Raw genomic sequence first — 144,179 nt, 5'->3', positions numbered from 1 at the left:
ACAGGATCACTATCCGGACAAGCCTTTGGCTCTATTACGTCAGATATTGGAGGGATTACCATATGTATGTATATATATATATATATATATATATATATATATATATATATGTATATATATGTATATATATATATATATATATATATATATGTATATATATATATATATATATATATATATATATATATATATATATATATATAAATAAATAAATATATATACATATATATATATACAGTAAAAGTCCAATTCTTCGGCATCCAATTCCTCGGCAAATCTGACATTTCAGCAGTTTTGAGAAATAGTCCCATTTACGAAAATCTCTGATCGTTCGGCAGATTTTCCAATTTTTTTCGTCCCCTCTACTGCTGGGGACTTCTTCCAGCAGTAGCAGACTCCAATCAACCCCTTCAATTGTACATTTGTAAATAAGGAACCTACTATAAGTTTAGGTAAGTGCATGTGAACTTGTAGGCCTACTGTACCATTACATTTATATACAGTATGTTCACTAATTTCTTTATTTTTCATATTCATGTACAGTATAGTACTGTATTCATTACAGTATTGTACAGTATCAAACAGTATACAGTACTCTCTCCAAACACATTTGTAATGATATGAGTAGTGATGATAGAGTACACCGAAACATATAAGGTGCTGAGTGGGTAAGGTTTTTGATAATTCGGCAATTTTGATTTTTCGGCACTTGCCTGGTCCCATAGATGCCGAAAAATCGGACTTCTACTGTATGTATATATATATATATATATATAGTATATAGATGCCGAAAAATCGGACTTCTACTATATATATACAGGTAACTCGCACGGAACACGATCTCACGGAACGCGCTCGCAATTATACACGGTAAGGGCTGGGATACACATAAGACAACGTAAGATTAAAAAACCATTATGAAAACTACAAATTAACGCAGGAGAGGCCTTTGAAAGATCAAATCCTCGAACGTCACCGCAGCGCACGGTTTGTTTTGATTACGTGACGATCTAGGCGGGAAATTATTCAGTGAGTGAGACATTCACGAGTACAGTAGCACAGTATTTGTAAGTTAAATATTTACAGTACTGTACTGTTCTGGCAAGTTTATGTGCAACTTAAAGTACTATTAAATAACGTTCAAGCAAGAAATAAAGTCTTATAACCAGTTTACCTGATAGGTGTCAGAATATTGCCTTTTTTATTTGTTCGTTTTTTCCACAGTACTGTACAGTATTTGTAAGTTAAATATTTACTGTTCTCGTATGTACTGTACTTGTAAGCACTTAAATAAAGTTAAATCATTAAATAAAGCCTTGTAACCAGTTAACCCGAATTATATGATTACCCATGATCGGCGTCGGAATATTGCCTTTTTTGTTTGTTCGTTAAACTCTTACTGTACTGCTTTTCTACAGTACTGTATTTGTAAGTTAAATATTTACTGTTCTGGTATGTACTTGTAAGCAATTAAAGCATTAAATAAAGCCTTGTAATCAGTTAACCTGATTTATATGATTACCCATGATCGGCATCGGAATATTGCCTTTTTTGTTTGTTCGTTAAAGACTTATAATAAGAGAAAAATACATTTTTGTCTTGGTATCTTTACCTATTTGCTCAGGTTTGCTGTAATGGTTTGGATCATTTGATGCAATGCAACTTGTAGAAAACTGTGAAAACTTTCGGGAAGTGAACGAAAATCTGGGACATGAGACTGACCTTGACTTCACCCTCTCATGTATCATCTGTCAGTTCACCACCTGCTATCGTGATGAGTGAATGTACGATTTTTTCGCTCGTGGCCATGCCTAACCACACATAGTTACACCCATAATCTCGACCCAGACAGAAAATACAATCTTTTTCCTCCCTTGCAAAACACAAACAACCACCTTGCTTACGAGACAGCAATATATATTGCGAAAATAACAAGGTAAAATGATAAAGATGAACGTAAAATGATAAAGAATGATGAACATGTTATGACGGAAGAAGTACGTTTTCCCCATCTGTAAACGTATTTATTTCTGCTTAGTAGGCTATCTGTATTCGTAATAATTAGACTTATTGTTAGTTCTGAAACTGCTTTACGATTCTATTTTTAGCCATTCTCGTGGTGTGGGAGCTGGAAGTTGTGACACAACTTCCTTATTGCTAATCGGACTGACCCTCCACTTTATTCTCCCGTGGCAGAGTCTAGCCTTGGAGGACGTGCAGTTTTCTCATTTAGGACTGAAAATTAAACTCTTTCGCTCCCTTTTCCAAGCATGGGCACAACGATAACGTAAAAAATAACTCGAAACTACCATAAACAAATATCAAAAAGGTGAAAATGTATTCATAACATTTTTTTTTTTTCCAGCCATTCCTAACATATTATGTACTGAAATCATTCGATATCACAGTACTGCATTTCTAAGTTAAATATGTACTGTTCTGGTATGTACTTGTAAGTTAAAGCACTGGTGCCAGTTAACCTGATTTATATGATTACCAATGATCGGCGTCGGAATGTTTCCTTGTGTTTACGTACAGTATTTGTGTGTTGAAGTTTTGCTGTGGAGTACTGCATTTGTGAGTTATAACATTAAATAAACCTTCTAACCACTTAAAGTGCTTTCTAGTGATTACCAGTGACAGATAACAGCAAAACAACACATTTGGGGGGTCTAGGGAGCAAAATACGGAGTAGTTTAAATATACGCGATTTCGCACCTAACATGGCACGGTAGGAACGAAACCCACGTGTTCCGTGCGAGTTACCTGTATATATATATATGTATATATATATTCATTCATTCATTCATTGCCAGACGCCATGAATCCCAGACGGGCTGGCCAAGGGCTTAGAGTTAATTGTTTTACAGGGAGGGGCACTAATCCTCCACCAACCCCACTTGACACGTAGGGATGCCAACAGCATCTGGTGTTCCCAGGCGGTCACCCATCCAAGTACTAACCAGACCCAACGTGGGATATATATATATATATATATATATTCTATCTATCTATCTATTGCCAGATGCCATAATCCCCTAAGGGGTGGCCATTTGACTTTGTGTTATTTGTTTTATGGAGAGGGGCACTAACCCTCCACCAACCCACTTGTTGACATGTAGGAAGCACATATGGTTTGGTTATATGGTTACCACCCAGCACTGTAAATGGTTTCTTGGATAACAGGAAACCATTTGGCTTGTCACTCAATGTAAAGTCACCTGTAAAGGAAAGAAAAGAAATAAGAAGTGACAGGAAAGATGGGAGAAATTGGAAGAGAGAAGGGCATGCACAGAAAAAGAATGATAAACAGGAAACCATTTGGCTTGTCACTCAATGTAAAGTCACCTGTAAAGGAAAGAAAAGAAATAAGAAGTGACAGGAAAGATAGGAGAAATTGGAAGAGAGAAGGGCATGCACAGAAAAAGAATGATAAACGCTAAGGAAGAAGTAGGAAGCATTACATCAAGTGAGTGGATGATGGTCACCACCACCTACCACTATATATATATATATATATATATATATATACAGTGGGGCACCAATTTTCGCGCCTAACTGGGTCCAAAAATAATGCGCGAAAGTGGAATTAGCGAAAATTGGGGCAATGTCTTTATGGCAAAAAGGCTAATTGGTTCCCGGTTATCCTAAAGTAACATCAGATTTTCATTTTCACTTGCAATACAGTACATCAAATCACTATTGTACATTGCATTGTGAGATACAAACAATAAAAACTGTACAGTACACAGTATATGAGGAGAAACATACCACAGAGACCAGGTTGAGGTGTTTAATGGATGTTGGGGGTAAGTATCCGAGGCGCGTGGCGGGCTTATTTAGCAACGCCAGACGTATTGGCGCCACCTCTTGCTGCCTCGCTACTGTCGATTCTTGGATGTTAAATATACGGCAGATTTCACTGTTTTTTGCGCCCTTGTCCATGTGCTCAACTATCTTCCTTTTCATTTCATTATTATACTGCCGTTTCTTCACTCCAACACGATACTCTCTTTTAGCCTTGGCCTTTCCTCCCGACTTTGAATGTCCCGGCCACTTTTTATCACCACCACTGCCTCCCGGCCCTCCCCCCACACCACCAGGCTCTCCCCCCACACCACCAGGCCCTTTCCCCACACTACCAGGTATAGTAGAGGCCATTGAACCGTGAGAATCCAACACAATGGAGCTAGCACGCTCGTACACAATGGCGGGAATGGGTGGACTGAGTGTTGACATGACGTCATTCAAGATGGCGGTGGGTTGCGGGCGGGCGGTGCAGGAAATTCAAAGTTCAAAATATTGTCCCAAACCCAAAATTTGTGCGTGAAAATCGATTTTTTTTCAAGCGAAAATGGAAGTTAGGGAATATTTGGTGCATGCCGTGAAAGTGGATTCCGCGAATCCTGCTGTAGCGAAAGTTGGTGCCCCACTGTATATATATATATATATATATATATATATATATAGTGTGTGTGTGTGTGTCTGTGTTTATATATATATATATATATATATATATAGTGTGTGTGTGTGTCTGTGTTTATATATATATATATATATATATATATATATATAGAGTGTGTGTGTGTGTTTATATATACATATATATACATACATCATACATACATATATATATATATATATATATATATATATATATATATATACACATATACAGTAGGCTCGCACAGTGCACGAAAGATTGGGCAGTCCACAACCTCGCGCACTGGGAATTCGCATACTGGGAATACATGATCTTATGGAAATAATTACATATGGGCGGTACCCCCTCATACCTGGACATTTTTTGGCCCTTAGAGACATAAAAAAGGTCAAATTTTTCAGACACTGTACTACAGATATAGCTCCAATAACAAAAATATGGGCAGTCACCTTAACAACAGCAGACAACAGGCCTGATGGATTTAAACAACAAGAGTTCTGAGGCGTGGCAACGCACTTACAGTGCCCCCGCCACCACTCCGGCTGCACCACGCTTGTTTAACGGTTGCCAATGTTGTATTATTCCGGGCTTTGAAGAAGAAATTTACGGCCTGTTGAATGTTACATTTCTTCCAGAATGCAGCAACAGTCATTATGGTGGGGGTTGCAGGTATGCCAGGTGAAGCAGGTGAGTCAGGTGGGGCTGTGAAGGTGGAGAGGGAGGCGGCTGGTGAGTTAGGTGGGGCAGTGGAGGACGGCGGTGGGTGAGTCAGGGGAGGTGGTGAGGGGAGGATCCTCCCTCTCCTCCTCGCTACTGCTCACATTTTCGGCAATTTCCTTCATCTCTTCTTGCTTGTTTGTTTCATTCCTCATCTTGTTATGGACGTATTGGCAGTATAACAACTTGGTATTCAAGAAATAAACATCATTATTATAGAAACTGGGTATCTATTCTAACTTACTGTTATTGCCGAAAACGTTATTATTGAAGCTGTTATTGGCGATATCTTATTGTAGACTCCTCTTGAGCACCTTCCTCATGAGCCTCTAGGTCAATGTTGGCGCGTTGTGTGTGAGGGGGGTCGCATACTGATGGAAAATGGCGTTTTTAAGCCACTTCTTGCCTCTACCTCGTGTATTGTGGGGTAAACTCGGGCATTCAAGGTTTTTCGTTATGATTTTTGGTCACTCACACACAATGCGATTCGAGCACTGTGATGACGCACACTGGGCAAGCCTACTGTATATACACATTCTATCTATCTATTGCCAAATGCCATAATCCCCTAAGGGGCGGCCATTTGACTTTGAGTTATTTGTTTTATGGGGAGAGGTACTAACCCTCCACCAACCCAATTGCTGACACGTAGGGAGCACGTATGGTTTGGTCATATGGTTACCACCAAGCGCTGTACATGGTTTCTTGGTTTACAGGAAACCATTTGGCTTGTCACTCACTGTAAAGCCACCTGTAAAGAAATGCAATAAGAAGCGACAAGAAAGATGGGAGAAATAGGAAGAGAGGAGGGCATGCACAGAAAAAGAATGATAAAGGCTAAGGAAGAAGTAGGAAGCACTACATCAAGTGAGTGGATGATGGTCACCACCACCTACCACTATCTCTATATATATATATATATATATATATATATATATATATATATATATATATATATATATATATATTTATAAATATGAAATATATATATATATATATATATATATATATATATATTTATGTGGTAGGTGGGGGCGCTCACCATCCACTCACTCAATGTAGTGCTGCTCTCGGATGTCTACCCTGTCCTCTACTCCATCCTTCTTTCCTTCCATCTTCTTTCTTTCTACAGGTGACTTTACACTGCCTCTTCTGTCTATCATTCCTTCATTCTTTCCTTTTTCTTCTGCCTATGGGTGACTCTACACTGAGTGACAGGCCAAATGGTTTCTGTACACCAGGAAACTATTTACTACACTGGGTGGTAACCATATAACCAAATTTTGGCGCCTGGTGGTTTAGTGGGTAATTATTGTGCTCCAGTCGGATTGAGCCGGTGAAGATTTATATCCAAGGGGTGGTTGGGGTTTATTGCTCACCTAATGCCACTCAGGGATGAGTGAGGTTGGTCACTCTCATCTCAAATGTTGGGACCAATTGCCTAGCCCGAGGCTCCTGCACTCCTTATGGGGCAACGTGGGATTGGATGATGGATGGATGGATGGATGGATGGATGGATATATATATATATATATATATATATATATATACTGTATTTATATAATATTGTCAGAGGAGTCTGGGGTCTGTGCCCCCTAGTTAGGAAAACAATTTTTTTTTTTCTTATTATTTCATATATTTTAACCCTCACATCTTTTGGTAATTAACCCTTTAAGCCATGCTCCCCCACCCAAAAGACCCAATTCCCTACAGTCCTGTCATTGTCAGATAAGATGCTGGGGGGGAGGGGAATAACTCGGAAACAGTTAATAAAAATAAATAAAAGACTGTGCTTCAAAGAACCTGTCGAGAGGTGCATAAATAAGGTGAATAAAACAGCAAATGCTGCATAGAATGTCCTAGGGAGATGCAATAACAGGATTCTAATAGGCAAAACACACTGGAATGGGCTTTATCATCTATACTACATGCTTCAGAAATAATCAACTCTACCGAGGAAGATCCAAACAAACTCCAAAGAACTGAAAACAAAATACACAGAGCAATCCAACAAGTGCCATGCTACACAGCTACAGAAGCCTTAAGAGGAGAAATAGGAGCCTCATCAAGCAAAGCAGGTGATATAAAATCAAAAGTCCTCTTTGCAAAGCATGCCCTCCAAAAGGTCAAATTTTTTTTAGCCTAATGTAAGAAATATTCATCCAAGAATTTCAAGACATGAACAGGTGGGTAAAAAAAAAAAAAAAAAAAAAAAAAAAAACTAGCTACATGAGCACAATCAACATCAATCTGTGCCAAATCAACAGTATGAAGCCTGAGGTAATCAAAAAGAAACTTGAACTATGGGACACAGAAAATTGGAGAAACAACATGCAAGAAAAATCAACACTACAGACATACAGAATATTCAAGACAGACATCAGGGAAGACACAGACTGAGAATGACTAAGAAAGTACCGAGTATGTTATGTCAAAAGCTAGAAGCAACACTCAAGCTGAACTGGAGAAACAAATTCCTTGGAGGAGAAGATGCATGCCTGTGCTGTGGTGAAGATGAAACACTGGAGCACTTCCTTGTACACTGTACTCCATACAGTGAAATAAGAAGCAGAAGCATACTAACGCAACAACTGTACCCAGGAGATACCAAAGCCATTGTAGCAAAAATCCTATTTTTGGGAGAAAACTGGGAAAAGAATATAAAAGAAAATAAGAAATATTTGAACGATATCTGGACAAAAAGAAAAAAGATAATGGAAACGAAGCTGACTCAACAGTGAACAGTGAAGACAAGTATAGCAAAGTCATAATAAAGACTTATGTATCCAACAATCATCACCATACTGGATTGGACTAATCTGCAGAATATTTGAGAGTTAAATCCGATCAAACCACAACAAAAACAGAAAAACATATTGCTACAATTAAATCCATCGCTGTCTGCAACAAGCTGGCAAAAGCTATTGCACATGCATACTAGGAAGGAATAGTGAAGAACCAACACCATGCCATAACATGGCTATATTGCACAAAGGTAGATGGGATTGGGGGAAATAATTATATTACCGTACAGTACATGCACAATGTGAAGAGCTGTAAGAAAAGTGATTATACTGGATATAGAAACTAAAGGTGAATGTAGGGAAGAGTAAAGTGATGGTCTTTGAGAGAGGTGAAGTCAGTGAATGTACAGCGAGGTTGGATGGTGAGGAATTGGAAAATGTGAGTACGTTTAAGTACTTGGGTAGTGTGATGAGTAAGGATGGAGGTTTGGAGGGTGAAGTGCTTGAAAGGGTACAGCGGGGAAGAAAGGTTGCTGGTTCTTTGAAAGCAGTGATAAGAAACAGGGAAGTGAGAATGGAAGTGAAAAAGTTACTACATGACAGTATTGTGATACCAACTCTAACGTAAGGAAGTGAAGCTTGGACGTTGTTGGAAAGACACAAGTCAAAAGTGAGAGCAGTGGAAATGAGTTATTTAAGAGGAGCCTGTGAAGTCACATGGAGAGACAAGCTGACAAATGAGGATATAAAGGAGCGTTGTGGTGTGGATGTGATAGGAAGCGTTAGGAGGAACACACTGAGGTGGTTTGGCTATGTGGAGAGGATGGAGGGTGAAAGACTGACGAAGAGAGCGTATGTGAGTGAGGTGGAGGGGGGAAGAGGGAGGGGGAGGCCGAGAATGAGATGGAGGGATGGGGTGGAGAGGTATATGAGAGAGGGGGGTGTGAGCTGGGAGCAGGGCAGTGAAATGGCGGGGGACAGGGCGACTCGGAGGCAAATTGTTTGTGGCCACCCCAAACGGAATTGAGGCGTCTGGCAATAGATAGATAGATAGAAACTGTGGGAGGGTAACCTGGGAAATCAGTAAGCAGCAGGGGTCTACAGAGTAAGGAAAGGACAGGGAAAGCTGAGAGATGGTGCTGGAATGTAAATGAGCAATCACGAAAAAGGTGATGGAGAGTCATGGGGCAGTTACAGTGTGAACAGAGGGGCTGAGGGTCATGACTCATTAAATGACCATAAGCGCAGCAGCTGTAACACATGCAGGGATGAGCAGGGATATTCTTCTTTCAACGCCTGGGGTGGGAAGATGTAAGCCAGGGAAGAACAGAGGGTTTCAAACCATTTTGTTGTTAACCTGCAGGACCCATGGGAACTGCCAACATTCAATGCATACTAAGATGAAGAACTTTTGGTATTACTATCGTTTCAGCAAAAAAAAAAAAAAAAAAAAAAATTGATCCTTTTTTTGTATTTTTGACAATTCTAGGATGCTTTTCCTCTATGGCATTTCACCACAAATTATTTTTATTTAACTCTTGAAGGTTACGTTTGGCTATGTTATCTTCAGTAAAATAAAAATAATTTGCAACAGAAATGCCATACAAGAAAAGTGTCTTAGAAGTCGAAAATACCAAAAAAATACGGATTGAAATCTTGCAATTGCGTTTTTGCCTGAAACTATAATTTTACTGAACTTTCTGCAGTGGAACTTTGTGCATCAGACACCAGGACTACCTAGGGCAACTCATTCCCGACATTTAATGATCTGATCTGAAGATTTTTCTGGGATATGCCTTTGTAATGGCTCCCCTCTTCTTCTTCTTTAATCTGTGGCTGGTTCTTGTTCGCTTTTCAATTTCTTCTCTCACTTTTTCCATGCCGCATATATGTACTCTTTTACCTCTTGTATCTCTTTCATGTTTTCATATTCAAATAAGAGTCTTCCTATTATTCTCTCTTTATTTTCCTTGTATGGCTGATGTAATTCACTGATCATCATTCTATCTTCTTTGTATCCTTCACAAAGTAGTAGAAAGTGTTCCAGACCTTCTAGGTCTTCATTACACATATGGCACCTTGTATTACCCCCTTGGTGTCTGTTTTCTGCTCTCAACAGCAAGCTGTTCATTCTTGCCCTGAATAATATCACCGATTCTGGTCTGTTGTCATATACATCTTCGGTTTTTCCCATCTGTTACTTACACTGCCTATATATCTTTAAGCCTGATCTTTCTTTTGCTTCTTTTCTCCACAGTTCTAGGTTGTTCTTCCTCTTTTTTGTTCAGCTTCTCTTTACTTTCTTCTATTAATCTATGTTCGTTGATTTTTATTCCTTTCATTAAATTCCTGCTATTTTTTGCACAGGTATCAGTTCCTCCTTCCAGGGTTTCTCTCATGATCTTCTCCACTAGTTCTCTTCCTCCTTTTAAAGTTGACTGAATGTATGCCAGTCTTGCCTTTATCACTCTTGTTTCAAACAGTGAAGATCCCACCTCTCCTCTTATTCCTGCCAATGCTGTGTTTCTTCTTTCTCCTAATAGTGTTCTGTACACACCGTTTTCGATTCTTTGTAATTTCTGTAACTCTTCTTTCTTAAAATCTAATACACTAGCCCCATGCATTACTGCTGGCACTGCAACACTTTTCCAAAATGTTTTTCCAATCATTATCTTACTCCACGTTGAGTACACCGCTTCCCGTCCGATCAGCGAAGTTAAGCAACGTTGGGTCTGGTTAGTACTTGGATGGGTGACCGCCTGGGAACACCAGATGCTGTTGGCATCCCTACGTGTCAAGTGGGGTTGGTGGAGGATAAGTGCCCCTCCCTGTAAAACAGTTAACTCTAAGCCCTTGGCCACCCCATTTGGGATACATGGCGTCTGGCAATGAATGAATGATGAATCTTATTCCAGCTCTTTATAATTATACTGTAAGTCAGGTTTGCCAGTTCTTGTGCTTTTATTATTAGTTCCTGTTTGTGTTCATTGAAACCTTTCCTTTTGTTGTTTATTGTTACTCCAAGACATTTAATTTCATTCACCACTTTTATTCCTTCTATATCTTGTATTTCTTCTCCCACATTAAATATTATGAAGTTGTTATTCTCCTTGTTATTTCCAGTCCCCATTTCAATTAGCTCCCTTAAATTTTTTCTTGCATCATCCAAACTCTGGTAAATTTGCAGCCCATCATTTGCGAAGAACAGCGTGTTAATCTTTATTCTCTCATCTTTGTACCCATACTTAAAACCCTCCAGATTGTTTAATATCATGTATGTTATTAGCTTGAATAATATGGAAGACCCAGTACCGTACATCCCTGTCTTATGCCATTTTGTATCTTGATTTCCACCTGTCTATTTTCTTCTGTTATTATTGTTTTGTCCCTCTTGTACACTTCCTTTATGACTTCAATCATTTTGCAGTCTATCTTATAGTGTTTCAGTGCTTCAATCATTTTATCCCTGCTTACATGGTCATATGCCTTCTTAAAATCTATTGCTGCTACAAACCTTTGTTTTTTCTGCTTATATGTTTGTTCAATGCAATACTGTGATATAAGTATATTATCCTCTATCCTTTTGTGAAGCCTGTTTGTTCTTCCTTTTCTTCTTGGTGTCCACATACATGGTTATCAATTCTTTCCTTTACTATCTTCATAAAAATTTGTATGCCAGGTTGGTTAACATTATGAGCCTCAGTTTGTTCGCCTCCAGGTATTTTACTTTGGGTATTATTATTGTTCTTGATTCTGTCCAACTTGGTATTATTATTGTTCTTGATTCTGTCCAACTTTCTGGGATTTCTCCTTTCTCCAAGATGTTACTGAAGAAGTCCACTAAGTACTCAAAGAATTTGTCACTTCCCAGCATTGACTTGAATAGTTCTGGCTTTAGTCCATCTGGACCAGCTGCCTTCCCTGCTCTTACTGATTTAATGCTATTTCTTATTTCCTCTTTGTTATTTTCCTATCCTCCATTTTGTTACAATATTTCTGTACTTCTGCCAAGTCCAGGTGTTCCCTTATTATTGCTGGGCCTGATGTTCCAGTAACCAAAAGCTGTATTTTATCTTCCTCTTCAGTACATACCATTCTTTCATATTCTTCCCTCTTCTCACAATTCCATACCTCTTGTATCATATTATCCTCCTTCTGGCATATGCTTTCCCAAAAACCTATCAGCTCTCGCTCAGCTTCCCTTTTGCTTAACTTTCTTCCTTCTTTGTATATAGTTATGCATCCTTCTCTATTTATCTCTTTTCCTCTCAGCTTGTTCATACTGTCCCATAGTTTCTTTCCTTTGTCCTTTCCGTCCTTTGTTACCTTTTCTTCGTGTTTGTACATTATTCTCCTTATTATTCCTTGTACCCTCTTTTTGTTTCTGATATTCCTCTTCTAATTTTCCTTTTGTGTTTTCCCTTTTTTCTTGTTTAATTCTTTTCTCACCTTTATCTCTCTTTTTATCTCCTCTCTTATCCATGGTGGCTCCTATTTTTCTCCTCTTTTCCATTTCTTGTAAGTTCTTTTTTGTTTTACCTCAGCTACTTCTTTCATTATTTTTTCCATCTTTTCCATATCTAAACTTCCCCCTTCTCTACATTTTTCCTCAATTCCTTTTAGGTATATCTTGAGTGCCTCTTCATCTTTTCTATAATATTCTCTTCCTTTTTCCTTTTCTATCCTTGGTTTCTTTCCATATACTAACTTTCTGAGCCTTACTTGCATTAAATTATGGTCTGATAGATCTGTTACTTCCTTTTCTTCATCTATTAACATGTCTATAAACCTTCTGTACATTTAAGTATCACACAGTGCATAGTCAATAATACTTTTCTTTCCTCTTCCTTCCCATGTGTGTTTCCCTTTACATGCTGTATCATTATTTAGAAGCATCATGCTATATTTTTCCATTAATTCTAATACCACCTTTCCTCCTTCATCTAGATTTTGTTCACCCAAAAATCCTACATGGCCATTAAAGTCACCTATTATTAATACTTGTTCCTCCTGTACTTTCTCCATTATTCTCTCCAATTCTTGTTGCATGTTCTTTCTTTTCCTCCTTTCCTCCTCTTTCCCGCCACATGGAAAGTATACCGCCACTAAATAGAAGGCATAATTTCTTTCCATACATTTTAGGCACATCATATCATCTATATTACTACTGGATCTTCTAATTCCATCTCATTTTCTCTTCTCCATAAACATATTATTCCTCCTTTTTTTATCCTTCATTTCTCTCATGCTGCTGACATGTCTCAGTTCCTAAGATATCTTTATCTTGTCTGTTTTTAATTGCGTTAATGTCAGGCACATTAACACATTATTTCCTACCATCTCTTCTATTTCCCCCATCTTTATATTTGTTAGTCCTTGTATGTTTAAACACCTTATCATTATGTTTTCCTTTGCCTCTTCCTCTCTCCCTTCACTTTTCTCATTGTTACTTTTCTTCCTTAGTTTTTTGTCGAAAATTTCTTCTTTTTAGCTGGTCCCTTTCAATGTACCAATCTCTTTCTCCACTCTCTTTTTTCCTTTAACTCATCACTTAGTTCTTTATCTCTTCTTCTTTCTTCTGCTGTTAGGTCAGGCACAATAAAGATCCTTTTATATTCTTCTCTTTTTGAGAACCTTAGCTTTTCATCCTCTCCAATTATTTTCCATTTGATATGAGTGTTAGCCAATTTTACCAACACTGGTCTTGGTTTATTTTCACCCTCCTCTTGTCTATTCCTCCCCATCCTTGTTGTTTCCCCCTAACTTCATCACTATTGAGCTCATTTGTGAACATATCCATACATCTTGCTTCATCTACTTCTTTTAGTTCCTTTGGACTAAACTTTGCATCCTCGGGCACATTAAACGTCACGATGTTGCATTTCCTTTTCCTCTTAAATTTCCTCTATCTTTTTTTAGATGCTTGCCTCTAATTCTTCTTCCATATTCTCCATCCTCTGGGCTATTATATCCATTTACGTCTGCATCTCCTCAAACTGTTTCCTTAACTTCACTTGCTCCTCCTCTCCTTGGTTTTATTGTTGCCTGTCTTTGTTACCTCACCTATCTCAATAGTTCTACCTTTTCTTTCACTTCTTTTCCCTCCTCATACATCTCTTCCACTTTTTTCTTTGCTCTTTCCGTCTCCCTCATCTCTTTTTGCTCTTTTTTAGTTCCATATTATTCCTCCTAATCGTTTCTACCAAGTTCAGTGGCTACCAAGGTGTATAATGTGAGCAATAAACCCTAATCACTCCGATGGACCCTTAAATGCCTCATCTGGCTGTAGTGTCTAACCTTGCTGAATCACCGCCCATTTGGTTACATGGTTACCACCCAATGCAGTATTGTACATAATTTCCTCGCTTACAGAAAACTATTGAGTTTATAATTCTGTACGGTACAGTCACCTGAAGGTTGCAATACGGTACAACGACGGAATATGGGGAATTACCACCGAGAAATCCTCCCTATTTTTAGGAGAAAATGTCATAGAATACACTGAAATCACTGACGAGCTTAACTGAACCTAACAACAATTACACCACATCAAGTGAGAGGATGGTGGGTCATAATGTCAGTGGAAAAAAAAAAAAAGTCAAAATGTAACTTACTGAATCCATCAACCGCACGGAACTTTCACGAGCCACGAGTCGGAATAATGTTTAGTCGAAGGAGATTAGCATCTACGATTTATGAAATCAGTTTCATTATGATTACAAGCACCATGTCAGCACATATTGGTGTTAGTTTCATGCATAAGTTTTTAAACTACAAGGGAAAATGTATCATTGCATTGTTTTCTAGTAACAATATGTCAGAGCGGAAAAGGAGAATAACTCTCTTTTGTAATTCGTCAATAAAGAGGATTCAAACGTTCTACTATACACAACCCGAAGCACGTCGCGACTTCTTCGTATTTATTGCACATTCAGTGTTTATTTTACCTGTATAGGAAAAATACCTGAAAAATACCTACATATTTTTCAAGACAGTCATACTGTTGCTGCTATGCGACGCTACTGTCGATATATTGTATTACCTGTAAGGCTGATAGAAAATTACCCCAAATTTACTGTTATTTAAAAATATCCTTTTTTTTTTTTTTTTTTTTTTTTTTGGAGGGGGAGCGTGTTCTTGTTAAGACATTCTTTAATGCTTAACTGGTCTTTGATAGATATTGTGAAATAATTTCAAATGTAGCTAGGTGAACATAAAACAGATAAATAAATACTTGGAAAAATATATAGTTACAGTTCCTTCGTTTTCTATTATGCACACATCTCCGTTTTCTATGAAGTCGCTACACCAGCATTAAAAAGCTGAAAAGGCTGGTAGTATTGAACTACCTCTTCCCACGTCGCTCCAGCCGTAGTTTTAAAGCGAAGAGGTTCTTGTACGGCGCGCGAAGAGGTCTCTCTGGGTTAAAAGTACTGGAATCTGAAGCAGGAGCATCACCTGCCTCTTCCCGAATATCTTCGTATGTATTTTTACATTGATAGCCTACCATATTCATGCAACTAGTTAGTACCTTAACATTCACGAAATGCATTTGCAATTTTTTAAACTGTTTGTTATCATTTCTTTTGTTTGATACAATCTTTATTTATAGATATTTAGGAGCCTGGCGTTACACGTTTACGATCAGACTACTGCTACATGCACACAGCCCAGTTAATGGACTTTACCATTCACAAGTTACCTGTGTCTCACACTATGGTGATCCAGGCAACTTCACCGCTTCACAGGCCCATTTGTTTTAGCGGGTGTATTGTACGTGCTATTAAGCTGTATTTTTTTGTGAGCTAGATAACCAGTAAACCTCGTAAGAAATGTAATATTCTGTTATGGATTTTTCAAATCAATTGCTATATATAGCAAAAATTATTTATTTTCCAAACGGGTGCAGTCTTTTCCGTATTTTCTATTGAAACGAGCCTTTCAAAGGTTGCTTGTTATTTTCCCTGGATTACCATAGCTACTGGACATTTTTATAACCTTACCTCTGAAACAGTAAATGAGGATTAAGAATGCGTAAATATTCCTCAGACGTCTACCAGTAGCTAGCCGTATGTAATGTTCCTATCGCACATTTTTAAAGTTGAAAGCGGATTGTCACTGGTTGGATCAGGCTAAGTTTGGTTTGGTTAGGTTAAGGTTGGCTAATTCATTAAGTTTCCCATGGCATTGAGACGGTTACTATTTATAGTGTTTCTTGTCTTGTGTGCATTCGAGTATGTTTGATACACTAACGCGTCCATTCGTAGCGGTGGGTATGTTTGATACACTGACGCGTCCAGTGGGAGTGATCGTTGGTGAACAACGTAGATATCCCAGTCAGTCAGAGTCTCAGAGAGATCGTTGGTATGCACGTCGCTGGGGTCGACCTACCGCTTCCGTAAACACCCCAGAATATATATTTTTTTCTTTAAATCACTTATTGCAGTCAGAACTGAACATTTAACTACCTGTGTTCCATATCTACCAAAATTACTTTCCTTGAGATCGTGAGGGTGAGTTTGTTATAGTTGGAGTCGCCGTGCCTGTTTGGTATCAATCAATCATTTCCTGTGGCACCCTCGGGGATGCATAGGGCCTCGATGAACTCACACCACCACATCCTATCTTGTGCTAATTCCTCAAGATCTCCCCAACATTCATCTCCAGCTTCCCGTCTCATTGTCCTCACCCACGTCTCTTTTGGCCTTCCTCTACCTCTCCTACCAAGTGCCACCCACCCTGGTGTACCTCGTACTATTCCCTGTCTCCTATACACATGTCCTAGCCACTTCCATCGTGAGAATCTAACATATTCATCGACCGGCTGCACTCCCGTTATTTCTCCAATTCTACTATTTGGTATCCTTTCCCACCACTTAACTCCTAATATTCTTCTAAGTGCTTTATTTTAAAACACCAAGAATTTATTTTCCATAGTCACTGTGGTGTACCAAGACTCGTGTCCATAAATTAAGATACTCCTAACCATTACCTTATAAAGTTTGATTTTTGTATGCACAGAGAAATTGTTATTATTCCAAATATTTTTAAGCATTCCCATTGCCTGATTAGCCTTCTTTAACCTTTCCTCGAATTCAAAGTTCAAAGAACCATCCTTGGCTAAATAAGTACCTAAATATTTAAACCTATCAACTTGCTTTACAACCATACCTCCAATTACACATTCCTGCGCATTTTCCATATTCATATTGATTATTTCAGTTTTTCCACAATTAATAACCAAACCCACCTTGCGACCTTCACTCACCAAACAGTCCAACACTCTCTGCATCTCTTCTGGCCCATCACAAATCAAAACTATATCATCTGCATAATCTAAATCCAAAAGTTTCCTGTTCTCTCCCCAAAGTATACCTGCACCGGTTTCTGTTCCAACGCGTTTCATAATGTAATCAATGACCAATATAAATAGTAAAGGCGATAGAACACCACCTTGAATTACTCCGGACTTGACTTCAAACGAATCACTCAGACAACCATCAACCATCACTTTATAAAATGTGTCCTCATGCATGTTCGTAATGACCCTCACAAACTCCTCTGGTATTCCATAATGTCTCATGATCTTCCCCATAGTCTCTCTCGAAACACTATCAAAAGCCTTTTCAAAATCAACAAAACAAAGACTTAACGGTACTCTCATTTCATTAACTTGCTGCATCAAATGCCTAACTATAAAGATCTGATCATTGCAACCACGTCCCTTTCTAAAACCAGCCTGTTCATCCCTCAGAATACCCTCAACCACTGGCTCCAACCTATTTAACAACACTCTACTGAAAACTTTCAAAGCTATCGGTGACAAAGAGATTCCCCTCCAATTACCACATTCACTCAGGTCTCCCTTCTTCGGAACTTTAACAATCACACCATTCTTCCAAACTGATGGTAGTAACCCCGTCACCCATATCTTATTGAATAGCTTGGTCAAGATCATTATTAATCTATCCCCCTTCACTTTAAACATTTCCGGAAATAAACCATCCTCCCCTGGTGCCTTATTATTCTTTAACTGTTTTACTGCTTTCTCCACTTCTGCAAGCCTCAACTCTCCTGTTTCTATATTTAAATCTTCCTGAGCAGACGGTATATCCTCTTCTGGTGGTATTGGTCTATTAAGAACTGTCTCAAAATGCTCTTTCCATCTATTTTTAAGATCTCCATCTTTGGTCAATAAATTTCCTTCCCTGTCTCTAACTGGTATTTCCTTGCGTTTACCTGCATTACCACTCAGTTCTCTAATCGATTCATATGCTATTCTTTGACTCTGTCCATCATTTTTGTTTATTAAGATTTCAGTCTCTGCAACCTTTTCATCCACACATCTTCTTTTATCTCTCCTAGCTAACCTTCTTACTTCTGAATTCAAACTCCAGTACGCAGCTCTTGCTAATTCAATCTCTTGTTCATCAACGCATTGCATCTCACTCCTCAATTTAGCCTCACCTCTCTTTTTTATCATATCCCACGTTTCCTCTGATATCCATTTCTTTCTCCTGAAGCTATGTACCCAAAACGTTCGTTGTCTCTATCTATCTATCTATAGCCCGACGCCCTAATCCTGCAAAGAGTGGCCGCAGACAAAACGCCTCCAAGTCGCTCTGTCACCCATCATTTGACTACCCTCCCCCCAACTCACCCCCCCCTCCCTCATATACCTCTCAACTCCATCCCTCCACCTCATCCTTGGTCTACCCCTCCCTCTCCCTCCCTCCACCTCACCTACATACACCCTTTTAGTCAGTCTTTCATTCTCCATTCTCTTCACATGTCCAAACCACCTCAGTGTACTTCTCCTAATCTTCTCAACCACATCCACATCCACCCAACAACGTTCCTTCACTTCTTCATTCGTCAACCTGTCCCTCCACGTCACTCCACATGTTCCTCTCAAGTAACTCATTTCCACTGCTCTCACTTTTGACTTGTTCCCCTTTTGCAAGGTCCACGCCTCGCTTCCATACGTCAGGATAGGGATCACAATACTATCATGCAGTGACTTCTTAACTTCCATACTCACCTTCCTATTTCTCACCTCTGCTTTTAGTGTACCAACAACCTTCCTTCCCTGCTGTACCCTTTCTCGCACTTCTTTCCCCAAAGTTCCATCCTAACTCATCACACTACCCAAGTACTTGAATGCACTCACATTCTCCATATCCTCACCATCCAGCCTCACTGCACACTCTGTGACTTCATTCCTTTCAAACACCATAACTTTACTTTTGTTTACATTAACTTTCAGATTCCTCCTCCTGCACACTGTCTCAAATTCATTCACCAAACCTTGCAACTCCCATTCATCTTCACTCAACAATACTGTATCATCAGCAAACAACAACACCGGAATCTTCCAAATCTCACCCTCATTCATTAGAGCCACCCCCACATCCACTGCCCTACCTTGCACCTCCTATAACCCCATCCATGTATATATTAAACAGCCATGGAGACATCACACAACCCTGTTTCAGTCTCACATTGAGATCAAAGAACTCACTCAGCTCACCATCCACTCGCACCGTAGCCCTGGCTCCTTCGTACATACTCTTCACAGCACACAACAATTTCCCCTCCACTCCATATATTCTTAATACCTTCCACATACCTTGCCTATCTATTCTGTCATAAGCTTTCTCCAAGTCCATGAAGGCAGCATACACTTCACTTCCCTTCTCTAGATACATCTTCACTAAACATCTTAGAACAAATATCTGATCTACACACCCTTTTCCCTTCCTAAATCCCCCTTGTTCTTCTCCAATTAGCTCCTCTGTCATATGCCTAACCCTATCAATGAGTATTCTACCATATATTTTACCAGTCACACTAAGAAGGCAAATACCCCTATGGTTACCACATACTTCTCTCTCACCTTTTCCTACACTACCATATATTTTACCAGTCACACTAAGAAGGCAAATACCCCTATGGTTACCACATACTTCTCTCTCCTCTTTTCCTTTGAATAAAGGAACAATTATACCTGATTTCCAGTCCTCTGGAACCCTTCCCTCTTCCCAAACCAGTCTACACAACTTCCATATCCAACAATCTCACCCCCATACCTAAGCATTTCACCACACACTTCATCAATTCCTGGGACCTTTCCCAACTTGAGCTTCATCGCTTCCTCTACTTCCGCCCTACTGATCTCTTCCTCCCTCCTCTCATCTCTTCTTCTCCCAGCCATTCCCCAACCACTCATACTCGCACTGCTCTCACTCTCTACATTCAACAAATCCTCAAAGTGCTCCTTCCATTTCCTCAATTTCTCTCTCTTCTCCACCAACAATCTATTATTCCTATCTTTCACTCCCCTACTATTTCCCCTTTCACACTGCCTTACTTTCTATATCTCCTTCCAAAACAATGTCTTTCTCTCTCTCCATTTCACACTCAGATTCCTCCCAAACTCTTCATCCACTTTCTTCTTACTCTCCTTCACCAGTCTCTTAACCTCCCTTCTCCTGCTCACTTATACCTCTCTCTTCTCTCTCTTTCTCATCTTCTCCCCTACCTCTACTCGCTAACCATTCACTATATGCCTTCTTCTTTTGTTCCACAGCTCGTTTCACCTCATCATTCCACCATGCTGTCCCTTCCAAACCCTTGCATCTCCTCCTCACTCCACAAACCGCCTCACACGCTGCGCCTATCTCTCCCGTGAATATCTTATACGTATGCGTCTTCCACCCCTTCCATATGCTCTAGCTCATACCTTCCCAATCTTTCTTCCACTATGCTCTTATACTCTGTCATTTTCTCACTATCTTGCAATTTCTCCACTCTTCTCACAGGAGTTGCTTCCTCCTGTCTTCCCCTTCGTCTCCTCAACCACTTTCTTTGCAGCTCTACCTTGGCCATCACTAAGTGATGGTCCGAGACTCCATTCCCCCATCGTCTCCACACTCTTGCATCCAACACTTGTCTTCTCATTCGTTCATCCACACACACGTAGTCTATCATTGCCTTTCGTTCAACAAGTTCACCATCCATCCTCCTCATTACTCTCCATGTATACCGGTGGATCATCTTATGACGAAAGTAGGTGTTGGCTATTGCCAACGCCTTGCAAGCACAGATGTCCACCAAAGCACTACCATTCCCATCTACTTCAGCTGGCACACTCCACTGACCAACCACTCCATCCACTCGTACATTCCCAACTTTGCCATTCATGTCTCCAATCAACAGCACTCTCTCGCTCCTCTCAAACTTGTCCATACTTGCTTCTACTCTCGCCCAAAACTCATCTTTCACTCTTGCCACTCGATCCTCTGTCGGGGCATACACACATACAATCGCCCATGCTTGTACACCTACTTTCATCCTCACCCATACAATCCTTGCACCCACTGTTCCATACTCTCTTATATTCTCCTTCCACTTCTTGCTTATCATCAGACATACTCCCTCTCTTGCCCTCTCATTCTCATTGACTCCCGCACATATACCTACACCATATTCCCATTCTCTCACCCTTTCACCTTTCCATTTAGTTTCAGTCAATCCACATATATCCACTTTTGCATCCTCAAGCACCTGAACAATCTCTCTCTCTTTCACTTCATCATTCACTCCTCTCACATTCCATATTCCCACCCTAAGAATGTCCTTTGTCCGTTCCTTAGTCGTCAACGTGTGGTCCGTCCGGGTCCGAGGCGCTTTATTCGCTTTATTAGTTAGTTCTTTTTACGGGGTGGGGCACTAACCCACCACCAACCCGTTTAGTCGCCTCGTACGACAAGCAGGGATACTGGGGGAGTATTCTTGAAGCCCCCCTATCCCCAGGGGGGTATATATCTGAATCGGTAGAGAGGCGGCTTGCAGTCCTAATGGACCCAGGATCGAATCTCGGCTGGGGCAGGGAACAGTTTAAGGATTTGAATTTCCTAAAAGCAGACTTTCCTGATCTACCAGATGACCTGCCGACATGTCGTAAAAGTACCCCCGCTAATACCAATACACCGGTCCTGTATGAGACAGCCCTAGCATGTATTCAATATGGACGGTGGGTGTTAGCGCCGAAGTGGTGACATGTGGAGGTGTAGGAGGACTATTGGGCCTTGGGATAGGCAACTGCCCCAAAGAAATAGGCCCTGAGCCTTTGCCCAGAGTCGGACACATAAAAATATATATATATATATATATATATATATATATATATATATATATATATATATATATATATATATATATATATATATACCTAGGCTGCTTCCCCCAAGGATAGGGAGATGGCCGAGACAGGACGACACACTCCCCATTTACTCATCCATTCAAACACATTCATTCGCTTCTTAGTCTCAAAGGGGAGAAGGGACAGATCCTCACCGCACCACACCGCACAAGGGTCAATGGCGCAGTGCAATCAGTGACATCCGCAACAGGACCCGACAGCAGAGCTGGTTTACCCCTGCCACATCATAATAGACCCATCCTCTTACCCGCACCTGACCTGACTAGCTGATCACACCAAATGCGAGAGAATATCCCCTCAGGGCTGCATCATAATTTCTTCATTCACAATTTCTCTCCATTTATTTCTGTCACGCACAACCACTCTTCCCTGCTCAACAGACATCCCTCTCACATCTAGCGCTCTCTTCACACTGTCCATCCATCCTATTCGTGGTCTCCCTCTCAGTCTTACACCTCTCACATCAGATCTAGTTATCTTTTCCACCAATCGCTCATTATCCATTCTCTCCATATGCCCAAACCATCGCAACACCCTCTGCTCAACTCTACCAGCCATCTCCCGAACAATTCCAGTTCTCTTTCACACTTCATCATTTCGCACTCGATCCATACGCGTCACTCCACACATACTCCTCAGACATCGCATCTCCATTACATTCAAACTTTTCCTCTCTGGTACACCCAAATTCCATGTTTCAGCCCCATATAACGCAGTCGGTACCACAACACCCTCATACAGCCTTCTCTTTACATCCATTCTAAGCGAACGACATCTAAATACTTTTTTCATTCCTCCCAGCACCTTACCTACTTCATTCATTCTAAACTTCACTTCTGCATCTATTCTCCATCCACATCAACATGTGACCCTAAATACTTAAAACACTCAACCTCCTCAACCAACGCACCATTCAAAACTATATTCATCCCCCTACCATCTACCAACCTCGTACACTTCATCATTTTACACTTATTCTCATTTATTTTCAATTTCCTCCTTTCACACACTCTTCCAAACTCCTCTACCAACTGTCTCAATCTCTCCTCTGAATCAGCCACCAGTGCAGTATCATCTGCAAACAGCAGCTGCTTCAGATTCCACTCTCCACCATCAACATTCACCAGACTCAGACCTCCACCTAAAACTCTTGCATTCACCTCCCTTACAACACCATCCATATAATTTTTAAACAAACAAGGCGACATCACAAATCCCTGTCGCAGCCCCACTCTCACGGGAAACCGATCACTCACAGCATTCCCTACTCTTACACACGCTCTACTATTTACATTAAAACTTTCCACCCTTTTTAGTAACCAACCATCAAGTCCATACAATCTTAAAACAGTCCACAAAGCCTCCCTATCAATTCTATCACACGCTTTCTCTAAATCCACGAATGCCCAAAACACATCTTTACCTTTCGCTAAACACTTTTCACACACTTGTCTCACAGCAAACACCTGATCCACGCATCCCCTCCCTCTCCTAAAACCACACTGCTCATCACCAATCATTCCCTCTTTACCCTCTCTAACTTTCATAATTAAGACTCTACCATACACCTTACCTACAACACTCAACAGACTTATACCCCTAAAACTAGTACATTCATACTTATCACCCTTGCCTTTATACAACGGGACCACACAAACACTTGCCCAGTCAATTGGCACCATACCTTTCACAAAGCACACATTCAACAATCTTACTAACCAGTCAACAAGAGTCACTCCACCACCCTACAGGCATTCCACAGCTCACCCATCCATACCTGCATCTTTCCCTGTTTTCACCTCCTTTACTGCCTTCTCCATTTCCTCCTTCGTGATCAAAGAATCATTCAACCCTCCCAACACATTTATTCATTGCACCCTTCCATCCGCCACAGTCTCAGCCACCCTTTCCTCCTCTACATTTAACAATCTTTCAAAATACTCTGCCCATCTCTTCCTTACTACATCCATCTCAATTAACATCCTTCCATCCTCTGCTTTTACTCGCTCTTCCTTCCCAGACTCTCCCTATTGCACCCTTTTCACCTCCTTCCAGAACATTTTCTTACTCTGTTGGACATTCTCAGTCAGTCGCCTACCCCACCTTTCATCTGCTGCCACTTTAGCATCACGCACAGCCCTTCACGCCCTATTCCTCTTTTTCTTATACCTCTCATATGACACCTCATCCTTCCTCTGCAGCCACACTTCATATGCACGTCTCTTCTCAGCCACAGCCATACTTACTTCCTCGCACCACCATTCACTTCCTTTTCTTACACCATCACCCACACGTCTCACACCACACACCTCTTCTGCATGTCCCACCACAGCACTCTTAAACAACTGCCATTCCTCCTCCACACTGCCATTTTCCTGCTCTTTCACTGCTTTCCACTCATCTTTCAATTTTTCCTGATACTCTATCATTTTCTCTCTTTTATCCAACTCACTCACTTTCAAAACCTCCCTGCCACACCTAACCCTCCTAGCTCTCACCCATCTCTTACCTATTCTTAACTTTCCCTCCACCAAGTAGTGGTCAGACATACCTCCACTCTCCCCTCTCAGAACTCTCACATCCAACAGTCTTCCTATTACATTCCTAGACACAACCACACAGTCCATCAATGCTTTATCCACAACCATTCCACCCTCCTGTCTCACCCATGTATACTTATAAATATCTTTCTTCTCGAACAGCGTATTTCCAATCACCATCTCTCGCTCAACACACATCCCTATCATTCGTTCCCCATTTTCATTTCTTCCAGGCACACCATGCATACCAACTACACCTTCAACTGCTACATTTCCCACTCTAGCTTTCAGATCTCCCATCATTACCACATTCACTTTCCCTCCAAAACTCTGCAGAAACTCATCAACATCATTCCAGAAAGACTTCCTCTCTTCTTCATCCTTTTCACTACCAGGCCCATATGCACTCACAAACACCCACAACTCACGTTCAAATTTCGCTTTCACCAACATCAGTCTCGATGACATCTTCCATTCAATCACACACTGCTGTACTTCCGGACGCACTAACAAGGCCACACCTTCTCTTGCCCTTCCTCTATCAACACCTGACAATCTTCCATTCACACTTCCAAACATAGACTCACCCTTCCCTTTCATCTTCGTTTCACTCAAAGCTAACACATCCAACTTTCTTCACACAAACATTCTCCCAATCTCCTCCCTTTTAGCCTCAACCGTGCTACATCCACGCACATTCATTGACCCAATCTTCAGGGTACGGGGATAACTCAATCCCCCATCCCTTTCTTTGGCCTGTCTCTTTTTAGGAACTAAAAAACAGAGGAGGGGGTCCCTAGTCCCCTCACCCCGCACCTTTTAGTCGCCTTTTACGATACGCAGGGAATATGGTGGCAGTATTCTTCCTAACACAACCTGGCCGCAGAGTAGTAGTACCACCCCATAGTGCGGCCAGATATATATATATATATATACGTATGTATGTATAAGGGTGTCCCAGAAAGATGTATACACACTTCGGCAATAGAAGCTATAATAATTATTTGAAAGCTAAATAAATACATTTATATTGAAGAATAAATGTTATAATCATGATTTAAAAAGTTCCAAAGTCTATGCTCGAATGACAATTTTATGTAAGGTGTTCAAGTTGTCCTTGCGCAGCAAGGCACTGCTCGCATCGTTAAAGCACAGGGTTGCAAACGGCACTTAACTGCACGACACTTCTATTCAGTTGGAATCTTTGTTTAAGTGTATTGAGTTTTGTTACATAGACTCTATTCTTAAGGTACCCTTACAAACAGAAGTTAAGTGGTGTTAAATCTGGTGAACGCGGAGAGTATTCAACACTGCCTGTTTGACCGAGCCATCTGTCTGGAAATGTTTAGGTAATTTCCTGATATCACAATTAAAATGGGATGGTGCTCCATCTTGTGGGAAATAAATTTAATCCTGACTGAAGAATCCATAGTATGACTGGATTTCAAACTACATGTTTCAGATTCCCTGCTCCACTGTCTTTAGACTTTTTATGTTTTCAGTTTTCCAGTAGCACTTCAGTACAAACTTACGTTGGTCGAATGTTAGTCTTTGCCTGTCCATATTCAACGGCGATTCTCGCCTGGAAAAGAAACAAAGATGCAGAATTATAAGCTGTTAAAGGGTGTGAACATTTTTCGGGGACACCCTATGTATCAGGATTTTTGCTTAGCCCCACGCAACTCGGCAAGTGATAACAGCTTTTAAACTATCCCAGCCAGTACACAAGCTTCTTCATGTATGCTGGAAAAACACACATTATACGTGCGTACCATATGTGAAAAGTTTTTGACGCCCCAGCAGGCACCGTTATCACTTCACCACGGCGCGATAAAAGCCAAACCACTTGAATTTTATGAAGAACCAAGTAAATCCGTTCTGGGAGAATATTTTTCAATCCTTTGTCCTGCAAGGGGTGACTTCAGCCTACACAGCAAGCTAACATGATCGCTGGTGAACGGGTCGCCAGCCATCTCACCGTCTCCTCGCTAGAATAGCGGTTGTTGGAGAGATGACTAGCAAATGAATTAATGACGAGTCATCTTATTGTCGCAAATGGTAATTCAGTCACTTAATTGTATTGTTTTGGAGTTGCTTCCTAACTAACGATGACGGTTAAATAAGTATGTGTACTATTTAATATAAGCAGTTATCTGTTGCAAATACACTTTTCAGTACTTCTGTCTACCTATCTATAGCCAGACGCCACAATCCCGCAAGGGGCAGCGCTTGTCTATCAGTTATAGTCCTTTCAGTATATGCTGAGCGTTTGAGTCCTTTCCGGGGATTCCCTCATGTGCGGCGTGCCAAACCTCGTACAGCCCTACTATCTCTCTCTCTCTCTCTCTCTCTCTCTCTCTCTCTCTCTCCATACTAAAAGGAACGCTATACATTTTGTGTTGATAAGCCTATACAGTATGATGAATTATTCGAATTTGAGAAGCCTCTCTCTCTCTCTCTCTCTCTCTCTCTCTCTCTGCATAATAAAAGGAACGTTATCAATTTTGTGTAGATTTATTTATATAATAAGGCTATACAGTGTGATGAATTATTCGAAGTGGAGAAGCCTCTCTGTCTGTTTGTCTGTCTGTCTGGCAGCTAGAGAGTAACTGACCACCTTTTGATTAGCACGGTCGTCCCTGACCGTGTCACCTGTCCCCATGCTCGAAGGAAAGCAACGTCTGACAGCATCGCTGCCAAGTAATGTTGCATTTATACAAAATCATTGCTATTATATATATAAAAAAAGATACATTCATAACACTATATAGCCTTATTAGAGAAGTGAATATATACAAATTAATTTAGAAATAGTAAATAGCTGACATAATTATAAGACAGAGTGGTGTGTGTTGGGCCTGATTTGGCAGAAATGCGCGCGGGGGATTCTCCGGAAAGGCCAACACCCAAACGCTCAGCATATACTGGAAGGACTATAGTTGTTTTACTGGGAGAGGCACTAACCCTCTGCCAACACACTTGTTGACACATAGGGAACACGTATGGGTTGGTTATATGGTTACCACCCAGCGTTGTTAATGGTTTCCTGGCATACCGGAAACTATTAGACCTGCCACTCAATGTAAAGCTGCCTGAAAAGGAAAGAAGAGCAATGAAAAGTTACAGGAACAATGGCAGAAATAGGAAGAGGGGATAAGACACAAAAATAATAATAAAGGCAGAGGAAGAAATATGCAGCACTACATCAAGTGAAAGGATGATGGTCGCAACCATTGCTGTGACTTTAACCCTTAGCTCATTGATCTAATATATAATAGGTCTACCCCTTGGCTGACCCTCAACTCTTCCACCAAGTTTGGTCCAAGTTAGATTAAAAGGTTTTTAGCTACTTAGTTTACACACAAACCAAGTTGAACTTTGGCTTTGTCCTGTGACCTTATCCTTAGATTGAGTGTTCTCAAAATTCTATATATCTATTGCCAGACGCCTCAATCCCGTTTGGGGTGGCCACAAACAAATCGCCTCCAAGTCGCCCTTCCCCCGCCATTTCACTGCCCTGCTCCCAACTCACACCCCTCTCTCTCATATACCTCTTCACCCCATCCCTCCATCTCATCCTCGGCCTCCCTCTCCCTCTTCCCCCCCTCCACCTCACTCACATACAGTCTCTTCGTCAGTCTTATTCTTAGTTTATCTTCAACCCTGCCCCCAAAGTTGGTCTAAATCGGATCAAAACTGTAACTTTGCCATGTGACTACTTCAGACCTATTCGTGTCAAGAACAATAGAGCAGTGCCTCAACCCATCCACCAAGTTTGATTAAAATCTGATCAAAAAGTTATTTTTATTCACACAGGCAGAGAAATAAACACTCCGATGAAAGCAATATCTTGACGCAGGTAAAAAAAAAAAAAAAAAAAATCCATTGATCATGGTAAGGCCTTGCTGCCTTTCATTTTGTCTCTTTCGAGCTCTGACTACCTTATTCCAATCTTCCATCTTCCTGGAGTGAAGTTGAAAGGGGACTGGAGTGATGTGGAGAAAACGGATGCAGCTTTTACTTCATATGTTGCCAAGTTAGAATTTTCCCGCTAGCGCCTAAGATTTTTCACATCTTGCTACCAGAAACCTAGCGCCATTCTGGAGAGTATTGCAGTTAATAATAGCTATATTCTTCAGATGTTTCTATTTTCCTAAATGTTTTCAGGAACTGTACTGTGCTCAGCGAAATTCTGGAGATGTCTAAAAGCAAGTTTAGCTATACTTATGAAGTTAGATCTGACAACTTGTTTACTCAGAGCTCTCGCGAGTCCCGATAACCAGCTCAGGCAGCACTACTGGCTGAACTGGCTCTGTAGCTCAGTCAGCTGGGGACTAGGCTAAGGGAAGTCATGTGCCGATGGTGACTCCTGCGAAATCTATATTCTTACAACTTTTCTTCCAGTTTCTTGGAATACTGAAAATATATCAGTGAAGGTATGTGCTGTTTGCTGTTTCAGAGCAAGTTCTCACTCCGTGATACGAGAGCTATCGTGGTTGTAATTTAGTGAAAACATAGTAAATGCTGATATCAACAAGGAAAAGGAAACACGAATTATCAGCATATCTAAGAATCACGTGTTATTAAGTGATTTAACTGCGTACAGTTAGTATGCGAGTCATTCATAGTTCTCAGTTGTTCAAGATACATTAAGGATAGACTAAATCATACACAGCACTTCGTACTAGAATGAGACTGCTGACGGAAATTATGTATGTTTGTGCCCATTATAGACGAAATGGTCAACATTTGCTCCGTCGCTGTAACTTTTTCATGTTAAACTCGCGTTTACAATGAACATCGTCACAAGACAATATACGTCAATGTCTTGAAACTTTAAGCACATCTAGAGCTCTGTTTGACCATGTAGCATTAATTCTGATTAATTTAACATACTTTATTATGAATTTTGTGCTAGAGGTCTAAAGCGTTTTCACTATAGCTGCCAGCGTTCAGGGGAAGCATTCACAAAGGATCAAAGGCCCGTATTCTCGTCGGTTAAGGAAGCTCCCTAACACCTTGGCGATTTATTTTGCTTATTACACCTTACTCTCCTATCCTGTGTTTTAGAAATCCTTATAATATCGCCATACTCTGTATAAATAGCATACAAAACGAAATTAGCCAGTCAAGTCCAAAAATAAATAGCTAAGGAACAGATGTTAGGGAGCTTCCTAAACAGATGAGAATATGGACCTAAGTCAGTTTTCACGATAAATGAGTCTAGCTTATGTACTGTTTATTATCATGGACCGTTCCATTTCGTCGAATTTTTCACTTTATGCACTTTGGACTGGGTGTGAAGTTTATAATGTCGTCGTCGTTGACGCCGTTGTTGTTGTTGCTGCTGCTGCATAACCCAGGACTGGCTGGCTGAGCAGATCAGTCGACTGCAGGTAAGCAACTGCTCTTATGGCTACGTCCCATAGAATCCCATCACCTTTCATGTTGTCTGTATCTTAATGTGACTTATTGAGTTTGGTATATGATAAACTAAAAGTAAACCCGGTCTTATAAGCAGCTTATGATCAGAAGAGTTTATGAATACGACACCCAGATTTTAATTAGGAGGAGATTTCGTTCCTTTGCAACTTAAACACATCTTCCTTGGCAGAAAACGACAGTTTGGTGTCTACACCCTTTCCGTATCACTTGCAAATAGCATCATATTCTAGCGTTAATATCTTGTATCTCAGCATTCAGCATGGACAGATGGGAAATATACACTTACTATCCATTTCAGAGGCGGAGTTGCGCTGTTTTTCGCAAATATCTCCTAAGTGAATCGTTGGATCAGTATGATATTTCAACACAGTACTTTTGACATCCGGGCCTAATTTATGACCCTTAAACCATACTGCTACATATGTTACATTAGGAGTTTACTGAAGGATATTAAGCCTAATCCAGTCATGAAATCTAAGGTGTTATACAAAATAGGACGAGTGCGACTGTGTGGGGTAGCTCCTCCACTAACACCCTGAACAACCCTCTGACCATTCCTTCCCTACCCCCCAATATCGCGTTCACCCCCTCCCCGTTTCCCTCTTCACTCCCAGTCACACCATCCCTCTCCCATCTTTGCACTTCCGTTTTCTTTTTTCATTCTAATTGCATACATAATATTTGAATATGACAGTATGTATATACTTATCATACATTAGTAATATTATTTAACACAGTTACCTACTGTTGAATACTGGAAGACTGACAACATACACGAGGGAGTGGAACCCATTATTATCAACATCGCCAGTGATGATGATGATGATGACGTCTTCTTTGAAAGTGATGTTTACTAAATTTTGTTATATTGTTTACATAGTTTTATTCCTACAATATAATATATTGCTCCAACTTAATAAATGTAATGGAATGTATGTAATAGTATTTACAATAAAATGACGATGTATGTATGTATATATTAATGAATATTACGCATCATATACAATAGAGCATTGGAGTTTATAATTTTGTAATAATATAAATAGAGACAGGTAAAACAATATATATCAACTGGACCATGTTCACATTTTAGGATTAATACACAGTATTTTAATAATAGTAATAACTTCTCCGAGAAGGTTCAGGCAACAAGTGATACAATTTGCAGTTCGTGAATTTCAATGGTTGACCATAAACACTGCAAACATATAGGCACAGCTTCTATTACATGTACGTAATCATCCTGATGTACAGTACTTTCTACGCGAAATACGACTTGCATCCATTGCAAATAATCATATAAATACGTCTACAACTACATAACATTCTTACATTATAATACAGTGCTGGGATAATGAGGGAGGGACACAAGAGTGATGAAGGAGGCGAGGAGCTCGGGGAGAATAGGAGGGATAACGAGGACGAGAAGGGGGAGAAGTAGGGGTAGTTAAGGAATAGTTTGGGAGGGTGTTGGGGGGGCAACACTTTCCTTCGAATGCGTCAACATGACTTGTCGACTTTCTGTTATTTTTCACGAGTAAACTCCTCACATAACATAAATAGCAATATGGTTTAAGGGTCATAAATTAGGCCCGGATGTCAAAAGTAGTGTGTTGAAATACCATACTGATCCAACGATTCGTTTAGGAGATATTTGCGATAAACAGCGCAACTCCGCCTCTGAAATGGATAGTAGTTAATGTGAACAGTGCATATAATTCGACAAAGGTCCTCCATCCCTTTCGGCTCGGCTGATAAGCTCCAGTCAAGTTATCCGTAGTTTCACACCTAACAGTCGCTTTTAACTGACAGAAGTATGGGAATGTCTCAGTAAATTACATTTTCCACAGCCTGAATTCAGTTCCTTCACAACAATGACGTATTTTTGCATTTTATTCTCTGCCACCACTATACTATTTACTCTGACTTAGCCGAAAGATGCCATCTCACCGTAAAGGAAAGTACAGTACAGTTCAAAGGAAAGTAACAAGTGTAATTCACGGGAAGTGGGGGAAAGTATAATTCATACGGGGAAAGGTGGTTATAGCTGTAGTGCTGTGAGGAGATAGAAATTATTAAGTCTGGCGGCTTGTACGACTCACTAGACTGAATAAAATTGTACGGCGTTATGTAGATTAGAAGACTGGAATAATTACTGATAGGATCAGTGGTGACAGTTTTAACGCCAGGCTCATCTGACTCAGCCTCAGCTGAATTAAATCGTTTGGTGTGTTGGAATAGAACTAGAAAACAAAAAATTTTCTTATAAAATGATCGTTAAGTAGGAATGGCAAAAGTGCACAGATGAGAGATGAAAAAAAAAAAAGCACAGAAACAAGAACATTCCATCAGCTACAAATACATGTTTGTGGCTAAGTTGTGGGATGTAGTAATGGCATAGGCCTCCAAATCTGCAAAGGGCAAAATTGCTGAGATAAGAGGTGAAAAAAGCACAGAAACAAAAGAGCATTCAGGCTGGGAGGAGATTTGGAGACCTATACCCTTTACTACAGCCCACACTTTAGCCACAAGCTTGTAGTTGGTGGAATGTAGTAATGGGAATAGGTCTCCAATTGTAATAGGTCAAGGTCACCAAAATGGCTGCCAAAGGTCAACTAGTTGACCTTTGGTGACCTTAACGTTGACCCTGTGTGTCCATTTTCGAAATCGTCCAAGATTTTGGCCATCTCTTGATACCCTGAAAGTTTCATGTTGATAGCTCAAGCCGTTCATGAGATTCTGGTATATTGTTTACCCACACACAAACAAAGCCAGCCAGCCAAACTCACAACTGAAAACATTACCACCCCGCTCGCTTCGCAACATAGGTGGTAAGTGAGCGGGGTGGCATTGTTTTTAGTTTTGAGGTTGGCTGGCTGGCTTTGTGTGTTTTGTACATCCTGAATTTGTGTCAACTCAGAAATGTGGGTGCAAAATTATGTGCCGAGGAAAAACTTTCCGGCCACGAGGGTGGTGAGATCCCATCGTGAGATGGCTTTGATTTTTTTTTTTTTTTTTTTTTAACCCCTGAATACTGGGATTTCTCTCGACTGAGCAAACTCGTCTGGTGTGGGCATAAATAAATATATGTGCCAGTAGCAGAGAATACGTTATTCGAGACAAGTTTTTAAAGCCTCTGAATGTAAGGATTGTTCCTGGCTGAATTTAGCCGAGAGAGAGGGAGGGGGGGGGGTGCATCGTAATTCCAGCCTCAGGAAAATGTCAACTACTCTACCAGCATTTAGAGAACGCCTGCCTTCATTATCGCTAACTCGCTCGAGCAAACAAACATCTACTGCCTTCGTTATTATACAAAAGGTTGGTGGATGCTAGAGATGCAGTGCTCATGGTTACTCGTTTCATATCATCTTAGACAGACATACATCCAGACAGATAGAGACAGAGAATGTAGCCAATATAAATAGGATTAGTGTTGGAAAAAAGCAGTTTAGTGTTTAATCTTAATATCATGGAGTTCCTCACGATCTATGCTGTCCCGGCCACGACTACCAACATTCATCACAACTACCAGCATCCACCACAACTACCGGCATCTACCACAACTACCAGCATGCATCACAACTACCAGGGGAAGGGTGGGGTGGATTGGGGAGGGGTAGGGTTAGGTGTGGGAAGGCATTGCAGAGATTGGGTGGGGGTGGGGTGCGGTAGGACAAAGGTGGGGAAGGATGAGGAAGGTGAGTTTAGGGTTGGGGTGGGAAAAGTGGTGCATGGGTGGGGTGGGGTGGGGAAAGGGATGGAGTTGGGTGGAGGAAGGTGTAGTAGAGGTTGGACAGGGGTGAAATTGAGTGAGGTGGGTGAGGGATGGGGTGAGGTGAGGGATTGAGTAGTATGAGGGATGAGGTGGGTGCAGTGGTGTGAGGTGAGGGATGCAGTAGGTGGGGTGAGGGACGGAGTGGAATAGTGTGCGAGACAGGGTGGAGCGGGGTGAAGGAAGGTGGGGCAAAGATGGAGTGGGACGTGATTGGGGTGGGGGCAGGGATGGGGTGCTTTGGAGTAGGCTCAGACGTGACAAAAGTCACGAGCTGGCTGTCGTCTGAGATGTGATGGGATAAGTAGCCTCTCAGATTACACCTTTACAGTTCTTTCATGCATCTGTCAGAATTTGTACCACTAAGCCTTGCAGCCAGGGAACCGTTACCGTATGTTTTTCGTTATACAGGGTGTAACATCCTCGTACACTCCGCCACATGCTGTTTCGTGTACTGTGAGAACGGCTTAGTCGGCGTTATCAGTGTCTGCCTTGTATCAGTCATTATTTCTAACTCCGACTGCCACATCCACGTCCATATCAGCAGACTGAGCCTTCCTCATAACACAAAAGATAACACTGTCAGGTGAGTTTCTAGTGCTATTTAAGGGACTTTTTTTTTTTTTTTTTTTGGCCATCTCATGACGATTATTTTCAGTTTAGGACAGACTTCTCGAACTGGAGGGGTTAGAAATAGTTCTAACATACCCCTTCCTTACGAGATGCCATCCCAGTGCAGAATAAAAGAGTCTGAAAATAGCAGAAATATATTAAAAACGACGTCGCCCGAAACTGAAAGGGCTAAGCAATCGTTAAAATAAAAGCACAGTGAAGGACAATATATATATATATATATATATATATATATATATATATATATATATATATATATATATATATATATATAATCATCAGCCGTTTGAGTATCCAATGCAGGACCGGCCTATCCCGACCGAAGTCGGGACGAAACAGCCAATGTATTTCTACCAAGTGGCTTTGGCTGTCCGGTAGAGATTGTATGTAGGGTAAGAAGTGCTTGTAAGTGTAATTGTAGTGTTGGAGTGGCTCTGGATGTGCGTGTAGTCTGTGAACCAAGTGTAATCGGCCAGTGCAAGCCGACTGGGTGCAAGCATACTTTATAGTAAGCGACACTGGTTCAACCACAGCACCCCTCGTGTCCGCCAATGCAGTAAGTGGCCAGGTGAATCCTCCCAAAGTTAATTACCCCGGCGGGGCGCGAACCCTGGTTCACCCGTGTACGAAACGCACACTCTACCACTGAGGCTCATATATATATATATATATATATATATATATATATATATATATATATATATATATATATATATATATATATATATATATATATATTCCTTTGCGTCTGTCTCATACTTAGGTCATGTCCGTCTCTGCTCCCTTGCCCCATCATATCAAAGACGATCATCCGTGGGCAGAGTAACGCAGCCTACCAAGGTCCGTATTTTCTTTCGTTAAGGAAGCTCCTTAACATCTCTTCCTCAGCGATTTACTTTAGGATATGGGTGGTTAATCTTCTTTTGTACCTTATTTATACAGAGTATGGTGATATTGGAAGGACTTTCATGACACAGGATAGGACGGTAAGGCGTAATAGACAAAACAAATCTCTTAGGAAAGGGTGTTAGGAAGCTTCCTCAACCGATGAGAATTCCACCCCAAGTCACCCAGCTTACGGCAAGGGGCTGTATTATACGTGGCACAGGAGGTTTTGTAACACCTCTTTCTTACCGAGTTATTTTGCATATTATACCTTAACATTTCCTTGTATGTTATTTACATTGTGTTAACATCGACATATTGTATCCATATCATACAAGACGATGTTTAGTTGCAATGTGTGGAATAAATCGCTAAGGAATATGTGTTACGAGATCTCCAGAGTCACGTAGGATACGACTCAGGGTAGGAGGAGGCAGTGGTATAACAATTAGCACATTCAGTCTGCAACAAAGAAATAATAATAAGAAGAATTCTGAAATTCCTGAAGCGATATTCATAGAGCTCCACATTCCAGATGAAAATACTTTAGTTATCACTGTAAACCTAATATAAGGGACTTCTGGTATGACTCAAATTATTTTACGGATTTGAATCCGTGACCTTGAGATCAAAGTCAAGGTCATTCATACTATGCAAATCATGTTCACTCATGACCCACTACATTTCCACCGAGTTTGGTCAAAATCGGCCAAATACTTTCCGATTTAGCACTTGCAGGAATGAGGCGGCCATTTTAATTTTCCTTAATATCTCAAAAAGTACTTGTTGAATCTCAATATTATCAATACCCAGGGGCACTATAGTCACGGTGCGCGACTCTGAGGATGTTATTATCGTGCCCTGGCAACCTATCATTCAAAAGTGCGTCTGATTTTTTGTATAATATGAGACGCATATGATTCGTGTATAGTATGTTCGTGTATAATAATATTCGTGTATAATATATTCGTGCATAATAATATGATTCGTGTATAATATGATACGAAATCGGACGCACTTTTGAATAGTAGGTTGCCAGGGTACGATAATGACAACCTCAGGGTCGTGCGCTGCGACTATAGTATAAGTTGACGACTACATACTGGAACATTTGCAAAGCAGTCAGTGCAGTAGTTTTTGTTACGCAGGAGAGCACAAAAAAAAAAAAAAAAATAGGGGCGCTAGTGAGGCGCTAGTGCTAGGAAAAAATTTTTTGTGCCCAAAGAAGCCTACAGCATTCCTGAAAATTTCAAGTCTCTATCTCGAACGGTCTTGGAATGTCAGCCTTCTAGATCTCCCCCCCCAAAAAAAAAAATAATAATAATAATAATGGTAATATCTGCAGTATCATTAAGAACTCCACAGAATGTGGAGTTTACAATGATAATTCCAGAGCCAGCCAGTCTCGTTCATAAATTTTGTTTGCTCCAGTTTAACCAACAGTACAGTTAGGGATCGGGATGTAGATTCTGTTGTTGCGTGTCGTTTTCTAGGTAAAGACTATGATCTAAGAAAAACTGATTGTCTGCTTTCAAGGATATTCTGGACCCTTAATTGTGGTCTGGTGTATAGCAGTGTGGTGTGGGAGGGTGATTTTGTGTGATGTGAGATGAGGAAATTGTATTGTGTGCTGTGTGGTGTGATGAAGTGTTGTGTGGTGTTGTGTGGTGTACAGTAGTGTGGTGTGGGAGGGTGATTTGATGTGATGTGGGATGAGAAGGTTGTATGGTGTGCTGTTTGGTGTGATGAAGTGTGGTGTGGTGTGGTGTACAGTAGTGTGGTGTGGGAGGATGATTTTCTGTGGTGTGGGATGAGAAGGTTGTCTGGTGTGTGGTGTGGTGTGGTGTGCAGTAGTGTGGTGTGGGAGGGTGATTTTGTGTGGTGTTGGATGAGAAGGTTGTATGGTGTGCTGTGCGGTGTGGTGTGGTGTGGTGTAGTGTAGTGTACAGTAGTGTGGTGTGGGAGGGTGATTTGTGTGGTGAGGGATGAGAATGTTGTTTGGTGTGCTGTACGGTGTGGTGTGGTGTGGTGTGGTGTGGTGTGGTGTTGCTCCGCTAAAAGCTCTTAACTGTCTACGGGAATGAAGCATGGTGTTTCCGAAATTCGTTAGTGAGAGACAGATGGACAGGACCTTTCCTAGAAATGATGGTTCCACACTTAAAAACATTCGACAAAGGAAAAGGAAAAATGGAAAAGTTGAAATATTAGATGGACTTTTGTTCTCGACTGTATATCTATTTATGCACATTTTATCATGTTCTCGTGGCCTTAGGAGACTCCGAGGCACCTCCTCTTCAGTAATATTTTCTGTATTGCAACTTAACCCTTTCAGTTTTACTTTTTGCTATCTGACAAATTTTTAGGATAGGTTACTTTAATTATGCAGGTCAGCTATACCCTCAATTAACACCTTCATTGCCAGACACCTCCTTTAATCCGTCTGAAGGTAACAAAGAAGGGAATGAAGAATGAGTCACCGAACAGAAGCAGTTAATTTTCCATTGTACATACCGGTATATGTCATTCTCGTCATTTTATTATCGTCGTACCTTGAATAGATATAGAAGAGAATATTAACCCCTTCAGCATGCTGACGTATATTATATGGTGTATAATTTTGTTACCTACCATCATGTTATTTCAGTCAACTTAGCACAGGCATCTTGTTGTGAAGAGGTTGATGATAGCTGTGCCCAGCCTCTCCAGTTCAAGTGAAAGAGCTCCTGAGCTGAAGAAAATCGTGTGTCTGTGGCGTGCACAGTTTAGGGGGCAGGGGCTATAGCTATAGGAGAAATTTAAAAAATAAAAAAAATCCGCTCTTTTGCCGGTTACAAGTCGAACAGTGACAACAATATCATGATGAGAATTATATCCGTCTGAACACCAGGCCTCCTGAAACATACAAGTTCTGAGAGAAAGAGGTCAGTGTAAGAGGGCAAGGGCATGTGACTGTAGCCCCCCTGAGCCTTAACTGTGCATGTTCCTGCATCTGCTGGTAGCAAGAATAAATTAGAAACTACGTCATCGGATCTGATAATTAAATCCGTTCTTACGAGTCCAATTTATTCATCCTACCGTCGGACGACTTTATTTAGCAGTAGAGAAATCCCCTTTCATGAAGGGGCTATACCAACCCCCCCACCCCCTCACCCCCACCCTGTTCAAAAGCTGAATAAAGTTATCTGGTGGTGAAGAGAAATTTTTAAATCAAATGACGTGTCATGGGAGCCTCATAAACCCAAGATGACCCTCTGAATCCGGTGAAGTTGTTACTTATTTCCATACAATTTTATTCAGCATGGGATACATATACATATATATACTGTACTGTATATTATATATATATATATCTGTATCTATCTATCTATCTATCTATCTATCTATATATATATATATATATATATATATATATATATATCGCTTGGTAGGAATTGATATACCGTAACCATATATAAAAAAAATCACTATTATAGCTCTCCACTAAGCTGAATACGAGTATTATAATTCGGAGGTCGCTGAAGATACAGCAAATAGTAAATTCATCATCGGACTGAAGGGGTTAACGCGGCCCTTAGTTTGTGTGTGTGTGTGTGTGTGTGTGTGTGTGTGTGTTTATCGCCGAGTCCTTTTTTCCTTCATTTTTTCCTACACCAGTCTCAGCAGAGCGGAAGATATCTCGAAAAAAGGGAAAACGATAGAAGTGTATAAAGATCTTGTCCTGTTTTATCACAAACCTGATTACTGGCATCCCTTGTGGAAATGTTGATAGTTGTGGTGGATGGTGGTAGTTGTGGTGGATGGTGGTAGTTGTGGCGGATGGTGGTAGATGTGATGGGTGTTGGTAGTTGTGGTGGGTGTTGGTAGCTGTGGTGGATGTTGGTAGTTATGGTGAATGTTGGTAGTGTGAATGTGAATGTTGGTAGTTGTGTGGGTGTTGGCAGTTGTGTGGGTGTTGGTAGTTTTGGTGGGTGTTGGTAGAGTGGTTGATGTTGGTAGTTGTGGTGGGTGTTGGTAGAGTGGATATGTTGGTAGTTGTGGTGGGTGTTGGTAGTTGTGGTTGGTGCTGATAGTTGTGGTGGGTGTTGGTAGTTGTGGTGTGTGTTGGTAGTTGTGGTGGGTGTTGGTAGTTGTGGTGGGTGTTGGTAGAGTGGTTGATGTTGGTAGTTGTGATGGGAGTTGGTAGAGTGGTTATGGTGGTAGTTGTGGTGGGTGCTGATAGTTGTGGTGGGTGTTGGTAGTTGTGGTAAGTGTTGGTAATTGTGGTAAATGTTGGTAGTTATAACTGTCAACACATACCACATCTTCCAACATTATCTGAAGGTCTTATCACCGGACGCGTGTGTCCTGTCCACCTCTCTCTCTCTCTCTCTCTCTCTCTCTCTCTCTCTCTCTCTCTCTCTCTCTCTCTCTCTCTCTCTCATGCTAATTTGACCTTCATTTGAGTTCTTTTGCATCTAATTTCACGTAGTTCATTGGCTCATAAAGGCAGTTCTACAGCTCTGCATACTTTCCATAGCTCTTCTTTGTGACTAGCATCATATCCTGGTGTTATTCTATCAGTACAACTCAGTTTTCAAGATAGAGAGGTAGGAAGTTTAGGCCAAGTAAGAATAAAAAGAGTATAGTTGGGTGCTTTCTTAAACCGAATGAAAGCGTCTGGTACAGAGGCAAGAATGAACTCCAAATGACGTCCTCGGTGTGTGTAATTCACCGGGTCGGTCAGGATCACTTGATGGTCGTGATCGTCAGCTTTTACCCTCCCGGAAAGGAGCTGAGAGCTCATATAGTCCGATCTAAGGGCAAGGCTGTGACCTTCACACACGCACACACCCGTCCCCTTGCTCAAGGGGGACAGTAACCACCCACTTCGTCAGTGAAACTTTTCGCAACCTGAGCGAGGCGCGAACTCCCGTCTACCAGATGGCAAGCGAGAACGCTACCACTGAGCCAGCGAGCGGTGTGTGTGTGTGTGTGTGTGTGTGTGTGTGTGTGTGTGTGTGTGTGTGTGTGTGTGTGTTCCAATCAAATCCACGGTAAATTACAACAGTATTTCCTATTAAATTACCACCGCAACCCATAAAGCTGATCTACACAATGTCCACCAGCCTACATTATCGGTTGTACGAATTTACGAAAATGACGCAATATTGTGGAACACCTCCATGCCAGAGAAAGAGGATTTACTTTAATCAAGCCGCTGCTGGAGAGGGACGCCTTCACGTGGTGGCATCGATATAGCTGGGTGGCTCCACTGCTTGGTTATACAAACTTCCTTCAGCTCCCTCCATATCCCCCCAAAAGATGATGATGGACTGTAGGAGGAGGAAGAGGAGACTTTCAACCTGTAGTCCACTGGGTTCATATTTCACCTAAACCTGGGGAATCTACTACTACTACTACTACTACTACCACTACTACTACTACTACTTCTTCTTCTTCTTCTTTGCTTTAACTTGAATTTATTGTACAGTACTTCGAGCAGGACTGGGAATATTATTGAACTGTTATCATTTAGCCTAAATTACCGGTATGTTGTTTCAGTAGTTCAGGATAGGGGAAAATGTAGGCTATAACATTTTTTTAGTCACTGTGTACGGTACTCACTTCCTCGTTCTATGCCATGTTAAGTAGAGGGATGGTGATGAGGAACGGTCAGTAAAATGAGATACTATAGGGTATTAACATTACTCTCATTTCTCTTCCAGCTTTTACCTTCCCTTTCAGGATTGGCAAAGGAAGGGTCGTGAAGATACCAACTTTCCAACCTAGAATATATTTAACTTTTTTTTTTTTTTTTATGGTGATGTGACTGGAAAATAAGACACGGACTCTCTTAATAGTTTCCTTTACCTTCATTTCCTTTCACCCCATTCAGGACTAGTGGAGAGATGGTGAGGGTGTGGTGGCGTGGTGTGGTGGTGGTGGTGATGATGGGAGTGATAGTGATGGGACAAGAAGAGGAAGATGGGCAAGAAAGATGTCACTCTCAGAAGACCTGTGGTGAATGTATACAGATCCCGGACTGCATTTGGTGTTCGCATCCCATCAGCTCACAGGTAAAGGGTCAACTGAGAATTAAAGGTGAATGGGTGGTGGTGATGATAATGATGATGATGGTGATGATGAAGTTGATGATGATGATACTCGTTTTATAATCATTATTATTATTATTATTATTATTATTATTACCATTATTATTATTACCATTATTATTATTATTATTATTATTATTATTATTATTATTATTATTATTATTATTATTATTGTCATTATTATTATTATCTAGTAGTAGTAGTAGTAGTAGTAGTGTAGTAGTAGTAGTAGTAATAGTGGTGGTGGTGGTGGTGGTAGTGGTGGTAGTAGTAGTATATTTTACTACTATTACCACTACTGCTAGCACTGCCACTCCTACTACTACTGCTACTACCAAAACTATTACTACTGCTGCTGCTGCAAACATCATCAACAACAACAACAGCATCAGCAGCAACAACAGCAATAACAAGAACAAATTATGCACACGTCACTGTTGTCAGAGTGTCGGTAGACACTGTGTAGGGATGGCTCCTACATGCTCATAAGTCTTAACATATATATTCCTTCGTAGCACGCGACACAGATATGCTGATTTTTAAAAATCATCTAGCTTCAATCGTCACGTTTTTCTATACCTAAAACATCAAAAGTAGCTAAAACATAGCTTTAACGCCCTAAAACACAGTCGACAAAAAGTTTTCTCCATATTCTTTTCTTTATTCTTACATCATTTTAGCTCAAAAATGGCAAAACCAATCACCCCCTTAATTTTTTCACTTAGGGGTTTCATTTTCCACTGTCTGAAGCACTGTAGATATTTTCTTAAAAAGGCCAAAGGTAATACGTCGGAATAGGAGGGAAGGGTAGAGGTGGGCAAAGGGTGATGTGGTTCAATTTTGGTAACGGTCAATATTTAGGGTCAAGACAACATCAAAGTTTTGGCCCTTTAACTCAAAACGTTTTTATTCAATTCTGAATTGAATTAGGGGCAGCCAGATATTAAATTATTAGGTTCTGAGAACAATAGGTCAAAGAACAGATTACACGGCAAGGTCGATTTAAACACCTTTGGTCCAGTTTAGACCAGACTTTGTGTAGGAGTCATTGGCCACGCATGGTTGAGGTATTTTAAATTTAAGAACAATCAATCAGTGGTCAAGGTCACAGAGCTAGGTCAAACGTTTGGTCACAAACCGATCACAAGGCGTAGGGGTTGCGCTCTCGTATTGCTCCTTTATCTCCAGATGATTGTATTCACCTCAAGAGGGACTTTTCGGGGAGGAGGAGGTAAGTCAGACTGTTCAATATTCCATTCTCTGCTATGACGATTTTAAGATGAATAACTTAGTAAAACCTTGGGACTTCAAAAAAAAAACCCTTAGAGACTTAAAAAAAAATCAGTATTTGTTGATTATCCCTGGTCTGTCTGGTAGAGCATGCCCATCAAACACAGAGAAGCAACCGCCCCTGCAGGTTCGTCCTGTACAGTGAACTGATTTTCTCTTGCGGCTGGCAACACCTCACCGCAGCGAAACGTGGGGAAAAGTGCGGAGGTTTGGATCCTGGAGGGACGACGCATTTGTGTCTCCACCCAGTTAGCAAGGGAACCATGGCAGGCCCTTCATCACCCTGTTATTTGGTTATACTCGTATGATCACCACCCAGGGTTTTGAATGGTTTCCTGGTTTATTGGAAACCATTAAGCTTGTCACTCAGTACAGAGCCACCTGAAGTGGAAAGGAGAGTAATTAAAAAAAAGATAGGATGGGAAAGAAGTAGGAGAGAGGAGAACAGACACAAAAAGACTGATAGGCCTAAAGGTGAGGAAGAAGCAGATAGCACTACGTCAAGTGAGTGGATGATGGTTATCACCACCTACCACCACCAAAAAAGAAAAAAAAAGTAAAACAAGCATTGAAATATTTAATAAAATGTATTAAGATCTCGGATGACAGTGCGCCCAAAACAGTCAGAACAAGGCTTAGGCCGTAAAACGACAGGTAGTCCTATCCCAGTATAGCCTATATATGTATTTCTCACCCCAGTACGTACGTGCCATTATGGTGTAACATAACTATACCCGGTGTTATGATAATGGTATATTACCCATCCATGCAGTGCACAAAACTATGCCATTAAAGCACACACACACACACACACACACACACACACACACACACACACACACACACACACACACACACAGATGTAGGGGTGGGATTTAATGTCATGTTACTGCCTCGGCTTTGTTCAGATACCTTTTGGTTTTTGACACTGCCATCTCTACAGCTTCATATATTTCATGAAATATTTTTAATAGGCCTACTTTCGTATCTACCATCTTACGACACAGGTAATAAAGACACAACACTAATTATTGTGTACTGAATATTATATCTCCATATATCCCCTCTTTCTACTGGTAAAGCGGGAAGTTAAAAATGATACATATGCTACTCATCCAAAGCCATCATAGGTTTTGCAGCAAAAGCATGGATGAGAGTGAATATTGGAGCGAAAGTGTGTCAGTACTGTCGCCATCAACCCTTTTCTGGTGGGAACTACATTGTACTGTTTTTACTCAAAGCTGGCTTAGATTTTCGTCCTTTAGCAGCTTATTCCACGTAGGTCAATGAAGGGAAAAAGCTACTGCTAGAACTCTGCATTATTTCCATACACTTCTTCCTGAGTAGCATCTTATTTTGATATTGATCTGTTGTTACAAGTCAGTATTCAAGATGGAAGGATGGCAATTTTAAGCCAGGTTATAGTAAAAGCAGTGTAGTATTCAATTCCATCTAACACCAGACGAGTTTATTCAGTCGAGAGTGAGTCTTAAGAGCCTGAGAGTGTTAATATATGTAAGAAGAATAATATGACAATGACTCTGATATTCCCCATGTCCAGCTTTAGGCAGGAAAGCCTGGTGATAAAGAGTTTATCACACGTCCGGTCAGAATGATGATGGAATTGTGAATATTCTTCGAATATAAACTTAAACTGAAACACAATAATATTCGTGACAACGCAGTATCTTTTAAAGGACTGCATTGAATATATGTGGCAAAACCTTAAGCGATGGCGATTTCATTGGCCTTCCAGTGACTCTGTTAATGTCTTTGCAAATGCATGTTAATATTAGTCCTGCTTTTGCTACAGACCTACGGATTTTAGAATCCTTTTACTTAAGGATATCCTAGCTGTATCCTAAAATAATGTTTAAATTTGACAATAACTAAAATAAAAAGTAATATTTACTAAAATGGCCAGTGAAACAAATGACTCATTATCACAAAATATGGAAGATATTTTCACCATAAACTCAGTACTTGACTCAAATCTAAGAGGAGAGGCCGAAGGTTCCTTCCAGATAATTATGTATAAGCCTTTTAGTTAGTGGGTAAAGCTGTGTTCTTTACTATTTAACTTGGCCTAACGTTGTCATCTTTATATCTTGAATGCTTAGCTATAGCAAGATTTTAACAGTAGAATATTGTGTTAGTGCTGCGGAAAGGATATAGAGCATATTCTGCCACTGAAATTCCTGAGACAAGCTGGAAATGGACGACAGTGTCTAGCAAGTTAAGGCTAATTAACTAGAGTGTACTGTCCATCCGGTAAATGGACATCCTTGTGCAACGTTAGGCTTGCAAGGCAGAGCCAGATTTTTGAAGGCATGAACGATGAAGGACGGAATTTATGGTTCATTTCACTTGGCACTGTGTTGTTAGTGAAGTCCTCCAACTTTTATGATTTTCTGTTCGTGTTTCTGAAATCCTCCCAACCCATTCGATAGTAGGAAATAGGACGGATGATCATGATGATGGTCCATTGGGTACCTTTTTGCTGGTTCTGCAAGTTGCAGTGCTCTTCTCAGGTGGGTAATCATGGTGTGTGTGTGTGTGTGTGTGTGTGTGTGTGAGTGTTGGAAACTCTCATCGTTTCTCAGCAGACATAAGAATAATAATATAAACAATATATACAATTTTTATTCCAAATATCTTTTTTTTTTTTTTTTTTTTTTTTTGAGAGGATCTCTGTAGAATTATACTTTCATACATCTCATCTTTTTTTTTTTTTTTAACTCCTTCCCTCCCCTTCCCTTCCTCTTAGTATTGTGGATCAAGAGTGTTTATCAACAGCATTGTTTATCAAGTAGGACCCCCACCCCACCCCTGCCCTACAGTCCGGGGGTAGAGATATATAAACATTTTCAGGCATAAATTGCATATAAGATTGCCTGTTCATGCCTTCATTCTCACTCAGTCAATAGATATTTCACAAGTCAGGTTGAGTGAACATTAAAGTGAAAAAAAAAAATGGTAAATAAAGTGATGGTTCAATATTTCTCTGTTGTGGAGACGTTATCGTAAAACGTTATCAAGGTACTTGTTTTTAAATCCCTCCCATCCCATGCGTTAGTGGGAAATAAGATAGGGATGATGATGATGATGAAGAGAGAACCTGTATTTTTTACACATGAAAAATCATCAGAGAAATTACCAATATGCCGGGAGTCGAACCCGAGACTCGCTGGTGAGCGCCAGGCAGCATACCACTACACCACGACCATGTAAAAGTTATTTTACGTTGTCACAATCTTGTAACCAACGTCCCTCCGCCCCCACTGTGGGCATGAAGAGGATGAGTTAACCCCCTGGCACTCGGGCAAGTAGGTGCTTTTAATCTATCCCAAACACTTACGGCAAGTCAGAATGAAGAGAGAACCTGTATTTTTTACACAGGAAAAATCATCAGAGAAATTACCAATATACCTGTGTAAAAAAAAATACAGGTTCTCTCTTCATTCTGACTTGCCGTAAGTGTTTGGGATAGATTAAAAGCATCTACTTGCCCGAGTGCCAGGGGGTTAACTCATCCTCTTCATGCCCACAGTGGGGGCGGAGGGACGTTGGTTACAAGATTGTGACAACGTGAATTAACTCTACTTAGTCGTGGTGTAGTGGTATGCTGCCTGGCTCTCACTTGAAAGTCTCGGGTTCGATTCCCTGCATATTGGTAATTTCTCTGATGATTTTTCCTGTGTAAAAAATACAAGTTCTCTCTTTATTCTGACTTGCCGTAAGTGTTTGGGATAGATTAAAAGCATCTACTTGCCCGAGTGCCAGGGGGTTAACTCATCCTCTTCATGCCCACAGTGGGGGCGGAGGGACGTTGGTTACAAGATTGTGACAACGTGAGGTAACTTTTACTTGGTCGTGGTGTAGTGGTATGCTGCCTGGCTCTCACCTGAGAGTCTCGGGTTCGATACTTGGCCTATTGGTAATTTCTCTGACGATGATGACATTATTATTATTACCTCCGCCAAGGAGGTTATGTTTTTGCTGACGTTAATTTGTTTGTTTACAGATTTGTTTGTCAACCTGTCAGTTAACAAGATTACTCAAAAAGTTAAGAATGGATTTTGATGAGAGTTTGTGGAAGGGTGGGCCAAGGGCCAGGGAAAAAAAATGATTTAACTTTGGGGCAGAGCCGGATCCGGATCCGGAATATTCCGCACAATATCTCCAAAAGTTCTCAGTAAATTTCATGGATTTTGTGGGAAGGTGGGCCATGGACCAAGAAAGAATTATTGAAGTTTAGGGAGAATCCGGATCCTTTTAAGTGGCAGTGGCATTGACGGAGGTATGCTCTCTCTGAGTGCTTTCTAGTTATTATTATTATCATTATTATTATTATTATTATTATTATTATTATTATTCTCTCTGGCAAGGGAAGTACGTTTTCACCCCCGTTTGTTTGTTTGTCTGTTAGCAGGATTACTCAAAAACTCAAGTGAGATTTGGACCTAATTTGGTGGGTAGATAGCCCACGTCCCAGGGAACAATCGATTAACTTTTGGGACCGATCCTGATCGTATTACAGATTCTGAATCAGGAAAACACTTTTTGCGAAACCTTAATCAATAATGAGAGACCCTAACCCATTATGAAAGGTGGTTTGAAAATTACGTTGCCCTTGTCGGAGAAATGCGCTCCACTAAGTGTCCCTCTACTTATTAGTGCAACAACAACAACAACAATTACTAATACTACTACTACCACCACCACCGTGCAGGTTGATGATGAAGAAGGAGGTGTAAGGAAGCGGGTACATCACTGCCGCCACAACAGCACCGACCTTGCCACCTTCTGTGACCTCGGTCTCCTGGAGAACCCCAGCAACCAGGTGGAGATAGTGCAGGACCAGCCATTCTCAGGTGCGTCAGGGCTTAAACACAGGGTGGCCCGTATACAGGGTGATCTATAAACAGCGATCCACTAGAAATTTACTGATAGGACCTAGTGTGTTGCGGGGACGGCTCAGTCCGTTGGCGTGGGTGTGGTGTGGCAGTGGGTGCAAGAAATGAATATGAAAAGTTAGACATTGAAAACTGCGACTGAGCCGTCCCCACAACACACGGGAAAGCACCTCTCGGAGTGGATGAGGAATGTTACACACGGGTCACTCTGTATAACGCTTCTCTTTCATTCCACCTGGCGATTTCTCATGTGTTGCTGAGGTGGCTCAGTCTGTGTTTATTAAAGTATACCCTGCTTCATTTGTTAATTTCATATTCTTAGTGCCACATCCACACCAGCAGAATGAGCGATCCCAGCAACACAAAAGACTCTTCCTGGTAATTTTCTAGTCGAGAGAGAGTTTCGGGTACAAATACTGTATATGCAATTATTCCCCCTTCGCTTTAACTTGGCCGGGATTTACGCCTTTTTGCACCTTGTTTCACGTATTCAGGGGCAGAAAAGAGTCAGTACTACCGATCTACATCCTTTTATTAACACTTCCTCGTGACAAGCATCATGTTCTAGTGTCAGTCGACTGTTACAACACGACATTCAATACGGAGAGATGCCAGATTAGGATAGAAATATACCGTATGTGGGTAGAAGAAGAGACGGCAGATAGATGAAAAGATGACAGGTAGAAGAAAAAAGGTACTGTAGGTAGAGGGAACGACGACAGACAGAGGGAAACCGGCAGGAAGAAGTGAGGAAGAACACCACGCAGTGTATAAAAACTGACGTGGAAATATTATAAGAAAGTGCCTAAGGAGAAAAGAGACTATAGTAGTGAAACCTGAAAAGGAAAAATAATAGATTAGTAACTAAGACATTTTTTTTTTTTACTCAACCCTTACTTGTCACATTTTTATCTAGTCTGTGCTTGAAACTCTCGATGGGAGAGGCAGGAAAAGGTAGCTTACTCTATTCGTCCACTATTATTGCCTAACTAGTTTCTACATCTCTCCTTACCAAAACCGATTTTATCTAGTTTGAAACCATTAATTCGAGTTCTATCCTGTATGTTTACTTTTAGTACTTTGCTAATGTCTCCCCGGTTTATTCCATTCATCCATTTGAACACATCAATTAAGTCTTCCCTAACTCTAAGTCCTTTTTAGTGAATGCAGATCAAGTCTTTTCAGTCTTTCTTTATATGAAAGGTTCTGAATATTATTTTTGTCATTTTTTTCTGTACATTTTCTAACGAATTTGAATCCATTCTATAGACTGGGCACCAAATTTGCACGGCATAGTCTAAATGTGGTCTTACTAATGCTAGATAAAGTTGCAGCATTAGATGTTCTATTGTTCAATGATCGCGAAATAAATCCTCGGACCGTATTTGCTTAATTTCTTGCATTAATACTCTGTTTCCATGATTTGAGGTTATTACTGACTGTGATTCCGATTTAATATTTTCTTTATTATCTAAGTTTTATCTGCGATGGTCTTGTCCATTCGCTAATCCCTAGACCACTGGGACAATATATCGAAGTCCTTTTGAAGGTTAACAGTCAGTTGAATTTATTTTACGTCCTGTTTTTGTGTCATCAGCATATTTGCTGATATATATATATATATATATATATATATATATATATTTATTTATTTATTTATTTATTTATTTATAATGGGACTGAGTAGTGATTGCTGTGGTACACTGTTAGTTTTTAATCCCCAGTCCGACTTGGTACCATTTATCGAAACTCTGCTTTTGTCTCTTCAGTCAGGATTCTATCTATTTCAGGATGTCACTGTGTGCTTGAACAATTCTAACCTGTCGTATGGAACCCTCTCGAAAGATTTACCAAAGTCCAGATAAATGCTATCGTAAGCTTTATCGCGAAGTACTGCCTCCTAGACCTCCGAGATTAACAAGTTTGTGAGGAAGGATCATCCTTGCATGAATCCGTGCTGACTTTCATTTATGAGATTAAATCTTTCTAAATGTTCTTTAATTGTGTTTGCTAAAACTGACTCTAGCATTTTTCCTATTATTGATGTTAGATTTATGGGACGATAATTCGACCCAGGTGATTTATCACCCTTTTTAAAACTGGGAACTACATTCTCTGTCTTCCACGTCTCCTTGATATGCTGATAAAGGAAATTATCTTGTACTGCCTTTAGAAATTCCTCTGACTCTGCATCCCCTGTCTAATTCCACCAGTATATCCTTGGCAGGTTAAGATCCCCTACGATAATGTAAAGCTGGACTGTGACACTTTCCTGATTTCCTCCCAGAGGTCTTTAACATGTGCTCTACATAATTTTAGAGATCTGTCAATAGATCCTAAGACTAATTTATCCTGTTGTAATTCATTTCAACCCAGACACTTTCCGTATCCCAGTTTAATTTAATATCCGTTTTATTATAATAATTTAATCAATCCTTTTCATATATAATTACCCCGCCCCCCTTTCTTTCCAGACGGTTTGACTCGAAAATATTATAAACCTTTATCTGATATTCTGCCAGAAATTTTCAAGTCCGTACACTTTGAGATTATTATGAGAACTTATGCCTACACACTGGGATTTACTTTTTATTGTTTTTGTTAATAACCGAGAAGCTGTTTTGTCTGTTTATATATGTTTTTTATGCTAGCACTTGTCGCTCCTCTATCATCGTCTATTGCGCCTCTATCACCGCCTGCTTATTTTCAGGTGCGTGAGTGGATATATCTACATCAGTGGTTAAAGTTTTCTTCTTATTTTTGCAAGTTTCGAAGTATCTTTCGAAACCTTGTGTTAATGATCCTTGACTGGAGCTGTTACAACTTCCTATGCATCTAACCATCAACCTCGAAAAAAAAAAAAAAAAAAAAAAAATCTAACTCCCTGTCTATTGCCTACTTGGATGAGTCCCATCCCAGCTGTACATGACACTACGTTCATAAAACCGGTCCTAACTGTCTACAAGAGGTAGTGCATTAGCCTTGCAGTACTTTTCCAGATGGCAATTAAAAACATATCCTCCTGCTCAACCATTCCCTCCCAATCCCCCTCCAAGGCAAAACACCAAGTACTTCAGGGGTCCCTCCCCTCTCCTTAACCTTGTACAGCACATCCTTGTACTGCTGTCACAGTATTTCACTCCTACGCCTACCATTATCGTTGCCTCCTGCACTGAGGCAGACAGTGGGTTTATCCAAGGGTTTATCGCACTATCCTTCGCGATGCTTTCAATCATTCCTAACACATTATCCACCCTGGCACCCGGAAGACACACACATTTTCTAAGAGGAGTGTACAGTGCTATATTTAGGGATCTTCTCTGTGAGTCTCAAACATTAACAACATTTTTCTTACCTTTCTTATCCCTCTCAGCATTCCCACGGGAAGTACTCACATCCCCCTCCTCCGCCTCTACTTTCCTCTCTCATCCCCTTCACATTTGTCACTTTCGTTCTGATGGAGGTAGACCTGGCATGTATTCCGTATGGCCGGTGGGTATTAGTGTCAAAATTGTGACATGTAAAGATGTGTGGCACGTAGGAGGAATGCTAGGCCTTCAGGAATGGGTTGTCTAGTCCATGCCGGAATTTCGACACGTAAAAATAAAAGGTTAAGTGCCGTACGGAAGTGAAGATGACAATGAAAAAAAAAAATATATATATATATATATATATATATATATATATATATATATATATATATATATATATATATATATATATATATATATATATATATATCCATCCATCATCCAATCTTACGTTGACCCATGAGGAGCGTAGGAACCCGGGGCTAAGCAGATTGGTCCTGACATTTAAGATGAGAGTGACCAGCCTCGCTCATCACTGAATGGCATTACATAAGCAATAAACCCCAACCATCCCTTGGATATAAACCTTCACCGGCTCAATCAGATTGGAATACCTAAATTACCCACTAAACCACCAGGCATCATAATTTGGTTATATGGTTACCACCCATCATAGTAAATGGACCATTTGGTTTGTCATTCAGTGTAGAGTCACCCACAGGCAGAAGGAAGAGGAAAGAATGAAGGAAAGAAAGACAGATGAAGGAGTATAAAGTCACCCTTAGGCAGAAGGACGAGGAGAGCATGAAGGAAAGAAAGACAGAAGAGGATGGAAGGAAAGAAGGATGGAGGAGAGGAAAGGGTAGACACCTGAGAGCAGCACTACATCGACTGAGTGGATGGTGAGCTCCCCCACGTACCACGAATATATATATATATATATATATATATATATATATATATATATATATATATATATATATATATATATATATATATGCTGTCTTTGGAAGAATTATTGGAAGGCGAATAAATACAGGAGATCGCATTATATGTTGCCTGTTGTAATTACAGACAAATTGCCCACGAAAGTTTAATTGTTACCTATAAATCTTATTTTGTCAGTTTCCCCAAAACTGCAGTGCAGGTTGTTTTGAAAAAGCTGTGACAGGCACACTCAGCTATTAAGGTCGTTCGTTACACACAGATCTTAGTGAAATATGCACATTAGACTTTAGTATCCCCTTGTGTGTTACTGATGCAAATTGCCTCAATATTAATGCGATATAAGCAGCATACAACTGGATATTAAGGTTGCAAAATAAATCGCTAAGAAAGAGGTGCTACGAAGCCCCCTATATCACCTAGAATATGAACATAGGAATCAATAAGAGGAGATATGGGAAGGAGTCCTTTTCAACCCCTTCAATATCATGACTGTTTTGTTCCCGCTACAGCTGGATGATTTTATTCAAGTAACGACAGACCTTTGGTAGCGATGGGGTTAGTGGATGTATATCCAGCCTCTCCAGATTGAAAAGTCTCTCGAAAGCTGAATAAAATCGTCTGAAGGTAGCAAGAAAAAAACTTTAAATTACGTTATCGAACAGAAGGGGTCAACTTCTTCACATCAGCTGTCTTTTGTTAGTTGATTCTTACTACGTCCAGACTATTCTATTCAGCTTATGAGAGCCCGCTGATAGTGAAAGGGTATATGAAAGCTGTGTCTAATCCCTCTAGTTCAAAAAGTCTCTTCAAAGTTGAGTAAAGTTATAGGGCGGTAACAAGATTAAGAAAAAGATACCTCCACGGACTGAAGGGGATGAGAGGAGAAATGTCAAAGAGTATTAAAGTGATAGGGTGAAGAAAGCTAAATAAAAACTTAAAAGACTGGAAGAGAGGAGAGACTAATGTTAAGGGTGGCAGTGGTGGTGAAGAGGTTAGAAACGTCTGCCATTCGAAAGGGCATGTGTTTGATCCAAGATTGGGACAGGAAACAGTTTTATAATTTGCATTTTCTGAAAACCAACTAAACAATTTCCCATAAAACCTACCATAATGTCATAAAAAGTATTACACCAGTGGGTGTTACTGCCGAAATGGTGACATGTAAAGTATGACACCTACGAGGACTGTTGGACTTTAACAAACGGACTCACGTTTGTTTAGAGCAGAACACACACACACACACACACACACACACACACACACACACACACACACACACACACACACACACACACACACACACACACACACACACACACACACACACACACACACACACACACACACACACACACACACACACACACACACTAGATCACTATATTTTCTGTCAAATGTACAGTGCAGTAAATCACATTTTTATGCATGTTTAGATGTGACTCGTGTAAAACAGGAAAGATATGTTACAGATTCATAAGATCATAATTGTGGGTGTGGCTTTATATTTTTTTTATCTACCTTAATGACTCACGTGTAGTCATTAGGTATAAAATTAATAATTTTCATGTTCTCCGGTTAGGACTGAGCCGAGGGTCGAAGCAGCGGAGTGAGAAGATAGTTCAGATGAGGCCCCAGAAGATGAACCTCAAAGTTCGGATAGGTGAGTCTCAAATTCAGGTTAACCTTTCTTAATCAAATTTAACCTGACTTCTGTTTGCCAGCCAAATTTGTCTTTTCCTACCTGGGTGTGTGATTCAACCTAACTTTGATTAACTTAACTGAACCTGACTTAAGCTTGCCACATATAGTTATTCCAGTCCTTTCTGATGTAACCTGACCTTGCTAAACCAAAGGCTTTTTATATATATATATATATATATATATATATATATATATATATATATATATATATATATATATATATATATATATATATATATATATATATATATACTAGCAGGGGTACCCGGCGTTGCCGGGCCAAAAAAGCTAACACTCTAATCATATTTCTTCTAGTTCAGTCTTTCTTTCTACTCCAGAAAGACCATGTACTTCTTATACATTTGAAGAGGTATTATATGAGGTCCAGGAACTTTCTGTTTCAGTTTTTGCATATTAACGCACAGTATTTGTGCGCACTTGTTTACTATTACCGGTGACCTCAAATGACCTCAGAGGTCAACCTCACATAGCCTGTGTCCTACCTGGAGGTCATGTGAGTTTCCATGCCAAAAATTGGGCTGCTGGGTCGAGTCGTTCGAGCGTGTGTTACCGGTGGCCTCAATTGACCTCCGACCGGTGACCTTAAATGACCTCGGAGGTCAGCCTCACATAGCCTGTGTCCGAACTGGAGGTCATGTGAGTCTCCATGCCAGAAATTGAGCTGCAGGGGTTTCCGGCGTTGCCCGGTGACTTCCAATGACCCAGATCTTAATTTTGACCTCCCTAAAACCATCCTTGAGTCACCCTGATTCAGAATATATATGGGGCTGGTGGTCTCTGGCCCTTGGTTTGGGCGTGATTGAAGGACAAACTTACAAACAAAGAAACAACCTTGCTCCATTATATATATATATATATATATATATATATATATATATATATATATATATATATATATATATATATATATATATATATATATTGGAGCCTTTGTTGTACAGTGGTAGAGTGTGCGTTTCGTACACGGGTGAACCAGGGTTCGTGCCCCACCAGGGTAATAAACTTTGGGAGTGTTCACTCGGCCACGTACTGCATTGGCGGACACAAGGGGTGCTGTGGTTGAACCAGTGTCGCTTACTATAAAGTATGCTTGCACCCAGTCGGCTTGCGCGGGCCGATTACAGTTGGTTAACAGACTACACACACATCCAAAGCCACCCCAACACTACAATTACACTTACAAACACTTCTCACCCTACATACAATCTCTACCAGACAGCCTAAGCCACTTGGTAAAGATACATTGGCTGTATCGTCCCGACTTCGGTCTGGATAGGCCGGTCCTGCATTGGATACTCAAACGGCTGCTGCTGCTGACGATGATGATATATACAGTATATTACACGAGGTTTTCCACACCAGGTGTGCCTGAGACCATCAAGTTGAAGTACCGCCTGGCCACCGACTACCCTGTGGACCTTTACTACCTCATGGACCTCTCCGGTTCCATGAAGGACGATAAGGATAATCTGGCTAGGTTAGGGGACAGGCTGGCCGAGTTGCTGAACAACCTTACCAGCCAGTACCGCATTGGATTTGGATCGTTTGTTGACAAGGTTCTTATGCCTTATGCTGATACATCGCCTAACAAGTGAGTACCCCCCTCCGCTCTCTCTCTCTCTCTCTCTCTCTCTCTCTCCAGTGTGTGTGTGTGTGTGTGTGTGTGTGTGTGTGTGTGTGTGTGTGTGATTGTTTGTTTGTTTGTTTGTATGTAAATGTACATATGTGTGTGTGTGTGTGTGTGTGTGTGTGTGTGTGTGATTGTTTGTTTGTATGTAAATGTACATACAGATACATAGGTACATAAACAAATAACAGATAAATGGATAGAACAGCCTCACAATACAGTACGGCATTGGCTCCGTTCATAATGTTTTGATGTTTCATGCGGAGGTAATGTTCTCTCTCTCTCTCTCTCTCTCTCTCTCTCTCTCTCTCTCTCTCTCTCTCTCTCTCTCTCTCTCTCTCTCTCTCTCTCTCTCTCTCTCTCTCTCTCTCTCTCTCTCTCTCTCTCTCTCTCTCTCTCTCTCTCTCTCTCTCTCTCTCTCTCTCTCTCTCTCTCTCTCTCCATTATGTTAATCCCTTTACATTTGCCCTTTCCGTCTCTCCCTTCAGGTTAGACAATCCTTGTACCTTTGGGGATTGCGCCCGACCTTACTCCTTCAGGAACGAGCTGCCCTTGCACGCTGACCACAACCTTTTTACCGTAAGTTGTACACACACACACACACACACACACACACACACACACACATAGATGGTTAAATGAGACCTAGTGGATAAAGGTGCATATAATCACACACAGATGTAGTGTAATATGCATCTTATCCCAATACGTGACATTCAAGTATCTGTGAATCCAGTGGTGAAACAGCAGCAGGAGAGGTGAACGTGTCTCTTTAGCTGTCTGTACTGTAACGGACACTATACTCTCTAATCCTAACTTGGCCTGCTGTAGCGGTCACTGAGCTCTTTAATCCAAATTTGGCCTACTTTAACGGACAGTCCTGTTTACCTGCATAATAATTTAACATGTTATGAACCACTCCAATCCATTTACGTCATTTTAATGTTTATTCTTGCTGCCTACGGACATTTTTCATTCGTCTTGGGAAAGATCCCTCATACTGAATGGGTTATACAGTAAGATCCCTCATACTGATTGGGATATACAGTAAGATCGCTCATACTAAATGGGTTATACAGTACCTAACAACTCCATTTCTAAAGGTGTCTCATTAACTGAACACAGTCATCTGAAGTTTAAAAAAAAAAATGTAATTTCAAATGCGTCATTGGAGTGTAGAGGCTAATCACTGACTGGCTTTTTGCTCTGCTGTCCACAGCAAAAGGTGATGGAGGCAGAAATTTCAGGCAACTTGGACGCGCCCGAAGGTGGGTTTGATGCCCTGATGCAAGCCATGGTGTGTCAGGCTCAGATAGGATGGAGGGAGACGGCCAGGAAGATACTCGTCTTCTCCACCGACAACAAGTTTCATTGTGCTGGCGATGGACGGGTGGGTTTGTATTGTAGGGCTGGGTGGTAGTGCCCGGGGTGTAGGGTGGCCATGGTGAGCCCTGTAATGGTGGGATGTGGCTTAGTGCGTGATGTGTATGTGCCTTGGTGGTGGTGATGGGTGTGGTTACAGGTGTGTGTGGTAGTGATGGTGGTGGTGGGATGTATTGTGGTGATGATGTGGTGGTGGTACCGGTGTGTGTGGGGGTGGTATTGGTGTGTGTAGGGGTGGTTGTGGGGTGTGTGGTGGTGGGGTGTGTGATGGTGGTGCTGATGGTGGGGTGTATGGTGGAGGTGATGGTGGTGGTGGGGTGTATGGTGGAGGTGATGGTGGTGGTAGGGTGTGTGGTTGTGATGGTGGTGGTGGTGTTGGGGTGTGTGGTAGTGATGGTGGTGGTGGTGGTGGGATGTGTGGTAGTGATGGTAGTGGTGGTGATAGTGGTGGGGTGTGTGGTGGTGGTATTGGTGTGTGTGGAGATGGTGGTGGGATGTGTGGTGGAGGTGATGATGGTGGTGGTGGGGTGTGTGGTGGTGATGGCGTGGTGTGTGGTGGTGGTATTGGGGTGTGTGGGGGTGGAGGTGATGGTGGTGGTGGTGGGGTGTGTGGTGGTGATGGTGGGGTGTGTGGTGGTGGTATTGGGGTATGTGGGGGTGTTGTTAGGGTGTGTTGTGGGGTGTGTGGTTAAAAGTGTGATGTGTGGTGGTGGTATTGTGGTATGTAGGGGTGTTGTTAGGGTGTGTTGTGGGGTGTGTGGTTAAAAGTGTGATGTGTGGTGGAATGTGTGGTTAAAAGTGTGTTGTAGGGATGTGTGATGTGGGTGTATGTGGTGGGGTGTATGACGCAGTGGTGTGTGGCCGAATGTGTGATGTAGGAATATGTGTTGGAGTGTGTCTGCTTACATCTGACTCATTTAAACTACCCAGAAGCCTTCCTAACCAACCTTAACTTTTACAAACTTTTCGTCCCGCTGCCCTTCCTAACTCCTCCTAACTTGCCAAAACCCATCTAAACTCCCTCTAATTTTCTAACCTCTCCTGACCCCGTTAACCCTTTCTAACTCATATTATCTACCAGCATACACTCGTAACTACTTCTAACTTTAACTTCCAGTCCCTCCGTATTGTCCGTAACTCGTAACCCTTTCTTTTTCAACTCCTTGCAAATTTTAGCACCTTGCTACTGTCCTTAATCTTCCTTAACTCTTATACCTCATTTTAGCTACTAGTGTCCCCTACTAACACTTCCTATCTTTTTTTGCAGCTTCTAACTGCCTATATTATTTTCCATTTCTTTCTGTAACTTCTAACTGCCAACAGTTTCTCATAATACTTTCTGTAATTTCTAACTCCTCGTTTTTTTCCTAACTTTCTGTGACTTCTGATTGCCTATAATTTTTCCTAACTTTTTGTAACTTCTAACTGGCCATAATTTTTCTTAACCTTTTGTAACTTCTAACTGGCCATAATTTTTCTTAACCTTTTGTAACTTCTAACTGGCCATAATTTTTCCTGACCTTTTGGAACATCGGACTGCCCATAATTTCTCCAGACTCTTTCCGTAACTTCTAACTGCCTTGATTTTTTTTTTCCCCAGGCTTTTCCACCTATTGATCCCCAAAGTGCGATGAGATTTTTCGTATTTCCTTTTTGCCGCAACAGACGATTTTACTTTACTTGAGGCAGGACTTCTCGTACTGAATGTGTCACAGTCCATAGTGCATTTACTCTTACCTGACAAAAATCACTAACCTCTTTTCTTGTTGACCAAGTGTAGTCAAACTGAAGGATAAATGGAGACTCATTTCTACTCAGTATCTCAGGTTCATAGAATTTCATGCAGTCACAGCCTAGCATTTCAGTTTTGTGCTTTGTCCAGTTCCATCAGATGAAGACAGACCAGCTAGATCTCTAATAACCTCTACAGTACTAGAGTTCTCCACTGCGCTGAATAAAATTCGACTAGAGCTAGCACGAATAAACTTTTAAAATCAGCCCGAAGGAGTTAACTATTATAGGCACTCCTAACTTATCAGTAACTTTTATTTTGTAACTTCTTTTCACTCCTTATAACCTCCCATAGCCAACTTTCCCTAATTCCTAACTTGTCTGCAACTTTAACTTTGTAACTTCTTTCAACTCCTTGTAACCTCCCATAGGCTAACTTCGTCTAAATCTTTCTAACTCCTGTGAACTAGCCCAAATTTTCTCTTAACTATTTTGCAATTCCTAACTCCCTGTAAATCTCTGTAACTCTCGTCTAACTCCTTGTAACTATCATTGTCTCTTAACTTCCAATAGCTATATTCTGTAACTTCTAACTCATTGACTCTAACTACTGTATAATATATTACCCGTATCATCTCTCAGCTCTTTTTGTAATTTCTATCCTTTTGGTAACTCCTTATGCTTGTAATTACTTCAAACTTTTAAGTAACATTTAAGGTAGCTTCCACTAACTTTCCTGTGGTATCTACCTCCTTGTAGCCCTCCTTAAGCCTTTTTGTACCCTCTAACTACTTGTAAAACTGATCTCAGCGTTTTGGTAACATCTAGCTAGTTGTAACCTCCCATAACTTTTATATATCTTCCAGCTCCTAAAAATCTTCCCTAACTTGTTCGTAACTTTAACTACATGTAACCCTCTCAACTTTTTGTAATAGCTAACTCCTTATCTCCTTCCCTAACTTTCTGGAAACTCCTTTCTCCTGATAACTTCCCCCACAGTAACTTTTTTTTTATCATTTAACTCCTTGTAACTTTCCCTAATTTATGTAGCTTTAACTCCGTTTAACTCTACCTAACTTTTTGTAACTTTTAACTCTCTGTAACTCCCCCTGACTTTTTTGTACTGTTCAACTCCTTGTAGCTTTTTTGTAACTTGTAACTACTTGTAACTTCCTCTAACTTTATTGTAACCTTTACAGCCATTTAACATTCTCCAACTTTTTTTGTAACTTCCAACTTCATGTAACCTTCTCTAATCTTTTTTTCTAACATCTAACTCCTCTGTTTCTTCCACTGGCTCTTATTCGTAACTTATAACTCCATGTAACTACCTTCAAACTCCTATTAGTTTCATTAAACCGTATGATTTGCTTTATATAGGTCTTTTACCTTAACATGGTCCAGATATTTGTCCATTTGCAGATTATTTCGCGTAACGCAGTGGTATATAGACAATTTAGTGGTTCTGCAGCCTTTCCATTGCACTTCTTCACGACTAGTATTATATTCTAACGTTAATCTCTTGTTAAAGCTCAGTATTCTAGATGGATGGATGGATGGCCAGGTTGGAGTGAAAAGGGTATAGTGTGTTCCTGCGGCTATCATACGGTTTTTTCAGATTTGGACGGGCCTTTGGTATCGAAGTGCTTTGTAAGGCCAAGTCTAACCTCTCCAGTTTGAGAGTTTTATCCTAAGCTGAATAAAATTGTCAGGAGATAGCAAGAATAAAACTAAATGTAATAGCAGTAGTACGGTAGTAGTAGTGGTAGTAGTAGAACCGGCAGTAGTAGTGGTAGTAGTAGTACGGTAGTAGTAGTAGTAGTAGTAGTAGTAGTAGAACTGGCAGTAGTAGTGGTGGTGGTGGTAATAGTAGTAGTAGTAGTAGTAGTAGTTGTAATAGTAGCCACAGCAGCACCAGCAGCAGAAGCAGTAGTAGTAGTAGATGTGGTAGTAGTAGTTCTGGCAGCAGCAGCAGCAACAACAGTAGTAGTAGCAATAATACCCTAATGTACTAAACATCTGGAAACAAGAACCCGGTAAAGTGCAGGCTGAAGTTGCCCTTCTCTTGCAGTCACCCGTCATCCTTTGGGGGAACAGGGAGAGAGCTGAGGGATTTTATAACCAGGCAGCTCCACCGCCCGATTATTTCGGTGCCACCACGTAAAGGCGTCTCTCTCCAGCACCTCATTAAATATAATTCACCAAATTGAAGGATGTAATTACGTATCCTCACTTAATTACCTCCTACTCTTTCCGAACCAGCTGGCGGGCGTAACGACTCCTAACGACATGAAGTGCCACCTCACCAACGACAGCAAGGAGTACAAAGACTACGACAAGTACGACTATCCATCCATCGCTCAGGTATAGTTCTTTCACCTTACCTTGCTCCGGATTTTCATCCTTCTGCAGTATTCCTTGCATATCACCTTCAGAAAAAAAGACTACTGCTACTCTGCATCCTTTCCATAACACCTCCTCGTGACTAGCACCATATTCCAGGATAACAACTTAGCATTCAGGAAGGATAGGTAGCAGTCTTAGGCCATGTTAAAATAAAAGGGATATGTGATGTATTACATTTCTAACGCCCTTTAACTGCTCATAATTTTCCTTAACTCTTTCTGGCTCTAATGAACTACCTATTCGCTTTCCCGGTGGTCTAGGAGCTAAAACACCCCGGACGGTGAGAGGATTTTGTTTAGGTTCCATTCCAAAATCCCTAAGAGGTGACTGGAGGTTTTTCTATCACGCAATGCCATCAAGGGAAATTAGTCTGGTCATCTAACTTAAATGTGCACTCTTCATCAAAAGTCCTGTCACTACTCCTGTTTTCCTCTCCAAGAACTTTGAAATGTCAGGGTGGTGAATCCGCAGCAGACTACACAGATTACCCCGAGTAATAGCTATATATAAAGTCACCAGTGTCAGATTTCTGTACTCCACATCAGGAGGAGACGTGGTAAACCAAGGGTGGATGAATTTGGTATATGAGTGTGCAATACAGTAAGGAAAAGAAGTTGATGAAGCTTAGGAACTAACAGATGATCGAGTTGGCTGAATAAACTATGTACTGAGAGCATGACAACGTTTGCCATTATTTTTACTTGTTAGTCGATGTTTTGAGTATATGAAGATAATGAGAAGCGCATCCATAAAAAAGAAAAAAAATGTGCAGATGGTTATGCCTGTGAGGTAAAGCCGGGATTCAAGGGCTTGAGTGATGAGCGTATGAATGATCGACTCATTTCCCTGGGTATCTGTCAACCATGAAGCCCGCTCTTTCGTGGTTTCTCTTTCCTTGCGTTCAGAATCCTACCTCACCCCACCATTAGGTGGGACGATGATGATGAGATGATGATGTTGATAACTGTTCTTTTAAACCCAGCGCCCCCCTTAACACATAACCTAAGTGGCCACTGGGCGCATCATCATCATTATCATCATCATCAGCAGCAGCAGCTTGGTCACATCGAGCCAAGGTTAACGAGGCTTGATGGCACGTATATACCCTTCATTTAATTATCGCTTCTGCTATGCCACTTTGCTTCTAACTTCTCCTCCCTCTCCCTTGCAGATCAACCAGGTGGCCACGGAGCGCAGCATCAACATCATCTGGGCCATATCCGGCCACTCGTTCGGGGACCTTTATACAGAGTTGTCCAAGGCCGTGAAAGGCTCCTCGTATGGACTGATGCAAGCTGACTCCAGCAATGTGATCACTCTGGTCAAGGAGCAGTATGAGGTTAGTCAGGCAAGGAATAGTGTGAAGTTAGTTAGGCAAGGAGCAGTGTGAGGTTAGTAAGGCAAGGAGCTGTGTGAAGTGAGTTATGCAAGAAACAGTGTGAGGTGAGTTATACAAGGCACAGTGTGAGTTGAGTTATGCAAGGAACAGTGTGAAGTTAGGCAACAGCAGTATGGGGTTAGTTATACATGGAAAAGTATGAATTTAGTTATACAGGGATCAGTATGTGGGAAGTTATACAGTGTGGTCCGCAAATATCGCTCCATTTGACATTCTCTTGGCTGTATCATATGTTGCGGGAACAGCTCAGTCTGCTGGTACGGGCATGGGTGTTAAATGCAAGGTGATCTATAATTAGTACTCCACCACAAACTCACTTGACAGTATGAAAGGTGTTGCGGGGACGGCTCAGTTTGTTGGTGTGAGCGTGGGTATGGTAGCGGGAGTAGGAACTGAATGAATGATGCAGCTGATAAGGATGAGTGAGCCGTCCCCGCCACGCATGAGAAATCGCCAGGCGGAATGGAAGAGGAGCGTCATATACGAGTATGGACCATCCTGTGCACCCAGGCCCTGAATCCTCTGCTGTATGCTTTAGTAAGTTTAGTGAGTTCTTGTTATCCCCTGATGATTTTTTTTATTAACCTCTTTTGCTATCCCCGGACGATTTTAATCTGCTCAGGATTCTTTTTCTAACTGAAGGAATATGATATACTGTAGACTTAATAAACTCCTTCACTACTTCAATCGCTTTGTTTTCATCTGAGGGAACTGGGCGCACTTCCATATCTTGAAATACTAAGTTGTATAATCCCCGGTTACTAGTGAAATCTGGCCTCCAGTCTTAACACACTTGGTCATCAACTGAGCTGAAACGGGCCAGCGATTTTTGCCACGTTAGAGAAAACGTGGTTAAAAAAATCCTGTAAGATTAGAAGTAAAATAGTCTTGAGATAACTAAAATAAAAGTTAAAAAATACATCCTCGGGTTGAAGAGGTTAAGCTCGCATAAGACTGTCCTCTGAGAACATCTTAACCCTTTAAACCCAAGGATCTTTTGTTCGGGTTTAGTCTCGCTACCTCAAGATGATTATTATCTTCAAGTTACTGGAGGTTTTACGATTAGGAGGAGTAGGCTACAATAGCCTATAGCTTTCATGGGCCATATAGAACCAGAGTCACGGGAATTCTGTTTCGGCCAACGCTAATGACAAGCTATTTACACTTGGGAGAAACCTAGGCCACCAAAAAGTTAAAAAACAACAACAATAACAACAACAACAAAGGTAATAATTAACACCGTACTTTATTCCTGCCTGCGATTAATTTTCTGCAGCCCATAGAAACCCACGACTGTCAGAAGGTTAACAACGATACATTTCTTATTTGTATATAACCTTTACAATAATCGATGGTCGTGTAACTCCTTGTGGTTGTTACCTTATGCTTGCTATAGTAGTTGCCACCATGACGCCTATACAGTTGTTACGTATAAGACAACAGTACAATACCTACTAGAGTTATCATATATACATGTGTTACTTACAATACTCAGTTTGTCACGATGCTGGAGAGGGACACTTTCACGTGGTGACACTGACATAGCCCCTGGTTATACAAACATCCCTGAGCTCCCTTCCTGGTCCCTTGAAACAAGATAGTGAACAGCACGAGAACAACAACCTTCAATTCACTAGTTTTATGGCCAGAGTAGCCTGGGGCCAAAACAGCAACAACAACAGCAACAACAGGAACATTTTGCCACCAAGAGTAGTGGCATGGTCGTTTATCCTTAACCACTTGAGTCCGGCGACGAGTTCTTTAGTCTGTTCTTGCAGTATCCAGACAATTATGTTCAGGGGAAACATTTCGATCTGGAGGGGACTGGTATAGCCATATAGTGTTAATAAACCCCTTCACTGCTACCTATCTTTTCTGAGTTGACAGATAGTCTGGAGATGGTTATAACAAATATAGAAATCCGTCCTTGGGTCGAAGGGTTTTAGTGAGGTGGAAGGGAATGAGCAGTCATTGAGAACACTTTAACCCCTTCACTCCGATGATTTATTTCGGTAGTTTATTCTTGCTGCCAACACGATTTTATTTAGCTTGGAACGAACCTTGCGTTTTTGAAGGGTGAATGGGGCCATTTTAACTCCCTGAAGGTTGAAAAAGTATCTCGAAAACTTAATAAAATCGTCTGGAAATGACAAGAATATAACAAAATTAATATTGCAATCTTTCTCCATCATCAGTGGTTACTTGTAACGATACATTAACACTAGAACATGATGCTAGTGAGAAAGAATTGCAATGGAGATGATGTAGAGCTGCTCTGTTGCCCTTTTCTGCTAGTTAATAACGTGAAATAAGCTACAAAAAGACTAATCTCTGTGCTAAGTTAGAGTAAAAGGGAGTGTATTAACATGGTCAAGGAGCAGTATGAAGTCAGTTCGGCTGGGGTGGGGAGGGTTGAGTAGGCACTAAATGATCACGTATTCAGCTGTGCATTGTAATATTTTCCATTTTTGTCCCTCAGGACAATAGTCTGATCTGTTTTGCACCTTTTCCTTTGTAATTCATTATACTTAGACACTATATGCCCAAGTGAATATAAGAGGATGCACTTATACAGCACTGACAAAAATATACCTGTCAGGAACAAGGTATTAGGGAGTTAAGTTGACGAAAATGCAACCCAAAGTCGACGTTTCCCTCAGTCTGATTTTGGCTGTCATTTTATTTATTTATTTATTTTTATTTTTTGAAAAGGATAACTTTTTCTAGGCATCGGGTCTCTTTCTTTCCTAGTGGCATAAAAAAGCAAACTAACTTCTCTCCATTATGGCCCAGAAACTGTCGTCTGTGGTTGGGCTAAGTGACAACAGCAGTGACGGTGTGGATATTGTGTACAAGAGTCGGTGTTTGGGTAACGGAGACCTGGAGGAAACCATGCAGTGTGATGGTGTCAAGACTGGGGATGAGATTGAGTTTACCCTCCAAGTCAATGTAAGGGTTTAGCTTGTTTTCTCCTCATTTCTCCTCCCCTCTTCTCGTCTTTTCCATTTTCTTTTAATATCTTTTCTCATCTCATCTCATCTCATCTCTTCTCATCTCGTCTCTTCTCTTCTCATCTTTTCTCTTCTCTTCTTCTCTTCTTCTCCTCTCTCTCTCTCTCTCTCTCTCTCTCTCTCTCTCTCTCTCTCCCCTAACAATTGTTGTGATGATTACTATATAAACCAGTTCTATTATTATTGTTATTATTATTATTATTATTATTATTATTATTATTATCATCATCATCATCATCATCATCATTTTTTAAGGGTAATACGTAGATAGCAACCACTGACTGGTTGGTACTACGATGAGAGTGAAAGTGAAGTGTCTACAAACTTAATGACTAGTTTTACAACCATTTTTTCTTAAGCAAACAATTTTGCTACAGATAAACAGAGTCAAAGTTTTGCTGAGATCGAATTTTATAACACTTCAGACAAATTTACGAGTAGACATCTGTCTCTACATACAATGGTAACAGAAAACTTTCCACATAATCCCGACCTGTCCTTACCTAACTTAACCTCTAACCTAAACCGACGCAGTCCAACCCAACCCAACCTACTCTAATCTAACCACACCTAACCTAGCCCATGTTAATCTAACCCAGCCCAACCTAACCTGAGCTGACCAATAACATAACATAACATAACATAACCTAACGTAGCTTAATCCTAGCTGAGTCAAATATAACCAAACGCAACCCAACCCAGTGCAGACTAACATAGCCCAAACTAACCCATCCCAACCCAACCCATCCTAACCTAGCCAAACCTAAACAAACCATATCTAACCTAACCCATCCTGATCCAGTCCAACAAAGCCCAACTCATCCTGTCATAATCTAAATTAACCACACCCAATCTAACCAAATCCAACCCAAACATCCCTAATCCAGCCTAACCAAAATTAGCTTAACCCAACCTAACTTAACCCAATCCAACATATCCCCTAGCCAAACCTAATCTAACTTAACCAAATCATTATTAACTTACCCTAACTTAACCCACTTCAACCTACCCTAACCTAGCCTACCCAAATCTAACTTAACCAAATCAAACCCAACCCAACCCAACCTAACCTAACCTAACCTAACCAAACTAACCCAAATCTAACCTAACCTAACCTAGCTTGACCTGACCTAACATCCATCACTGCACCGCCAGGCTACCCAGTGCCCTGGTGATGGCGAGAAGTTCTATGTTGAAGTGAAGACCCACCAGGACAGCCTTATACTGGAGATTGATGTCATGTGTTCCTGTGGCTGTGATAATGAGGTCAGTAGCTTCTCTCTCTCTCTCTGTCTCTCTCTCACACACACACACACACACACACACACACATCTCTGAGGTTTGTTTACAACAAGACGGAGATTGTTAGTATATGCTTTGCACTTTAAGTATTGCAAAATGGATACATACTTCAGTAAAACAAATTTGGAAAAGAAAAGGGATAAAGGTAAAGAGCAAAATGATGATTTCTACCAAGAACTGGTTGAAGTAGAGACCCACAATAGACTGGTTGAAAGTGTAAACAAACTAGAAATGGCTTTCAAAAATGAAATTGATGAAATAAAGAAGCAGATGCACTTGCAAAAGGAAGAAATAGAAAAACTAGGAAGGGAGGCCAATAAGAAAGACACAACCATCAGTGAACTAACCGTGGAATTGAGTACACTTAGGAAGAAAATTAGTGAAATGGCAAGTACAGTAGTCAATCACGAGAGTGTTATGGAAGAGTTAAAAAATGACACAGAGACAATTAGGCAAGTTAGCAGTCTTATTGACCAGAGCAGTGATAATGAGGAGAAGATAACACAAGTAAATGAAGCTGTGCAAAGCTACAAAAATGATGTAGAAACCACGTATGCAGAAATGGTGAAAGTAAAGAAAGACTTAGAAACAAGGGTGGAGGAAAAAAGCATTAAAAAGGAGGTGAAAAGAATAATCCAAAACAATCCAAAGTTAGTCAGAGATTCAGTAGAGATAAACAAATCAATAGTAATCACTGGTATAGAAGAGGATGAAGTTAAAAACAAGATCACAAGGGACAAAAAGGAGATGGCAAATGTAATGAGCTTACTGAAAGAAGTATCAGAGGAAATCTGTAGTAAAGACACAGAGGAACACAAAAGGTTAGGGAAATACGAGAAAAGCAAGACAAGACCTCTAAAGGTGACTTTCCAGAGTGTAAACACTGTGGAAGAGATACTAAAAAATGCAAAGAATCTTAAGGAAAAAAAGGAGCTCAAAAATGTATGGATAAAAAGATGTCTAACACAAGAGGAAATGGAATTACTGAAAGAGAAAAGGGAGGAAGCAAAAACAAAAAATGAGGGAAGATCAGAAGAGGACAAGAAGAAATTTTTTTACAAAGTAATAGGATTGCAGGCACGAAAGTGGTACACAAACAGGATGGAAGAAAAAGGAGGAAGGTAGTAGAACTATGTCAGGACAAGTATATAAACAAGATGATAAAGTTGATGTACTCAAATGTGGATGGAATGGGATCTAAATTACTAGAGATGAATGATTATGTCAGGGAAAATGAACCACAAGTAATATGCCTAACTGAAACAAAATTAATACCAAGGATATCAAATGACATACTAAACTTAGAGGAATACAATATATGGAGAAGAGACAGATATTTAAAAAAAGGAGGAGGAATTATAATAATAACTAAGAAAAATCTAAAAGTCAAGGAAATAAAACTAGATATACCATCACAAGTAGAACTGATTGCAGTAGAGATCGACACATCTGAAGGTAAAGTAATTGTAGCAAATTTGTACATGCCACCCAGATCAAACACATGGGAAAGAGACGAATATGAGGACCTGGCAGAGAGTACAATTCAGAGTGTAAGATCATTGCTACATAAAATGGAAGAGAAATCGGAAAGAATTATACTAACTGGGGACTTCAATACAAATATAAATTGGAATACTCTAGATATAAATAGCCAAAAAAGCTGTTGGGAACATAAGCTCCTGGATCTCGTACAAGAGTTTTTCTTAACGCAACATGTGAGGGAAACCACCAGAAAAAGAGAACTTGATGTGTACCTTCAGTGCTAGATCTAATTTTTACAAGGCAAGAAAATGATATTGACAGTTTAATATATCACCCTCCACTCGGCAAAAGCGATCATGCAGTACTAAACTATAACTTCAGGATAGCATATGACATAGTAAATAGCAAAGATAGTTACAAAAAGAGCCTAAACTATAAAAAGGGAAATTATCAAGACCTAAAGAAGTATTTCTTAGAAGTTGATTGGGAAAATGAGCTTAGAGGACAAGATTTAAATGCTGTATATAAAAATTTTTGTGAATTTTATGAAATAGGAGTCCAGAAGTACATCCCACAGCACAAAGAAGCAGATAAGAAAATACAGAAATGGTTCAATACAGAATGTAAAAAATCAAAAGAAAGAAGAGATTTGTTGTGGAATAGATACAGAAGACACAATAGTGAAAAGGCGTACAATAATTACAAACAGGCAAGAAACGACTATACAAGAATAAGGAGGGAAGCCCAAAAACAGTTTGAGGAGGATATAATAAATAAAAGTAGTGATCAACCAAAGCTGTTTTACAGCTATATCAGAAGCAAAACTAAAGTAAAAGATATAATACAATCCATTACGGACGAGGGAATCACTTATACACAAGAGAAAGATATTTGTGAAGCACTAAATAAGAATTTCCAATTAGTTTTTACAGAAGAAAAAAATTTTGAGAGGGACTATGTGGAACACGCATGTCCACACATACTACCAGATATACAAATAGCAGAAAAAGTAATACAGGAGGAGTTAAGTAGATTAGACAGAGGAAAAGCAAGTGGTCCTGATGAAATTTCATGTTGGGTATTACGAGAATGTGCAAAGGAGTTATGTAAACCATTATTTTTTAATTTTCAAGAAATCCTCGAGTCAAGGTAAACTACCAGATATTTGGAAAAAAGCAAATATTGTCCCCTTATTCAAGAAAGGAAATAGACAAAATCCACTCAACTACCGACCAGTATCACTGACCAGTGCTGTAAGCAAGGTATTAGAAAAACTTATAAGAAAAGCTTGGGTAAATCATCTAGAAGAACACAGTATGATAACAGAAAGACAGTTTGGTTTCAGAAAAGGAAAATCATGTGTTACTAGTCTGTTAAGCTACTATGACAGAGTAACAAACACAATACAGGAAAGGGAAGGATGGGTGGACAGAATCTATTTAGATTTCAAGAAAGCTTTTGACACAGTACCAAACCAAAGACTTTTATGGAAACTGTACCATCAAGGAGGAATTCGAGGCAAACTGTTTTGTTGGATGCAAGACTTTCTCATAAAAAGAGAAATGAGGACAGTACTAAGAGGAAACTACTCATCATGGAAAGAAGTGACTAGTGGAGTACCACAGGGTTCAGTGCTGGCACCAATCATGTTTTTAGTGTATATAAATGATATAAACAGTAACACTGGAAATGAGAGCTATCTGAATATGTTTGCAGATGATGCAAAAATACAAAGGAGAATTACTAACACAGACTCTTGTAAAGAGCTACAAGAAGAATTAAATAAACTTCATGAATGGAGTAGTACATGGCAAATGGAATTCAATGTGGACAAGTGTCGTAATCAAGTTTGGTAAAAGTGGAAAAAGACCTGATTGGGATTATAAGTTAGGAAATAAAACCCTATATACATCAGAAAGAGAGAAAGACCTAGGTGTGATTATCAATAACAGACTATCTCCGGCTGACCACATCAGCGAGAAGGTACGGAACATGTATACACTGCTTGCAAATATGAGAATAGCATTCACATACATAAATGAAGACATGCTAAGAAGGATAATAACATCATTCATTAGACCTGGAATATGCATCAGTAGTCTGGAGTCCTCATCTCAAAAAGCACATAGACAAGATTGAAAAAGTTCAAAGGGCCGCTACAAGATGGATACCAAGCTTAAGGGACCTAAGCTACGAAGAAAGACTAAATAAACTGAATCTACCAACACTACAGGAGAGAAGGAAAAGAGGTGACATGATAATGCTATATAAATGCATATCAGGAAAGGAGAAAATAGACATAAATGATTACTTAACATATGGAGAAGCATCAACGAGAGGACACTGCAAAAAACTGCATAAGAAGAGAGGTGATAAAGACGTAAGGAAATTCAGTTTCCCAAACAGAGCAATTGATCAATGGAATGCACTACCGAATGAAATTGTGTGTGCCAAAACAATTCACAAATTTAAGGATATGTACGATAAATATGGTTTAAGACACGGGACAGTACGAGCTTGACTCATTCCTGTAAAGATACAATTAGGTAAGAACAATTAGGTAAGAACACACAGCTGTGTAAAATCCAAGAATACTGAAACCGTCCCCGTATGCCAGTAGCAACAGGAAAACGTGGGGTACACTGTAACTTGGAGAGAGAGAGAGAGAGAGGTGGGTGGGAAAATGGGTGGCCAGGATGTATGGGTGACTGTGGGTGAGTGGGTGACAGGGTGGATGGGAAGGTGGATGGGTGGATGGATAAGGTAGATGGCTGGGTGCGAGCGCAAGGTGGGTGGGAAGGGCTGGTGAGTGGATGGGTAGTGGGAAAATAGGTCCATGGTAGGAATAGGTCCATGGGGAGTATATCCCTAGGGAAATGGGCACAAGGAAGAACATAAATACAGTGGGCAAAATTTGACCCCAGGGGTCTTCTTCCACAGGGAGTGGCCATCAAGGGTCCCAGGCACTGCTGATTTGCACGATCAGAGGGTTTCTCCCGGACAACGCCGGGCACCCCTGATAGTTATTTCTGTCTTTTTATATATCATCCTTGATTAGACTGTAACATGCAAGAATATAATAACATACCTCATACAGAAATAAACAGGAGAGGGAGAGGTGCTAGGGAGCCTCCATAACCAACTATACGCTGCCTTTTTTACTCTAACTTGGTCTAATACTGCCATCTCTCCATGTCTAATTTTGAGTTGTAGCATCAGAGTAACAATATGGTGCCAGTCACAAATAAGTGCTATGGAAAAGATGTACAACCGCAGTATTGTGTTTTTATGCCATTGAGCCCTGTAACTTCAACTCCAAAAGCATGAGGGTTTGGGTCAAGTTATGGTAAAGAGAACTATCGTACGCGGGCCTCGGTGTAGGAGTGCAGCTAGTGCGTTGGGAAGGGCGAAGACACGCGGCAGACAGAGGAAGTGTAACTCCAGTGGTGCAAGAGAGAAGTGGTGAAGATACACAGCAACGGGAGGAAGTGTAACTACAGTGGCGGAACAGAGAAGTGGTGAGAGATTCACCAAAGAAAGGAAGCGTAACTCCAGTGATGGAAGAGAGTAGTGAAGACACGCAACAAAGAAAGAAGCGTAACTCCAGTGATGCAAGAAGAGGTAGTGAAAATATGCAGCGAAGAGAGGAAGCGTAACTCCAGTGGCGCAAGAGAAAAGTGGTTAAAATACTCAGCAAAGAGAAAGAGAGAGAGAGCGTAATTCTAACAGTACAAGAGAGAAGTGGTGAAGGCACGCAGCAAAGAGAGGAAGCGAACTCCTGTGGTGGAAGAGAGAAGGGGTGGTGGTGGAGCCCATGTATGGTACAGGCTATAAAAAAAGTTTCGGCACCCTTACGACACGATACATTATGATACACCACACGAAGCATTGTGAATCATCTCCTGAATTTCGGTGTGTGCTTGGTATCCATGGCCCTTTGTTGCTGGTGTGTGTTACTTCGTCCGCTAATGATGAAATCCAGTGGGAGAGTGAGAGAGGTACAGGGGTATCAACCACACCACGTATTCTCGCCGTCTGTAACAGTGATCGTTGCGAAAGGTATCAGAGCAGGGGGTGCCGAAATTTTTTTTAGAGGGTGTACAAATCTGTGTTCCGGGTGTTTGGGAGAGGATATTTATTTTACATAGGCCACTTGGGATGGTTCTTGGCGTTGACTTAAGGGCTCTGAACGACGAGGAATAATGCCTAGGCTGGTGTGTTGAGTGCTGATTGCCCACTTACATACTCCATTCCCACTTGAATGTCTTTTCACTCATACACTTCTTTCCCAAACAGTGTGTATTAAAGGTCTTTTCATTCTCATTTCCGACTCTCCCTTTCCCAGCTAATTCTCTTCATTGACAAAGTGGCTCTTGCCATTCCAAACCAAGCGTGTGGTCATATTAATTCGCCCACTCCCCTGCAGAACCTGAATGTGCCGCAAGCAATGAACTGCAGCCGGTCCGGTACGCTGGTGTGTGGGGTGTGCCAGTGTGATCCAGGCTTCAGCGGGGAGAAGTGCCAGTGTAGCAACATGTACGACAACAAGTTAGTACGCTTAAGTCAGTGATGGCTTAGTTTAGGATAGAGGCAGCGCTCAAGATGCGGGGTAGGGGGAGTTGAATAAACTCAAGACTCATTGAAATAGACTGTTAGGTTGATATCGTGGGATCCAAAAAAACTTTACCTCATATAAGATGTGTTTATTATTCATACTGTAAAAATATTTATTCCATGTATGTAATTATTTGGAAAGTGAATTATATGTTCCCGTGCCAGGTAGCCTAAGTCTTTATTCCTGTGGCAGGGAGTTGGACCAGTCACCTTGCCGGCCACTGTCTTCAAACAGCAGTCAGGTGTGCTCTGGCCTGGGCTACTGCAGCTGCGGCACCTGTGTCTGCTACAATCATCCGGTTAGTTAAGTGAGCCACCTCGCTTGTACATTTTGGTGTGACCCCCTTGTTGGTTAGTTAACTCGTTTACCAGCATACTGTTGTTTTAGTTGCTTCACCTCGCTAATAACTGCACTTTTGGGGTTGAGGGTAATGTTATAGTTAGAAGATCATTAAAAATATTTATTTAATTTCATCCAGACTTCCTAGAGATTAAGATTCAGAATGCGTTAGGGGTTGTGTTTGGTTCAGTTGGTTTGTCTGTCTGCTTGTCAGCAAGCTTATGGAAAAACAGTTGAATGAAACTGCACCAAATGTGGCATAATGATTGAGGACACCAGAGGAACAGGCGATTAAAAGTTGGGTGAAAGAAATGTCACATCATGCGTCAAGGGCAAAGACAACTCAGACAGTTTTTATCCGGTTTTGACCAAACTTGGTGGAAAGGATGAAAGAAAGAAATTTAGGAAGTGATTCAGTTTTGCAAACAATCGGTCAGAGGGGAAGGTCCAAGTTTCGGCCATGAACTCAGTTAGTTTTGATCAGAGTTGTACAGTACCAAACTTCGTGGAAGGGGTTAAGATTAGTGAAGGATGAAGTGATTCAGTTTTCTGAAAAATACGTGAAAGGGCAAGGTCAGTTTAAACAGTTGGAACACACTTCGTGGATGGGTTGAGGATCAGTTATGAAAGAAGTACTGTATTTCGATTTTCAGAACAGCCACTCAAAGGTCAAATTTACAGGGCAGAGTTAAATGTTTGGCCTTAATCTGATTGTTGGATGAGGGTGTTACACTCTGTGAGTGCTCCTTTTGGTTGTAAATAAGATTAACTAAGCTAAGCTAGCTTAACCTAGCCCTGTGTTAACTGAATCAGTAACTGTAGGCTCCTGGCAGAGTTTTGTCTGGCATTGTCTTAAGTTTGGACAGGAAACCCTCATGTTTTGCAGAGTTAAAGGAAACCCTGTATCCGTTTGGAATCACTGTACGAATTTTTTTTTTTCTTATGCAAACATGTTTTATGATTACCAAAATAATAAGACATCTGGAGCTTGTATGAGTAAACATTAGGATAACTGAACCAAAGTAAATGCACATATGGATCCTTTGGGAAAAAAAAAAAAAAAAAAAAAAAAAGCACTTTACTTGTTCAGGTACTGAGATGGAAATATATGAAACTGAGCAAAATAACTTACAGTATACTACAGGAACTTGGAGGTGTGGACACTCACTCTGCAAGCCAGTGACCTCTGAGAACCACAGAAAATTGCATACCTGGAACACATAAAAACCTGAAATATTTTACCTACGTTTTAGGCCATACTGATATATTATTGTGATCATATTTTGGTGGTTGCGGCCTGATTATACTATAAAATAATTTTCGTGACCATAATATATTAATATAGCTGAAAACTCACGTACAATATCTCCTGTTTCCGTTAGTACCTGGCAGCACGTTTTCTGTGGTTTCCAGGTGTATGAGTGTCTACACCTCCAAGTTCCTGTAGTTGTTATGTTGTTCAGTTTAATACTTAGGTTAAAACACTCGCTAAAATGTTGTGTGCAATGTATCCACACTGAAAAAAAAAAAAAATCTTTTTTCCACAATATAACACCGCATCAGGAAACTGTTCCAAATGGATACGCGGATAATCACTGAGAAGCGATGAGGAACAGGAGCGCGAAAACACGGCTAATCCTGACAACACCATGTGGCTTACTGCTGGGGGACGCCGCAAAAGCTTCCAAAAACCAATATATCTGCCCTGCTGGGGGACGCTGCAAAAGTTTCCAAAAACCAATATATCTGGACAGTACTGAGCGCGAAACTCGAAAACACGAAGTGCATGATGCCATATGACACCGGGCTTCCTTACCAGGGACAATCTTTCTTAGAATTCATCAAGTAGAAGATTGTCTGGATATTATATAAACTTGAAATAGTCGCAGAACGAAAAAGAAAGAAAAAGAAGGAAAACGAAAGAATGAGAAAAATATGCAAAACAGTCAAGAAAAACATTCAGCTGAAGAGTTCTTTCTAGTGATGTCCCTACAGTAGGCTATAATTTTACTGGAGAAAATTCTTCTAAGCGAAGAAAAATCTCCTAATGGTTGCAAGTATATATTAAAGCTAGAAAAGTGAGACTGCTTGCTGCCGGACATTGAAGACTCTGGCTCTGTGTAGTCAAAGTTAACAAAAACGTGACCAAAAAGGCGTGAACATGACCCCTCAAAGGACCCTTAAAGAAGGTGTCTCACTAGATTATCTAGGGTAGGTGTCCTTAAAGTTGTGCCTCAGTACCTGTAAGGGGTATCCAAATGAGTTCTAAGGGTATCCAGAAAAGCATCCTGGAAAAAAATTGAATAATTTCATGTATGGTAACTACGACTAACTAGTATCTGTTGGTAGCCATAATTTGTGTAGGAATGTTATTTTGTTGAAAACAAAAAATAAATAAATACAAAATAAAAGAAGCCATAGAATTCAGCTTTGTTCATGGCCATTCCTGTTTCTCTTCTTATTTGAAAGTGCAGGTGAAACGAGTAATAATATCAGAGAGGGAGTATCAGGTTCATTTAGAGTTGAATTTGGGAGTATCGGGGCCGAAAGAATTTAAGAAGCACTGACCTAGGGGGTCCTAGGAAGACCCATGTAACTGTCCTGGGGGCTCAAATGGGACTGCAGGGGACTGTTTTCAAAATAGTTCTTCAGTAACCAGGTGAGTAATGGAGTTTCTAGGTCAGTCTGTACGAGTGTCTGGCAAATGTGTTCAGAGAGTGAAGGACTTTAGGTGGACGAACTGTAGTTCACTCACACTGCGTTGTGGGATAGGGGGAGGCAGTAATACATGGGTTAGCACATCGAGCATCTTGAATTTGGCTCTCTGTTACCTTGTTTTTGTTTTTTCTTGAAGGGAACAATTTGCCAGCTCCTGGCATTTGGTTCTTTCTTCCTTGCATAAAGAAAGAAACCGAAAGAACAGGAGTCTGACTCTTGATCCGGTTAGACTTTTGGACAGAGTTTATTTCCTCGTTGTCCCTATTCAGGCAATTACTGGGGATCTGGGTGTAAATTTGATTGTTGCGTGTCATATGCTAGTGGAAGATTGAGGCTTAGCAAACTACTGACTGTCTACATTATGACCGTCGTACAGTCTATAGGCATGATGTTCATATTCTGTCTGGCATAGGAGAGTTCTTAGTCCCTCTTGCTTAGTGATTTGTCTTTATTTTTTATTTTTTCATCCTACACCATAGGTTCTCTTATATGTTACTTATATTCAGTAAAGAACCAATTTTCACCATTAACATCCATCCACCTATCCATCATCCAATCCTACATTGCCCCATGAGGAGCGTAGGAGTCCGGGGCTAGGCAGATGGTCCCGACATTTAAGATGAGAGTGACCAGCCTCACTTATCCCTGAGTGGCATTATATGAGCAATCAACCCCAACAATTCCTTGGATACAAACCTTCACCGGCTCAATCCGATTGGAGGACAATAATTACATCATTAACATACAAGAGGAAAATCAGAGTAAGATGCACAGAATAAGTAGCTGAAAATCTGTTACCAAATCTCTTCCTACAGTAAGTCTACGGAAGGTGCCGTGGGTGTAACCAACGCAAACCTTTCTTTTTCTTCTTCTTCTTCTTCTTGCAGGAAACCATGGAAGATGTGGCCGTAAGTGATACGATCATAACTAATACAAAAAATAAAATTCTTAAATCATCTTCTCTTTCTTGCTGGAAACCATGGAACGTTCTGTGAGTGTAGCCGACGCAAATAACTTTTTAATGTTCTTCTCTTTTGCAGGAAATCTATGGGAGGTACTGTGAATGTAACCGACTCAAATGCGTAACAAGTGAGACTGAGGAATGCCACGGGCGAGGGTCCTGTGCCTGCAATAAGTGCCTCTGCAATGAGGGTTACATCGGGGACCTCTGCCAGTGTGAGGATGATTCGGCCTGTGTCGGTCCAGGTGAATGTGGCAGCGAAAGAAGTGGTGCTCATTGCATAGGGCAGAGTTGAAATTACACACACACACACACACACACACACACACACACACACACACACACACACACTCTCTCTCTCTCTCTCTCTCTCTCTCTCTCTCTCTCTCTCTCTCACCAGGTTACAGTAACAAACTATTTCTAAAGTGGTTGACAATATTGTGATGTATATAACGTTAAGGATTTTTTCCTCCTTCTTTAAACAAATTTGTTGCTAGTACGAGGAAATTTTGTGGTTCATTTTTGTTGCTACCAGCCTATGTTCAGCTTGGGAGAGTACTCTAGTAGTGATCGGGTTAATGAAGACTGTATCTAACTCCTCCAGTTCGAAAAGTCTCTCCTAAGGTGAAAGAGGTGTTTGGTGATGGCAAGAATAGCCCTTCCCCCTCCCCCCCAAAAAAATAAAAAGTCATCGGCGTGAAGGACTTAATTAGGGCTACTTAAAAAATACACCCCATCAGTACAAAACCCTCTCCTTATCTTAATAAAAAAATAAGAGGGGTTTATTTATCTTCTTGCCAGTTCTACATATATCCACTTACCAGTTTTGTTTACGTTCCGCGCAGCATCCCTGATTGCATCAAACCCAATAATACAGTTTATACTTTGAAATCAAAATCTTCCCAGTTAAAGAATATTTCTGTGTAACGGCAAACTCTTCCACAAGGCAACCTGTGGTAACACACAACACCCCTGCCTTCATATGACATACACACGCAATACAGCTAGACACATAAAACGATCACCACAAAAACGTTGCCAAACTCTTCAACAACATCCCACCTCCAGACATTCCAACACTAGTCATGATGAAACACCTACTGTACATATTCATTTCACGCGCAGGGCAACTACAATACCATGACCAGAACACTACATTAGAAGCGTTCTTCTCGACATCCACCCTTCAGAGGTATCCTTAAAAAGAGAAGATCGAGTTCACATAGCTAGGACATAACCAAGCTCTCTCAGCGATGAGGACATAACCTAAGCTCCTCTCAGCGACCAGTTTAGATTCGAACTGGGTGGCATAGCAGGTAACAGGTGACAGGCTTGTAGAATAGACCCACATAAAATAACACACATACTGGAGTCCTGCACAGCACATGCCACCGTAAGACGTAAGCGCAACATAAACAGTGCAGGGAACAAATGGGAAGATCCAATAGGGGCAGTTCTTACCTGCGGTCCGGCGAGTCTGTTTTCAGTGCACAGACTGGGGTTAAGCAGCAACAGCAGCAGCTTACATCCACTTACCAGGTCTACTTACATCCATTTACCAGGACTGTATATCTTCTCAATTCTGCTTGCACCTGCTTACCATTCCCGTGCATCTACTTACCAGTTTTACTTACCTTTACTTACCAGGGTCTAAGAAGGTGTGTTCAGGCCACGGAACCTGTCATTGTGGGAAGTGTAAATGCCATTCGGTCAAGGGAATTTCTTACAGCGGCCGCTTCTGCGAGGATTGTCCGGTTAGTGCCTATTTACAGTGCCCTATTTACCTCTGTAGTATGTTTTTACATTGTCCTGCTTACAGCTTATCTCTGTAGTATATTTTTGCGTAGTTCTACTAACAGCTTACCTTTTAAATATATTATATATTGTCATGCCTACAATTTACCTCTGCTAATCAGTAAATAACATTTTTATCACAACGGCGCACCGATTCCAACTGTCTTCTTACAACCTTACGATCTTCAGGAAAGTAATCTTAGTTCAGTAGGCAACACAGACAGTTATTTGTTCATTCTAGATTACAAAAGGCTAGGAAAAACAAAACATACTTATTTTGGGGTATTTAAGGAAGCTGTCAGTTCGCCCGCGGCGGCGTGTTTACAGACGATCTCGTCGACTAGACATATTGCTTACAACCAATCATGCCAACGGGATGCGTCATGTATCATTCAGAGCAATAAGAAACCTAACTTCAACCAAGCTTAACCTAACTGAGGGCTTCGCACTTCAGACCCCTCCATGATTTTAACTACCTAGTATTGTCACTTAACCTAACCTTGAAAGCCCCCGAATACCTACGAATCAGGCCAAATCCAATGTCAATTCTGCTTGCACCTAATTTAATCTGTCCTAATCTAACCTGTCCTATTCTCACCTAACCTGACTTGTCCAAACTTAATCAACCGAAATTGTCAGTACCTTACATATTGATAAGGACTCTGAAATTACACCAAAAGTAAGACGTGCATTAAGAGAGTATGACAGCAAGTTGCGCTCTTGGTGGTAACTCCATGTGGTGGTATGTGTGATATAACAATTCATTACGCATTTAATAATTTCCAGTATCTGTGGTAATCTATGAAGTATAACAAATATCCTGTGTAAGGCCCGCCCCCTTATGTTAAAATATTATCTTACATTTTTACCTTATCGTGCTTGCATGTTATCTCTGTAGTATATTATTACACTGTCTTACTTACAACATAACTTTGTAGTATATTTTTGCATTGGCATACTGACTGCTTAACTCCATAGTATATTTATAGCTTTTTTTTATACATGTATCTTGGTTCTGGAAAAGGACACCTCCATGTGGTGGCATCGATAAAACCTGGCGGCTCAAGGCTCCCCTGCCTGGTTCTGAACAAACGTCCCTCAGGTACTTTCCTGTCCCTGAAGAGAGGATGGTGGACTGCAAGAGGATGGCAACATAAGCGTGTAGGCCACCAGGCCACAACAACTACAGTATCATACCCCGTCCCACTTATCTCACACTATTCTACCTACCTGTCACCCCGCTGTCCCACCTACTTCCACATTGTCCTACCTACATTCCTGTCCACCTCTTTATCTCACACCTTCTCTCTTACCTGATACCTCCTCTGACTTACCCACCAACCTACCTACCTCCACCTCTCCCAACCCCCACCATCCTACCTACCACCACCTTTCCTAACCTTCACCAAACTACCTGCCCCCACTATCCTTCTTACTTCCACCGTCCTACTTACCCCTACCATCCTACTTACCCCTACCATCCTACTCATCCCCATCCTACAAAGTCCTACCTACCGTCGCCATCTTACATCCACAGTCCTACCTACCTTTGCCATCCCATTCACCTCCACAATCCTGCATATCCCCGCCATCCTACTTACCTCCACAATCCTACCTACCCCCATCTCTTCCAGCCCCCACCATCTCACCTATTCCCATCTCTCCCAAACCCCACCATCCCCACAGCCTATCTCTCCTCACCTATTAATACCCCACCATCCCCAAAGCCTATCTATCCACTCTTAGTACCCTACCATCTCCACAGCCTATCTATACTCACCTCTTTGTACCCCGCCATCCTACCTACCCTTACTTCTGCCTCACGCCACCTCAACCTACCTTCCCACTATCCTCTCGTAGGAGTGCAACACGGGGCGGTGTCTGCAATTCCGGGACTGCGTGCAATGCCTGCAGTTTGACGAAGGGCCCAGGACTGCCGACTGTGACACCTGCAACATCACACTCAACAAGATAGACAGTCTTGATGGTTAGTCACACTGATCCCTATACAAAACCCCAGAGCACAGTGATTTTTTTTCAAATGTTATTATAATTATTATTATTATTATTATTATTATTATTATTATTATTATTATTATTATTATTATTACTGTATTACTGTTGCTGTTATTATTATTATTATTATTATTATTATGATCCTGTAATCTTACTACCATGAGACGATTACGTTCGGGAAAACAGACAGTCCAGTTTTACTCCCTTCGAGATGCTGGAACCCGAGGCTTGCCTACTGTAGTCTAGATATTTAAGAATTGATGATCTGAAGGTAAGTTTCCAGTTTACTCTTGGTAGTATTGCATAATCGGAATGTCTCCGGTCACCTCTTGAGCCTTCGTCCCTTGTGGATTGTCACTCCGATTGGGACACTGTAACCACTAGACCATCAGGCGCTATATGGCCTATAACAAGACTTTGTGCTACCCATATGGTTCCTTTTTCCATTTACTCTATAAATTCTTACCCAAAGTTACTCATAAGTTACTGCATTAACTTTGTCTTTAGAATCCTGGCTGACATTTTGAACATGATAATTGACGGATTAATCTTAACTAGCAGGTAATGTGTAGGGCATTTATTAAAGAAAAATAAATAAAAGTGCAGCCGTCGATCATACAACTTGCATCGCGCCATGTACCGTCGTGAGGTGGTTAAAGAAATAGGCGTGGTGAGCAAAGGAATGGATGGGATGAGATGGAGTGCTGGTGGGCGGTGGAACTAGGGCGGAAACTGTATCTTGTGAAAATGGGTGTTGTAGGACTGGTGTTTTAAGTACAATGAAAATTTATATCAAAATACACTCCAGTAGTGAGTGTCGAGGGGGGTGGGAATAAATGGGTGTAGAGAGGAGGAAGATATGAAAAAGAAGAAGAGACTGACTTGGGAGGATGGAAGGGAGCCATGAAAGTATACCTCTGAAAATCGTTGTTGTCAGATTAAAGATTTGAGTGCTACTTCAGAGTGTTCAATAAAAATAAGAACTACAAAATACCTTCGCGTAGCTGTCATTACACTTGCGTTTTGCGACGCAAGCAGAGATGTAAGATATAAGTATGCAGATGGTTAGGTTTGTGAGGTGGAACCACGATTCCAAGGGCTTGAATAGTGAAAGAAATAGGTGGTCACATTCACTGGGCACGCTGATGACAGTTCTTCTTTCGTACTTTCTCTTTTCTTGTTTTCAAGATCCTACCTCACCCCATCCTATGGTGGGAAACAGAGATCAGAATAATGATGAATTATTATTATTATTATTATTATTATTATTATTATTATTATTATTGTTGTTGTTATTATTTCATATCGCTTTATTTGCAATTGGTTCTCTTTAGGTTCCTTTTGTGGTGACATGAGAGCTTTTTTACTTTCACTATGACGTATTTGCTCATACTTATCCCCATAAAGCTCCATCATGCTGTAAAAAGTGGATACAGGTCTGTAAATAAAAGATAATATAGCAGGGATTCCAAAATGGATACAATTTTCCACATCGTGGAAAATTTGGACATTCCAGGGAGAGAGGGGGGGATGAACAGATAAGGTCAGAATTGCCAAAGTAGTTTTTTTTTTTTATATGTTGTCGTATGTAATTTGATATGTTTTCTGGCCAAATGCTTATTGGCTTTTAATTCGTGCATTTTAATTTTAAGGTCAGAATTTTGGTTCTCAAGTAAATATCATGCTTCATAAATGGACAAGTTAAGGAATAATGCTAAATGGAGGCAAACCACTTTAAAATCTAAAGTTATTTACAATAACCCCAAAAGAGAGGGGGAAATTCCCCATTTTAGAAGTTGGGAGGTGAGGAATTATCAAAAATTTTCTGGCACATGTGGAGAATGACAAGAAAAAAGTTTGGGAACCTCAGTAATAGAGCGTGTCACCGGCATCGGAGCACCAATTCTCTCCATTTCTAGTGTGATAAGTTTAAGACATCGCAATAGTTCCTGGTGTTATGATTTATCAGTCAGGTCCAATCACTTCTTGTCGTTATAAGTTTATGCAGACAGCAAACTCCATCTCTGACCAGGCCAATGGCAAGCGTCAGCGTCCCGGCTCAGCCATAGCCTACAGACTGGCCTTTATTTCGTACTGCCTTCAAGTGACTACACTGAGTGAGTGACAGGCCAAACTGCTTCTTATAGCCCAGTATACCATTTACCACGCTGAGTGATAACCATACAATAATGAATGGCTATGTTTTAGTACGTTAAAGCGCACCAGTCGGATATGTCTAAAAGGTGTTTGAATCCGAGTGATATGCCACTCAGGATGAGTGACCGGTCATTTTCTTAAAAGTGGGACTAAGAGGCTTAGCCCAAGGCACCTGTACTGCTTATGAGATAATTAAGTATGCATGACCAACAAGGAAAGCACCACACAAAAATATTGTGAGACTTTACCGCCAAGTAAAGTTTTGGCTGTTTGATAGGGCAGACTGGGATGGATTTAGAAATTATCTTGCTGATATTCCATGGCAGTTTTTCTAACCCAGTGACATCAGTTCTACCCAGTCCCACATTAATGACTTAATACTGGCTAGTATGGAATTGTTCATACCCAGTCAAGAGTTTACTAAAAGATCTGTCCTCCTTTCACCGTACCTACCCTCCTTTCCCTGTTTCTGACAATTCTTTATTTGATGAGGGGGCTGACCCCCCTAAAAATCTTTAATGGAAAAGTGTATGAAATGGAAGACCTTCCCAGTAACCCAACGAACTCACCTAGGAAGTTTTAATCAAATCCATCAAACAGAGAGAGAGAAGGGGGTGGGGGGGGGGGCTGAATCTCTCCCATCGGTATATGCGAGGCCTCTTGATGTAGCTGTTTAGGTGACCTTGGTATACGGCACGTTGCCGAAAATGATACCAGCCTGTGTCTCAGAAATGATAATAATAATAATGATAATAATAATAATAATAATAATAATAATAAGGAAAGGAATCATTCTTTTTTGCAATGCGGAGATTTTCGTCATTTTGGAACATATTTCTCGTGGGTCAGTGATAGAATAAGACAAAATCATGGTTCTGCATCCTTTCCATAGCACTCTGTGACTAGCACCATATTCCATTGTTAATGTAATGTTACAGTTCAGCATTCAAGACGAAGATGACAATTTTTCACCTAGTTTTGTTACCCTTTGATGCAACCTTACTTGTAGAGCCACTGAACACCTCTCAGGGGTTAGCAGCCAACAGTTGTGTGCTTCATGATTGATAACAATAATAATAATAATAGTAATGACGATGATGATAATGACTAATAATAATTCCACTCCTACTCACCCCAGGTCAGATCGCCTCAGGATCGAAGCACTGCATATTTGATGACGACGAAGGTTGTCAGTTCAGCTTCACATACCGCTACAACCCCGACGCTACGGACACTAATATGGAACCCTACATCATACACGTACGCAGGGAGAAAGAATGTCCCCCACCACCGCCAGTGCTGGGTAAGATAGTGTGGAGGAGGGAGGGGAGAAAGAGGGCGGCGGAAAGTAAAGGGGAAATTAAAAAGTTAGGGAAACAGACAGGGAGGTAAATGAGAAATGAAAAAGGTAGGGAAAAGGAGGGGAAGGATAAAAGCAAAATGTAGAAGGTAGGGAAAGAAGGTGGAAGTTAAACAGAGAGGAATGAAGAAGTTAAAGAAGATGTCCTCCGCCACCATCATTTCTTGTTAAATACTTTGGAGGAAGGTAAAGAAACAGGGAGGAAGGTAAAAGAGAAATGAAGAAGATACAGAAGGATGAAGGGAAGAATAGAGGAGGTAAAAAAGATGGGGAAAAGACAGGCCTGAGGGAGGGATTAAGGTAACGCAAAAGGGAAGAAGGTGGGCAAAACGAGAGGAACAGAGATAAGACAGGAAAAAGGAAGAAATATAAGGAAAAAGATAGGAAGGTAGAGAACAAAACAGGAAGGAATGGAAGAAACAAGGAAGGCAGGAAAGAAAAGAGCAAGGCAAGGAGGAAAGGAAGAAGGTAAAGAAGACAGAATGGTACAAGAGAAATGCAGTAGGAAAGAAGGAATGATGGTAGGAAAGAAGAATGGAATGCAGGGAAGAAGAGGGATTGTAGGGAAGAAGAGAGGAAAGCAGGGAAGAATAGAGGAAGGTATAAGAGAAATAAAGAAGACAGGGCTGAAGAAAAAGAGGGAGGGAGGAAGGCAGGGAAGAAAGGAAGAAGGTAAGAAGGCAGGAAGAAAAAAGAGGAAATATAAAAAAAGAGGATATGAAGGCAAGGATGAACGAAGATAGGGTAAAGGGCACGAAGACAGGAGAGGAATAGGGGAATATAACGATTAATGTGAGGTAGGAAAGATAGGAGGGGGAGAAGGAGAAAAAGAGAGAGAAAGAAAATAATGTTAAATATAGAAAAATACAAAAGGAAGGTAGGAATGATAAGAAGAGGATGAAAAGAAAAACGGGAAGAAAAAAATTAATTTGTATGAAACTGCATAAACCACAGCTGAATGACTCCCATGCACGGCACAGATTAGCATATACTTATATCCCATTATTATATCCCTACACCTCTTCAGTACATCCGTACACCACTCCAAATATCCCTGCACATCTCCAACATATTCCTAAACCTCTTTAACATATCTCTAAACCTCTTCAACATATCCTTACCGCCAAAATATCCCTACACATCTCTGACAATACCAACACCCCACCAACACACCCCAACTCTTCGCTGACACATTCCCACACCTCTCTGACCTAATTCTTCCTCATTTTCCCACCTCTCCGACCTATTCTTCTTCATTTTCCCACCTCTCTGCCCAGCCATCAGCTTCGGTCTGATCGGAGCCATCGTGGCCATAGGACTGGTCACGCTGGTCATTTGGAAGATCGTCACTGTCATCCACGACCGAAAGGAGTTTGAGAAGTTCGAAAAGGAGAGGCTGGGGACTGAGTGGGGCACGGTGAGTAGTATACCCTTTTTACCCTAACTTGGCCGAAAACTGCCATATCCCCGTCTTGAATGTGGAGTTGTATCAATGGATTAACACTGGACCATGATGATAGTCATGAAAAGTGCTATGAAAAAACGTGTAGAGCTGTAGCAGTGCCTTTTTCTGCCACTGAACTGTGTAAACTATGAAAGGAGGAAAATTTGGACCAGGTTAAGGTGAAGGAACTACAGTGTGTGTGTGTGTGTGTGTGTGTGCTCTATCTGTGTGTACTGTATATATATATATATATATATATATATATATTTGTGTGTGTATATATATATATATATATATATATATATATATATATATATATATATATATATATATATACATATATATATATATATATATATATTTATATATATATATTATGAATTATAAATAGACAGACAGGTAAATTGAGTGAGAGTGACTGATAGACACAGACAGAGTTAGGTGAGATAGATAGATGATAGACAGATAGATAGATAGATATGTAGATAGGTAGACATATATGGAGATAAGAATGTGCGCACATATCTTACACATGTACTTTCACTCCACAGGAAGAAAACCCGCTATACAGAGGTGCCCAAAGCACCTTCCAGAATCCTGCCTTCGCTAGACAACGCCAAACGTAAAGGAGGAAGAGGAAGAATATGAGAGATGGAAGGGGAGGAAGAAGAGGAGGGAAGGAGGAAGAGGAGAAAAGAAAGAAGAGGAGAGAGGGGGAGGAAGAGGAAGAAAATGAGAGAAGCAAGGGGAAGAAGAAGAGGATGGAAGGAGGAAGAGGAAGAAGAGGAGAAAAGAAAGATGAGGAGAGGAGAAAGAGGAAGAGGAAGAAGATGGGAGAAGTAGGGGGAGGAAGAAGAGGAGGGAAGGAGGAAGAGGAAGAACAGGAGAGAAGAAAGAAGGGGAAGAAGAGAGACGAAAGAAAAGGTAGAAGAGGAGAGAAGAAGGAAACAGAGGAGAGAAGGAGGAGGAAGGAGAGAAGAAGGAAGGAGAGGAAACAGAGGAGAGAAGGAAGAAGAGAAGAAAAGCCTGAAGAAGTGAGAAGAAGGAAGAAAAGGGAAGGAGAAGAAGTGAAAGGCAGAAGAAAGTGAGAAGAGGAGGAAGCAGAGAAAAGACGGAAGAAGAGAAATGGAGGAAGGATACAAGAAACCGAGGAAACAAAGAGGAAAAGAGAAAGAAGAAAAGAAAGAAGAAAGAGGACAAAAAAGGGCTGAGGAAGACAGTAGGAAAACAGGCGGAGGGAAAGGGGGATAGAAGAGATTAAGAGGTAGATAAGAAGAAAAGGAAGAATAGAAATGAAAGGGGAGGAATAAGAAGGAAGGGAATAGGAAAATGGAAAAGCAGGATAGAAACAGATGGGGGGAGTACAATGCAAAAAACGAGGAAGGAAAATAACGATAGAAGAAGAAGAGGAGGAGGCAGAAACGAAGAGAGGAGGAGGCAGAAGGAAGAAGAGGAAGAGGAGGAGACATATGCAGAAGGGAGGAGAAGGAAGAGGAGAAAGGACAGGGAATGGAGGAGGATTAGGAGTAAAAGGCAAATGGGAGGGGAGGAAGAATCAGAAGCTGGAGGGAGATGTGAAGAGGAGGAGAAGAAAAAGGAGACAGGAACACTTCCAGACACTGATGTTGTGTGTATAGGTGAGGGGGAGACTTTGGCTTCGATGTAGCAGTAGTACATACCAGTACCAAAGTTTTGTACTCGTAAAGACAAGGTGGAGGTCATAAAACAGTAAGCTAGGCGGTCTAACTTCTTAAGTGAGATCTAAGGCCGCGTTCACACCAAATGCTTGCTGAAGAGGGCCGGAGTTTTGCCTGACTGTAACCCAAACAAGTGACCCCACTGGACGCTGATGCGGGCAAGAACTTCTGGGAGTTACAGTGAAGTAGAACTCCCGCCCGCGACAGCAAGCATTTAGTGCGAACATGGTCTAAGACACAGCTCCAGGCTCCAGATGCTTTCTAGTATCATTAAGATGGTATGCATAACTGTAGTATTTTGAGACAGATTAGAGTAATTTTATGATTAATACTTCAGTACTGTAGCCAATAATAAGCAGTAGATAAAGACTCACTTGTTCCAGAAAAGAAAATACTCTAATGATACTATATGTGGAAGAGTTCTGTATTTATGATAGGAGAATTCACCCCTTCGGCCCGATGAGGCACAGTATTTTGTATTTTATTCTATCACCAGTCAGCTCTGTTCATTTTAGGAGTGATTTTTCAAACTATAGGGTTAATACAACCTTACCCCTTCAAACCGAGAACGCACTTTAAATTTTACTCTTAGAACCTTCAGATGATTTCATTCAGCAAGAGAAAGACTGTTTGAAATGGAGAGGCTAGATGTAGCCTTCGTAAACACCTTCAGTGCTAAAGTGTTCTCCGAAACTGAATAAAATCGTAAATGAACAATAAGGCGTCATTGGGCTGAAGGGGTTAAGTCCCTTCCTACTTATGGACACTTCCTTAGCTGAATAAAACCGCCTGGCGGTGGGCTGGATAAAATGAACAATACATCATCGGACTGAAGGTGATAAATATTGCATGTAAACGATAAAGGCATAATAATTTTAATTAAAAAATAGGAATATTAAATCAGACGGACTTCTGGAAATGTTTATGTTAAATTTGCTTTTCCCTGACGAAACTGGACCACTCCCACACGACTAGAATACTACATCATGGTTTCATGAATTCGTGTTAGCCTTAGTAATGAGGTAGATATGAATCTCCTTAGCTTTTAGTCAAATCACCTCTCGAATCTGAATATACCTGGCCATCATCTGAACTGAAAGGGTTTACGGACCTTCGTCAGGTCAGAATAACTGCTCTTTATAGACAGGTAATATACGTGTGGATGTGAAAATGGAGAGGTTAGGGCGAATGTATAGAAGGAATGACATTTTTGTTTTTAATTAAGTGAAATACTGACCATGGAGTATATGTATACTGCACTGTACATTATAGTAAGTGCATAACTTTCAGAACAAATGTTTAAAATAAAACGTGAAATTTTGCAGGATGTAACTGGATAGAGAGTGGACCAAAAGTAAATAATCGACTGTGATTGCTGCAGACAAGGAATAAAAATATATCATACAACTTGACATGTTTCAAGTGAAATATACTATCCATGTGATAAGAAACAATAAGAAAAAATAAATATACTTTTCTAGCAAACACAAACATTAATATACACTGACAATTGACCACATTCAGTAGTTTCAACTTACGAAAATCATATTGACGGAAGACGTAAATGAAGGCTGTATTTAAACTCTTCAGTCTGAAAAGCCTGTCATACGGTGAAGAAAATCGTCTGGACATAGCAAGAACATGAAAGAAAAATCATCATAGGACTGAAGGGGCTAAGTACTTGCTGAGTTTCTGTCTGTTGCTCCATGTTAGTGTAAGAAAGGTTGCTATGCATTTATCGTATATAGTTCCGGATAGGACAGCTTATGGCTTTACGTTTGCAGTGATAAATACTTTTCGTAACTTAACGTCAAGATATATTTCATGGTAAGATGAAACAAAAGCATTCGAGGGCCGAATGCTAATCGCCCGCCGAAATATGGTGTTGGCCAAAGTATAAGCTACCTACAAACCAAAATTGAAGAAAATTAGCAAAACTCTACGGAATTCAGTCACCGCGTTTCACAAGAGCCAATCCATTAAAAAAAAAAAAAAAAAAGTTCGGGGGCCGAATGCTAATCGCCCGGCAAAATATGTTGTTGGCTAAGGTACAAGCTACCTGCAAAACAAATTTGAAGAAAATTAGCAAAACTACGGAATTCAGTCACCACGTTTCGCAAAAAAAACTATCCATATTAAAAAAAATATATATGGCGAGTGGCATTCGGTCGTCTTTGATCAAATCCTCACCAAAAGTAATAGGCTTTTGGTGAGGATTTGATCAAATAATAATAATAATAATAACACACTAAAATCAAATACAAAAGTTCTATATTGATGCCGGATCATATGGAGCTCGCTAAAGTAAAGTATCATACTGGGTTAGCTAGAATGAAGCACCCAAAATTCCTTAGGCGTGACTGAGTGACCGGCCGCTGCTAGAGATGCTCTCTCATCTGAATGTGTAACCCAGCTATCTGTAACTTCAACAGCCCCTTATTATTCCTGTCATGGTCTGGATAACTCTGGCATTCCCTTCCATCCCTGGGGGCAGGGTGGCTCAGTGGTAGAGAGCCTGACTCGAGACCGACGGGTAGAGAGAGTTCGCGCCCCGACCCGGTAACTACCTTGCTGGGAAAGGTAGCTCTCTCCCGCCACCTAGCAGGGCTATATGATCGATCAGGGTCTAGCTCGGGGAATTCATTTCTCCATCTAATGCTAGACGATTTTATTCAGCAGAATGTGAGTCCTAGGAGCTGAGTGTTAAATCACTAAGATTGTTTAAGCAAAGCTAAGAGAGAGTCCTGGGAATCCAAGAGCGTTAAACTACTAACATTGTTCAGGTGAAGCTGGAAGTGAGTCCGAGGGACCAAGGGTATTAAATTACAAAGATTATCAAACTGAAGCTGAGCGAGTCCTATGAATATGAGAGTTAAATCACTAACCAAGATTATTTAGGTGAAGCTGAGAGTGAGTCGTAGGAGCCTAAGAGTGTTAAGGCACTAACTAAGATTATTTAGCTCAAGCTGAGGGTGAGTCCTAGAAACCTGAGAGTGTTAGCCTGCTAAGATTACTTGGCTGAAGTTGTGTGAACCCTATGAGCTTAAGTGTTAAACTGCTAAGACTGCCTGGCTGAAGCTAAGAGTGAGTCCTAGGAGCCTAAGAGTGTTAAAACCCCAAGACTGTTTGACCGAAGCCGTTATCCAAGCCAAGATCCACTTATGCACGCCAGTGAGAATGATGCCAGAGTTCCTAGCAGTCTTAGCAGATCAGGAAGCTCTTGGTAGAATACTGATTGCTAGATGAAGGCGAATATCACACCAGACTCACAAGGGATGGACACTGGCCCGGCTTGTTCCAACTGTAGGGCCTTTATGAGCAGTAGCTGATTAACAAACCCTAGGACGCCTAGAACCAGAATCAAGTAACGCTCCTTCCCACGTCGAGGAACGCAAAGGTAGCCACAATTGTAAACAAGGACGCTGACAAAGCAAGATGATATGGTGAGATAGGTGTGCATAACTGAAGAGTAATGGAGGTCCTTCAGTAGCTTCTGTGCTATTAACATGATGGCATACAGAACCGTACTAGAGACGGTAGGTGCCACTCCCCAGCAATCCTCTGTGGTGTAAGTATCGGACAGTAACCCAAATATGAACTGAGGACGAGCAATAAGGCCAATACCTGCCACAGTCAACACAATGATCACACAGTGGAACAGACCATATGTTTTCTTCTAGAAACATCTTCGCGAACACAGCCACAAACACAGGCACGCTGAATATGATGACAGACGCATCACCCAGGGACATGTATCTGAAGGCGTAAAACAGCAGCATGAACGAGACTGTGCCCGCCACTCCTCGTACCACCAGCAGGAATCGTTTATCTTTAGGAAAGACTGAACCTCCCTGAAGTAAAGCTAGGGGCATCAGCAGCAGCAGTCCACTCACTTGCCGGAACAACGCTCTTTTATTGGGATGTAAGTCTGCCAATTCCTGTGGATAAGTAATGCCACTTTAAAGTCCATTCCAAATTAGCATCCCAATTGGCCACGACTCACACCCTTCCACACCTGCCGATACTCCCTTATTAAACCTGTAACTATAGTCCATTCCAGCTCAAAATTATAGTTGCAGGTGATAAAGTGAGGGAATGTGAGCAAGTATGGCATGGTGTTAGTCGTGGCCGACTGTAATTCTAATTTGGAATGGACTATAACTCTATAAGTTACCTTTCAACCCATTTGCAGCCAGTGTCCTCAGTATAGGACGGAACTGGGCATTTTCAAAAGTTAATAAAGAGAACCTCGGGGTAGGGACCTATGAGCTTGGCGACTATGAGCCGATAGGCAGAGGACAGTACGCTTAGTGACTTAGTACCCTTCCAGCACAGTCCCTCACACAGGAACCCTGGGAGCTAACGAGTTAACGCCTTAAATCAGGTGACGTCGTTTTTAGTCTATTCTTGCTTAATTTTGACGATTTTACTTATTTCTGGCAAGACAGCCACGTGGAGGAGTTAGGTATAGCCTCCATTAACCCTTTTAAACCAACGACGTATTTATATATTTTATTTTTGCTATCATCAGATGATTTCTTCAAAATAGTACATACTTCCAGTGGCGAAGGAGTTAATGACAGCTACTTTAACTCCTGTTTGGAAGAGCCTCCCGAAAGCTGGGAAAAAAAAAAAAAAAAAAAGTGTTCATGGTTGCAATAACAGGACGTAAGATACGTCATCGGAGAAGTGATTAATCCCAGTCATTACAAGGCGCCTCTAAGTGGAACAATATCGTCTGGTACTGGTAATAAAGTAGATGTGTAGTTTGTTCATGTGCATTCAGAGGAAACATGGAAACTGCATACCCAGTCCTGCCATATGTATGCCGATTTCGCTGAAGTCCATGTGCTCACTTTCCCCTATTTCTGAGGAGCGTGCCCCCCAAGAATCATTGGGGGACACACTCCGCAAATATCGCATTACGGATGAGAGTCTATTGTGCAACATGTACTAAGATATCAAAGCCATAACTGCCCTCTTTTCAGTACATCTGAAAATGATTTATGGGAGGGGGGAATGACCTCCCTAAAATTCATGACTGGAAAATTATATTGTGAAAGACCTTCGGAGTAACCAGAAGAACTCTCCTGGGAAGTTTCTTTCAAATCTTTCGTCTATTTCTGTTCGTTTTTATTTTTGGGATAGGGCTGATCCCTAGGAATCATTAGGGGGGACACGTTCCTCTAATATCGCATTACGAGTGAGAGTCCATTGTGCAGAATGTAATATGATATCGAAGCCATTTCTACCTCCTTTCACTACATCTGAGATATATATACATATATATATATATATATATATATATATATATATATATATATATATATATATATATATATATATATATATATATATATATATTTGGATGAGGGGGGGCTGACACCTCTAATAATCTATATCTATCTATCTATCTATTGCCAGATGCTTAAATCCCGTAAGGGGTGGCCACAAACAAATCGCCACCATGTCGCCCTGTCCCCCGCCCTTTCACTGCCCTGCTCCCAGCTCACCCCCCCCCCGTCTCATATACCCCCTCTCTCATATACCTCTCCACTCCATCCCTCCATCTTATCTCCAAAAATCATGGTTGGAATATTCTAATACACGTAATGGAAGACCTCCGGAGTTACCACACGAACTCACCTGGGAAGTTTCATTCACACCTTTTTCCTGTTCCTGGTCTTTTTATTTTTGGGAAGGGGCTGACCCCTAATAATCATCTGGGGAGATTAAAGCTCCCAAATTATCGCATTACAGATGGGAGCCTATTGTACAACCTGTATTGCCCTCATTTCACTACTTTTGATTTTTTTTTTTTTTAATTCTGTGAAGGGGGACTGATTCTCCCAAACAATCATGGATGGAAATTATACGTAGTGGAAGACCTTCCCAGTAACCAGACAAGCTCACTTTGGAAGTATCATTCAAATCCATTAAATAGCCTAGGAGGAATTAAAGCACACACACACACACACACACACACACACACACACACACACACACAATGTTTAACTCACCTCACAATTCCCTACACAGGAGCGCTTGTAACTCAATAACTCTCTACACCTGTGTGTACTTTGTGGCTTAACTCCTTAAGCACGAGGGCAGATTTTTTTAGTGTTATTCTTGTTCCTCCCAGACGATTTCACTCACCTTTGGAAGTTTATTCTTTCTACTTTCGGACGATATTACAGAGCTTTGAGAGGGCTCTTCCTCCTGCTAAGGGACATTATGCAACATAAGTAAAATAAATCGCAAAGGAAGAGGTGTTACGAAGCCCCCCATGCCAGAATGTATAGGGCATTTAATTATTACAAAATAATTATCTCGAGATTCGTTTACCTGAGGCGTTGAGGGGGTAGGAAAACAGAGACAGTAGCAGCAGTAGGGGCAGCAGAAGACGCAGAAGGACGAAAGAGTGGTCATCTGATCTTCCAGAAATCTTCATCGCCACAGTCAGCTCGATCCACTTTTCCACTCCACCTAAAATTCCTCACCAAGTAATTTTACGGTTTTACCCTCGTAGATCGAATACACTCCCATTCCTCTTCAAAACTACATACTCGAGTACATAAACAAAGTGAAGAAAGGAAACTGTGATAAAAAGTCTCCCAAACCTAACTACCTGATGTAATTGTTTTATCGTGGAAAGTTAATTGGAACCTTGTATAACACTGAGAAAGAAAAAAATGAGGCCAATCTTACCTCATTTCGGAACCTACTTTTCGCTGAAGTGTATGATCGGAGGCTTCCTGTTGTTCGTTGTATACAATAGTAGGCCTATCTGACGCTTTTGTTATTACTTATACGTTGTTGCTGTTATTAACGTCGTTACAGACTCAGTGACGTGTTACAGGAATATGCTTTGTGTAAGATGTGGCATCAGTGTATCTACTTCCTGTTCTGTTCTTGCTTGTAGGATAAGATCCTCTTATGTATCCTTGTGGCGTAAGTATTGCTGCGTTGTATTATCTGTTGCTGAAATCATTATAAACTCGTGGATGTTTATAACGTTAATTTGTTGTCTAGCAGGCTGCATCTTCATATATTACAATTCTTGCTGTTTGTAGTACACCAAACTTATATTTTTTTTCTCGTCAAACAACTACGCTCACAGCGTATTTATATTTTTTCCATTCTCACAAGCATCTATAATTCATTCACCTTAACTTGGCGAAGGATTTCGTCCTTTTCCAGGTTATTTCCCGTAGCTCGGCAAAAATTCGAGAACATTACGAAGCTACGAACTTTTCACTGCACTTCTTCATGACTAGCTTCATATTCTATTCCATTCTCGCAGTCATCTATGGTTCATTCACCGTAACTTGGTGAAGGATTTCGACATCTGGTATTATTATTATTATTATTATTATTATTAGTAGTAGTAGTAGTAATAGTAGTGCGGTAGTAGTAGTAATAGTAGCATAAGTTGTAGTAGTAATATTAGTAGTAGCAGCAGTAGTAGTAGTAGTAGTAGTAGTAGTTGTTGTTGTTGTTGTTGTTGTTGTAATACAGTAGTAACAGTAGTAGTAACAGGTTACTATGAAGGACAGTTACTGTACATCGATGAGCTGCTGAAGAGCAGGTTTATTGTTATTTGTCAAGTAAAGTCTAAAATATAAAGAATTTTCGTGCCTATAATTTCTGTGAATATGGTTCTCCCCTTCAAAAAAGACCCAATTTTCCCCTTTCATTAGTCCAGCGTTTCCCAACCTGGGGGGCGCGTCCCCCTGGGGGGGGGGCGTTTCAGTTTGCTAGCAAGGGCGTGGCGTAATCAAAGTTCAGCATAGGGCTAGGACATTCAAATGCGTATAGGGCATTCCCAAAGATATGTATGAGTAAGAAACTTTGACAAGAAAACTTCACAACCGTCATTCCGAGCAACCAAATGTAGTGTGCCATCTAGCATCTTAACCATCCATATGGAACAGATAAAAACATCGTTGTTTAATCGTCAGAGGAGTGGGGGAGCATCATGAATACAGTCCTGACCAAAGGGGGGCGCAGTACTAGAAAGGTTGGGAACCCCTGCATTAGTCTAAAGCAAAGTTATTATAAGGACAGCGAATGGAAAGGTTGAAGACTGGGCTACGCGCGCGCTTGCGTGTGTGTGTGTGTGTGTGTGTGTGTGTGTGTGTGTGTGTGATTTAATTATTGTGAAAAGGACGCCTTCACGTGCTGGCACAAATATACTCAGGCAGCTCCAAAGACTGGTTATACGAACGTCCCTGAACTCCTTCCCAATGTCCGGAAAGGAGGAGGATGGCTTGCAGGAGCGGGCAGCTTTGACCTGCAGTCCACTGCGTTGAATTCAGATGACCCTGGGGCTAAAAACTAAACTAAACTAAACTAAAATTAAATAAAAACCTACGACATTGTGAAAAATATCAAGATTTAAGAAGGAGGCGTGGGGGACGTGCGCCTCCCTTATTTTCGGATTACCAGTGATTACCGTACTTACAGTAAAGAACAATATTATTTACTAAACTATGTGCAGTAAATAACACGTTATCACAGAACCATTTGAAAGATCAAGAAATGTTACTTGAGAATGCATTTTGATTTGATTCCGGCCCTGCTTAATCGGAGTGAATGGGTAAATGGAGGTTGTAGCACCCCCAGTTCGAAATTCTCTCTCTCTCTCTCTCTCTCTCTCTCAAAATAAAAGTTACCACAGGAAAATGATCATATATATATATATATATATATATATATATATATATATATATATTGGTGTATATTTTGCAGGTCAGGCACAAAAAAAAAGTGTAAAACTTATATCTATTTCTGCCTGCAGTTCAAAACCTCAAGTTACAAGAAAGGATTGGTCATAAGTGTGTGTCAATTGGGGGGTTAGATTCCCTACAGATCTTTCCATTTAACTTAGGCCAGATTATCGTCCTGTTGCAGTTAACTGGACTCGTATTTCATGTTGCGCACTGGAGGAAAATAGTAATGCTACGGCTCTATCATTTCCATAACACTTCTTCGTGACTAGTGCTATGTTACCATCTTATCACTGTTCAGTATTCAAGATGGAGACATTACAGTAGTAGTAGTAGCAGTAGTAGCTGCAGCCTCAAACTCATATTGTAATGCTGTGTTTTTAAGGCGACTTCTCGTCGTAAAAACACTAGCTACTGAAGCGGGGTCCTCTTTCTAGACCGGAAGTAAAGCACTAACAAAGGAACAGGACAAAAAAAAAACAAAAACAGGCAGTATACCTTAACACATCTATTACCTAGATCCTACTCGTAACAATACACATAGAATGATATTCAAGACACAGGGACACAGAGATACAGAGTTAACACTTGGCTCTACTGAGTACTCATACACACTACAATAATCACACAGGGAGATTGTGAGTTTCCTTTAACAGGGTTTATATGTCACTTGGAGGCAGTATATAAATGGGATTGTTCACTTTAGGAATACACAAGGTTGGGAGTCTGGTTTGGGAATATTACTATAAAAGAGGTAGGGTGCGGATAGCGACACTCGACTCTGTCACCTTGTCACGGAGACACGTACACTTAGCTTTTGACTCGCCCGCGCCCTTACCTCGACTTGTTCATAGAAAACTCTCTGGTTCTTTTATATGGGGAGGGACTAGGATAATTCACAAAGTTCACTTTCTGCCCTGTTATCATTGAGTTCTGATGGGCCACTATTTACTATGGTTTCTTGTGGAGTCACTGTCACTGTTTTCCCTGTTTCCTGGGTATAGTCACTTTAAGTTGCACTCGTAGGTGGGGTACAGGGAGGCTCCCCCGTCTGGGGCCTCGACCTGGGAGGCAGCCCTCGTACTAGTGCCGCGCCGGTGGGGTGCAGGGAGGCCCTTTGGTCTGGGGGCCTCGACCTGATAGGTGGCCCTCGGGGCTGGGACCAAACAGCCGGAGTATTCGGGCCTGCTTCTTCCGACTCCGGGGAGTGAGGGAGCCCGAATCACCTTCGTCGGGAGTTGGAAAGTCTAGCCTGGGCGTCCTGGGACTGCGGGCACCAAGGGGGAGAGGCGCCGTCAGGACTGGACTGCGGCAGCATCTCCTACGGGGCTCGGACAGGAACAAGGAACTCCCGGGCGTGGGCGGTAAGCCCGATATCGGGCCTTGCCACCACTCTAGTGTCTCCTCCGGGACTATATTCCCGAGGGGAAAGAGGCTGGAGGAGGACTCACGTTGCCCGTGGCCTCTTGGGTGTGTCTGGAGGCCGAAGCCTGGGGTCTCTTTCCCCTATCACACACTCTGGCTGTAGCCGTGAACTTGCCTGGCGTACGGGGGACACCTATAGGGTGATCGGGGTCGCCCTTTCGCCGCGGCTTGGGACCGCCGGCGTGGTGTTGCTCCCGTAGTAGGAGACAAGCCGGAGTGAGGGGCACAGAGGCCACACTCTCTCCAATAAGGATTGAGTCTACCTTCAGGGAATTCTCTACCCTGGTACCTGCCCCAGCTGGAGCCGAGTGTCTACCCGTACGAAAAACAACTGCCGGGCGAACGGGGTCGCCCGCACGCTGCGGCTTGGGACCGTCCACGGGGTGTTCCTTCCGTAATAGGGAAGTGCTACACGTACGGTAGCAGGGGCTCTTTACCCTGATCCGTATTCTGGCCGTAGCCGGGAGCCGATCGGCCCCAACAGGAACATCTGCCGGGCAAACGGGGTCGCCCTCACGCTGCGGCTTCGGACCGTCCACGGGATGTTGCTCCTGAAGGGGAGAACAACAGGAGAGGGATGCACTGGGGCAACTCTCTCTCTCCCTAGTGTGTTAAGGCCGGGGCCTGGGGTCGCTTTCCCCTTCACACTTTCTATTAGGCCCTAGCCTGGGGTCGCTTTCTCCTTTTTACTTTTTATTAGGCCGTAGCCTTGGGCCTCTTGCCCTTGGGCCTCCTGCCCTAGAGGGTGTAACAAAGCCGTCAATACGGTGTTACCTGGGACTGAATTTGGTTCAGTCCCACCCCTATTCTGTCGATCACTGCTCCGCCCGCACAGTAGTTCACTTCCCCTGATCACCTGGGGTTGGGGCACTTGCGGGGAATAGGGACCTAGGACCGTGATGCCCTGATGACCCTCTTGCCCGAGGTCACTAAACTCACCGGTGTGTCCTCCTGGGCTGGTGGTGGGGTGGCGGCTCGGTGGTGGTGTGAGGGTGGTGGTGAGGTGGGAGGTCCGGCGGCGGGCACGGCGGGCATTTTACATATGAACGCGAGCACTGTGGACTTTAAGTTGCCCTGCCTCTTCAGTCACCATCCTATATACAGGGAATAGGGAGGGATATGAGGAACGTTTGTGTAACTGGGTAGTGGAGTAGCTTGATCATAACAGCACCACCAAATGAAGGCGACCCTTTCCACCATCAATCACAAAAGTGTATAACAAATTTACGATTTATTTCCTCTCATAACCCAGATTTATTTAGCAGGAAGAACTGTAGCAGTATAGGCTGCATAAGAATATTTTGCTATTTGGTTTCCTTGTCCTTCATGTTGGAAAAAAAAAAAAAATCCTCTCGTAACCAAAATCTAATATTCCTGAAAAAAAGAACAAGATAACTGGGCATATTTACACTTTTTTACCTTTCTGCAAAATAAAAATAAGTTACAACGAAGAATCCTTCTCAAGGCAGTTGACTCGTGGCGGAGAAAAATAGTATCCGTTTGGGCAGGCTGACTTGTTCGAGTTCACGCACGTACACAAATAATGACTTAGGCCTAACACATTCGTAATTCTATCACTCACGCCCTTGTACATTACTTTGTACGTTCTTAAATATTTAACTATATAGAAAGCGATGTACGAATTTGATATTTAAATTTGATAGGTTTTATTTAGATCTCATATTGACTAAGCGGCAGCGGCAGCGCATGTAGCCGACCAGTGGCAGCGTCACAGAGAGGACGAAGAAGAAAGCAATAATGGTGGTTTAGGGCGAATGTTACTCTGAAGTTCTTCGCGCAGCCCAGGGTTGACTTACCGTACTGCTAGGCCTCCCTGGCAGCCCTCGAGGCTTTACTGGAGACCAACGAGTGCCTGATCTGCCAGAATAACGACAGAGTTTATTCCACAAGACGTTTCAAAATGACGGACGCTGGGGGGGCCGTGACAAGCCGTTGCTGGTTATTAGCACTGCACTATAAGGATACACGCCCTTCAGTAGAACAGGTATTTAATACGATTATTAATTCTTTACCGTACGGGTGGGGCCTTTCCATATTTTCTGTTGAAGTGAGTCACAGATTATTCCTGGATTATATACCACGGCCACTGGGGATTTTTATAAACTTTCCTCTGAAAGCTATATATGGGGATTTAGAATGCATAGATATTCCTCCGACGTCTGCTAGTAGCCGGCCTTATTTTAATGTTTCTAACGTGCATCTATAAATTGGAAAGCTGGCTGTCAAACGGAAGCGATGTTAGGTTGGATTAGATTTGTTTCAGTTCAAAGTTTCCCATTGCTTTGGCATGGGATACACTGATGGGTCCAGTCGGAGCGATGGTTCAATGGTTGATAGATCGTTGATAATTCTTTGCCGCGGGCGACCTGGCCGCTTCCTTAAATCCCCCAAAATAATTACAGATATTTTGCCTTTATCCAATTACTTCATGCGGTTACAATGAAACAGTAAACTACCTGTGGTGCTTATGTACCAAAGTACTTAGCTTGAGGTCGGAGTTTGTTGTAATATGGGTGGAATCGCGGCGCCTGTTTGGTAAAGAATTACCATTAGGATTTTCAGTTTTATTACCGTTTCCGCTAAAAACAATTATGGTACGAGATTTTGATCTGTTTTTTCGATATTTTAGACAGTTGTGACACACTTTAATTGTATGGCATTTTCGTCACAAATTAGTTTTATTGTACTACTGAAGGTTAGGTTAGGTTATCTTCAAGAGTAAAATAAAATAATTTGCGACAAAAATGCCATTGAAGGAAAGTCTTTGAATTGTCAAAAATACCGAAAAAACATCAAAATCTCGTAAATCAGCTTTTGGTTGGAACAATAATTTAAATTATATGGGATTTTTTTTGCAGTCACTTGTTTTGCGAATACATTATGTACTGACGCAGTGCATAGTAATAAGGGACTGGTAAGTCAACAAGAGGGGTTGTGGAATGTTCTGCAGCAGGACTTTTGACAGCCTTTTGAGATCTCTGGATTAACCTGACATGTGCAACAGTGAAATTTCTTCCTTCTCAGTGTGAAGTTGTATTTGTTAAATATTTAAACATACTAGGTTAATTAGGTACAGTATATTTATAGATTCAGCCAGAGGGGACCCTGTTTTAATGTTAGCAGTGTGCAGCAGCAGCAGCGACACCAGTAGCCTAGGTTATATGCATTAATTTTGGGTAGTCCTTGAGACAAGACGACATTATTTTGCAGTTTTCTTATTTTCTCATACCTTTGCTCTTCATGGGATTCTTTAAATATTTATTGATTGCATTTTCCAGTTTCAGTGTTTATGTCTTGAAAGCGTTAAAATAAAAAAAAAAAACTTCTGGTTTTCAAATGGACATCATCATGTGGGTGGTGTGCGAAGACAGATGCCATCTTAGAACTTTTTTTATTTTTTATTTATTTATTTATTTATTTTTTTTTTAAGGCCTACCCTTCTCAGTGCATACTTATCTTTTTCCTAACTTTTATTTGTTCGTACATAAGCTAACCCAACCTGTCATGTGCTAACCTAACCAGCCTGACCTGTCCCGTATGCAATCATATTTTCCTTGTTTATTGATGGATCCTTTTCATACTTGGAAATTCATTAATGTACACCATTACATTCTCTGAATTCAAAGTGTTTTTTTTTTTTTTTTTTTTTTTTTTTTTTTTAAGAGGTCCCATGTGCCCTAAAGTATTACCTTTGTCTCAATTTGATGGGCTCTGAAGATCAAAGATTTCCAGCAGAAAAGGTAAATTGCATAGATAATAAGCACTATAAATGGAGACCTGTTGGTTTTTCTTGTCATGAGTTTTGTTGAAAAAAAGAAAGAAAAGAAACTGCCGCAAAAACAGGTCACTCTGTCCCGTAGTTTTACTGGCCCTAGTCACTCCGGCCTCCCACCCAAGTCACCAAAGATGGATTTATAAATGAGGCTGTTTTATTCTTTTACTAGGTTAAGTTAATAATAAATAATAATAAATGCGGCTTTAACGAGTGGATTTCTCTTAGGAATGGGGGAGCGGTGTGACTAGGGTGGGAGGCCGGAGTAGCTAGGGCCAGTAAGACTAGGGGCTAGAGTAATTTGAAATCACTGCAACTGAGCTCCCATGCTTAAAATTTACAGTTATTATTATTTTTTTTTTTTTCACTCTCAGACATTTACCATTTTGACAGCTCTAAGTTGCAGAAAGGCATAACTTTGAAGATATCGCCTATAAACCACCAGTTGTACATGCAAACCGTGGCAAGCAGCCACCCACCATGTTGGACTTATAGATTGATTCTTCTCTACTGTCAGTCTGTCACAGATCAATTGTCCCTACTAACCTAACCTAACACAGATTCACTTAACCTAATCTTTAACTGAATTTAACCTAACATAACTAACCTGAACAAATTGGGGACAAATGAGTTGCGGGCCCAAATTGACCTATCTTTGCTCTGCAAAGAATGCCACTGCCAGTGTCAACAAACCTAACATTGCACCTGAGTAACATGTTATTTTTGCAGAATTTAGGTGTTGAATGAATTATACAGCCTTTAGTAATGTGAATGACATTTCTGCAGAATCTATCTATTGCCAGACGCGTTAACCCGCCCCGTCCTGACCGATTTCCACCACTGACTCCCCTCAATCCCGACCAATTTTGGAAACAAATTTTTTTTGGCTAAAACCTCCGCTTTTGGTGACAAACATCAAAAATTCATAGAGAAATCGCTCACCTGAGGTAGCAGTACTCCTTACCGTACTGGGTTTTCTATCAGGCAGGCTCCAAAGAAAATGAGTTCTATGGGAGGGTAACTATTCCACACCACTCATAAATGGTATTTATTTATTTGGTACGAATTTATATGTAGTACAAGAATATATTGGTTTTCAAACAGTAATATAGGCAATATAAGCATTGTTTCACTCACTGACTCATCAACATACCTGACTTTTTTTGGCGACATTACCTGATCATCATTTCTGACTGTTTCTTCCTCTATTGCTACGTAAACTTTGTCCTCCACATTGTCATCAATTGGGGAATCACTGTGGCTCTGAATGTCTTTATTGGCCAGGTCAGTGGTAACAGGTGAAATGCCGAGACAATGCCGTGCGGGGGTGGGAGGTCATGTGGGGTAGGGCATTGTCCCTGTCCCTGCCTGGCATCTTGTAGAGAAAGGTGTCCCGTGTATACTTACCAAAAATCACACGCGAAAATTGAAAATTGTGCAAATTATGAACCTTGCAATTGCGCTACATACTGGTACGTCGATGGGTCTAGCTGTGACAAAACGTTCCGATGTACTCATACGTCGATGGGACGCCTCGGGTTAATCCCATAAGGGGTGGCCACAAACAAATCTCCTCCATGTCGCCCTGGCCCCCGCCATTTCACTGCCCTGCTCCCAGTTCATCCCCCTCTCTTATACTCCTCTCCACTCCATCCCTCCATCTCATCCTTGGCCTCCCCCTCCCTCTTCTCCCCTCCACCTCATTCACATACACTCTTCTCATTAGTCTCTCACTCCCCATCCTCTCCACATGGCCAAACCACCTGAGTGTGTTTCTCCTAATGCTTCCTATCACATCCACATCCACACCACAACGATCCTTCGCTTCATCATTTGTCAGTCTGTCTCTCCATGTGACTCCACATGCCCCTCTCAAATAACTCATTTCCATTGCTCTTACTCTTGACTTCTGGCCTTCCAACAAGGTCCAAGCTTCACTTCCATATGTTAGAGTTGGTATCATAATACTGTCACGTAGTAACTTTTTCACTTCCATGCTCACTTCCCTGTTTCCTATCACCGCTTTCAAGGAACCGGAACTTTTCTTCCTTGTGTACCCTTTCAAGCACTTCACCTTCTAAACTTCCAACCTTACTCATCACACCATCTGAGTACTTACACACTCACATCTTCCATTTCCTCCTCATCCATCCTTACGGTATATTCACTGGCTTCACCTCTCTTGAAGACCAGAACTTTACCTTTAGATTCTGTTTCTTGCTTGCTCTCCCATGCTAATCCACCAAGCCTTGCAGCTCCCCTTTGTCTTCACTTAACGGCACAGTATCATCTGAAAACAACAGTAAAGGGAATTTCCAAACACTGCTCTCTTTCATTAGGGCTGCTCCAACATCCACTGCCCTACCTTGTATCTCTTTTATAACCCCATCCGTATACAGATTGAACAACCGTGGAGACATGACACATCCCTGTTTCAATCCAGCCTTAAAATAGAAAAATTCACTCAGTTCACTATCCACACGCACTGCAGCCTTAACACCCTCATACATACTCTTCACGGCATTCAACAACTTCCCATTTACTCCATTTATTCTTAATACTTTCCACAATCCTGTCTGTCCATCCTGTCATATGCTTTCTTCAAATCCATGAAGGCTGCATACAACTTCTTTCCCTTCTCTAGAAACTTTTCCACTAAAGATCTAAGAATGAATATCTGATCTACACAACCTCTTCCCTTCCTAAAACTTCCCTGTTCTTCTCCAACTAATTCCTTTGTTATTTCCCTAACCCTGTCAATAAGTATCCCACCATATAGTTTTCCTATTACACTAAGAAGACAAATGCCCCTATGATTACCACATACTTCTTTTTCCCCATTTCCTTCATACAGGGGAATAATTATACCTGACTTCCAATCATCCGGGACTGTACTTCCTCCCAGGCCAATCTGCATGTCTTCCACATCCATTCTACTGCTATCTCTCCCCCATGCTTCAGCATTTCACCACACACTCCATCAATTCCTGGGGCTTTCCCCATTTTAACTTTATTCATCACTTCCACAACTTCCATCGTACTGATTTCTTCCTTTCTACTCACATCCCTCTCCCAGCCATTCCCCAGCCACTTATACACGCATTACTTTCATTCTCCATGTTCAACAGTTCTTTAAAGTGTTCTGTCCATCAGCTCACTTTTTCTCCCTTCTCCACTAGTAATATTAGTGTTATAAATGAATTTATTGTGAAACTGCAGAAGAGCTCCCGTGCATAAAATTTACAATTTTGTTTTTTCTCAGTAAACAATAATGTAATTATCATGGTGGTAGCTTTAAAAAGTTGTGGAAGTTCATAATTTTGGAGCTGTCAACTATAAAACCACCAGCTTTACACACAAACCATGGCAAACGACTACACACCATGACGAACTTTTTGGTAGGTTTGGCTCAATCCATCACTGATCATTCATTTCTACTAACCTAACCTAGTATCATGTAGCCTAACCAAATTCAGCCAAACCCAAACTTAATTTAACCAAACCTAACTACCCTGAATGAAGTGGAGATGTATGATTTCGGGTCCAAATCAACCCATTGCCCTCTGTTGGACGCCACCGCCGATGTCAACAAACCTGATTTAGTGCTGTTGAGTAACATGTTATTTTTGCAGAATTTGGGTGTCATGAATTACATACAGTCTTTAGTAACATAAATAATATTTTTGCAGATTCTGGGTGTCATAAATGAATTAGCAGTTGTGAAAGATAATCCCCGTCACAAAATTTTCATCACTTGTTAAAGGGAGCTCTTCTGCAGTGTCTCGCCCTCCCCCCTAAAAAATATCTAATACAGTAATCTTACCAATATCCGATGCAATACAGCCAAAGGCATGTCCGGGAAGTGGTTTTGTGCCCTTGCCTCGTGGACTAGTCCTTATGGACCCAAACCCAGCCTAACTTTGAAAGCCACCTAAATAACTCCCTACCAGACATGCATAGCACCTGTTTTAAGACCCTGTTCACACCAATAATGGACATAAAGCATGAAATAATGAAAAGGAACCAGAGAATGAGGAATTAGAAGTGAGTATGGAAAATGTTTAGCAGTGTACAGGGTACTGACAGCACATCTGTGGCCAACTCCTTTAAGGCTCTGGCAGTGGTGAAAATGCTCTTGAAGCATGGACAGTAATCCAGTGTTGTGTTGCACTTAATTCTTGCACTGTGAGTTATAATCGTTTAACACTGCACGTTCTGTTCTTAATTGCGCCATGCCAGTTTCAACTGCCAGTTTGCACTCCACAATTAATCCTTTGCATTCAAAATTCTAACTTCTTAACACTGCACAACACTGTAAATTCCCATGTGGTCTAGTGGTGAGGTATTGCAATTTATTCACTGTTTATTCTCAAAAACAAGCACATGTGACATCCATTGTAATTAGCATCTACCCATGATGGTAGTTAGACAGTAACTGGGGAGGGGGGAGCAACAGCAGGGGGCCAGCGGCCATGCGAAAACACGGCTGTTCGGCGCCACGCACCAATTTAAAATTACGGGTGGGAAAAAAATTCAGATTTTTTATTTTTTCGTTTTTTGGCCATTTTTGGGTTCCAAGGGTCCAGGCCCAAAATGTCCGGTTAATGGGCATCTGGGTAATAAAGGGATTACTTTATTAAGTACAGGCAAACCACGATTTATGATACCCCTAGATGTGATTCCCCAGAGTAGTGGTGGAGGTAGAAGTAACCCTACCCCGCCTGTAGTAGGCCTACCCCCAGTTTTGCAGTGGGTTTTGATTTTTTCTTTTTTTACCGATTTTGATGAAATTTTAGACTTGAATTTTGTGTTTAGGTTGATTTAGAAACTGTTTTTAGACTTCGATTAATGTGTTTTAGTCACAGTTGGAGTGAACACTGTCTTTTGGGTTACGGATTCTTGTCCATCTGACGACGTACAAAACAATGTGGACAACTAGGTGACACAGGACCTGGAGCGGTGGCATCTTCGCCGTGGGTCTACCCCCCAGAGGCTGTCGAAGAGAAGAGGAGGACAGCATGGGGGCCAAACCACCGCAAATCCCCCTGGCCCCTCACGGGGATCAAGTACCTGGGAGTGGCTTCGGTCGCTCGGGCAAGTACCACATCTCCCAACACAACACACAACAACACCGTTTTTTCTACACTGAGAAATGACTCCCCGGCTGTCATTTCTTGACGACTTCTTCTAGCCGGGGACATTGAGAGCAATCCAGGACCCACCAACAAATACACATGTCCAACATGCTCAAAACCTATCACGTCGAGCCAACAGACAAAGGGTTCAGTTCAATGCAACTCCTGCAAGAACTGGACCCATTACACCTGCACAGCATTTGCATCCAGGAAACATTGCACAAACACCTGGACCTGCTCCTTATGCTCCTTCCCCCCACCCATCAACCCCCCTTCCAATCCTACTCCTACTTCCTTCACACCTCCACAGCCAAACCCACTGACCCTTCCCACACCATCCAGTCCCCCAACTCTTCCCATTCCAACCCATCCTAATCCACCTCAACCCTTACCTCCATCACAACCTCCTCCTACCCCTTCCTCTCCACCCACACCACCTCCCCCCCGTGCTGCAGCAGCCAACACACATCGCACACACAACATAAACATCCTTCAGCTAAACATAGATGGCATAAACACCAAAATACATGAACTCACACAATTCATCAAACAACAGAACATACACATTGCCATCTTACAAGATACAAAACTACACAGAGCACAGAAAACACCGACATTCCATAACTTCACCACCATTCGACAAGACTGGGCCGATGGCGGTGGTGATGGACTCATCACCCTGGTACACAACTCCATCAACTTTGCAGATACCAGTGCATACACAAAGTCACTTCTCCCCCCACATGACACCACAACAGAAATACAATCAATTAAAATACGCACTGGTAACAAATCACACATAACAATCGCTAACACATACATTCCCCCCCAATCGTCCCCCACAGTACCACACAATTACTCTCCACAGATACACCACATCACTAACATACCCAACATCATCCTGGTGGTGATTTCATCGCCAAGTCGTCGGCCTGGCATGTCAACAACCCTGACACAGACAGAGGGCTGGTACTACAATCCCAGACAGATCATCTTTTCATACTAAACAGTCTAGACCAACATACCCATATCCCACACCAAGCCCTTTTCCTCCCATCATCTCCAGACATCACCTTCTGCTCCCCAAACCTCACTCCCACTACATCATGGAGAGTGGTCAAAACCCTAGGTTCCGATCACCTCCCAATCATCATCACTAACGAAACCAGAATCACCCCAGCTGGCCACAAACACACATACACTAATTATAAGAGAGCCAACCGGGAGGCCTTTGTCACTGAAACAGAACAACATTTCGAAACACTAAACAGTACACCTGTCACAAACATCAACACTGCTGTGCACGCTTTCAATACAATCATACAAAACGCAGACAAAAGACACATCCCTAGAGGCAACAGAAAGAGAGACAACCCCAATTTCACACCAGAAATTCGAGGCCTCATCAGACAACGGGACACACTGCGACACTCCCCAACACCCCATACACAAGACACCATACAACAAATACAAGAACTCAGCACTCAAATAAACAGTAAAATATCAGAACAGCAAACACTAAACTGGAACCTCCAAACACTTGACCACAAAACAGACATCAGCAAACTCTACAAAACACTAAACAGCATCACACTTTCCAACGGCAACACCACACAATCACACGCTGCCATCACAACAACAGACACCATACCCTCAAACAAACAACAAGCAAACACTCTCATCAATCACTTTTCACAAGTCAGCCATCTAACCCCCCATCCGGAAGACTGACGTATCATCAGACGTAAGAGACAGTTCCCCACAGATCCAGACTATGCACCTTTCACTTACAACCAGACGAAGCACATCATTAACAACCTCAAGCACTCGTCTGCCTGTGGACCAGACAACAGAAGCAACGTTTACCTTAAACACCTAGGACCACAAGGCATACAAGCACTCACCAACATATCAAACTACAGCTACTCACACAACATAATACCCAACATCTGGAAGCATGGCAATATCATCACTATCCCTAAACCCAACAAAGACCCCACGTTACCCTCCTCACATCACCCCATCACACTCCTCTGCACCCCCTCTAAAGTCACTGACGACTGATACTACAACTTGTCACACCTCACATTCCCCTAGCCCAGTCACAACATGGCTTTAGGCCACTACACTCCACGAACACCCTTCTTACAGACCTTACACAGAGAGTTTTCGATGGCATGAATTCAGCTAGGCCACCACACAGAACACTCCTAATCACACTAGACATTAGCAAAGCTTTTGATGCCATCCCCCACCACAACCTCACAAACAAAATAAAGTACTCAACACAAACATGCACAATAACACAAAAAGATGGCCGGCAAACTACATAGCAGGCAGATGTGCACACGTAACATTTGCTGGTCAGTCTTCTAACATCAGAAACTTCACAAACGGCGTCCCCCAAGGATCTGTTTTGTCCCCTACACTCTTTAATCTATACATGCACGACGTACCCACACCCCACAGACCACAGATACACATAGCTTCCTATGCAGATGATATAACACTTACATGTACACACCAAAATGCAAACGCAGCTGCACACATCATTCAACCATACCTCAACAAACTACACGAATGGTTCACCACAAACAGGCTCAAAATAGCCCCAGCCAAATCTACAGTGACCCTTCTCACAAACTGGACAGCAGAACACAGTCACATCCCACACCTCACCATAAACAACACTCCCCTACCACACACACACACACACACACACAAAATCCTTGGTGTAACATACAATACATCAATGTCATTTAAATAACACATCACAGACATTAAAAATACAATAACACCAAGACTCAATGCTTTGAGGTCACTTGCCCATACAACATTCGGACACAACAAAGAAACCACCACCACAGTATACAAACAATACATACGTTCAGTGATGAATTATGCAAGCCCTGCCTGGGCTTCTAGTCTCACCAAAACACACTACAACACTCGACAGACCATACAGAACAAGGCCCTAAAAATAATCACAGGCTGCACAGCTACTACACCCACAGACCACCTACACCTACATCAAGAAACCAAAGTCCTCAAAGTCAAGGATCACCTAGACATGAGAGGCACCCAGTTTCTTGCTGCAGCCTCCACAAACCCACAACATCCACTACAGTACATGGCAGCACATCCACCCACACCAAGGAACATCAAAACAACACCCAGCACACGATACCATACACAAATACTGTCATCTCTCCCCCCTCGCCCACCTCAGACCAGCTTCCAGAAACATATCCCACTCAGATCACTCGCTGCTCCATTCAGTCACTTAAAGACAACACACAGCTGCATGCATGGCCTCCTGACATCCACCCTTCTGAATCATATCTTCCTCGTGAGGACAGGGTCCAGCTGGCCAGGCTGAGATGTGGGCACCATCCAGCCCTCTTAACCCGCTCCGTCCCGTCGACGTATGGGTATGTTGCAACATTTTGCATTTGCCAGTCCCGACAACGTACTGGTACGTCGTGCAATTGCAAGGTCCCTAATTTGCACAATTTTCAATTTTCGCGCGTGATTTTTCGTACGTATACACGTGACACCTTCCTCTATTCCTCTACAGATGCCAAGCATGTACAATGCCTTACACCGCATAACCTCCCCCCCCCCCATTGTCTCGGCAATTCACCTGTTACCACTGACCTGGCCAATAAAGACATTCAGGGCCAGAGTGATTCCCCAATCGAAGACAATGTGGAGGACAAAGTTTACATAGCATTAGAGGAAGAAACAGTCAGAAATGATGATCAGGTAATGTGGCAAAAGAAGGTCAGGAATGGTGATGAGTTAGTGAGTGAAACAATGCTTATAATGCCTATATTACCGTTTGAAAACCAATATACTCTCGTACTACATATAAATTTGTACCAAATAAATAAATAAATACCATTTATGAGTGGTGTGGAATAGTTATCCTCCCATAGAACTCGTTTTCTTTGCAGCCAGCCTGATAGAAAACCCTGTAAGGTAAGGAGGTACTCCTACCTGTATCGAGTATTTTAAACCTCAGGTGAGCGATTTCTCTATGAATTTTGGATGTTTCTCACCAAAAGCGGAGGTTTTAGCCAAAAAAATTTTTTTCCAAAAATGCTCGGGACTGGGGGGTGTCGGATGTGCGAAAGTGCTCAGAACGTGACAGGTTAAGCTACCAGAAGAGGCTGGATGACTCCATCGCTGATGCCTGTCCAGGATGCAACACAGCACCCCATACTATTAAGCACATTATGGAGGACTGTATTGAACGCAATCACCTATGCCAACAACACAACATACACTCTTTGAGAGCTCTGTGGGAAAGCCCGGTCTCGGCCATGGCCTTCTTAAGGGACTCGGGGCTGTTCGGCCAGACTGCCTAGGGAACAACTACTACTACTACTACTAGGTGACACAACAAAGAATACAGGAAGCTCGCACGGAACACGATCTCACGGAATGTGCTCGCAATGGACGAGTTGTCGGTTCTGGGTAAACATGCAGTGCACTCTGCCATGTACTTAAAAACTTACGGTATATGTATCTTTTAATTTAATTTATCATTTGCACTGAACAAGACGTGATAACTTTAATTCTTTGCGGCTGGAGGGAAGGAGCCGCCATGTTGGCGATGACGTCAGCATTCACACTGCAGACGATGCTCCAATCCATCACACAATACTTTACCAGTAACAGAGATGATAGTTGTACCTACATGGCCACCGTAGATCCAAACTACCCCCTTCAGGTATGTTGTGAAGGAATATTTTTCATGGTGTAAATGGGTGGTACCTGTTCGGTAAGTAAATTGTGGTGAAATCAACAAGAAGTAGCTTTACAGCTACACCATTCCCGAGCGGTGCTCAAACCTCATGAGGTGGGAAGTGTTAAATGTATGCCGTACAGTATCAGTTGTATAAGTTTATGATGGTATTATGCTCATATCATAATATCTGACCTCTTCATTATTAATGTTCTGAAGAAAAAAAAGTTTCAGTGACTCAACTACGGTACTTCAGGGGAGTGTGGCGAAATACCGAATCCGCGGTCATTTACAGAATCAACACCGAATTGGCACTTTTTAATTGGTGTTATAGATTTTATCACAATAGAGGTTCATACTCACCTAATTATTCGAAATCTGGTCAAATTTATGTATTTAATTTTACCTTTTAAAAAATCCGGATTCACAGCGAAAACAGGCTAAAATTAGCGGAAGTGTTTCTCCTTTAGCTGAACAGCTTGCCTTGGCAGACTTCTGCTTTGTATAAATATTAATTTAACATACAAATGCACTTATTTACCCTTAAAATCAGTATCTGTGCAAAACAGAAGTCTGTCAAGGCATGTTGGCGATCTAAAGTAGAAATACCTGCTAACCTTAGCATGTTTTTGCTCTGACTCCTAATATTCTACTAATAATTAAATAAAGCATAGTTTTTTGACTGAATTTCAGATAATTAGGTGTATATGAACCTATATGGTGAAGAATATAATATTATCACAACAGTAAAGACTGCATTCCAGCACTGGGAACTTCCGACGAGCAGCCAGCCACCACTGCTTTCGTTTATTGTTATTGGCTAGTATACAGAGGAATAATTTCCCTACTGTGCTTTTGTCAGTGCACTTACACATTGGAACGAAACATTAGCAATTATTCTTCTTGTCACTGGACATTCTTAGAGGTCAGAAATAAGCACAGTGTATCCTGGCTAAACGTTAACAAAGCAGACTATGCTGCATCAGTGTGAGAGGTGACGTCACGACCAATCACAGGCCGTTTCAGTGTCACGTGATTTTTCAGCTACTTTATCTATGATTTTTTCATGTTTCTGCACATTTTTATTGGAAATAATGGTTGACATAGTTATTTTCTGAGTATCTTTTACCCATACAAGTATCTAACTTCAAAAAAATTTTGACCGGAAACTCGTCCATTATACACGGTAAGGGCTGGGATACATATAAGACAACGTAAGATTAAAGAACCACTATGAAAACTACAAATTAACGCAGGAGAGGCCTTTGAAAGATCAAATCCTCGAACGTCACTGCAGCGCTCGGTTTGTTTTGATTATGTGACGATCTAGGCGGGATATTATTCAGTGAGTGAGACACTCCCGAGTATAGTAGCACAGTATTTGTAAGTTAAATATTTACAGTACTGTACTGATCTGGTAAGTTTATGTGCAACTTAAAGTACTATTAAATAACGTTAAAGCAAGAAATAAAGTCTTATAACCAGTTTACCTGATAGGCGTCAGAATATTGCCTCTTTTAGGATTAGTGCCCCTCCCTGTAAAACAATTAACTCTAAGCCTTTGGCCACCCCGTTTGGGATACATGGCGTCTGGCAATGGATGGATGGATGGATTTGTTCGTTTTTTCCACAGTACTGTACAGTATTTGTAAGTTAAATATTTACTGTTCTCGTATGTACTGTACTTGTAAGCACTTACATAAAGTTAAATCATTAAATAAAGCCTTGTAACCAGTTAACCCGAATTATATGATTATCCATGATTGGCGTCGGAATATTGCCTTTTTTGTTTGTTCGTTAACCCCTTAACCGCGGGGCGTCACTTTCGTGACGCTTGGGAGCAAGGGATCATACCGCAGGGCGTCGCTTTTGTGATTCTGTGTTATTTTGAATTCATCCGGGCTTCCAAGTGGGGGCTTGTATCATCTATCAGTACTGCCAATGTCCAACACTAGTCAGCACTCCTAATCTCATCTGTACTCCCATCCATTGTTGACAATTTAGCCATTTCTCCCCATTCTTGACTCCCCTCCCTACCCCCCCTCCATTACCCTATCCTCTCGCCTGCCCGGCCATGCTTCGCTAAGTAAATCTTCCCTGGAATTTTTCACTGATTTCATCCATTGAAATAAGCCATATGCCCTATTCTTATACCAAATAATATATACAAGAAAGAAATAAGGTAAGTGAGAGTGCCATACACCTGGAATTGGCTAATTATCACCTGACAACACCTCACGTGCACTCGTTCGCTAATTTTCGCTGTTTATTTCCCTTTGAAATATGCCGTATAATCTATTTTCGTAATAAATATACATATAAGGAGGGAAGGGAGAAGCTAAGTGATATTTACATTCACCTGGAACTACCTAATTTATAATGTATTGTCTAGATTTCCTGCCAATCATTTCACTGCTATATATAGCTGTTTCAAGAGGCTAACGTTGGTAGTAATGAATTTCCCTAGGTAGGCCACCACCCCGGCCCACCCTTATCAGTTCACTCTCATCTTCTAACGTGGAGGTACGTCAGTTCGCTCTTGCTAGCTTCAGGGACTTTTCACCCCCATGCAAAGGGCCCTGTGACCTTTACCCCCTACTAAACCTCGTGTGGAAAGAGGTAAAGGGCTGACAATTGATAAAAGAGTGACTATTATCTTTCTATTGAGTAAAACAGTGCAAGTGGAATTGTAAATAATGTGTAAACAGCAAGTGAAAGTAATGAATGTAAATATACGTGAACAGTGGAAAATAGTTTTATAAGTTACTTCAAGTGACAGTGCATAACACAGTGTAAATAAAATAGAAATGTAAATAATGTAAATAAAATGGAGAACGTAAATAGAAATGTAAATGAGTAGTATTATAAGAATACGAGTATATACCCTAGGAGTAATGAAAGTGAAAGTTTCACTCTAGCATGTCTGAATACTGTGAGTTATGAGAGTGAAGGTGAAAGTGACATTCACTCTCAGTGCTAGTATATAGGACGAGAAAGTGAATGCTACGTATTTTACTGAAAGAAATTGAATCCCTTCAGTGACAATAAACTAATAATGCTGAAGGAAACTTATGAATAAAGACTGTAGATATATATAAGTGTTATATAGTAATAGAAATATAAAGTGTGAGGGGTTTTATGAATAATAAATAACAGAGTACCAAGAGCGAAGTAGCGCAAGTGCGGCGGTCAGATGCACTTGTAATTTTCATTGCTTTCACAGTGGTTTTTTTTTTGGAGTATGGATCCCAAACTACTTGAAAATCATAGAGTAGTGTTTATAGTGTTAATATCTGGCTGTGGTAATCATATTACGGGTTGTCGGGAAGTGTAAAGTGAAGGCTTCGTTACCCAACTTCAGAGGTCTCCACAAGTCCTACGGTAACCGACGAAGGCTCAACAAACATTCCAGGAGAAAGCTGAAGGTATGTGCCATAAGCATATGTAATTTTAATATTCTAAGACTAATAACTGATTTTTGGCAAATATTTTTTGAGAGTCTGTCGGAGCCCAAATAACCCTGCGGCACACGTAAAACATTGGTAAACATGCCCGCGGTGTAGGGGTTAAAGACTTGCTGTACAGCTTTTCCACAGTACTGCATTTCTAAGTTAAATATGTACTGTTCTGGTATGTACTTGTAAGTTAAAGCACTCAAAAAAGATAAAGCATTAAATAAAGCCCTGGTACCAGTTAACCTGATTTATATGATTACCTATGATCGGCGTCGGAATGTTTCCTTGTGTTTACGTACAGTATTTGTGTTGAAGTTTTGCTGTGGAGTACTGTATTTGTGAGTTATAACATTAAATAAACCTTCTAACCACTTAAAGTGCTTTCTAGTGATTACCAGTGACAGATAACAGCAAAACAACACATTTGGGGGGTCTAGGAAGCAAAATACGGAGTAGTTTAAATATACGCGATTTCGCACCTAACACGGCACGGTAGGAACGAAACCCACGTGTCCCGTGCGAGTTTCCTATACAGTAATCACTCTAATATCCGGACGCCCAATAACCGAACATCCCCACTAACTGAACCTTATCGTCCTGGGATCAAACATTCCCAAAATGGTCCGAAAATCCAAAAAAATTGGAAAAAAAAACGATTTTTTGCCGTCCGTAATTTGAACTTGCCGCGCGCGCCGCGTGAGAGCATTGTTTTGGTTCGTCATTCCTCCGACGTCCGATAGAGCGCCGCTGCATCCTCCCCACTTCCCGCCTGTCTCTCACCGCGACTGGACCTGCGCTCTTCGTAATGGCTGCCCACGTGCTCGCTTTTGTGGTGGTGCCGTACTTGCTGCAAGGCCTCCTGCTGCTCTCTGCCCTACTCTTAGTGTGTGTGATGATGGCCCCGCCTCCTGAGAAAAGGAAGAGAGTGGTGTTGACTCTGGAGAAGAAACGGGAGATATTGGAGAAGGTTGATGCGGGTTGGTCTTCCTCTCGCATTCTCCGCGAGTTCAACCTGGCCCGGTCGACTTTGTTTGATATCAAGCGTTCCCGAGACAAGCTCATGCAGTACACGGCTGACTTCTCGTCGAGAAGCAAACGCAACGTGGAGAGGAAGGTTATGTTTACTCCCAAGTATGCAGAGATCGACCGCTCCACGTTGATTTGGTATCGACAGCAACGTGCAGCTGGTGTGATGGTACGTGGAACGGAGCTGAAGGCTGCTGCTGAGAAGTTTGCAAGGCTTCACGACGCCCTAGACTTCAAGGCATCCGAGGGTTGGCTCTTCGCGTTCAAGTTGCGACATGGCCTTACTAACCGTAAAGCACATGGCGAAGCATTGGACGCTAACGAGGATGGAGTGGACGAGTTTCTGCACAAGGTGAAAGGCTTGATCGACAGGGAGGGCCTCACTCGGTCAAGTCTATAACGCTGACGAAACTGGCCTATTCTATCGCTCGGTGCCAACGAACACTCTCGCCGATGAGACGGAGAAGCGTGTACCTGGCCGCAAGCTTTCTAAGGAACGGATATCTGCTTTGTGTTGTGCCAATGCTAACGGCATGCACCGGCTTAAGCCCGTTATTGTTGGCCGTGCAAAGCAGCCTCGGTGCCTTCGTGGGGTGATGGATGTCCTTCCTGTCGTATGGTACCATTCTTTGAAAGCATGGTTCACAGCTGTGATTTTCAAAGACTGGTTTCACCATCACTTCGTCAAGGAGGTCATACATTACCAGACGAAGACACTGGGAATTCCTCGCGACCAGGTAAAGGCTCTCCTTCTCCTCGACAATGCACCTGCCCACCCGTGCGACAAGGACTTGGTTGCTGAGAATGGCCGTATTAGGTGCATGTTTCTGCCACCTAATACGACTGCTCTCATTCAACCAATGGACCAAGGAGTGATCGTGGCAACAAAGCGCCTGTACCGTCGGAAGTTCCTGGACGAGGTGATGGTGGTTCTCGAGGACGAGGACGAGCGCAGGGAAGGACGTGACACTTGAGGCAAGCGGACTTTGGAAAACCTTCGCCGCTACAACATCAAGTCTGCGCTGTACAACTGGGCTAGTGCATGGAAGGAAGTCCCTGTGAAAACTCTTGAAAATGGTTGGTCTCGTCTGCTTCTCGGAACAGATGTGGAGTACGATTTCCTAGGGTTTGACGTGGATGACTTCCATGCACGGCTGCGTACGCACGGCGACGATGTTGATGTGGACGATGTTCGTGAGTGGTTGGACGACGACGAGGGCGATCCTGGGTATCAGACGTTGTCTGATATCGAGATCGCGTCTTCGGTTGCTGGTGTCAGTCCCGAACTTGAAGATTCCGACGACGAAGGCGATGATGATGCAGACTCCGCCCAGCAGGACACTACTCCAGCCATCCCCAAGCTGAGCGCACTCCGGGAACATCTAGAGTTCGTCCTAGACTACCTGGAACACCCGGACTGCGACAGGGAGATGGGGCCCTTGGGACTCGTGGAGGAAGTGCGTGCTTTCCGGCAGCGCATCATCAATCGCCAGGAATCGTCGGTCCTTGCGTCAGTCAACGATTGACAGTTTTTTCAGGCCCCGTGACCCCCGCTGTGCCAAGCCCTGGTTCCACTCCGTTGCCTCCCCAAGACAGGCCCTCATGCTCCGAGCCACAGCCCAGCACATCAGCTACAGTGGAGTCACCGCCGACGTGAGTTTGCGGCTGTCTTCAGAGTCTTCTGTAGTCGGTACGCCCATCACCACTACCCACCGATGCACCCTTGGACGCCTGCCAGTGATACTCGGGCTCTGACAGTGAATAAACAGCAAGAACTTCTCCACTAGACCACACGGGAATTTTGAGTGTTGTGCAGTGAAAAAAACGGTGTGTTGTGTTAAGGTTTTCAAGTTGGGAGAAAAGACTAAGTAGAAAAGAAATTTAACGTAACTAACCTTCTTTGTTTTGGCTTTGGAAACTTAAAAAACCTTGGGAAAAGTTAATGTGCAACACTTAAATTTAATGGAACATTATTTGGACTAAAGTGAACACTGTGAAAAGAACGGACTTCTGTGTGTTAGTGACTAAGTTCAGTGCAAGACTTCAGGAAGAGTGTAGTGCAAGTGCTTCAGGAAATCGTTCTTACTGTCAGAGTCCGAGAGGAGGCGGTTATTCATCGAGGTGGCCAGGGACTTGCTGTAAGTAGCCAAAATGTTTCATGTTGTACTATTTTCCATACTATATTTACCAGAATGTTTCATATTGTATTTTTTCCCATACTATACTTACCAGAAAGTGTCATACTGTACTTCTTTCCATACTAAACTTACCTCATGCATGTGCAGTAGGAATGTGTTTTTCAGAGTTCGGTTAGGTTCGGTTAGGTTAGGTTCGGTTAGAGTCCATAAGTACCAGAATGTTTATTAATGTATGAACATACTTCTAAACCCACATTTTATTTGTCTATTGCATTTATTTCAGTCATTTATGTGCCTTATTGGTGTGATTTGGGTGTTAAATAGGTGCTATGCATGTCCGGAGGGAGTTGTATAGGTGTTTCTCTGTGTTAGGGTCCGTAAGTACAAGTCCATAAGCTGGGGCCCAATATCCGGACAAAACCAATATCCGAACCTACCGATGGCTCTATTGATCCGGATATTGGAGTGATTACTGTATTTCATATTTGACCATTGACCTGTCATCTAACCTATCATGGAATACCAGTATATAATAAAAATGTTAAATAAATATTAATAATTATGAAAACCTTAGAGTGTAAATATTTCATGCACTGATGAAAACTGTGACATTAATAAATCATGTTTACATTTGGGCTGTTCAAGGGAAAATGCTGTGAAAATACAAAGGAATTTCTAGAAAAATGTTGGAAAATAAGAGAGAAGAAAATAAAGGAGCTCATCAACCAGAACAGTTACAAATATGACAAATAGGGGTCATTGAAAAGGCTACCCTGATTGCATCATTGATCACATTCCCCATCAAAACATCAACGATTCTGTCACAACAGTTCACACCTCGGGCAATTCTGCATCATTCATACATAATTATTATGCATAACATGTTTTAATTGTCGTGGGACCATCTGATGGTGGGGTTGTATGCAATGCTGCTGCTTCATTTCTATTGAGTTTGAGTACGAGTTGGAGATCACATTCTCCAGTGATCTTGACTGGGTGCAAGTGAATTTGGTGCTGGTTTTAGGGTTAGGTTAGTTTCCTTTACAGCTGTTAGTCCATTTAGATTGGTCTTTAACATTTTGGGGGGACTCATGTGGGTGGGTTTAAGACTTGGCTGGGGGGGGGGGGACCCAAGGCTCAAAAACGCATCCCTTTACATGTTAAATTTACCCCGAGATACGATACGCCGCCTAGCGAGGGGTTTTTACTTAACGAACTGCATTGTTAGACTGGGGTATGCCTGTGTTAATTCCATTAGAGATAGACATTTGATATTTTACGTAAATAAAAGGTAAAACCGGTATTTTGCTATGGTGGCATATAATTTACATATGCCTTTATTTATTTATTTTTTATCAAACTTCATTTCAGTTATCAAATCAACTCATATTTTAAACAGTGTTAAAAAAGAAAATGTTCCCTCAAGTTAGACCTTATTAGATCATATAGCCCTGCTAGGTGACAAGAGGGTGCTACCCCTCCCAGCATGGCAGCTGCTGGGTGTGGCTTGAACTTATGACCCCCCGGTCCTGAGTCCGATACTCTACCACTGAGCCCACGATGCTAAAAAGATTTCAACTTCATGCATGTGTTAGGTTTGCCATGAGTCACATTATGGTATATTGCAACCAATTAGATTTCAGCAATAAAATCACTACAGTTGGCTCAGAAGCGTGTGTTGCATGTTATTGTTAATGTGGATTGCTTTGGAGATGTGTTTGAGGCACACACTGACCAATAAAAGGTGCATTTAATATTACATTAGAATATTTTATGAGCTTTAAAGTAAGACTTCACATAAGGAAATCCATGCAATATTAAGAAAGTTATGGCCAGAGAACATCATCATCTGCATCCTGTGCCCATAAATTGCCATTGTTTATTTTCAGTCTAACGACCATGCCAATATGGCGGCACTAGTAACATACATCGGCCCTACGCAGCAAAGCGCGATGCAGCGTCTATGTTTATAGATGTGTGGACCTAACAGGGAGGCATGATTCAAGAAGACCTAAAAAGTGTACTCGCCTTTTTAGCAGCCAGTTGACCGCTTCCCTGGAACAATGGCTATGGTTGTTGTGGTGGTCTTGACAGGTATATAACTCTGTTCTTGGGAGGCAAAAAAAAAAAAGAAAAAAAGAAAAAAAAAAGAAAAAAAAAAAAGTAAGATCTACAAACTGTCAGAAGGAAATACCATGATTCTGTAGCTTTATGAAAGTAAAAAAAATTGACCTACCATATGTCTAATGTGCTCACCCTATGAATGACGAGTGATGTGAGATTAGCTTTGAGAATTACATGATGTACAACTAACAGTGGCTGAATTTTATGTTAACCATTTAGGTTATACACTTTTAAGCAATTTCTCTTCTATTAATATCTGTTACAAATGTGTTTTGTAGTAATTGCCTTGGCCACTAACTCCCAAAAGTTGCCAATTCTTATTTCATAATTGAATACATTAAAGTTGGTAATCTTTCAGTTTTCCAGATGGCCATTACCCGGGCCATCCGTTACCTGCACACTGTGATCTGGTTGTTCCAAACCATTATGTGTACATTTTTTCCTACTATCTGGACAAAATGCTTTCGTCCGTTTCAAACTTATGGTCACATGAAAAATTTCTGCTCGGATGGACAAGAACAGTGTCGGGCTAGTTTGTTTACATTATGTTTGCCAGACACCCTGTTGCTTACTCTCAGTTCATGTGCATTAAGTGAGCAGCTCATCCCAGACTGCTGTTATGGTGGCGCACATGGTAGCTTTCGTGGTGGTTCCCTACCTACTTCAGGCCTTGCTATTCTTTGCATACCTCTTCCTAGGGTGTGTAATGGTGGCCACCGCCAGGGAAAAGGTAAAGGGTAATGCTGACTTTTTAGAAGCGGGAGAGCTTGTATAAGATTGATGTGGGATTGTTGAATTGTGAGTGTTGACATTGATTTTGTGTACTGTCCTGTACCATGAGTTTATTCCATTTTACCATTAAGTTTTTTGTGCCCACTGGATTTTTCTTGTGTAGCTGTTTTTTTTCATGTGACTGCTTGTCTGTGGTTGGGACTGTTTGACCATGGTAACTGCTTGTCTCTGGTTTATAGGTCTGCTTGGCCAGATTGAGTAGTACTAAACAATAGGAATAAGTGTTGAACAATGTACTGTAGTGGCCTTTTACACTGGCTTTCAAAGTTAGGTTATGTACGAATGGGGGCCAGGGGAAAAGTCCACTATCCAGACGGAGCCACTACCCAAACATGCCTTTGGCTCTATTATGTCTGATAATAGAGGGATTACTGTACTTTCATTTATGTGCTTTAAGTACCAATGTGTAATGGGGTATACTAAAGCCCGCATTGCTTAGAGGCAAAGTGGGGATCCTCTCTTTGACTCAGTGGTAATGTGCGTGCATATGAAGCGCAAGGGCACGAGATCAAATCTTGGCCAGGACGGTGTGATTAACTTGTTAAGTTTCAGTTCGGTTTGCCTATTACATTGGTTTGCAGCGGTGTTGGATGTAATGCAAGGCTTAGAGGGCAATGATGTTGGTTAGCTGACAGTGTCCTACTCCTTACATCTCGGGGATGAGCTGTTCAGTGTGGTCCACAGCGTCCCCATTGGTGGCCTCTGATGCTATGCTACTGTGTGTTCAAAACTCACTAAATTAATCACCAAGGGGAGAAAAGAGCGATGTAATGGAGGTGCATAAAAGCTCGCTGTTATGCAGCGTAGTCTGAGCCCCGACTTCTCGGGTCCAGGTACAGTGCAGCCTTGGGTTCTTTGTTCTCGACCTGGTCAGAGTGTACAGACAAGGAAGGGAAGTCCAAACACGACTGGTCAGAGGCACATGTATATATTAATAATAACCAATTACATACTACAGTCCGTGGCCAAACCTAAATGATACAGAATATTAATTCGACACAGAAGATTATATTCTACATTAAATGCCTCCACCTAGTTCATAGAGAGTTTGACCAACACACAGTGATATGCCTCTATTTATACAGGACAGTTCCCACACAGTAATACACATACATCTCATACAGTATACCAGGTGTGTTCTGTTCCCATGTGTATAACATTCACAATAGTCTATTTCAGTATACACAACGTGTAACATAGACGGAAGTATATTCTCATCCCCATACACATTCGCATGACATAGACAGCACCTCATGCTAGTTATACACGTGTGTGACAAGGGCGATATCCTAGCTACCTTATGTCACGTGCGCATGACAGAGAACGGAAGAATATATCACTTTTTGTCTACTCGTGTGACAGGGACGGTGGGGAGCTGTTGTTACAAAGTATCTCTACATGGGCCAGTCACAGTGAATATACCTTAAGTATAAGCAGTCGACGTACACAGGGTCAGACTGGAATATGGGGGGACATACAACAATTATGGGGACAGGGGCACGACACTGATACTGAGAGAGGGTCTGTCGTGTATTGCACTGAGGGTAGGAGTTCACACTGGGGGACAGCCCAGGGCCTCTCGCCTCATACCCTGTACATGGGTTTCCCTGTGGTGGCAAGTTCACTGATTCTGCAAGGGGGAAGGGTGGGGGGAAAGGGTAGCACTGGGGACACTGGGGGAGTCTGGTTCACTGGGGATTGTGCCTTTATGTTACTAGGGAACAACAACAACCTCAGGGTCTTTCTACTCACGGGTACAGGTGGAGAGGGGCCCTAGGGCATGCCGGGGAGGAGGCCCCTACACCGGTTGCCGCAGGTGGCGGTCAGGCATCGGGGGTGGGCCGTCAGGAGTATATTCCGGGTGTAGGTCGTCTGTGAGGTCACCATGGGTCCTACAGGAGTTGGTGGGCGGCCCTCTTTCTGTAGGTGCCCTCTGGACTAAGGCCGAATGAGGCCAGGAGGCGCTCAGCACGGCACTGGCCCTTCGTTGTGGTCGGAGTCCTAGGGGCAGACCTGGCTAGGCCCAGGCCGAGGGTCAGCTGTTGCGCCCTAGTGGGGCTGCGGTCCTGTTCATCAGGGGCTGGCTGTGGCCACTTACGCCGGGAGAGGTCCGGCGGCTACGGTGGGTGTTGGAGGTGCTCCATCTGCTCCGGGGACTGCGGCCTCTCACTCTGGGTGAGTCCGGCAGCACCCGTAGGTGGTGGAGGAGGAGCCGCAGCGACAGGACACCTGGCCTCAGGATTGTCTCGCCCTGGCTGGTCTCTGGTGGGGTACCTGCAGGGGAGCAGTTCTCACTCTCCGAAGGAGAGGGGCAGGGAGAGGGACGCCTTGCTTTGCCACAGGAAGGGCGGGCTGAGCAAGAGGCGTTGCCCTCCATAGAAACTCTGGGGGTTGCGGAGGGGGAGCGACCGGTAGCCTGCTCCCTGACTTGGCGGGCCTGACGGGTCCTGCCGGAGCTCTGAACCGGGGCTCAAGAGTGAGACCCAGTGGGTGCTCCTTCGGCCAGACAGATCCGGTGGGCACTGCCTGAGTTCCTACTCGGGACAGAGGTGGAAGAAGGACCGGAGTGCACTCCTACAGGTGCTGCTGAACCTGATGACGGTGGGAAGGGGAGGCCCGGTGGGCTCTCCTGGCTATCCGCAGCTCCGGTGGAGTCTGTCCTTCTGCCGTCAGGACTGGGGCACCTGTCCCAGGGACGATGGGAGGGGGAGGCCTGGTGGGCTCTCCTGGCCTAGTCCGCAGATCTGGTGGAGTCTGTCCTCCGGCCATCATGGCTGGGGACAGCTTGGGAGACGACTGGTGGTCCATCCCACGTAGGTAGCTCCGTTGGAGTCTACCCCTGGGCCCGCCTCCCTCCTGGGGAGTCCCAGCAAAGGTTGTCGTGAGACGTGCTGACATGCTGGCTCCTGAAGGTGAGTGGCAGAGGGTGAAGAACCGATGGTCACTCCACCCACAGTAGATCCGGTGGATGCTACTGTGCTGCTGTTCCCCTGGGGTAAAGCAAGACTGGAGGCTTCAGTGGAGTCCTATCCTCTAGTGAAGGCCAATCCGGTGGACACATCATCTGAGGCTTGCTTGGGACTTGAGGGTTGTAAGTCCCACCCCGATTCTGGTGAGTGCTTCCTCCGCTGGAGTGTAGTGCTCAAACTGCACACTGCCCAGTGGTCTGGCTGCGGGAAAGAGGGGCGTCAGGTCACGGGAGAGATACGTCGTTCCTGCCTGGAAGACTCGTGAGGTGAAAAAGCCCCCCAGTCATCTCCTGGTGGGGTGGGGGTCACCTCACTGTACCCTCCTCCTGGGGTGGTGGTATCAGGCTCACTCCGGCTCGCAGGTATTTCACTCACGTTGCTTAGAGGCAAAGTGGGGATTCTCTCTTTGGCTCAGTGGTAATGTGCACGCGTATGAGCGAGGGCCTGAGATCAAATTTCGGCCAGGACATTGTAATTAATTTTTGTCAATTTCAGTTCGGTTATTACAACTGTAGTCACAATTAAATATTAACATATTTGCTCACTACAGTGAGGGTAAGATGCTCCATTGTGATAAGTAAAAGGAAATCATCAAAGGATGTCAGCATATCATCTCATTTCCAGGACCAACCTTATTCTTAGTTCAGTCCAGTGAGGTTCATGCTGAAATGAAAAGCTGATATCCAAATTTCTACAGCATGTAAGGAAATAATATAAAGTAATATTGATTTCATGACGTTAGTAGACCTCGGGTGAAGACTGTATGCAATGATGCGTTCGTCTCATAATTGAGAGACTTCCCGAGTGTTGTCTGCTACCTAGCTGGCGGGGTTGATATGGAAACGTTAGGGGGAGGCGGTGGCTCAGTCAGTAGAGAGGTGGCCTGCAGTCCTACCGGACCCGGGTTCAAATCCTGCTGGGGCAGGGAACAGTTTAACCCTTTAAATGCGGAGCGTCGCAAAAGCTACGATCGCCAAAAAGGACATAACGGCGGATCGTCGCGTTTGTGATTAGAGTTAATTTTGAATAAACGCGGGCAAGGATGTTCCAGCTGGTATTGTCTATCAGTACCGCCACCCTTTAGCTACAATTAGCATACTTGACCTTTGTACTACTGACCTCCGTTGTTGCCAAGTATCGCGTTCCCCCCCCACCACCACCACGGACCGGCCAGCCTGGCTGTGATATATGGCAGCGCGCTGACTGCTCAGAACTGTAAATCTGCGCTCTCTTCTCACAAGCAGTTTATGCTAATAGGAAACGCTTGTTTCCCCAGTTGTCACACTAGCTTTTTTTCGCGCGGTTTTCCCCTGTTTAGCGTCAGTTTACTGCAGGTTTTCAAAGTGACATTATGGCGAGTTCTAGCTCTTCCGAGTCAGTGCGAGCGGCCGACAGGAACGAGAATAAAGTGACGGGCGTAAGGCAGAATAATAGCGCGCCGCGGTGGTCTTTTGGGAAGTACTATGATTGAAAATAATGTAGTATACGTGTTTTTAGCTGTGAAAATGGAAATGTTTGTTGAGTGACTGGAAGACCGCCGCCGCGCTGCATGTGTCGGCCGTACGCTCTGTTGATTTTAGCCTTATTTTTAGTGCTTATTGTACAAATATGGATTCCAAACTACCTGTACGTTGTAGTATAAAGTTTACTGTGACAGCATGAGGCTGTGGTAGAGGGGAAACCGGGTTGCTGGAGGTGTGAAAGTGAAGATTTTGTTACCCAACTTTGGAAGTTTCCACAAGTCCTTGGGTAGTCCACGAAGGCTCAACACCTGTCTCTGGAGAAAGCTGAATGTAAGTACTATCTGCCATACCAAGTATAATGTTCTAGGGTTAATCTCTGATTTTTGGCTAATATTTTCCTACAGGTACTCAGACCGCGATCCAACCCCGCCACCCAGGGGGGGTCGGCTGTCCGTGGCCACGTTTTAGGGGTTAAGGATTTGAATTTCATTAAAGCTGACTTTACTGATCTACCAGAAGACCCGCTGAGATGTAAAAATACCCCCACTAATACCAAAACGCCAGTCCTGTATGAGACAGCCCTAGCATGTATTCAGTATGGACGGTGGGTGTTAGCGCCGAAGAGGTGACATGTAGAGGTGTATGATATGTAGGAGGACTGCTGGGTCTTAGGAGCAGGCTGTGAAGCCTATGCCCGGAGTCAAGCACATAAAAAAAAAAAAAATACTGTCATTTCCTGGATGAATATTTTTCTTAGTTCAAATGCCAATTAATCACTCTGACTCATACTCTTTCCTTACTATTTCAGTATGTGAAAAATTTATTCATATTCCTGTATACAAAAGCAATATAAAGCTGCTTGAATGCAAAATATTAGTACAGATCGATTCAATATCATCAGCACCGACCTCGCGCACCATGAGTTAGGCTCATTCGGTGCTCACAACTTCAGCAAGTGGTTTCATCTTCCTGTATTTCCAGTTTTGAAAATTATACTTTTTTCATGGATGACATTCAGTACATTCACTTCAGCATTTGCCAGATGCAGCATTAATCTGTTTGAAAACTACATGATGGGCGTTTCAAAATAAACATACAGCAAGACTTGCAATACGTAATGAATGCTATTACACCACTTGTTGTGTTATGTATTTTAGTAACTGTTCTGCAATATTTTTCTTAGTAAATCATGTCTAGAAAACTTATACAATAACTAATGATTACATTATTTCAGAATTTATGTACTGTTGACAATTATTGTGTAAGGGATTTTCGAAAGCATGCGACTGTGTGAAACAGGAAGAGGTGACCAACTTCAAATGAGTTACCAGGTGAGCATTAGCAGCTTTTGGAAGTTTGTGACCAAAGCAGTTGGTCAGTAAAGATAGGATGGGACCATTGTCCAGCCCGTCAATGATGTTCCTGCCTCTTCTGCACCACCCAAGAGGGCAAAGTGTTGGAGAAAACATCAAGATACCGCCACCATGGGAGAGCATATTGCAGCCATTAAACAGCCGCTAGATCCAAGGACCACTTTCCAACTTGGCGCTGAACCCGACGTGGACCTCCTCTACATCATCGATGGTTATATCAAGCCTGTCAAGCAGGCTGACGACTACGGTGACAGCTACAATGCCCTGCACAGAGAACTGGTATGGGGCTACACCTCCAACCAGCTTACCCTTGAGCAAGGCAGCATTATTACTGACGCCTACTCCCTTGATCCACAAGGCGCGGCAATGATCCATTTCATCGTCACCCGCTTTTTATAATTTGTCTTTCTTTTTTTTTTTTTTTTTTTTTTTTTTTTTTTTTTTTTTAAGCCATCAGTTCTGATGGGCTTTCTTTGCCCGTGTCTTCCCATATTTTTTGGGAGACAAATCTACAACAACAACAACATTGTCCAGCTCCTTCCCTGGTCAGCTGCCTCATCTGTTAAAATTTGGCTGTTTGGCTGGATTAGGTTAGGTTGTTGGGTGGCTGGGTTGTTAGGTTAGGTTAAAGTTTGATTAAGTTAGGATGTTGGATCAAGTTGTGTTGTTAAGTTGTTAGATTGTTTGGTAAGGATTTCCAGATTAGGTTAGGTTAGTTTGTTATTAGATTCAGCATGGACAGAGATAAGAGCAGGTATCTCCTCTCCCTCCTTATTTACTAAATGCATAAAAATGCATTTGCAGCAAATGTTTATAGGGGAAAAATTACTAAGTAATTAATTTTAATTTTAGGGTCAGTTTGTTGGGCGTACAGTAATTCTGAAATTTACCTCACTTTCTTCTGGATAGCATTTCATGGAAAACTGGGCTGATTAAAACTTTACACTATTTTTTTTTTTTTTTAATATGCAGCACTAGGTCTCACGCACCCTGATAAAGCTCGCAACAGAATGAAAATGAGACAAAAATCACAAATGTACACTGCCGCCATAAGCTTCAATTTTGTACGGGTACTTAATCTGCTGCGTGCCAGTGCCGTTTTAAAACGGTCAGACATAATGCCACGGCCAGTGCCAGTGCCGTTTTAAAACAGTTTAAAATTAAAAACTTCACTGTGACTGCATTTTTCAAGATCTGCAGGTAAAAATTGGCAGGCATGTAAGGTAACTGTTCCTCTACCATCCCCCAGGCTGTCAAGGCCATACACTTCCTCGCTTCCCCCCTCACGCTCGCTCTGCCTCACTCTGCCTTTGTGCCTCACCCAGTGCTGTACATAGTGAAGGCATTTTGTAAATATTTTCATGTAAGGGTAAGTTGTAAATATTTTCTTGTAAGTGTAAGGACTATATAGTGAAGTCAAGTTGTAAATACCTTCTTGTAAGTGCCAGGACTGTACGTACTGAAGTCAGGTTGTACCTGTCTTCAAGTAAGTGTGAGATAATGCATTCACAGTGAGAAAGACATGCAAATTGTGATAGATGCTGAAGTAATAAGTGATAAGAAAAGTGTACTGAACATTGCTATACCATCCCTACATAAATACCTGAGTATACCATACATAGAAAATGGCTTTCTCTCATGTACGTGGTGAGCGTGAGAAAGTGGCTATACCTGTAAGCGAGTATGCAGGACTCAATAAAACTCATTTCTGAGCTTCGGTGAGCATTTTAATGGCGAAATTTGTTGTTTCCACATCAAAATTTATCATTTTAGCCCCCTCCAAAAAAAGGTCGAAAAATGGCTGGCACTGGGGTGACCCCTAGGGCTAAAAATAGCTGGCACGCGGCTGGTTAAGACACGTATAACATCTGACCATCTTTGACATACAGTATAAAAATGACTTATAAATGTGTCATGTTATGTAATTTTGCTGATCACTATTACCTGGTTTTGAGTGAAAAACGAGGCATGAAACGAAAACACATCGCGAATAATGAGACATTTACCAATTTCCACTACCTGCTTCGACTTCGTAGTTTCCTAGTGGACGATAGGGCATCCAGTTATCTTTTCGATGTATGAATAATGTATGCAACATTTCTGTAGATCACAATTGAATACTTTCATCAACAACAAAAATGCCTGCCACTGGCTTGATACTGCACATGAGGCATGCGCACATGCCGAGTGGAATGCAAACCTCCTGCGGTGGTGCCACTTTTATAGATTTATTGTAGCTTACAGATATTGTGGGCATTTTCAGACTGTCAGATTTTGTTTGAAAAATAGGCTTTATTCACAGATTTCCTGTGGATAAAGCCCCTGACCCTATGCCCCTCTTCCATGCAGCTGGACCCCCGGGAAGTGCACCAACCAGATGCATTACCCTCTGATGGGGAGAGCACTCGCCAGAATTGGGGTGGGATTGCCCTTTGACAGTCCCAAGTAGTCCCTCAGTAGCAGTGTCCACCAGAACTGCCTCCACAAGAGGAAGAGCGACCACCAAAGCTCACAGACCTACTTTACTCCAGGGGAGCAACAGCACAATAGTATCCACCAGATCTACTGTATGAGGAGTGTCCACCAGATCTCTTCCTTCTGCCACCCACCTTCGAGAGCAGGTGTCTCAGACTGTCAGCCAGACGACCTTCGCATGCAGTCCCCAGGAGGGCAGCGGGCCCATAGTAGTGTCCACAGGATCTGGCACCAGGGGAGAGGCCACCAGTCGTCCCTCAGCTGCACTTTTCCCCCGACAGCAGAAGGGCAGTAGAGTCCACCAGACCTGCTGCAGAAGCCAGAGAGCCCGCTGGGCTTTCCCTCCTACTGTCCCCAGGACAAGTTGTCTCTCAGCAGTGTCCCCTAGATCCCCCGGACCTGTCAGCCTGAGGGAGTGTACCCTGGATTTCCCTCGACCACTACCCCAGGAGGGAGCTTGTGTAGCGTTCCCCGGAGCGGAAGGAGTGTTCCCCGGACCTCTTTCCCCTGCCCCGGAGTAGATCTTTGGCAGGGTCAGCAAGGCCCACCAGGCTGAGGGACAGGCCACTGGTTGTCCCTCCTCTACTACCCTGGAGGCTCCCTACTAGGGTGCTGTGTCTGGCTTAGCCCACCCCTCCAGAGGCCAAACGAGATGCCCCTCCTGCTCCCCCTCCTCTACAAAGGGTGGAGACTGCTCCCCAACATGGTCCCCGCCGGAGAGTTCCTGGAGCAGACCCACTGTGAGCGTAGGTGTCCTGTCCCTGCAGCCCAGCCCCCAACGCCCCCAGCAACTGACGGACTCCCCCAGGACGAGTGGCTGCAGCCAACCCCTGACGGCCTCTCCCTCCCAGCGAGACCGCAGCCTCCGGACATCAAGGGGTGCCCTGCAGCCGACCCCGGGCCCGGACCAGCCAGGACCTGTCCCCGGGACACCCACCACTGCCAAGGGCAGGTGCCGTGCCATGTGCCCCTTAGCCCTGTTCGGCCCCAGTCCAGAGGGCCACCACACTCCCAGGGCCCCCACCAGGAAAGGGTCACCCGACCCCGGGCCCGGACCAGCCAGGACCTGTCCCCAGGACACCCACCATTGCCAAGGCCAGGCGTTGTGCCATGTGCCCCTTAGCCCTGTTCGGCCCCAGTCCAGAGGGCCACCACACTCCCAGGGCCCCCACCAGGAAAGGGTCACCCACCACACTGCCCTCCAGCTCAACCTGGACACCTGAGTACACTGCGCAAGACCTGTGCCCCTATCGGGAACACACCCCTGACGGCCCTCCTCCCACACCAGGCCGTCACGTGTGTTTACCTGCGATGTAGCCCTGGGCACGCCCCAGTGCCCGCCAACGACTCGCCCAACACTGTTCAACACTCCATACAATCCCCAGTGCTACAGACCCTGTGTGAACCCCACCTCCCTTCGCCTAGAGTGTCGTGCCTCTGTGTACCACAATAACCCCCTCCCCTAACATGCCCTCAACCCCAGGCGCATGTATCCCCTGTGCAACATTTGTACTCGACTCGTTTGTAGTGTTCTCTATTTCCCCTTGCATTGCCCGTTTGTGATCTGTTGTGTATTGCCGGACACCCCTGTGTAACACTGTACCCTGTGTGTAATATTCATGCCCCTGTGTAATATTTGTGGCCCCTGTATGTCTTGCCCATTCCCCTATTGTTATATCGCGACCCCTGTTTCATATAGGTGATGACTTACAGTGTCGTAGTTCTGTAGAATATCCGTCCCCCTTGACATATATCTCTATACAAAGACTCGTACGATATACCTTGTTTGTGATATGTCTAAGTGCTGTGCAACATACCATGTCTGGGTCGCAGATCGTGCCGTTCCCCGTGCAGTATATATATATATATATATATATATATATATATATATATATATATATCTACCTATCTATATATATATATATCTATCTATATATATATATCTATATATCTATCTATCTATATAGTTATATAGATATATATATATTTATATATATATATTTATATATATCTATCTATCTATATAGATAGATAGATTTATATATTTATATATATATATATCTATATATATATATATATATATATCTATATATATGAGTTTATATATATATATATATATATCAGAGTATATATCTATATATCTATATATATATATATATCTATATAGATAGATATATATATAGATATATATAGACATATATATATATAGATAGATAGATAGATAGATAGATAGATATTGATATATATCTATCTATATATATATATATAGATAGAAAGATATATATATATATATATATATATATATATAGATATAGATATATATATATATATATATATATATATATACTTCTGCTCATCTTGTAGACGCGGGGGATGGCTCCCTTCCTATCTGTGGGGAGACACAGGCCCTCCGTGCTGAAACCCACCAAAATGTGACTACCCAACACCAGTTCATTGTATTTGATTCAACCTACCATGCATATGATGGTTACCTGGGGCTAGATCTACAAAAGCTCCATGCCAGCAACGACTGCCACAAGCGGCGCCTACATTTTAACAAACCTCCAGATTCCCCCTCCCGCAGCCACTCTGCACATGCACCACCACACCCCCCCCCCTCTGCCCCTGACCCACCTCATCCCCTCATCTGCCACACCCCCCCTACTGTCACTAAGACCCCCCTCCCCCCAACCCCACCTTCCCCACTACCATCACCATTCCCCCCCACCATGAGGCCTGGCTTCCCTTACATCACCCTCCGGAAACTCCTTATTGTTTTCTCCAAACCTACCGACAGGTGCCACCACCTCCTGCCTATTGTCCGCCACCTTCCTTCCCCCCCCACGTCAGGACAGTGTGCATCACCAACCATTCCACCACTCCCCTCACCCTCCCCAAGGGACTAGTAGTCAGAGAGATGGAGGAAGCTGAGCGCTGCGCCTCTCCACCCCCTGCCCTTCCCTCCATCCCAGACCACCTTTTACCACAACAAACCAACAGCCTTTGACGCCTCCTTCTGGACTTCCAAGACATCTTGTCGGGAGCAGCAGACATCGGCCACACCACCTACCTGTCCCATGAGATACACACGACGGGACCACCCATTCACCAATGCTCACAGAGGAAAAACCCTAACCAGTGGGCTGAGGAAGACCGGCAGGTCCAGGACATGCTAGATGCCGGCATAATATCACCATCCACCAGCCCCTGGTCCTTCCCCGTCGTCCTGGTGAAGAAAAAAGACGGCACTCTACACTTCTGCGTGGACTACCGCCACCTCAATGATGTAACTACCAAAGACTCCACCCCTCTACCCAGAATGGATAACTCCCTCTACAGGGCATCCTGGTTTTCCACCCTCAACCTGGAATCAGGATACTGGCAGGTCCCCGTCCACCCCAACGACAGAGGCAAGACCACATTTTCCACCAGCAATGGGAAGCACTACGAATTCAGAGTGCATCCCTTTGGCCTCTGCAATGCTCCGGCAACATTCTCCAGGCTAATGGAGTCGGTGCTCAGCAGCCTCACCTAGGAAGTATGCCCGGCCTATTTGGATGACGTGATCATTTTCATAATGCAAAACCTGGGCTGACCACCTCCACTGCCTACGACAAGTCTTCCTCAGGATCCGGCAGGCCGTACTTAAGCTTAGACCATGTAAGTGGTTCCTAGCCCATCGTTCCGTCTCCTTCCTGGGGCACGTCATATCCAAGGAGGGCATAGCTCCCTACCCAGAAAAACTATGGGCCATAGCAGATCTCCTCCTGCCCCGAAATGTCCATGAGGTCTGCGCCTTCATCAGTCTGGCGTCATTGTACCAACGCTTTGTGAAAGGTTTCTCAAATATCGCCAAGCTGCTCCACAACCTAAAAAGAAAAGGGAAACCTTTCACCAGGACAGAGGACCAAATACAATTATTCAGTGCCCTAAAGGACAAACCCATCACTGCCTCTATAGTGGCTTTCCCAGACTATACCCTTCCCTTTTGCCTGTACACCGACGTATCGCTAGTGGCGATTGCAGCTGTCCTGGCCGAAGTTCAAGAAGAGAGGGAACACATCATTGCCTGTGCTAGCTGCACATAGAATTACGCTGCTACAAAGAGAGAGTGCCTGGGCATTATATGGGCCCTGGAATACTTCCGGGCCTACTTGTCCGGCACCCATCATCACTGATCATCAATTCCTACAGTAGTTATGACAGTCAGAGACTCACAACGCCCAGATCATCCGATGGAGGGAGACCCTCAAAGAATTTAACTTTGATATAGCCTATCGGCCCGGTAAACTCAATGCAAATGCCGATGCCTTCTCCATGCTTCCCATTAATTCCATCCGCACCATCTCCACCCTCCTACAACTATGGAAAGCAAAAGATCGACCTGACTGGTTACCAGCCCACTTGTTTTCCAAACTACAACGACACAACAATCACGTGTGCACTCACTCAAGACACATCACCCTAGACCTGGACACTGCCCTAGACACCTTAACTCACCTTCACTCTGACAATGGAATACACCTCAGCACAAAAAAACTCATACAGATGTTCAACGACATTTATTGGATCCTGAACCCCTCCCAACTCACCAAACATGTCGAGCATGTGCCTTGGGAAAAGACACCACCCGGACACCAAGCCCGTCCGGAAGTATCCTAGCCAGCAAACCCTGGCAGCTTCTGTCAGTAGACATCGTCTAACCTCTCCCACCCAAGTCTAGCTACAAATACATAAGCACATTTGTGGACACCTATTCTAAGTTCCTGATTGCCTGTCCGGCAAAAGAATACCACGCCGTCACCATCGCAGACGCACTGGTCCGCCACATGTTCCACTACTTCAGCATTCCCCTGGCTCTCCACTCCGACAATGCCCCGGAGTTCACAGGCAAGATCTGGGCTGATCTCGCCACACTATTCGGCTACGCCCTCTCCCATTCCTTGCTCTACTGCCCACAGGGAAATGGCATCTGCAAAAGGAGTCATTACACCCTACTCAGCCAGGTGCGCACCAGGATACAAGACCCAAAACGAAGACTGGCCGGCACACGTCAAGATCATGCAATGGGGCATGAACTCCTGCCCTCGCGAAGACGACATCATCCCACATGAGCGAGTGTTCAGTGAGGCAGCCTCCTGCCACAGCCATCGCTTACAACCACCCACCACCCCCCTTTCCCCAGTCCAGAGGGCTTCCACACTCCCAGGGCCCCCACCAGGAAAGGGCTGCCCACCACACCACCCCCCAGCTCAACCTGGACACCTGAGTACACTGCGCGAGACTTGTGCCCCTATCGGGAACGCACCCCTGACGGCCCTCCTCCCACACCAGGCCGTCACCCGTGTTTACCTGCGACGTAGCCGTAGGCACGCCCCAGTCCCCAGCAATGACTCACCCAACACTATGCAACACTCCCATACAGTCCCTAGTGCTACAGACCCTGTGTAAACCCCACCTCCCATCATCTAGAGCAGGGGTTCTTAACCTGGGGTCCATGGATGGGATACAGGGGCTCCGTGAAGGTCAGAATAATTGAGAACAATTTAGCGAGGTTGCTTGATGCCGTTTTGGCATCATTAACTTAAAAAAACAAACTCAAAGTCTTGAAGAAATCTGGTGTTCGTTGACATAAGCCTACCCTCGTCTGGCAAAGTGAGCTATGGGTGCTGTGATTCCGTTTGCAACTACATACCTTCGCGAGTCAGGGATTTCAGTGCTTGTTTCTATCAAAATAAAAAGTCAAAATCAACTGGATGTCAACGATGACACGCGTGTTGCCTTGTCAAAGACCATTCCACCATGTCATCTTATTCAAGCCAAACAGCAACAACAACCCTCTCACTGAAATGAACTTTTGAGCAAACTTAAAGTTTTGTTTTGTTTAATTTGCTCAAGTTGGATGTATTTCATTTTTTTTGAGTGGCCATTAGTTTTTGCATGAAAAGAGTGAGAAACATAATTCTTTGTAAAGACTGTTTTATACTTTGTGATACACTGCGTGAGGTAGTTTTCAATAAAATAATGTATATTTATTGCATGCAAAATGCTGCATTTTTGCTTATGTGCATTTTTGTAGGGAAGGGGTTCATAGCGTTCACCAGATCCTCGAAGGGGTCCGTGACTCAGAAAAGGTTAAGAACCACTGGTCTAGAGTGTCATGCCCCTGTGTATCACAATAACCCCCTCCCCTAACGTCCCCTCAATCCCGGGTGAATGTATCCCCTGTGCAACATTCATACTCGACTCCTTTGTAGTGTTCTCTATTCCCCCTTGCATCACCCCTGTTTGTGATCCGTTGTATATTGCCCGACACCCCTGTGTAACACTATACCCTGTGTGTAATATTTGTGGCCCCTGTATGTCTCACCCGTTCCCCTATTGTTATATCGCGACCCCTGTGTCATAATGGTGGTGACTTACAGTGTCGTAGTCAGTGGTGGGCAGCGCAAACGAAGAAGGACCTTGCGCAAGCGCAAAGCGCAATCCACAGTTCACTACCTTGCACAAGCGCAAATGCACAATCTGACAAATATTTAGCTTGAGCAATGTCGCAAAGCACAAGCGCAAACCATTTGCATATATTTTTGGGAATTACTGAAAATTATTGAGAGATTTAAATAAAACAGCATACCTACTTTTATTTATTATTATTATTTTCTATTATTTGTAATTTGTGCAAGTGTGCAATCTAATATTTAGCTTGTGCGATGTCGCAAAGCACTAGCGCAAATCATTTGCATATATTTGTGGGAATTACTGTAAAATATATATTGGTATAGTTAAATAAATTTCTAAATTAGCAACCTGCCCACCACCCGCGGTGACTGAGGTACAGTAGGTCATTGTCCGGGAAAAACAGCCTATATTTACCAAGGCATTGGCAAAGATCACGTGATTACTGTATCATCAACTCTCTCTCTCTCTCTCTCTCTCTCTCTCTCTCCGACAGAGGAAGGAGGGAATGGAGAATAAGAGAGAGAGGAGGGAAGGAATGGAGAATAAGAGAGAGAAGAGGGACGAAGTTTATGCCTTATCTCCACACTCAAAGGGACGCTCCTTTGCCATTCCCGTATTTATTCCCCCTCTCTCTCTCTCTCTCTCTCTCAGAATAATGCTCTTTATCTCTCTCACTCTCTCTTCTCAAGACAATTTATTTAATAATTCAATATAGATATACAATAGCATATGTAATTCGTTACAAAAAATAAAAAAATCATGAAAACAGATATTTTATTTAAATAATATGTTTTAATGGTTTTTGTAAGGCATTGCATATGCTAACGTTAATAAATAATGTATATTTATTATTATTTACTGATAATAATAATATAAAAAATATTAAAAATACATTATCTCTTGAAGCATATTAAGGAATGGTACTACCCCCTTCCCTCCTGCCTCCCCCCATCAAGCACCAACCCACCCTCGCGACCCACCCCAGCCTCCCCCATCCATTGTCCAGCCATGCGGGAAGCTCCCAAGACCATGTGTCCCTTGGATTGCGCAGTGCGCAATCCACAGGGCAGTTGCTCAAGGCAGGTCCGCTAGCACAAATTTAGATGTGCAAGCGCAACTAAGTTTGCGCTTGCGCACCTGCCTTTTCATGTGCGCAAGCGCAAAATTCCGCATGGTCTCGTGCGGTGCGCAATGCGCAAACGATATCACCGGAGTGCAAGGGTGCACAATTGCGCTTTGAGTAAGTGTTTGCGCACCTGCCTGGCACTGGTCGTAGTTCTGTAGAATATCAGTCCCCCTTGATATATATCTCTGTACAAAGACTCGTACGGTATACCTTGTTTGTGATATATCTAAATGTTGTGCAACATACCATATCTGGGTCACAGATCGTGCTGTTCCACTTGCAATATATAGCTTGTTTGTGTTATATGACATTTATGTTATTCTGTTTGTGATATATTACATACTCTGTATGTATGTATATATATATATATATATATATATATATATATATATATATAAAATAGATGATGTATAGTTAGATATACTGTATATATGTAGTGGTGAGTGTCATACTGTTTGTGATTATACTGTATATATATATATATATATATATATATATATATACAGGTATATATGTGTGTGTGTTGTGTCATATGCCGTACTTGTACCACATATAGCGTTGTCCATGTGTAAGGTCTGCTGCACTTTGTTTATAAGGTGATATACGTGTGGAACTGCATGGTTAGCCCATGTTTGAGCTCTGTCCCTTGATTGCATGCTCTAGCCTGGTCCAGAACAAAAGAACCCAAAGTCCGTAACCGTATCAGAGCCCAAGGAGTTGGGCCCAGAATACGCTGCATAACACTATAACTTAATCAAGATACTTAACCTAGCTTAGCTTATGACCATGTGTAGTCAGACTGGAAGGTGAATTTGACTTGCTTATAACCAGAGAGATCAATTCCTATTGCATGGGGAAGGCCCTATCAGAATTCATGCAACCACTAAATTGTTTCAAGTTGTGTGATAGCACCAGTTCCATGATAAGAAACTGGCTGTACATAGGCCAATGTTTTTTTAATATAAAAAAAAAAAATCATTTTTTTCCGCTATACAGGAACACTATTATATTATGGCCAAATTCCTTTTTCAGCTTGAGGTTTGTAACTTTGTGGTCAGTAATGGAAAAATTTTGGGGGAGAGGGTTTAAGGGAGAGGCTGTGGACAACATAGGACTGGTTAGTTCTCCATTTCCACCCTATATTGCAATTGGTGGTTTTCACGGAATGGTCACTTTGGAGGATCAACAGATTTCTGCAGATTTTTGGTGTCCAGATTTTGGTGGCGACACTGAGCATGTCATTCTGCACATAAAATGAGCTCAGTGATATGATCCTTGTTGTAGGAGGAGGAACTTGCCTTCTCTCCCTAGTCCTTGGAGGTGTGTATAATAGACTCACAGCCCATCTCTCACCGCAGTAACACCTCCACCATTGTTCCCGGTGGGACCAGCTCTCCGCAGCAGCCATTCCAACCGAAGGGGTTGGGCCTGTCCCTTCCACCTGGAGGTTGAGTGCCCTGGTCTGCCCACCAGGAGGTCAAGGCTTCTCCGCTACGACCCTCCCTCCACCCATCTGGATCAGGGTTGTGCCCTCCTGATGACCGTGACTGGGCCTTCCCTCCTTGGCTTCCACCTGCTGCTGGGGAGCTGGGCAAGCCTCCACAGCCCTTTCCATCAAGGGCAAGGGGGTTGAGGGGAGTGTCGGGGTGGTTCCACCTGCAGCTCGTCGTCGGCACCTCTCCATTGACACCATGACTTCCACCCTTCTTCCAGTCCCTCCCTGCCCTCTTCGACCATTGACCACCTGCTTGCCAGCCTTGCTGATCACCATCCTGCCTTCTGCCCTTGCTGCCTTCCTCTGGGTCATCACCTCAAGAACTTCAAGAAATGAACTAGCTCACGCTAGTCCTCCTCTTCACCCCAGCTTTACCTCTGGCAGGCCCACATGCCCAGTCCTCCTACTGGAGGTAAATCTCAAACACACACACATGTGTATGATGGGAGGAACCCACTGAACTCTGTAATTATAAAGCTCAGTGCTGTAATTATAAAGCTCAGTGGTGAAACCACCTTCTCGTTCGTTGAGGAAGCAGGCTTCCTAAGCCAACTTTGTTTTATGCTTTGTATTTTGGTGTGTCCATGGGCTATAAAATGTGAGAATATACAGTATATATATATATATTGTTACATAGCCTATGATTTCATCATCCTTTGTGTAATTTTAACGCACAGTATGCTGCATGTTTGATCACGAGCGTGTTCTACCTCAGTTCCCCCTTTCTACCGTTAAAGTAGAGTAAGTCGTCATTTCTGGAGTTCAGACCAGGATTGTCAACTCTTTGTCCCCATGGCTTCATTTGCGCGTCCTTCTTGCAAGTTGTATCAAGCTCTGCCGGCCCCTATATAATGAGCTCAGTCTCTGCATCATTGCCACTTGGATCTGCTCCTCATTTTGTTCACATCTCTGTCCTCCCCTGTACAGATATTATTGTTGTGAGTGCTCAAGAAATCTCCAAACATCTAGCAGCTGTGTGTAATTTGAGTATAACTGTTGTATTTTTTCTTGTACTGTGTAGCATAAGGTTAATTCTTAGGCCTGGTGAGGTTTTTTGATTAATGTTGGGTTTTATGTCAGTCATTTTTGATAATAGTTTGTATCTGTAATAATTTATCTGGCATTCACTGAGTATTATCTGGTATCTCATTTTATCAGGGCTGACTTAGATAAATTTACTCTTGCTAATTTTGTGTTAATAGAGGCTATTGCAGTTAACCATATATTTAACCTGTTTTTTGCCATTACATTATCCTTATGAGTCCTGAATGTTTTGTTGTTAGTTTGAGCATTAAACTTTAACTTGTAATTTTACCTAATTCTTTTGTTTTGAACCTGGAACTTTACGGGACAGTAGTGACTCTTAAGTATTCTCACTTAAAGTGTACGTTATCTTTCTCTGTTCCGTAACATAAATTTGGCGACCTCTCATCAGGATATTCAGGATATTATCATAAGGATATTGCTTGATATTTTGTGACTGTTACTTATTCATGATGTCTACTATTACTACACTTGATGAAGCCAAAGATTTTTTTGTCAAATGTGCAAACAGTGTGTGATGTGGAAAACAGAACAAAGAATGAACTTCAGCTTGTTGCTCAACAATTGGGAATTGCAGTTCACTCTCATCATTCTAAAGATCAAATTGTTGGCATGATTAATAAAAGCTTGTTTAATGTAACTCCTCCAAATGAGCAAACGCAGATTGAATTAGCTAAGTTACAGCTAGCTCTGCAGGAGGCTTGTGCTAAAGAAGCTGAATTTCAGGCAAATGCTAAGCAGGCGGAGTCTCAGGCTCGTATTCAGGAGGCTGAATTTCAGGCAAAAGCTAAGGAGGCTGAGGCACAAGTTGAAATTGCTAGGATTCAGGCGGACCATGAGTATCGCATGAAACAAGGTGGAACTGGATCATCTAGCTCTGGTGATTTTGATGTGGCTAAAAATGTTAAACTTGTCCCTCCTTTTAATGAATCTGATTTAACAAAATATTTTCAGTTGTTTGAGAGGGTAGCTACAGGTTTTAATTGGCCTAAGGAGTATTGGCCAGTACTCCTTCAAACTGTTCTCACCGGTAAAGCTCAAGTAACTTATGCATCTTTGCCTCAGGATCAGTCTGATAATTATGATGTAGTTAAGAGCTTGATTCTTAAGGCCTATGAGCTTGTTCCTGAAGCCTATAGAGTAAAATTTAGGACAACTTACAAGCAAGATAAGCAATCCCATGTTGAGTATGCAAAAATCAAAGAAGATCTGTTAGAGCAGTGGTTAAATTCTAAGAATGTGGATTCTGATTTTGGTAAATTTAAGCAGATGATTTTGCTGGAGGATTTCAAAAGGTGTATTTATAAAGATGTAAGCCTATATCTTGATGAGAAAAGAATAGATAATTTGTCTGATGCTGCAGTTTTAGCTGATGAGTATGTTCTCACTCACAAGAGATATTCTAGAGAAAAAGGGAAAGCTGAGAGTAAGTACGTTGCCTCTACTCAGAGTACAGGTAACAGGAAAGAAAATAAAGATGATGTTTCTCAGGAAGTAAATACCAGCTTCACCTCTAGATTTCAGAAAAGTAAATGTACTTATTGTAGTAAGCTTGGTCATACTACGGAGAGATGTTTCAGGAGACAGCATGATGTGAACAAAAAGGAGTCTTTAAATATTCAGTCAATTGGTCTAGTGTCCACTCTTGAGAGTTCCCAGAATTCTTTAACTGAGTTAACTGAACCTGCTTTGAGGGGTAACTTAAATTCTCATGATGGAGCTCCTCTTTTGAGCAGTAACGTGGGTGACACTCTCAAGAGTTCATGTGCTAATTTCCTGTCTGATGGTTTTGTCAGTCCTCTGGACAGTAATGACAGGAAATCAGTTAAAATATATCGTGATACAGGTGCTTGCCAATCCCTTATGCTGACCAGTGTTCTAGGCTCTAATGTTAATTCCTCTGATGAAACTGTAATCTTACAAGGTGTAGGGAATAATTACTTCTCTGTCCCTCTGTGCAGAGTGAATTTAGAGTCTGGTTTTGTTAATGGTTCTGTTATGGTTGGGTTGGTTGAGACACTCCCAATGTCAGGTGTAACTTTCTTACTTGGAAATGATATTGGTGGAAGTCAAGTGTGTCCAGCTCCTCAGTTGTCTAGTGAGCCAGTGGCTGCGGCCCAGGATTGTGATGTCCCTGATGTGTTCCCTGCATGTGCTGTCACTAGGGCTAAGTCTAAAGTTACTGGTGATTTAGAGGATAATGATGATGATGATGTTATCCTAGCTGACACTTTTCTTGCTAATTTGGACCACTCACCAGATGAGGCAGTACCCCGTAGTGTTGATAATTTGTCTCGTCAAGAGTTGGCTGAGTTGCAGGTTGCTGACCCTGAGTTGAAAGGTCTAGCTAACTCTGCTTACAGTGAAGAAGAGTCAGCCGGTGCTTCTACTTGTTATTATGTAAAGTCAGGAGTACTTATGAGGAAGTGGAGACCCCCAACAGCATCAGCCGACTGTGAATGGGAGGTTGTACATCAAGTTGTCATCCCTCGTGTTTGTAGGCAGGATATCATTCGAGTGGCTCATGATACCAGTTTGGCAGGACACCTTGGAGTGAGGAAGACTGTGGCACGCATTTTGAAACACTTCTACTGGCCAGGTATCTTCAGGGATGTTTCCTGGTATTGTAAGTCTTGTCACACCTGTCAAGTTGTGGGGAAGTGTAATCAGACCGAAAAGGTTGCACCTCTAGTTCCCATTCCTCCTTTTGAGGCGCCTTTCACCCGTGTGTTGGTGGATATTGTGGGCCCTCTTCCTAAGACTTCTTCAGGATTTTCTTATGTGTTGACCATGATTGATATGGCTACTCGTTATCCTGAAGCCATTCCACTTAGAAACATCTCAGCAAAGAACGTGGTTAAGGAAATGCTAGGGTTCTTCACAAAGTTTGGTCTGCCCAAGGAGGTACAGTCAGACCGAGGAAGTAATTTCATGTCAAATGTTTTCAAGCAGTCTCTGAAAGAGTTGGGCATCATCCAGATCACGTCTTCAGCTTACCATCCCCAGACCCAAGGAGCGTTGGAGAGATATCATCAAACACTCAAACCGATGCTCAAGAAATACTGTTTGGAACATCAGAAAGACTGGGATAAAGGTCTTCCATTCGTTGTGTTTGCCGCAAGAGAATCTCCAAATGAATCACTGGGCTTCTCACCTTTTGAACTACTGTTTGGCCATGAAGTAAGAGGACCCCTTAAGTTACTCAAGGAATGCTGGCTGTCGGAGGAAGATGACGTCAACCTGCTGGAGTATGTGATGAAGTTCAAAGAACGGCTGTCCACTGCTTTACAGCTGGCGAGAGAGAATTTAGGAGCTGCTCAGGAGATGAAGACTTGGTATGATAAGAAGTCCAGGTTACGCCACTTTCAGCCAGGAGATCAGGTTTTGATTCTGCTACCAGTGCATGGGCAACCTCTTCAAGCCAAGTTTAGTGGTCCTTATTTCGTGGAGAAGAAACTCAGTGATGTCAACTATGTCATCGCCACACCAGATCGTAGAAAGAACAAGCAACTATGTCACATCAACATGCTAAAGTTGTATCACAGGTGGGACGAAAATAATCCAGTCTGCACTGTAGCTGTTCCACCCGAGTCTGCAAGTGAAGCTCTCCCATGCAGTATGAGCCTGAGTGATAGTTTGGGGAAGAATCCTGAAATCATGAATGATCTCCAGACTAAGCTTTCTCATCTACCTCCCAAGGAAAGGCAGGAGTTTTCGGCATTACTGCAGGAGTACCCGCTAGTGTTCCGTGCCACTCCAGGAAGAACCACTGTGTTGATGCATGATGTCGATGTTGGAGACGCAAAGCCAATTAAATTGCCTCCTTACCGTGTGAACCCAGTGAAAGTTCCTCTCATCCAGAAGGAGCTTGGCTACCTGTTGGACCACAAGATGATTGAGCCCTGTCAGAGCGAGTGGAGTTCTCCTGTCACTCTGGTCCCTAAGCCGGGTGGGTCACAGCGGCTTTGCATTGACTACAGACGTGTTAATCAGATAACCAAAACAGACACTTACCCTCTCCCTCGCGTGGAAGATTGCATAGACAAGATCGGAAAGGCTAGGTACATAAGTAAGTTTGATTTGTTAAAGGGATACTGGCAAGTACCTATGACTGAACGTGCTAGGGAGATCTCATGTTTTGTAACACTAGGAAAGGCTTTGCATGTTCTGTAATGCCGTATGGTATGAAGAATGCACCAGCCACATTTCAGAAGCTCATGAATGTTGTAACAGAGGGTTTGGCAGGGTGTGTTGTTTATATTGATGATGTATTAATCTTCAGTGACAACTGGAAAGATCACCTATGCCATGTCAGTAAATTTCTTGACTGTTTAGTTCATGCTAATCTTGTGGCTAATTTATCAAAGTGTGAGTTTGGTCAAGCTAAAGTTCAGTACCTTGGGTATGTAATTGGTGATGGACATGTTGCACCACCAGGAGCTAAGGTTCAGGTTATAAGTGATCTTCCCAGACCTAAAAGTAGGAAAGAGCTACAAAGATTTTTGGGAATGGTAGGTTATTACAGGAGATTTGTTCTTAACTTTTCTATTCTTGTATCACCACTTACAGACCTACTGAAAAAGGGAGTTGAATTTGTCTGGACCGATAACTGTGAATCCTCTTTCAACAAACTTAAAGCTATTCTATTAAGTCAGCCAGTGCTCGCTACTCCAAATTTTGCTAAGCCTTTTAAGATGGCTGTTGATGCAAGTGATACAGGAGCTGGGGTTGTTTTGCTGCAAGAGGATGATCAGGGTATTGAACACCCTGTATCTTATTACAGTAAGAAGTTCACTCCACCTCAAAAGAACTACTCAACTATTGAGAAAGAGCTTTTGGCCTTGATTTTGGGTTTACAGCATTTTTCATTTTATTTGTGTTCTGGTTTTGACCCCATAGTCATTTATACCGATCACAACCCACTGAAATTCCTTAGTAAGTTTAAAGATAAAAATCAGAGATTGACAAGATGGAGTCTACTTCTTCAGGAGTATTCATTAGACATACAACATGTCAAGGGGAAAGAAAATGTTATTGCAGATTGCTTATCTAGACTTTAGACAGATTGTTTTAGAGTAATAAGAAATTTCCTTTGTAAATTTCTTTTTCTTTGTGGGGAGGTGTTACATAGCCTATGATTTCATCATCCTTTGTGTAATTTTAACGCACAGTATGCTGCATGTTTGATCACGAGCGTGTTCTGCCTCAGTTCCCCCCTTCTACCGTTAAAGTAGAGTAAGTCGTCATTTCTGGAGTTCAGACCAGGATTGTCAACTCTTTGTC

At 42.1% G+C, this 144,179-nt stretch overlaps 1 protein-coding gene and 1 pseudogene across 1 annotated transcript; both read left to right on the top strand.

The window, feature by feature from the left end:
- The first annotated feature begins 10,569 nt into the window (after positions 1 to 10,569).
- LOC145415796 (5S ribosomal RNA) lies at positions 10,570 to 10,689 on the top strand (annotated as a pseudogene).
- Positions 10,690 to 29,000: 18,311 nt separating this feature from the next.
- Positions 29,001 to 88,505, top strand: LOC145415727 (integrin beta pat-3-like). Its single transcript, XM_080284955.1, has 20 exons — positions 29,001 to 29,105; positions 41,280 to 41,460; positions 47,519 to 47,660; positions 53,541 to 53,621; positions 55,046 to 55,274; positions 55,799 to 55,889; positions 56,530 to 56,700; positions 60,687 to 60,788; positions 62,002 to 62,169; positions 65,023 to 65,178; positions 66,396 to 66,506; positions 72,451 to 72,572; positions 72,832 to 72,937; positions 76,737 to 76,902; positions 78,305 to 78,411; positions 80,312 to 80,438; positions 83,763 to 83,927; positions 85,262 to 85,401; positions 85,980 to 87,403; positions 87,438 to 88,505. The coding sequence occupies exons 2-19, from the start codon at positions 41,293 to 41,295 to the stop codon at positions 86,052 to 86,054; spliced, it is 2,427 nt and encodes an 808-aa protein (XP_080141081.1). The 5' UTR covers positions 29,001 to 29,105; positions 41,280 to 41,292; the 3' UTR covers positions 86,055 to 87,403; positions 87,438 to 88,505.
- Positions 88,506 to 144,179: the final 55,674 nt, after the last annotated feature.

The sequence above is a fragment of the Coenobita brevimanus genome, chromosome 103 (assembly GCF_032717465.1).
Source record: "Coenobita brevimanus isolate Jiangsu-jjx chromosome 103, ASM3271746v2, whole genome shotgun sequence".
Lineage (NCBI taxonomy): Eukaryota > Metazoa > Arthropoda > Malacostraca > Decapoda > Coenobitidae > Coenobita > Coenobita brevimanus.
The sequence above is the reverse complement of the archived record's forward strand: the minus strand, read 5'-3'. Positions and strand labels throughout refer to the sequence as shown.

What these genes read in the sequence shown, in the direction of transcription:
- LOC145415727 (XM_080284955.1), top strand. Translation starts at nt 41,293, where the DNA reads ATGGTGAGGGTGTGGTGGCGTGGTGTGGTGGTGGTGGTGATGATGGGA. An exon ending in GAACCTCAAAGTTCGGATAG is followed by an intron (nt 53,622 to 55,045) that starts GTGAGTCTCAAA and finishes TTTCCACACCAG; the next exon opens with GTGTGCCTGAGACCATCAAG. An exon ending in GTGTCTGCTACAATCATCCG is followed by an intron (nt 72,938 to 76,736) that starts GTTAGTTAAGTG and finishes TCTCTTTTGCAG; the next exon opens with GAAATCTATGGGAGGTACTG.